Source organism: Chionomys nivalis, chromosome 25 (assembly GCF_950005125.1).
Source record: "Chionomys nivalis chromosome 25, mChiNiv1.1, whole genome shotgun sequence".
In the NCBI taxonomy this organism is placed as follows: Eukaryota; Metazoa; Chordata; class Mammalia; order Rodentia; family Cricetidae; genus Chionomys; species Chionomys nivalis.
Window position 1 is genome coordinate 8,710,344 of NC_080110.1, and position 107,959 is coordinate 8,818,302.

Below are 107,959 nucleotides of genomic sequence, written 5' to 3' on the forward strand. Positions count from 1 at the left end.
CTGTTACTGGTGGTGGTATGCATATGTCTGTGTGACTGTGTGACTGTGTGACTGTGTGTCTGTGTGTGTCTATGTCTATGTGATGAGAAGAGTGGCTTTCTTCCTATGTCAATCTTGTTGCTGTTTTTCTACACCCTGCACTCCTGCCACAGTGGCCAGGGCGTGGCCTGGCTGGTCCTTCACTGTCTTAGTTCTGGTTCTGGGAGGGGACCAAAGGAAGCCCCCATTTCTTGAGGACACAAGCTCCTTCTCAAGAGACGCTCCTTACCCTCATGTATAATTGTCTTCGTCTGGAGGGCAGCCTGTCCTTCCAGGCTTTCCTGTTCCTGGAGTCCAAAATGACTGCAGGCTCGGCACAACGGCTGTTGAGTAGAGGGGACTGGGACGGACCCCTGGAAAATACAGGCAGTAAGAGGCTCAGTTATCCCTTGTGCTGTCAAAATAAGAACTCAAGGAGGTTTAGATGCTTGCTCACAAGACAACTGAGGGCAGGGCTCAACTTGTGTTGCTTAACCTTAAAATATACATTGTGTCTTTATGAAGAACACTAAAATTAGTTATCCGTGATGCTGGGTTCATCCACTATTTAGGACAGTACAGATATTCCTTGACCTCCGATGGAGTTGCGTCCCAATAAATCAATTGCAGGTTGGAATGTATTCAATACTCCTAAGTGCTGAATGTCACTGCTGAACAATCCAATATGTATAGCATTGATTGCTTAGCTTCACAGTCAGATAGCTGTGAACTGTGGCTTGCTGAGCGCCTGGCACTATGGAGTAGGGCACTAAATATCAGAAGCCCGAGAAAAGATCAAAATTCAAATGGGGCAGGGCAAAAAGATGTCTTCTGGACATCACATGGCTGTTGCACGCCTAACTCAATCAGACGTGCTTAACCCTTTAAGGTCTGCATAAGATTGGCCTATCAACATGTCCTAGGTTAGGTGTGAGGTACAGGAAGGTCTGAAGAGTAGAGTACTCTGTCCACGACAAAAAGACAAATAGCTTACAAGGAGAGAAGATTTGTTTCAGCTCGTGGTTTCAGACTGTGATCACTCAGCCATGTTGCCTTTGGGCCTGTGCCACATAGAATTCAGTGGTGGGAGCTTGCTGCCAGGGAATAAAGAGAAGGAGATACAATATATCCCTAATGACCTATTTTCCTCTAACCGTGTAGGTTCCTCCCAGTAGCGTCACAAGCTGGGAAATCAATCCTTTGCCACTACCCTTTGGGAAAACATTTCTGATACAATCCATGGAGGAAAAAAAAAAGTTATATTTGCCTAATGACATCAAAGCCAGCCTGATTTTGTAGCACAATGCATTAATCACACGTTTGTGGGAAACTTGATGTATGCAAATTTATTGTGATGCCACTTAGAGAGAAGCAGGGCCCATGCCATTTGGTATACCATATATAATCCTCAATAATGATAATAATTGGCTAGGTTACTGGTTTATGTATTTACTATGCTATGCTTTCTACCGTTGTTTTTATAGTGAGCTCCTTCTACTCGTATTTTTGAGAACGGACTGTAAGCCAAATGCTGTGTGATGCTGGCAGCAACCTCATACATCTTGTGTTTGCTGCTTCTCTGGCCTTGCTAAGCGGCTGGCCTGCTCCATCGACATCTTTGTGAACACTCTTGATGATGCTTACCCGATGAAAACAACTGTGTGTCTTAGTGAGACTTCTATGGCTATGTTAAAACGCCATGATCAAAAGCCACTTGGGGAGAAAGGAGTTTATTTGGCTTACAAGTTACAGTCCAATATGGAGGAAAACCAAGGCAGAAACTCATAGAGGGACTTGGAGAGGAACTTAAGCACCAGCCATGTGGGAACACTGCTTACTGGCTTGCTTGCCTGACTTGCTCAGCCTGCTTTCTTATGCCACCCAGAACCACCTGCCTAGAGGTGGCACCATTCGCCATGGGTGGGCCCCTCCCCTGGGTGGGCCCCTCCCCTCCCTTCCTACATCAATCATTAATCAAGTAAACATCCTACAGACTTGTCTCCAGGCCAATCAGATGGAGGCATTTTCTCAGCTGACGGCATCTCTTTCCAAATGTCCCAGCGTGTGTCAAGTCGCACATAGCTAACGAGCACACCCTTTGCTCAGAATGTGTTCTCGTCGTTAAGCGACACATGACCCTATCACAAACGACAGAGATGTGTGGTTTCTAAAGGCTCAAACATCCCAAATCAGGGTGTCAGCTCCCTGCCTCCTGAGAATACCCTCCTGGCTTCTTGCTAGAGTCTGGGGGCGGTCCTTGAGCTGGGGCTACATCCTTCCAATCTTTGCCATTATGTGGCATTCTCCTCGTGTGTTATTTGATGTTTTTATTTTTCTTATAAAGCCAAAGTAATACTGGGTTAAGGGTCCATTCTTGTCCAAAGTGATCTCTTCCTAAGTAATTACACCTGCAACCACCCTATTTCCAAATAATATAATATTCAGAAGTACCGGAAGTCAATATTTTGCTGTGTCTTTTTTGGGGGGGAGGGGTAGAGGTCATAGTTCTACTCACATGGAATGGATTACCTGGAAGCAGCCATGTTTAAAACGCATTATCCCGTAACTACAGATGTGCTTGTAAGAAAACATCCAAATGAGAATGAAGCCACAGGAAAAGTTAACAAAAGCTCAGCTGAAGGATCAGAGAAGCAGTACAGTCAGTCATTAGGGAGACCTTTTACCTCTACCAATACTCAGACCAAAAGGTAATCCAGTCTTCAGTTTGCCTACTCAGACTGCGCTGAGCTCCTGTCTCCTCCCGCCTTATATTCCTCTCTCTGCCCAGCCCTATCACTCCTGTCTCCACCTCCCTAGTGCTGAGATTAAAGGCGTGTGATCCCAAGTGCAGGGATTCTCTGTGTGTGAGCTCTGTTTCTCTTTTAGATTCAACCTTGTGTAGCCCAGGGTGGCTTCGAACTCACAGAGGTCCGTCTGCCTCTGTCTCCTGAGTGCTGGGATTAAAGGTGTGTGCCACCACTGCCTGACCTCTAGTGGCTTAGCTCTAGACTCTGATCTTCAGGCAAACTTTATTTGTTAAAACACGAACAAAATATCACCATAGAACTTGTGTTTACAATGTCTCTGATGAGTGAGCCTCCATAAGGACCCAGTTCCAGTCAGTGACTGCTGGGGTCCCTGGGAATTTTCAGCATGACACATTTTAAAAAGCAAATCTCTGAGTGTGCTTTTGGATCCAACTACACCCTTATTGAGAGAGGAGAGAGAGAGAGAGAGAGAGAGAGAGAGAGAGAGAGAGAGAGAGAGAGAGAGAAGTAAAGAAGAGGAGAAAGAAAAGAGGGGAGAGAGAAGAAGAGAGAAGAGGAGGGGAAGGGAGGAGAGGAGAGGAGAGGAGAGGAGAGGAGAGGAGAGGAGAGGAGAGGAGCGGAGAGGAGAGGAGAGGAGAGGAGAGGTCTCCTAGGGATTTAAGAGATGTCTCAACTAATAAGATCCAGAGGACCCAGGTTTGATTCCCAGCAACATGGATGCTCTAACAACTGCCTGTAACTCCTGTTCCAGGCTGACTCTCTCTTCTGGCCTCTGGGGGCACCAGGCTCACAAGTGGCATACAGAATTACAAGCAGGCAAAATACCTACATACATAGAATATTCTTTTAAGTCTCCAAATGATTTTAAACTGCTTTAAGACCCTTGGGCAGGTTTGGCAGTGGCTAGGTGTGGTGGGAAGTGGCCCTCCCTTTTCAGGGACAATGTGTCCCACCCTGTGCCGGATGGTGGCATTTCACAGCTTGGCCTCCCAATGTCACCCACTGGCCTCCATTTCCCATGTCGTCTGAGGTCACAGAGACCCAAGCCAACAAAGGTGACTCTACTGCCCTTCAGGAAACTAACACTGTGAGAAGGATATACCGCCCAGCGCACATCCCTGAGGCGCTGTCTGTGGCCTGGGCCAGAGCTGCTTCCGGACCGGTATGCAGGTCTGCCTCAAGACCAGGTGGTGTTGGGGTTGGCTCGCTTACCCTCTCTCCATCACATTTTCCAGGAAGGGGTGGCCAGGGATGGTGGTAGGTGGGGATGTTGTTGGCAATGAACGCTGGGTTTTTCTGACCAGAAGCCAATGCATTGTGTGTGTCAGGGGTTCTGGCAGCCTGCCCTCAACAAGGGAGACGTGCACAAGACCGCCACCTCAATCTCTGCTGGAAGATTTTGCCTTTGTCAGGGTGGATAGCTACGGCGTAGTTACCTAACCCAAATGCAAGTCTTCCTGTATTCTTCACATCGTTAAGCTGGGCTTGTACATAGGCATCTCTCTCGCTCTGTCTCTGTGTGTGCATACATGCACTTAGCATGCGCCGTGGAGAGGACCGTCCAGTACCTTCCTCATTCACTCTCTATTTTTTGACACACAGATTCTCACCTGGACCTTGATTCAGCTAGAAGATGTGGCCAGCAAGCCCCAGGGCTCCTCTCTTGCCTCTGTCTCTTTAGCACTAGGGTTACAGGTGTACACCCGTTTGCCTAGCTTTTTATGCTTTTTCTCAGGCTGGAACTCAGACCTTTGGGCTTATGCAGCAAGTGCTCTAACCACTGACCCCATCCTCAGCTGCTTTATCCAGGGGTTAGATGCCAACAGACAGTTCCTTCCTTTCTCCAGAGCACTACTTGAGTTTTGGGCTTCACGGAGGCCTTGATTGTCCAGCTTCAGCCCAGGGATTAGAACCCAGTTGCACAGAGTTCCCAGCTCTTTACAAACCTCCCCACTGTGGTCTGACTTTCTCTCTCTCTCAGAGCTTGCCTTTATCTGAGAAAACCCAGAACAATGGAGGGAGGAAACAACAAAATCAGAATGGTTAGCCTTTGATCAACCGCCGGAGAAGATTGTTAACATAATCCACTCCCTCCAGATCCACGGCTTATGAGTCAGGTTCCCAGGACTGACCTGAGTCTAGTGTCTTTCTTACTGCAGCGGATTGCAGCTTGCTCCCATCTGGAAGGTTCTACGAGGCAACCTGTTTGCCACCGTGTGTGTCCACTGCAGAAGCTCCTGCTGCCGCCAGCAGGATACTGACAAGTAAAACCAGGCTCCTGGCCACAGAAACACATCGGAGGCATGCGGTACAAACACTGAAGAGACTGAGAATTCTGCCTAGGGCTGACGGAGCAGCGTCTGGAGAGACTATTCTTCTAATTCACGACTTTGGCAAGACCTGCAAGCCCATCAGCCAGGATTTCGGAGAATCAGTTGTGGGGATGGCAGATTTGGCAAACCAAAACTCACAGTGCTGCATGAGGTTGGAATTCTAAATAAGGGCTGGCCAGTCTGGATAGTGCACGGGATACAATTATACTTTAAAAGTATTAGTTCTTCTCTGCACACTGTTGGTGAGAGTGTAAATGGCACAGCCCGTAAGGAAACAGCATGAAAGTTTGCTCAAACCATTAAACTGTAGCTATCGTATTATTATGGATTGAATGTGTCTACTTCAAAGTTCCCCATTGAAATGCTTACAGTGCAATTCTGATAACTGAGTCCAATTGCTGCAGCCCACCTAGAATGCAGGGTGCAATGGTGGACACCTGTCACCCCAGCACTTCCACAGAGAGATGAGAGACGGAGACAGGGGAATCGGCCTGAAGTTTCTCCTGGGCAGGGGCAAAAACAAGAGAGACCCTGCCTCCAAAACCAAGTGGAAAGAGAAAACCCATTCTTGGAAAGTTGTCCTCTGACCTCTGACCTGACTTGAACTCTGACCTGAACCATCCATACTAACATACATGCACACACACACACACATGCACACACGCATGCATGCACGCACACACACACACGTGAGCACACAGGACTGGAGAGATGGTTCTGTGTTTAAGAGTACTGGCCACTCTTCCAGAGGACTTAGGTTCAATTCCCAGTACCCACATGGTACCCACAACTGGGAGTCTGTAACTCCAGCTCCAGGGGATCTGATGCCCTCTTCTGACCTCCTAAGGCACAAGGCACGCACACGGTTAGCACAATACACAGACACAAAGGCATTTTTTAAAAATTTAAACTTAAAAAAAAAAGGAAAAGGAAAAGTTAAACTCATTAAATGAGAGTGGAGTGTTGCTAGCAGGGGCTGGATCTGAGGTGGTGAAGGTCAGCGCGCACTTCTCAGCTGGAGGTGAGGGCCACAGTTAAAAGATCTATTGTGCAACAGGGTGACTACCCGCAGTGACCAACCGTGTGTGCTCGAAGGCACTCAGGGCAGATGTGAGTGTTCAGATCACAGACAGGCAACAGCTAATGTGGACTGACTCACCTGTTGGCTAGCCGGATTTGGCCATTTCAGAACATCTTGCCAAATACCAAAAACATAAGTCATTTTGGCAATTTAAAAAGCAAACCGTGGAACTGGAAAGATGGCTGTGTCCTTAAGAGCACTGGCTGCTCCTTCAGAGGACCTGGGCACCCACAGAGCTGATCACAACCATCTGTAACTTCAATCCCAGGAGATTGGACATTTTCTTCTGGCCTCTTCCAGCACCAGGCACGCACACGGTGCACAGACATACATGTGACAAAATACCCATGCACATACATAAAAAGTTAATTAAGACAAACTGGTTTTGAGGTGTTTACTCTTTATCTGAAATTCAAACTTAACACTACATCTTATATTTTCTTGAACAATCCTAACAAGTAGAGATGTTTCCAGAAACTTCTACGGGAGGGTAGAAATGCAAGGAAGCCCAAGTTAATACCTTTTCCTTTAAAAATGTGATTAACTCTAGAGACCTTACTGTTGACGGTGCTATTTATTTACGCTTTCTCATTTTATTTACTTTCTCGCTTGCAGTGCTCTGTCCCCAAGCTACATGCTAGCCCTGAGGTGCTTGCTGGAGCTGTAAATCAGGAAACCTCAAGGCACTCACTGGACAGGGAGAGAGACGGGCAGCTCCCCAGACACACTTTCTGCAGACAGCCCTAGTGGCCGCTGGTCAAAGGTTCCCAACCCAGCAAAGGAAACGCTCACAAAAAGAACCCAGGTAGCTCTGTGATAATTAAGCCTCCAAGTCTCCTTAGCCCAGGGGCAGCCCAGTGGCTCACTAATGAAGTACGGCTGCTGTCCACACAGTCCACAAGGGCAGAATAGTTCACCCAGTGAACAGCTCAGCTTGTGTGCCCTCTGCCCTTCTGCGCGGTCTCTGCACCAGGGCCGTGAAGAGAGAAAAACCCAAGTAGCAAATATCTCCTGTCATTTTCTCTTTTCCTCCACGCGGAGTATTTCCCTGAACCTGTTTGCTTGCCATCTGGGCCAGTATTTGGTGGGGAAAAATAATGTCGTTTTCTTTCACTGAGATGAAGCCCACATATACAATTGATCCTCTCTGAGTGAACAGGCTAGCCCATCTTCTTTTGTTCTGTCACCCCAGTGAAAACTCCTCAGCCTTAGACTGTCAGTCCCCAACGTTGTATGCCTGATGTCTCACAAGTGATGAACACGGGCCCTTCGGGACAGAAGCAGGGCGGGAAAGTGACGGGAGCGTCGAACTCTTGCCTTCAATCAATGCGCATCTCTTACCAAGAACCCCAGAAAGACAGTCACAAGGGTCCCGACCCAAAGAGGATGGCACACTGCGTAGCAGAGCTTGCCAGGCCCAGCCCAGAAGACACTGGGCTGTGACTACAGCAGCAAGCATGAGTGGGCACGGTGTAGGGTGTGAACTTAGTCACGGCACATTCTTGGGGACTAGAGTAAGAGGAGAGTTAGCAAAAACCCACTCTTAGTTGGCCTCGAGTTTCTGGGTTTAGAGGAAGCAAGTGAGTCACTTTGGGGAGGGGCCCATCTCTCCCCCTGTCCAGTGAGGGAGTCTGTTTCTTCTCAAAGCAACCCTTGACTTTCTTCTAGCAACAGGAGCCAGCCTTTGTTGTTACGTGCAAGATCGGGTGCAGCCACATCTTTGGAGGCCACTGTCACTTCCTCCGGTGCCCTGCTTAAAGCCATTTCCCTATTACCCTGCTGGTTTCAGCTTCCTGTATTCTCTTCCTGCCAGCGAGGGTCATCACAAAGCCAGAAGCTTTTGGGGAGGGAATGAGGCTGCAAGGGTAACCCCACTTCCTTCAAGAAGACTTGGGGGTCAGCTGTGGAGGGACCCCACAAGGGATGCACGAGAAGAAACAAATTAAGAGGGCAGCCCATTGGGGACAGCTGGAGTCGCCAGGGCTGCTCAGGGTTGAACTGTCCTTCACTGAGCAGACCTCTGATAAAGGTACCCCATTGGTGGCAGACCCCAGAGGTGGTACCTGGTCTGTAGGCATCAAGTATGAGATGTCAGGCTCTATCTTCTCTGCTTCATCCATGTTACGTCATCCAAGTGTGAGCTGGAGGGACGGCTCAGAGGTTAAGAGCACTGACTGCTCTCCCTGAAGCCCTGAGTTCAATTCCCAACAACCACACAGTGACTCACAACCATCTATAATGAGATCTGGTGCCCTCTACTGGCATACAGGCATATATGCAGACAGAACACTGTATACACAATAAATACATCTTTTTTTTTTAAATCATCCAAGTGCAACAGCCCCCCTATTTTATGATTTATGGGCTTTCTCCCCAGGGTAGGGATTGTCCACAATGATAGTTTGACCTGCATCCACCAGACCCCAACAAGAGAAATGGAGTCTCCTCTAGTTTCCCCCATGTACAGGCACCACAGGACACAGTGAAGCTCTGAGAGGAACAGAGACCGGGGAAACACACATCTGTCCCTTCTACACACGGTGCCCACAGTCGTCTTAGACTTCTGTTAGCACGGCCACGCTTCATGGGGTGGAAGTTGTGTCCGCTCTGCCCAGGCCTGTGAGCACTTCGCTTGGGTATCAGGGAAGGTACAACATTCACACGAGGGCTAGGAATAAACGAGTCTTCACTGTGCAACAGGAGCAAACCCTCACACTAAGGAACAAAGACACAGTTGGGGCACCCTAAGTAGAGATGGAGGATCTCTGTGGGGGGGAGCCTGGAAGGTGAGCGTGTTTCCGGCCTTTTGATGCTGTCATGAAGATGTCATTCAAGTTTGTGTTGGATAAACACATTAAGGGAGGTTTTAAAAATGGGGGCTGAATCTCTTAAAGTCTTAGGCATATTTTTGTTGGGTTATGTTCATAGCCATCCTTGGCATAATGTAATCCACAGGCGGCAGGTTGGGCATGCCCTGGAAGATAAGGCGCCTGCCAAAGCAACGTTACTGCCTTTTAGTTTGCAAAATTTTTAAGTTTTTTTTTTTTAAATCAAACTTTCACACCTAAGTCCAGGCTGACCTCAGACTCACTATGTAGCCCACGCCCAGGATGGCCTCAAATTTGTGGCAGCCCTCCTGACTGAGCCCCTAAAGTGCTGGGATTACAGGCATGACCCACCGTTCCTGGCTTCATAAATCTCTTTTTAAGCAAAAATGGTGGGTGCTGTGCTGTCTCCCCTTGTCTCCTGTTTGGAAACCAGTTATAGAAGGTGTGTGTATGTGTACACATGTGTGGATACATGTGTGTACATGTGTATATGAATTGTGTGCATGTGTTTATACATGTGGATCTGCACGTCTGTGCGTGTGACCCCATGTGTGTGCATGCATCCTTCAAGGAAGGGTTAAACAGCCATGTGCAAATGAGTCACTGTCTCAAGGGGAGCATTTGGAGTCATGGGGTTTAGAGGAAGGATAATGAGGGGCTGCTGGTTATGTTACTGCTTCCCTGAAATGCTTCCGGAAGGATGAACAGATTAGCTGTCATGGAGAATGATCTGAGATGATGTGTCCAAAAGCAGGAGGCAGCAGCAGGCAGGAAGTAAGTGGGGACTCATCTTTGCCCAGCCCTTCCATAGTGGACAGGCAGAAGAGAAGGAGAGAGCAAGGGAGGAAGGTGGGGGTGGGGCTTGCTCTTGCTTCCTGGAGTAGCCTTGCTTTCGATTCAAGATCATCTATAGAGCTTTCTGGCTTCACAAACTGGTTAGCGTGAACATAGTGGTTTCGGGGAGTGCCCCGGCAACATACCTGGGTAGGGCTAGGGTGAGGTTTAGTGGAAGCAATGGAGAAGGTAACTGTTTTAAGGACTGGACCCAGGCTTGCTTGTATCTGGAATGACCTCAGTCATGCATGTGAAGTCTCAGTGGACACTAGAGGGCGCCATCAGCACACAAACTGTTTTCCAGGCCCACACCAACTCTGCAGATCACACCCCACTTAACTTCTTACCCTCTGACTCCTTGACTGTTGGGTCTCCTAGTCTAGGTCACATTGGCCCAGGGTGATAATTCTAGTCTTGAAACAGGAAGAGCGACAAGGTCCGGGAGCAGCAGGATTGTAATAGATATCTGATATGCAGGATATCTAAGTGCAACCCTGTGAAAGGGTCGCTCAACCCCCAAGGGGTTATGCCTATGGGCATATCTGTGGGGCATTTTCTCGATTAATGACTGATGTAGAAGGACCTAGCACACTGTGGGCAGTGCCACCTCTGGGTAAGGTGGCCTTGGCTTCTGATTCTGCCTTCAGCTTTCTTCCTGGGGTTCCTGCTTTGACTTCGCTTCATGTGGAAGCCCAACAATGTAAGCCTATTCCACCTTGTCTGAAGGTCAGAGAGTTTTTGCTTGCTCAAAGTTGTTAACAGCAATGGTGGCTACACACCCTGACTTGGGGTGTGGTTGCTTGGGCGTTTTGGACATTAAGATGGCCCACAGAGGTGTATCCTGTCCACCCTGACCAGAGGTCAGAGAACTCAAGCATACTTCTGCTCCTTTTGAATTAGGAGGTTTGACCTAGGGAGTGACTGTCTCTAGAATACTTGGTCCAGGGTGGATTCACTGCCTAAACAACAGAATGCTTTTCTCATGAATTTAATACTTTGATGTCTCAAAGTATTGAAGCAAGTAACTGGTGGACCTTAAACTGTGAGCAGAAATATATTTTTTCCCTCAGCAAGTTGCCTTTGGTTGTGGCCCTCATTACAGAAATAGAAGGCAAACTGGGACAATGGCTTTCTGGCATTTCCCCCTGAGAGAAAATGAGTGTGTTTAAACCGCTTAGCCTGGTGTTTTGTCATGGCGGCCCACGTAGAGAAATATGTATTGAGCAGAGAAAAGGGGAAATGCCCATGGCAGGAAAGAGGACAGTGTGACAGGAGTCGGGAGTGGCCTGAAAGGGTCAGCACCTGGGTTTCAGGAGCCAGCGCTGGTTCTGGGCTAGCTCAGGCCTTACAAGTGAGGCTCTCCTGCCATCTAGTGGCCCAATACATATTCATTCGTTTGTTCATTCGCAGACAGTTCTGGATGGGCAACTTGGCAATATCGCGCTACCTTAGCAATATTGGTGAACACAGATCAACACTTGTTGACTTCCTTGTTGAATATTGCTACTCCCCTGCCACCCCGGGATCTCACTATATAATCCAGGACGGCCTGCAATTTGCAATCCCATCTTCAGCCTCCCAAGTGCTAGGATTACAGGCATTGGCTCCTCCATGCTTCGCCTAGAGAAATCATGTAAGCTCTAGTACAAGCCTCTGCCATAGGTATGATGGCTTCTGTCTCACAGAGAAGAAAAGCAAGATCCTGAGAGGTTAACAAGGCAGTCAGCTGACAGACAAGCCAACTGATAGGCAGCCCATCAGCGGGAGATGCAGTCTCTTCACGGGGAGCCTGACTCCAGGACTTCTCAACAGTCAGGTTCTTCGCCACGGAGGCTCTTTGAGTTTCCTTTTTATTACACAGTAATTGCTTTAAAGGAAACGTGTAAAAGACCGGTAACAGCAGCATGAAGTTTACTCATGTTAGATTCTGGCTTTGAGTCACCCTCGAGAGCTAACGGAGACCACCTTCAGCTGACACTCTCTATCCATGGAGCCTGCAGGCCAGTGATGAGACCCCGGAGCCGAAGCACAGAAATCTCAGAACCTTTCTGCCTTTGAGACAGGCTCGGAGCTGCCGTCTGGAGCTTAAATAAGGTTTGGCTGCCTTTAGTGGGCTGTGCAGGAGACTGAGAAGGCCCTTGCTCTTCTCTGCCACCAAGTCTTGGAGCTGATGAGTGGGCGCTGAGCTCACAGGAATCCTGAGGGGTGCCATCTCAGCTGGTGCAGAGAAGGCAACAAGTTTGTCTCCCAGACACTGGCCTGGGACCTTTGCTCCCGCTAATGTTGTATTATTGCTCACCCCCTGCAGCCTAGCCTTCACTGTGAGCTGCCTTAAGCCTGCAGCCTTATCTCTGGGATGAAGGCCTGAGCTCATATCGTGATAAAAGGTTTTTTTGTATTGTTATTTCGCTTCCTGGCATATGCATGAGCCCCTAATTCACTAACATTAATTTTTGCCTTTGTAATAAACTGACAAAACCGGGTGATTTAGACAGGTCGAAATCAGCAGGTAAAACGAAATTTTGATGTATGCTGGCTGCCAAAGAGAAACTTCAAGGGTAAGACACACACGCACACACACGCACGGACGGATGCACGCACGTGCTCAGAACAGGGCAGCGTCCCACGTTAACTGCTGCCCCACCCATCTGTGTTGCTGCGTGTTAGATCGGCTGTTAGCGGCACCTGCACCTTCCCGTCCTTCAATTCCAACCTTCAACCTGACAAGGTCCTTTGATCAGGTTTTGAACTGAGTTTATGAGACTCCTTAATCTGCCATCAGTTTAATGCCCTGTAAAGCTCCCCCGCCCCCCGCATTAAAATCAGTCAAAAAAAAATGTATCAACCATCTGCTCCCCATAAAGAATTGTAGTCTATGAGGGAGGAGACGGGCAGTATGAGATAGTAGATAGATTTTTTTTTATTACAAATGCCAGGAAAAGACGTGTGCGTGTCTGTGTGTGTGTGTGTGTGTGTGTGTGTGTACACAATGCATGTGAAGAGCAGAGGATGGCCTTAAGGATCGCTCCTCCTTAGGCACAGTCTGTTTCGTATTTTCTTTCTTTTTTTTTTTTACAATGAAGGACAAATGAGTTTTATTTTATTTATTTATTTATTTATTTATTTATTTATTTATTTATTTAAGATTTCTGCCTCCTCCCCACCACCACCTCCCTTTTCCCTCCCCCAGTCAAGTCCCCCTCCCTCGTCAGCCCTAAGAGCAATCAGGGTTCCTGGAACCCGAGGCTCACCAATTTGGCTGGGTTGGCTGTCAGGTGATCCTTGTGTCCATGCCTCCCCAGCGCTGGGATTCCGAGTTTGCCCCCGCCCCCACATCCAATTTTTCACGTGAGCGCTGGAGGTGAGCTCAGACCCTCACACGTGCGCAGTAAAACTCTTTACCGATAAGCCCTCTCTCCCCAGCCTAAACTGGTTTTCGTGGTAAATAAAATCCTAGGCCGTATCTTAGATGAAGGAGGCGCCCTATGAGAGGGTCGCATCTCACGAGCAGGCTCGAGGGCCCTCTCTTTCTTTCAGGGCTCTGTGCCTGCGGGAAGAAGACTTCTTCCTCAGCAGCCAAAGGAGACAGGTCTGTGGGCAACTTCCTGGTCTCTTCTGTTCAGTCTTCCACTCAGGAATCACCACAGTTAGACAGCCCGGGGTCACATGGGTCACTTCTTAACTGTGGCTGTTCCTTGTTCTCCTTGGCTTGACTTGAATCACGTGAGCTGCCTCCCAAGTAGGGATGTGGGTCAAAGTACTGCGGTTACCAGAGAAAAGAGACTGGAAGCCAGTTTGGGAGCTACTGTTGAAAACTTTAGGCAGATTAAATTCATATTGTTTATTTGAGCAAAGAATGATTCATGAATTGGGCAGAATCGGGCGGTGGAGAGAGTTAGATGTTTGGAGAGCCTGGTGTAGCACCACAAGCAGCAAGCCTTCGGGGACTAACAAAGAAGAATCATCTGTGTTCACCGGGCGTGGCAAGATGAGCTTGCTGCCAGGCTCTGACTTAGAACAAGCTGTTACCAAAAATCTGTTCCCTAAATCAGGTTCCAGTTTATTTACATTACCTTAGGTTGTTATTGGTCGTATAGAAACTCAGAGTACAGAGACAGCCTCGGGCCAATGACATCTCGAATGCTTTATTTAATACTAGAGAGAAAAATAAAAAAAGAGTGAACGTCTCTCCAGTGCGAACAGTCAGGGACAATAGACTATCCAGGGCCTAAGTCTGTACCCAGATCATGGAAGTTGTCCTCAGAGAAGGGAAATCTGAGCTGACTCTTGAAAAAGAAGCAGAAGGTTTGCCAGGTAGTGAGAGTTCAGGGTGAAAACGGGAAGGAGTGGGTCTCATGGTGAGAACGGCCAGGGAAGAATCACAAGAGATTCTGCCTTTTCTGCGCCAGGCCAGGCCTGATTTAAAGCAAGGTTCTGAGTCAGGCTCGGGAGGCGGCTCATTCAGTAAAAGTGCTTAAGTGTGAAGACCTGCATTCCGGACCTGAGTCCAAAACCCCGAACCCAAGTAGCCTAGCCCCAGTACTGGGAAAGTGGAGACGTGAAGGTTTCCTGGGGTTTGCTGGTCAACCAGGTTAGCCAAAAAGTGAGCTTCTGGTTCAATGAGAGACCCTGTCTCAAAAAATGGCGGAGAGCCATTGGGGAAGTCATTAGGCATCAGCTTCTGGCCTTCCCATGCAACCACCTGCACACACGTCACACACCCTTCAACCTACCCCTCCCTCACACAAAGCTGGCTTCCCACCTTTGGGCCACCAAGGCAGGAGGATCGCTGCAAGTTCTAAGCCAACTTGGGCTGCATACCAACTTCCTGGCGAGCGTGGGTATGATGGTTAATTCTCTTGCCTCAGCCTCAGTGTTGAATTTACAGGAGTATGCCTCTTCCTATGGTCCTTATCGGGCTTCTCTGAAATATGCTGATGTGTCCAGAGCACTTAGAACAGGCCTGGCACATAGAGAGGGCTGAACATGTCGTCTGTGTATAACAAAGCAAAATTAAGGGCTAGAGAGATGGCTCGGCGGTTAAGAGCATTGCCTGCTCTTCCAAAGGTCCTGAGTTCAATTCCCAGCAACCACATGGTGGCTCACAACCATCTGTAATGAGATCTGGTGCTCTCTTCTGGATAGCTGTATACATAATAAATAAATGAATAGATAAATATTAAAAAAAAAACAAAGCAAAATCAATATGCTTGCTAATTACAGCAGGGCTATGACATAGTCTAAAATAATGTCCTACAATAATTCTGTGCAACATACAACGCATTTGGGAATCAAAACAAACGAATAACAGTCTTACTTTCTAATAGTTATTGTAATGCAGGCAATATATGTAGTTTACATTACACATCCTTCAGTGTGTGTGCGTGTGTGTGCATGTACAGCCATGCTATTATCTCACAGTAACACATCTTATGAAAATTGCATTTCTCTCTCTGGCCCTGGTTTCCTAAGGTCTACTCTTACCGACAGAGTTAAGCAACTTGTTGCCCAATTTGGCCCACCGGTTTTCTTGTGAGAACACAAATAGCCCCACACAGAGAGGGTTTGAGAGACTGTGCGTATGAATGCTTGGGCCTTGTATTCATCCTATGAACGTCAAGCTCTGAGATGGGGATCTGCCTGTGGTGTGTTCCTAAGTGTGCACGCGTGAGAGACCGTGGCCAGATGTTCTCTGTATAGTTCAGTCTTTGGAAATCCTCCAGCCGCCCCCCTTAAGTAACAATGGCTTTTGAAACGGTCTGAGTGAAAGGAAATACATCTCATTTGCAATTTTCCATGCAGCAGGGAGGGAAGGAAGTTAGGGGGAAAACAAAAGCCTGCGTTGAGGCCAGGGTACAGGGCCGTGCGATAAAAGGATGTGGTCTGGGGTCCCTTTGTCTGGCTTTCAGCCCTTCCTGTCTCTGCCTCTTCGCATTGAGTGATCTGAGATAATTATTCATTTATTGGAGCCTCAGTTTCTTCAGCTCTAAAATAAGGTTGACCGTAATAATAGTTCATGGTACAGGTTTCCAAACGCATTCTAATGACCGTCTGTGTCCTTTTGTATCATGGTGGGGGTCCCAGCTACCAAACTGGGATTGGTGTGTGTAACTAATGATGTGATAGAAGCGGCATGTCACTTTCGAAGGTCAATAATGTCACCCAAAGACTAGAAAGGTTGTTTTCCAGTAGCTTCCTTTTCCTCCACTTCTGGGGTCAGGAAACCCCAGAGCCTCCTTGTACTGATCATTGGCCATGGTAGACTCGAGAGCCTCAGTGTGGACGGTGCCTCGTAGAACATGTGATGGCTCCTCCCTTGGAAACACGCCTGGGTTGCTAGAGTGTGTGTCATCATCCACCAGGGCTTCTAAAACCATTTGGTATATGCCGCATGCCTTGTGAACAGCAGAAATGTATTTCTCATCATCCCTGAGGCTGGGGAAGTCCAAGCTCAAGCTGCCAGCAGAATTCGTCCTGAGCCCATTTCTACGCTCTTAGCTGGTAACTTCTCACTGCGTCCTCACACGATGGAGGGACGGGGCAGGCTTCTTCACAAGGATGCTAACCTCAGTGATGAGGGCCCCACCCTGTTGACCTAATGATTTCCCAAAGGTACCGCTTATCAAGGCCTCACCCTGGAGTTATGAGTTCAGTGGGTAAATTTGGAAAGGACCCAAAAGCACTCCGACCAAAACGAAGCGTGAGTTTCTTTTCTGATTTTGCCTTTTGTTTTGAAGTTTGCTGTCATCAACTGCATTGGAGGTATTTTCCCTGTCAATCACTCAGCCAGATTCTGTTCAGGAGGGGGTTCCCCTGTGTGATGGACACACGCATGCAGCAAGCACTCAAGTGCTGGCTCAAGATACAAAGTCTGTAGTTTTATCTGTGTACCTGGCCTGTTTATGAGATGTCCATACAACAATATTTTGTTCGGCATCTCTTAACCTTTCCTCAAGAAACCAATTTGTCCCAGACCCCTGGATAAAACCATGTATAGGCTCATAATCATCTATGGATATTTGGGAAACCCAAGTTTTATGGCCATGTTTCACAAACTGAAGCCCCAATTTCGCATTCGGAACACAAGCATAAGTGACTATCTTAGTCATAAGTGGGTGTCTCAGTCCATGCAGGCTACCGTGGTAGGACAACAGACATTTATTCTCAGTGTTTCAGAGACAACTGCGAGGGCAAAGATCCAAGCGCTGACAGATGTGACCCCTGCTGAGGGGCCCCTTTCTGGTTACTGTCTTCTTGTATTTGCACGAGGCAGGGAGGATGCTCAGGTCTTTCTTCCTTTTCTCATAAGGGAACTGATGCAGGGTACCACCTTTCTGCCCTTAGAGAAACATGACTAGCACTCTCACATCCTTAAACCATCATCTCGGTGCTCCCACTTATTGTGATGCGGAGTTCATTTGGGCTGTGTCCTTCTGCCCACGGGACTCTCAGATCCGTGATTTTCTCGTATGCAAAAATGATTTTTCTATACCAACAGTCTCAAAAATCTAGCTCTTAGGTCTCATCAAACTGTGACCTAAATCAAACATGCGTGAGACTTGGGACCAGTTCAGAAACAAACTCCTTTCCAGCTGTGCACTTCCTTCCAGCTGTGCACCCGGACAAGCACTGTTCTTCCGAAATAAAACGGCAGAGAAGGCCCAGGTCTTGCCTCTTGTCTGAGTACGAGAATTGGAAAGTAAAGGGGCGGAGTGGGGGTGGGGAGATGAGTCCAGCTGACATAAAACTCTAGAATAATTTTTTCTGACGTCTTAGATGCTCTAAGACATCAGTCCCACCTTCTGGAGACACTGGTACCATAGCATCCTTTGCGGTGGCCCTGGCCCTTCAGTTTTGGGGAAACACCACCCACACCGCTCTCCGTGAGGGCTCCCTCCCACAGGCTCTGCCAGGTAGCAGGGTCCACCGAAGCTGGGGCGGCATCCTTGTTCCCAGGGGTGCACGCACTCTGGTTCTGCTGTGGGAGTGGTGCCCGGCGATGTCACAGTTGCTTTAGGGCCCTTCCCAAGAGTCCTTCCACCCTTGTCTTGAAGAGTTCCTTTTTTACAAACTTTACCTCATCCTGTTGGGTTTCTCTGTTCCCTTTAGTCCCAGCTGGGACTGTTTTTGCTAGTATTGTCCCTTTGCCTTTGCTGGCTTCTGCTGAATCGCCCGAGTGAGATGAGGCTTCACTCTCAGAGTGACCTCCTTATCAGGCCACACCCACGACAGTTTAGTTTCTTCAAAGCGTGCCCTTTATAGAAAGTTGGGAATTTTTGTCTCACCTTTAAGTTCTGGTTCCTCCTTTTTGTTTACTAATTTCTTCTTTAACTCACTCTTTCTTTTTCCGTTTTGCTGTCAACAGTCAGGAGGAAGCAAACGGCTCTTTCAACACTGTTCAGAAATCGCCTCAGTTTACCACACGATTTCGTGACTGACAAATCTTATCTCCCACGAAACAGTGGAGCCCACACACAGCTCAGTAGGCAGGGAGCTCTTTCCCACTTCCAGTATGGTTTTTATCCATCCCCCAACGATATGTCATTCCCACCTGAAGCTTCATCGGGATGGCCCTCGCTACCCGTAATTTCCCGCCTGGTACTCTGTTCATAGCTGTTTGTGTTCTCTAAGAAGATGGGAGAGGCTTTCTCTCTCTCTGGCTTTCCCCTCTTCTTTCAGACCCGTTATCATCTTTACTTACAGCAAACTTCCCTGTTGCTCACCTCTGCCTCAAAACTCACCCATGTGTTTGTGCATGTGTTAGCGTGGCCTTACTCCTGGTGTCCATTTCCATCTTGGTCAGCACAGGCGTCTGTAACAAGTGATGGGAGCAACGAGCAAATGTAGGACCAATGATTCTGCTCCAGGGCAAGGTTGGCAAATTCACAAACAAAGCGATGTGGACAAACCAGTGAGCTCATCTGACCAAAGGGTTGTGAGTCTGAGGCCAGTCTGGGTCTTTAGAATAAGTATTTTTAGACTCCCAGTCATACAAACACAAGGTTAAATAACTGAGAGCCGGCAGCGTACTGTGCTACAAGGCTGGTGTTTAACAGGTTATGTGTATTGACGCGTTTTTTTTTCCCTTCTACAATTTTTAACTTGTGATGGGGTTATCTCTCGGGATAAGTGACTCAGTCTCCAATATTGGTCATTACTGGTTTCACATTGTGGTCCTCCTGATGTAGATGCCCTTCTGTATATGTGTTGCTTTTATTGGTTAATGAATAAAATGACGTTGGCCTATGGCAAGGCAGAATAGAGCCAGACTGGAAGAGATACATAGAGAGAGTAGGCAGATTCAAAGAGATGCCATGTGGTTGCTGAAGGATGCAGACTCCCAGAACTTTTACCAGTAAGCCACAGCCTCAGAGCAATACACAGATTATTAGAAATGGGTTAATTCAAGATGTAAGAGCTAGCTAGAAGGGCTGGAGAGATGGCTCAGTGGTTAAAAGCATTGCCTGTTCTTCTAAAGGTCCTGAGTTCAATTTCTGGCAACCACATGAGCTGAGCTCAAAACCTGTCGACCCCACAGAAATCCGGCAGTTCCCTGCCACACCCTCCCCATGGTTCAGGTTCAGGCGCTTGGGACAAAGGTTCCTGCTGTGAGGAAATAGCCTTGGATAGTTCCGTGGTGAAGGGAGGTGCGCTGGGGGGGTGGAGAGGGGCAGAAGCAGAGTTGAAATCTCTCAGTGGTGAAGCTGAGCGAGCTAGATAAGAAATGGAACAACAGGGAGCCAGGTAGTCCTGCCCTGCGAAGACCTTTTCCCTCTAACTTGGCAACAGCTGCTTCCTTTGCTGTCGCCTCTATCCAAGTCAGGCAGCTGCTGCATGTGTAGGAAAACTGCACCAACTCCAGCATCCTTGCGGCAGCTATTTTCATGTGGTGAATCACAGGAAGATTCCCAGACACAGGTTCACAGGTTCACAGGTTCACAGGTTCAGGTGTCCATTCACCGAAACACCCCAGCAAAATCTGGCTACGGTCTGCTCACCTACAGCCCTATGGTAACATGCCCGTAGAAACACCAGTCACGGTAACCGAGTCTGGAAGTATTTAAAGACTATCCACTGTGGGATGGGTAAATAAACTGGGCTATATCCTCACGGGGAACACTGGACAGCAGCGAGAATGCACAATCTGGAATGACACACAGCGATGTGGAAGAACCCCACAGCCAACAGTCACCCAAAGGCGCTAAGCAGAAAACTATAGACTGTGCACTTTGGTGTGTACGTAAGAAGGTCAACAGCTAAATAGGTCAAAGTCACTGTAAATCAGGACAGGGCATGGGATTTAAGGAGACCAGGAAGGGACCTCTAGTAGGTGGTGGGGATATGGTTTTTTTCCTACTGAGTGCTAATTGTTTGGTTAAGCCCAACGTAGAATCAGGGGGCAACCCTGAGCAAGCAGGGAACGTTAGAATGGCTAGGTCCTCTTCGGAACGCTCATACGTCTGTCCATTTACCAATTTGTTCATTCACTGAGCAGTCCTGCGGAGAGAGGGGACAGACGTGGTTTGGGACTCTCCAGGATGGAGGATGCACAGTGCTGTGGTTGGTCCACATTTCTAAGGAGGCTCCTTGAAGGTGATGCTGCTGATCCTCTCAACACTTCATGTGGGGAAAGAGAGTCGCGCAATCAGCAGAGATTCTCCGGCTGACCCAAGGACAGCTCGACGGCCCTATTTTGTTCAGGTCAACTCCTCAGGAGCACACAGGCAGAGACCAAGAGGCAAGCCCGTGTGGGGGACACTCTGCAGTCTCTGAGTGCTGTGAGCATGGTGTGGGGAGAAGATGGGAACTGGGAGGATGCCATTTAGACTCTTTTACAAGGTCGGCAGAATGTCATCTCCTGGGCCATTCTTTGTTGGCTTCCCGGGTTTCCCTAGCTGTCTCAGAGACTGCTGTGCACCTAAGCCAGAATTCCTGCTCAAGGCCACACAAGGGAGGGGGGATAATTAGCACAAAATGGAGGAAATGGGTCAGGGTTGCCTTAGCTATTTTGTAAGTTAAACAGGAAAAGGGCAGTTGAAATAATTTTTTCTCCTTTCGCACACATCCCAGGGAGGGAGCAAAGTTTACACTCTAGCCCAGTGGTTCTCAACCTTCCTAATGCTTCAACCCTTTATTACAGTTCCTCCTGCTGTGGTGACCCCCCAACCATACAATTATTTTCCTTGCTACTTCACGACTGTGATTTTGCTGCTGTTATGAATCGTAATGTTAATATCTGTGTTTTCTGATGGTCTTAGGCCAGCCCTGTGAAAGGCTCATTCTACCCCCAAAAGGGTCATGGCCCACATGTGGAAAACCATCGCTCCAGCTCAAATTGGGGGGATTAGAGGCCTGGTGCAGGGGAGGGAGAGCCTTGCTAAGGTTGGAAGGAAGGGTTGTCAGGTCGCAGACACAGAGAAGTAGGCTAGAGGAAGAACCAGGCAAGTCCCTCAGGCACGGTCAGTTCAGCCAGGGCAGCTGTGGGAAGGGGTGGCCACAGAGGTGGGCCGGTAAACAGGAAGTCACAGAAGGCTGCTCTTGTTCCCCTTTTTTGGTTTTGAGTCTAGCAACCTTATTTTATTTCTCCACATCAATACATTTGGAACTAAACTGGTGAATATTATTAATTCACACGAAAATTCGAAAAGTCTTGGGAGGTTGTTCTGCTGGAGTAGCTACTGCCCCTTCGCTGTGTTCTTTTAGCCAGAGAAAGAGTTCCCTTTCTCACAGGCAAATGCCACCGTGAGTATCTTGATACTCCTTCCAGAAATAGTTTTTGTAGGTATGGGCACAGAACACATAGACACAGAACAGCAAGCCATCCAAACTTGTCTTTACCTCCCTCTGTCTGTCCACACCGCTCTCCTGTCTTTCCAGGTAACTAACTCTGATTCTATCTTTGGTCCTCCTGTTGCTTCCCACTCTTCCCGAACCTTCTTCAGTTAGGTTTTCAGGACCCCAAACTCCTGACTGCACACTGAACTGCCCTTGGTGGGCGTCTTCAGTGACCTTCACATCGTAAACCCAGCAGAGGAGGCTTAGCCTTTATTTAATGATTTGATTCAGCTGATAGCTCTTTTCTTGACATGCTCTCTCCGTTTTTCTTCTGAGATGTTTCTTCGATTGCCTGACCTCTATGAGGGATTATTGTCCCCAAGTCTCCATGGTTAGCTTTTCTGTCTTGTGCCATCTCCATGCTGAGCTCCCCAATTCCCATCTATAGCCCAGTCCAGCTTTTCTTCAGGAATCCACACAGCCTGTGTAAAACACCTACAGCTGAGCTAGGCGGTGGTGGCGTATGACTTTAATCCTAGAAGGGGCAGGCCGATCTCTGTGAGTTCAAGGCCAGCCTGGTTCACAGAGTGAGTGCCAGGAAAACATTCATTTAAATGAATAAATAACTACACTGAAATAAGAAAATCATTTATTTTCAGCTAAGATGAGTGACCATTCTCTAGAATGCAAACTGAGGTTACAGGCGACCTGTTTCTTCAGTGAAAGGTTACATAAATTGCAGTCACAAAAGAAAGTAGCGGAAATCACTATGTGGGGCGATTATAAGGAGGCAGGGACTCTCTTCTGTGGGATTCAGACGGCTTTAACAAAGCACCGGGATCTTCTGATTGAACTTCTGCCTGTTTGCTTCCTTTTGCACTTATTTATTTATCTGTGTGCCACTTGCGCGCCAGGTGCCCTCAGGGGCCAGAAGAGGATGGAGGATCCCCTGGAACTGGAGTCACAAATGTCTGTGAGCCATATGGATGTTGGGAATGAAACCTCGGTCCTCTGGAAGCGCAGCCAGTGCTCTTAACTGCTGAGCCATCTTTCCAGTCCCATCCATCCATCCATTCATCCATGCATCTCTACAGACATTTTCTCACTGTGCCTTCTACTTACGAACCTCCTGTCTCGGCTCCCTGAAAATGGTGTTGATAATCATGTGTCCCCAAGCTTAGCAAACACAAAAACCCCTATAGGACTCAGATGTCATCCAAGCCAGAGGCCTTGCAATCTCTCTGTATATGTTGCAAGAATTTTATTGAGTGGTCGCAAAAGTGCTCCATCAGATACGAGGTTTGACAGTAAGTAGTCATTGACATGAGCTAAGGAAGGGCCAAGATAACTTTTGACCAGCCACACTCCATCTCACCGCAACCACACAGTTACCATGTTCCAGTCAGTGCCAAGTCAGCCGCAAACTCCAACATATGGCAGCTTCCTCCGAGAACTTCAGTTCTCATATGTCCAACACGCTCAGCATCCCGCCTCAGATGACAAACTGATACCTCGAACTTACCGTGTGAAAGATGGAACCCCACCCACTTCACCCACAGCCCTCCTCCGTCTTTTTGTTTGTTTGTTTGTTTGTATGCTTTTGGTTTTTAGAGACGAGGGTTCTCTGTGTACCCTGCCTGTTCTAGAACTAGCTCTTGTAGACCAGGCTGGCCTCAAACTCAGAGATCCACCTGCCTCTGCCTCCCGAGTGCTGGGATTAAAGGGCGTGCGCCACCACCGCCCGGCTTCCCACCCCCATCTTGGTTAATCAAATTACAGTCTCCTGGTTTCTTAGGCCAACGTCTTGACCCCTTGACTCCTCCTCCCTTTGTCTTGAATCTCATCTCTGATCTGACCAGAAATCCTCTCGGCTCTACATCCAGCACTCGCACTGGATGTGGTCGGTGACTGTAGTCCAAGCCACCGAGGTTTCTCACCTCAGAACTATTCCCCTACTCTAATTATCACTAGCTACAAAATCAAAATAGGAGACAAGCTTGTCAAAAAAAAAAAAAAAAAAAAAAAAAAAAAAAAAAAAGCCGGGTGTGGTGGCGCACGCCTTTAATCCCAGCACTCGGGAGGCAGAGGCAGGTGGATCTCTGTGAGTTCGAGACCAGCCTGGTCTACAGAGCTAGTTCCAGGACAGGCTCCAAAACCACAGAGAAACCCTGTCTCGAAAAACCAAAAAAAAAAAAAAAAAAAAAAAAAGGCAATAGAGAAGACAGACTTGAAATACATTCTTTTTCTTGCCTATACCTCTTAATGCAACCCCCCTTCAATCTGTCTTATATGTTGCCAGAGAGAAATCTTTTGTAGAACATGATAGGAGACCAACAATTCTGAGATGTCCTGAATTTAATAACAAAGGCTGATGCTAAGGGGCGTGGGGAGAGACCAGGGAGACACTCGATTGATACTAGTTACCCTGAGGGAAAAAGCACTGTCCCCTACTCCTGAGTAAATGTTGGAGCACGGCTTAAATATCTGCCTCTTGTCTCCCGGGAAACTTGTCAGAATGCTAACTGAGCCCAATCCAGAAGACCAAGTCCTTCCACTGTGGCTAGCAATGACCTGATTATCCCTTAGATGGCACTCCAAGCAGTCCCGCAAAGTGCTGTCCTACCCTATCCTCTGCAGCTGATGTTAGCTGACCGGCAGCTTAAGCTCTCCTGACCGAGACGTTCTTGTTTCGGGCCTGTCTGAGTGTATTCCCAGTGGCTCTCCACTCTTGCTGCTAGAGGTTAGGAAGCTGTCTCTGGACGTGGCCCATTTCTTCCTAGCCCCTATGGACCATTAACCCCCTTTCATTTCAGAGACGCCTCAATGAGTCTGGATTTAAGAACAGGAGCTCCTAGCTATGAGCTTTAGATGACTCCCTCGGCATCACCTCCCAGGCAGGTCTGCCTACACAGTCTCATATCCCTAACCACCCAGAGTTGCTAGCCAGGGGATTCCAGGAAGGATTTGGAGACACGAAAGAAGGGGAGATGTTCTTAGAAAAAAAAGCATGAGGAGAAATACATTTGTGCTATAGGCTGGCTGGAGGGGAAGAGCGAGTAGGCACAGTCGGAGGACAGCGCACTTTGGAAGTCAGGGAGAAGGCTGGAACTGGAAAGGGAAGCAGGACCTGGATCCAAAGGCCTCTGGCCAGTGTTCCTGCTGTCAAGCGATCCGAAACATTTCTATTGAACAGCCAGCAGAATGCCGTGGAACTATCACTTTAACTCGGCAAAGCTAGGCAAAGATGTGTTGCTTTTGTTTACGCTGCAGAATATTAGTTAAACCGTGTAAAGGTGGGCCACATTTGTTTGTGTTGCATTTGTTTCGTTATGTAAAGATGTGTTGCTGTTTCACCTCGCCTAACTAAGGCACCTGATTGGTCTAATAAAAAGCTAAAACGGCCAATAGCTAGACAGAGAAAGGACAGGCAGCACTGGTGGGCAGAGAACAAGGAGGAGGAGAAATCTAGACTTGAAAGAACAAAGAGATTGAGGGAGAAAGAGAGGGACACACCCAGAGCCAGCCAAGCAGCAGCACAGCCTTCAGACACGGGAGTAGGATAAACAGAAAGGTAAAAAAAAAAAAAAAAACAAAAAACCAACAACAACCCTGAGGTAAAAGGTAGATAAGGAGAAACAGATTAAAATAAGAGCTAAGATAAGACTAGATAAGACTGATAATTAGTAACCAATAAGAAGTCTCAGTGTCATGAACTGGGAGCTGGTTGGTGGCCCAAAAGAAAAAGTAGAATTAGGTTGGGTCTCAACCTTGTAGTTACCAAGCTGACTTACTTAAACAGCCTGGGGCAAAGCAGGGGGTGGAAGAAACAGGCCTGAGGCCTCTCAAAGAGAAGAGTTCCTTGGAGGACAACCAGACTATATAAGGCAGAAAGCCACTGTGTTCAAATGCTGAGCCAATCTTGAAGAATGTCCGACTGAGAAGTCCAGATGTACCGGGACATTTCTTTCCAAGTCAAATCTAAGCCAAACCAGGATTCTCAACTCTGAAAAAAAATCAAATGCAAAAATAGCAGCCTGTCTCACTACAGGACAGTGAACATAAACATGAGATAAACAGCCTCCTTCATGTGTGCTTGCTGCCTGCATGTTCTATGCAGGGTCCCCAAGTCAAGCACTCCGTGACTTCGAAACCGTGAGACAAAATAAGTATCTCCTTCTTGAAGTTGTTCTCAGACTCTTACAGTCGCGGTGATAAATGTACAATTAGATCTATAGACCTTATGTTCCAGAGAACAGAATAGTGGTTTTTGTTATTGTCATGACAGATACATGTAGAAACCATACTTGATAATCTAAGCCGACTTAATTGCACGGCCTAAATGCAGAGAAGGTGCTCTTTCTCGGCAGTCATGAGCCCAGCTAAATGCCTTCTAGTAGAGATGCAAAGAATCAAACCAAAGCCAGCCCACAGATGAAAGGAGAAAGTACACAACCAATGAATGGGTCTGGGAGTTAGGTTAAACAGCTGGATTTTGTGTACCCAGAATTGTTCTGTCCTCACGCTGTTTCAGCCTCGGTTTCTGCTATGCTTTCTTGTCTCCTCCTCTTTCCCACGTTCAGTCCTGTGGTTTTCCACAAAGATCCGGCTCACCCTCAAGCCCCAAGCTCTACCCTCCATTCTGTTACTCCTGACCCTCCCCAAAGAGGTAATACTTGTGCCTCTAGAGCTGAATGAATGTGCTTCCTGGCCCCTGCCTTGAAGTCAGGCACCATGCTGGGTTGGGTCTTCAGAACATTTGGGAGGAGAGTGTACATTAACCACTGGTTTGGAAGGCAATCCCTTTCCCCCAGCTCTTTTCTAGGCAGCCCAGTGTGGCTGAATGCACTTAATGTCTGCAGGTTGCACTGAGCATTTGCAGACAGTCTCTGTGAAGAAACAGGGGAAGTGGTAGAAGAGGTGAATTTTCCTGTCTTTCAAAACAGATGGTGTTTGCAATGTTACAAGTCCCATTTTCAGAGACTTAATCTGGTGGGACTTGCTTTTCTGAATAACACTGATTGTTTCTCTTTTCTCAGGTCTTAAGACAAACAAACAAACAAACAAGGTTGTTTAAAATGAAAATACCAGGCATCTTTCAGCCCACCTTTGCCTTTTACAGGAGGCGGAGCTGGGCTAGACGTGCCGCTGCTCTATAGCCACTGTGGCCAACGCACATTTCACAATTAGTTTCTTAAGGGTGGTGGGTGTGATGTAATCTTATTCTGGTTTGGGTACGTGGAACTTGGAAATACCAGGAAAATCGACAACAAAAAAAAGTAAATTGTGCCTCCCCGTCGGGGAATCGAACCCCGGTCTCCCGCGTGACAGGCGGGGATACTCACCACTATACTAACGAGGAACTGCACAATCTCGGCCTTTCTGATAAACCTTTTATGGATCTTAGATAGCCCCGCCTCCCCCCCCCCCCCCCCCCCCCCCGCGCGAAGTCTATGCCAATAGTCTTCGCATTTCGTGGTGCCATCGTGGCTTCTACGGCAATCGACTGGAACTAAAATGGAAGTGTTCCATTCGCTGTCTCCACTCCACTCATCGTTTCCCTTACCCCAACCTTCCCCCGCTGCAGAAGGCCCCCAGATCCCCTCTCGCACCGCCCCCCGAAGGCCCCCAGATCCCCTCTCGCACCGCCCCCCAATCCCAGGCTGTCTAGCGCAAGCCTTCTCGCGCTGCATCATGGGATTGGTAGTTTGGCCCTGCCATCCCCTAAGCTCCTCAGAGGCTCGGAGCCTCCCTTTCCCAGTGTGCACCGCGCCGCCTATGCTCCTGGTTTCCCTCCGTTCTCCAACTCGCGGTGGAAGTCTGGCGGTAGAGTGTGTGGGTGCTGGCCGATCTGGGTGCGACGGATCTTCCAGAACCATGCCCGAAGTCGCCGACACTTGCTCCTTGGCCTCTCCAGCCTCGGTCTGCCGAACCCAGCATCTCCATCTGCGCTGCAGCGTGGATTTCGCTCGCCGGGCGCTGACCGGGACCGCCGCGCTCACCGTCCAGTCCCAGGAGGATAATCTGCGCAGCCTGGTACGGGGGGCGCCTGTGCAGCGCCGCTTCTCCGGGGCCGCTTCTCCTCCCGCTCCTCGCCCCTGCTCCCCGCGAGCCCCGAGATCGCTGGCTCTCCCCACCTGGCCCCTTCTTCGGGCTGCCGCACCTCTCTTTGTCAGGTCCCACGCATCCCTTGCTCTCAGCCTCACTTTTGCATCTGCACTCTGTCCTTCGCCCTCCACGTAGGATGGTCGTCTCCTCCCGCTCCTTCCCTTTTTCCTGGGCACATCCTTGCGCCCACTTCGCGTTTCGCCCCTCACCCACTCCTGAGATATTCCGCCTCCCATCTCAGTTCCCAGCGATTACCACCCGTACACCCCGTGACCCCCTTCCTTGGCCCACGATTTAGAACCCCGCCCCAGGCCCCAACCCCTAGAGTACGGTTCTTATTCCCTAGTCTCACCCTACTCCCAGATCAGGATACATCTTGTGGTTCAAGCCCCTTGGGGTTCCCTGCCCGCCCCTTAAGGTTCCCTGCTCGCCCCTTGAGGTTCCCTGCCAGCCACTTAGGGTTCCCTGACCTTTCCACCCTGTTTTGAGGTTTCTAGTCTCTGTTCTGTAAGCAACCCTTGCTATTTAGGGCCCCTTCCTGCTTTTGCTTTTTATCACCATTATCTTCTAATGAATTCTAAGAACCGGTGGGACCATCCAGCCTTCTAAGGATGACTCGATACAATGTTATATTAAGTGGTTCCAAGGAGCAAGTCATTATTGCACTTTTTATATAAAATATGTACTTCTATAAATTCTCTAACCGCTTGAATAAAGATTTGTTTAGAATCCTGAACTATTCAATGCTTTGATCTGTTCCATATCCTCGATAGTCAGTGTTCTTATCATCAGATCGAACTTTTTCCTTGAGCAGAAGTCATGAGAGAGCATTTTAGAAATGAGAGGAACTTGAAGGGACCAGCTGTGTTCAGCCTGCTAACTACACGATGTGTTTTGAAGCCTTGAATGATTATCTTTACAGACTCAAAGCAGTAAGCAACCAGGGCTGGAATTTTGGAGTGAAATTAATGGAGTCAATAATTGGGCGAATTAGAAGGACAGATAAGAACTAGTGATTTTGCCTATCAAAAATCTTTTGTTATTTGTTTAATAAAGCACTTAATTCTTATATTGATATATAATTATTGAAAATACTGTAAGAAAGGAAAATGGAGGTCTTGCAAGCAAAGAAGGTAGCTATTTCCTTGTAGACTGTACTTTGATCTTGAAGTATCTATACTTGCTATCTCTAATTGCAAAGGCAGCTTTGCCTCAGGCGGGGGAGAAGTTTAGTCTGCTTTGAATTCAGTTTCCTTTTATTAAAAAAAAAAAGTGAATTTTGCTGGCTTATCACTGCTTCATTTGACCTTAGACCACTCTTTATTAACCTCCACCTCTGCTCACAAAGCAACCAAGGGTGGGAGATTTAAGTATTTAACAGAATGTCCCAGTCTTAAAATGTATTTGCTCTTCTCTCTGATCTTCAGAAAACTAAGGCGTTAACATTTTGATTTTATGGGTGTCATATCTGTTTAGCAAAGTAGCTGGGATTTTAATGTTTGGTTTTCTGCAAAAGGGGTTATTATAGTTCAAAGTGACATCTGTGTGTAATTGTTTTGCTTGTTTATGGCACCAGCCTGAGACCAAATGCTTGGAACTATTCATATGTGTTTGAAGTTAACTTGTTTCTTTTAGTAGGATTAGGAATTCCTTTCTTGAGAAAGGGTTCCTCTATAGCTCAGCTTGGCCTTGAACCCTAATATGTAGCCCAGGCTGGCTCCAAACTCTTGATCCTTCTATCTCAGGCTCCTGAGTGCTGGGATTACAGGAATGAGCCACAACTCCTGGCTTAGATTTAAAGCGGGAGGAAGAAACAGTGCCTAAATAGAATCCGGGCCACATGGCTAACAGTGTTGTCTATGTTACAAAGGGGTCGTGGCAGCACGCCCTTGCACGGTTGGCCCTGTGCCAGTGCTGTGTGATGAGAAGGCGGAGCGTTTGTTTTTACTACTCCATTCTTGAAGTCTGTGATAGTGGGGGAGTCTAATGGCCCCTCTAAGAGGACTAATTCCCACCTTCCTAAAACTCTTTTCCAGTTTTAGGCTAGTTACACTGAAGCTTTCTATTCAGAATTTGTAACTTCCAAGCATTTGTTTCTTACCTTGAATTTTCCAGTTTTGTTTAGGCCATCTTGTTAGTGACCCTGAGGGTTTTGTGTTGTGGCCAAGGTCAGCCATTAGGGAATGGAGGAAGCCAGGCGTTGACTCTGCCTGTACGTCCCAGCTTCACTATAGAGTGGCTGAACTGAAACTCATATCAAGCTGGTTTGGGTTTTGATTTTGGTTTCATCCTATGTATATCCCTGTTTGTTTGTTTGTTTTCTCATGGCAGTCTGTGGACAAGTTTTTAAAGAAAATAGAAACATGGTACAGAAGCATATGTCTTTCCCTCTTCAAACCTGCTTTTGTTGTTGTTTTGTTTTTGTTTTCTGGGGCAGTTTTTCCCTGTGTTACAATTCTGTCTGTCCTGGAACTCACTCTGTAGACCAGGCTGGCCTCTAACTCACAGAGATCCACCTGCCTCCGCCTCCTGAGTGCTGGGATTAAAGGCGTGTGCCATCATGCCTAGCCTCAAACCTGCTATTATTTAGAAAGAACTTGAGATGGGGTAACATATGAACAGAGACTGGCCATGTAGCTTTGTGATACCGAGTTTGCCTAGCATGTGTGACACCTTGGGTTTCCTTCTTAGGACCAGGAAAAATAAAATAACATATATAGTAGAATAAGATTCTAAAAAGGAGTCTAGGGGAAGAGAGTAGATGTAAGAGAATCAAGACATAGCATAGAGCCCAATCAGTCCCCAAAAATGAGCTGGAACTGGACAGGTCTTTCATCCCAGCGCTCTGTGAATTCAAGGCCACCTGATCTCCAGAACGAGTTCCAGGACAGCCAGGGCTTTTACACAGAGAAACCCTATCTTGAAAAAACAAACGAACAGAAAGTGTGCTGTAAAGTTGACGTGTGCTAAGGGCAGAATGACTTAGGTTGCTGTACGCCACCTGTTTGGGAATGCAGAGTTCGTCCGTGTGTTGTCTAACGAGGGACACTGTGACATATAGTAAGTCATTGCCATAGAAACCTCCTGTCATGTGCAAGACACTGTCTCGTGACTGTGTAAGTAGCTTGGTTTTGTGGCTGGTGCTCCGTAGATGTCAGCCAGAAGGTCTGATTCTAACTCTTCAGTCATCCTGGTTCTGGGTTTTCTTACTGCTGCTTTACGTGGCGGTCATGGTCAGTAACATGAGTGAAATCTGAAAGAGAATTTCTTAGAATATTTGGAAATAAAGGTTGAGGTTTGGGATGGGCTCTGCAGCTTAAAAATGTGTTTTCTGTCTTGTTGTGGTCTGGAACTTGACTCCAGGGGTAAATTGCCTTCTTATGTTTTTTGGATACTGAGCTAAATCTTGGGGATGTGAACCTGGGTACCATTCTCTTTAAACATCCTCAGTCTTAGTGCAATAGCGCCGTAGGTGTCATTTGAGAGGGCGGGGCTAACTGCTACAACAGTCAAGAGACCTGAAAGTGGCTTCCCAAATAGTAATCATTATAATAACTAACTCCTCTGTACAGATCTGAAAAGTTAGGCAATAGGGAAGCTAGTACAGCTCCTTTGGATGTCAGTGTGGTGATTTCTCAGAAAATTAGGAAACAACCTTCCTCAAGACCCACTAATACCACTTTTGGGTATACATCCAAAGGATGCTCAATCGTGCCGCAAGGATATGTGCTCAACTATGTTCATAGCAGCATTGTTTGTCATAGCCAGAACCTGGAAACAACCTAAATGCCCCTCGACTGAAGAATGGATAAGGAAAATGTGGTACATTTACACAGTGGAGTACTAACAGCAGAAAAATAAAATAATCACAGCTTGAATTTTGCAGGCAAATGGATGGATCTAGAAAACATGATTTTGAGTGAGGTAACCCAGACCCAGAAAGACAATTATCACATATACTCACTCTTAAGTGGTTTTTAAACATAAAGCAAAGAAAGCCAGCCTACAAACCACAATCCCAGAGAACTTAGACAACAATGAGAACCCTAAGAGAGACTTACATGGATCTAATCTTGATGGAAAGTAGAAAAAGACAAGATCTCCTGAGTAAATTGGGAGCATGGGTACCTTGGGGGAGGGTTGAAGGAAGGGAGAGGTAGGGGAGCAGAGAAAAATGTAGAGCTCATTAAGTATCAATAAAAAAAATCATATGCCTTTAATTCGTAGTTTCCCTTCAGATTTTACTCTGAAAGTAGCTGGTTTCATCCTCACTGTGGTAAACTTACATCTTGTACTCATTTCTATGAACCGTTTTCTTCTGGTTGATTTTAGACTTTGGATACAAAAGACCTGACGATAGAGAAAGTGGTCATCAATGGACAAGAAGTCAAATACACTCTCGGAGAAAGACAAGGGTACAAAGGGTCACCGATGGAAATCTCTCTGCCCATCGCCCTGAGCAAGTATGGCTGCCCTCCGCTTCATATGACTGAGTAGTGACAAACAGTATTTTAGAATAATTCAGGCATCGTTCCTATGTTTTTAACTCTTGTTTATATGTAGTGGCTGGCAGTCACTTCTGCAGTCTGTTCACATCGGTGTTGACAGTGAAAAATGGTATGTTCTTAAAACACTGAAGGAAGTAGGTGCACGAAACCCTGGTGATCAGGACACTGAGTAATGACTTCTGGAAACCCACCCTCCACCTCTGTCCCAGAGGGCAGCTGCTGGGACTGATGGAGCAATAATCATAATGCCAGACATAGAAAGGCTGACTTTGTACCACTATGTCAGTGCTTAAGCGTTGACTTTAATTCCTTAAGCCCCTCTCTGCCCAGGAGCTGCACTTGCAGACGAGGAAGGGGACTGGAAGAGAAATAAGGAAGATTGTAGCCAGAATCATTAGGCAGGCGTACACCCTGCCCCTGCTTGGTTGGGGAGCGAGAAAGTAGAACTATTCGCCTATAACAAGGGCAATCTCCTCCCATCTTCCAATATCTCTATGCCTTCTCTTCGCCTTGAAGAAAGAGAAGCAAACTGCAGCGTAGCTTGGGCAGCAGCATCATTAGCCCCATTCTACAGGTAAAGAAAGTGATATGTCAAGGTCAGGTCATTGCCCCAGTGTACTGGGTCTGTGGTGGGGTCAGGATTTCAATATGGGTTGGGCTGCCTGTCTGCAGAGTTCCTGCCATTATCGGCCCTTCTGAAACTCTGGGGTGAGGAGCCAGTTTTTGTTTCCTCTAGTCTTGGAGAAAGGGATTTTTTTAAAAAGATTTATTATATATTCAGTGTTCTGCCTGCATGTACCCCTGCAGGCCAGAAGAGAGCACCAAATCTCATTACAAATGGTTGTGAGCCACATGTGGTTGCTGGGAATTGAACTCAGGACCTTTGGAAGGGCAGGCAAAGAGCTCTTAGCCACTGAGCCCTCTCTCCAGCCCTGAGAAAGGGATTTTTTAATTATTAGATTCTACAGCTACAAAAATGACTCTGCACGTTTCTTTCTCATGATGTGACTTACCATCAAGAGCAACACCGGTCACGTGCTGGCACCCACTGCTGAGGTAGGCAGAGTGGTAAAATTGGTTCTTCCACATCCCCACTGTCACAGAAGACAAAATGATGTCACCGATGCAAAGTGTGTGGCCCATCGTGTGTTCATTGGTACTACAGTGATAAGAAACCCCAGGCTGACGCTCCGGTAGCAAAGTCAGAGTCAGATTCACGTAAGCTGCTGTGTCTCTAGAACTCACTCCAAGTCAGTGAGACCTCAGGAGAATTCCTTATGCTATTCCCTGTGTGTATTCTGAATTCAAATTCTGCAAGGTGTAATTATACTCTATTAATATCAGTGTTTGTCTCATGCAGAAATCAAGAGGTTGTTATAGAAATTTCCTATGAGACTTCTCCCCAGTCCTCTGCTCTTCAGTGGCTCACTCCTGAACAGACTTCTGGGAAGCAGCACCCCTACCTCTTCAGTCAGTGCCAGGTAAGGCTGTCCAGAGACTGACGGAAGGTTCCTGGCACGTGCAGGGTGCAGGGCTTATAAAACACATTGTTTTGTTTCATAGTATATAAGACAACGTATACTCTCGTATATATCTTGCTATTGATACAGATTTCTTTGACTTGGAAACAACCTGCCTAAGTTGAAGTACTTCAGGCTTATTTATAGTTCCCAAGCACCTAGCATATACCTGTCCCTAGAGTGGGATGTAACAAATGGCTCTAAAATGCAGGAAAATTTAATGAATAAAATTCCTATGTGTTAATTGCAGAAATGCTACCAGTGAAAAAGAGAACCCTGAAAGTTTGCGTTCCTAGTTGTAAAATATATTAAGCACACTTTTAAAATGACAGGATTTCAAATACTTCTTTACCTTCTAAAGCTAGAGTTAAAATACTCTATAATGAGAGATACTTTATTACAAGGATAAATATAATGAGAGATACTTTATTACAAGGATAAATACTCTATAATGAGAGATACTTTATTACAAGGATAAATATAATGAGAGATACTTTATTACAAGGATAAATACTCTATAATGAGAGATACTTTATTACAAGGATAAATCCTCTATAATGAGAGATACTTTATTACAAGGATAAATAGAAAATTTTTCTGAAGAAAAAGTCCTAATTCTGCTAATCAAATCACTTATGACTAAAGAAAGCCCCTCGTTAAACATTTACTGTGTTTCTAGGCATCACGCCAGATACTCTGCATTGTTTAGCCAGTCATGCTAATACTCCTGTGTGGTAGCTATGCTGATGAGCTCAGAGTCAATTTAAAGTGCATAAAATGACAAAATATGTTTTAAACGTAATTACTTTGTATGAAAGGTGACTTTTTTATATGCCCCTCTGATCACAGTTTTGATCAAAGGGTTTACCAAAGTCACCAAGAACAATTTAGAGATTGACAAGGACTTGTTTAAAAGTGTTTTCAAGTCTGACAGAGAACTCTGACATTTATAAATATATAAGAAGATAAGAATATTTAAAATCATGGGTTTTTTTTTCGGGTTTGAAAAAAAATTACTTTGTATGACACTACTTGAAATACCTTTTTAACTTAAGAAAATTCTCTGGAAGAAGGCTGGGGCTATAGCTAACTTGAAGTGTTTGGTTGGACCCCCAGCAGCCCAGGCATTGGCTGTGGTGGTGCGTGTTCCTGTTTCCAACTCTTAGTCAGTGTGCAGAAGCAGGAGGATGGGAAGTACATGGCTGCCTTTGACTACATAGCTAATCAGAGGCCAGCTTGGGCTACATGAGACTCTGTCTCAAAAAACAGTCAAACGTGCATACACACACACACAACACACACATATACACACACACCAAAACAAGCAAACAAAAACTACAGAAAATGTCTTGAAAAAGATAAAAAGTGTTAGGCAAGAATATAAGAATATACAAATCGTGGACCCAGTATCGCTTCCCAATAGCTGATTTTCAGTCAGTATTTCTCATAGAGCGTCTGTAAGGTAAAGCTAACAAGAAATGTGATGCCTGCGAATTATCCCAAGGATGTAAATTTTTAAGTGTTTTGTTCCAGGCGTTTACTGGCAGTGTTCAAAGGACAGGAAGCAGATTCCAGGCAGATTAAGAATTTGTTGCGGTTGACTGGCAGTGTGCAGATGTGATGTGATTGATGCCTCCAGCTGTTGTCCACAGCTGTTTCTTTACCCAAGTTTGATTTAGTCAACGAAATGCATACAACAATGCTGTAGTGTGGCCGGGCCACCTGTCCTCATCCTGACGAGATGCTCAGGCAGTGTGCTCTTGGAAGCCCGCTTCATGACAGAACCAGTCAACGCGGATGGCTATGCTATATCCCAGCATTACATATTTTTAAAGATTTGTTTATTTTATGCCGATGGGTGTTTTTGCCTGCGTATGGCTGTGTACCACATGTGTCCAGTGCCCATGGAGGCCAGAAGAGAGCCTTTATTTTCTGGAACTACAGTTAACTACAGTTTCAGGCGGTTGTTAGCTGGCATGTAGGTGTTGACAACTGAACAAGCATCCTCTGCAGGAGTGACAAGTGTCAGTGTGTCACTCTGTCCCTCAAGGTTTTGTTTTTGAGGAATCCTCTAAATATGAGAGGCTTGAGTCTGTTTGTGATGGTGGCGTCGGCGTCGGCAATAAGTTCATGCATGTGTGTGTATGTGTAATTCACTTTGGTTTTCAAAATCAGTGGGTCAAGTATTAGCTATGACATTTTCTTTTTTCTTTTTTAAATCGTTTCTTAATCTCTCTATACCCCCTGCTGTCTGGGAACTTGTTCTGTAGACCAGGCTGGCCTTGAACTCACAGAGATCCGCCTGCCTCTGCCTCCCAGAGTGCTGGGATTAAAGGCGTGCCCGGCTTTGCTGTGTGTCTTTTAGAGCCTGGGGAACTTATGTTCCTGGTGACACACCTAGACAGTGTGATAAATTTACAAATTTGTTTCATAATAGAGCCCCTCTCCCTCAGGGATCCTATGAGTCTCCCTTTCTACATGACTATCATCAGCACAGAATGGTTTATGCCACGTTTCAGCCTGTGAACGTTCACCAGGGATAAAGAAGAGGGGTGTGTGTGTGTGTTTGTGTGCGTGTGCGTGCATGTACATGGGGGTGTTGTTTGCATGTGTACTTGTGGGGGTGTTGTTTACATTGTCATCAGGTATCTTCTTCACTTTCTTACTGTCTTATAAAAATATTACTAATAAAATCATCATCATCATTATTATTTTGACACAAGATGTCTAATTGAACCTGGAACTAGTTAACTTGGCTAGCCAGTGAGGTCCAGTGATCCTTCTGCCTCCACTTCCCCCGTACCAGAAATACAACAGTATGCAACAGGACCTGGCTTCCCAAAACAAAACAACAGTAACCAAAAGGAAGGGAAGAAGGAAGGAAATCATAGGTACTGGGCTCCAAATTCAGGTCCTCAGGTTGCCTAACCAGCATTTTACCCACTGAGCCAGCTTCCCAACTCTAGATCTGATTATTTTAAATCCACAGATCTGCTTTTGCTTTTCCCTACTCTAAAAGATCCCATGAGATACAAAAACTATATTAACCGTTAGGAAGAAGATGTACGAAACGAAATGAACGCTGTGATTTTAGTTGTTTAAGCGTAAGTTGATGTGTGAGAAAGGGAGTAGCTATTTCTTTATCTTCTCCCCCCTAGGCCATCCACTGCAGAGCCGTCCTCCCGTGCCAAGACACTCCTTCTGTGAAATTAACCTACACCGCGGAGGTAAGCGCTACAGACTTTTAACTGCGTTAAATAAGTAAGTGTGTTATGAATGATAAAGGAGTTGATTCAAGTGTCAAAAATAACGTACTTAAAAGGAACCTACTGAGTCTGTGGGCCTCATTTTGAGTCTCTAATAAAATGGTAGTGTTAAACATTACAAGTATTGTTGGACTCTAGCATCCAAACACTGAGGAGGAGTCGCCCCCAGAGACCACCTCATATACCACAGCCGACGCAAAAGCATGAGGATTTTATTAATTCTGTCATGACAGGGTCCCTCAGCATTCGGGAAGCCGAGAGACCTCGAATAGCTGGCACAGGCTACTTTTAAAGGAAAAGGCCACAGAAGCAAGGGAGGTTGTGATTGGCTTATTCAAAAAGGCTATTACCAATAATTGGCTGGAGAGCTGTTGCCAGATCCCAGATGATTTAAGAGGTCATTTTGACCCCGTTTCCCAGGGGACCGAATCAAAACATACATATATGGGTAATTGTTCAGGAACTGAGTACGTGCATGTGTATTTGTTAGGTCCTTGGTTCCCAGGGGAGGAGGGGAAGCACTGTGGCACGGAGGCTGAGAGGGTTCAGAGTTGTCAGAAGTGGCTTCAGGATTGTCTTAAAGTCTTACAGTATGAAAAGAGGAAATTATATTACTCTCGTTTTAAAAAAAAATTAAAATTCTAGGTCTAAAGAGAAGATTTAAGACCGTCTTTCCTAAAAATGCCTTCTGCAGCCTTGATACCTAGTGTAGAGCCCCAGGCAACATCTCCCAACTTGTCTGTGTGTGTGCGTGTGCGTGCGTGCGTGCGTGTGTGTGTGTGTGTGTGTGTGTGTGTGTGTGCAGTCCCTCTCTGTCATTGGCACTGCTTTGGTACCCCCAGTCCTTTGGTGTGGGGATTGGATTATAATTAATGAACATCATTCCCGAGGGTGGATCTCCTTAGACCAAGCAAATAAAATGAAGACCAGTGTTACTCCTGGGAGCTGCTTCATTCCCCAGTCTCTCCATGGACCACACACACTTTCTTAAAGCTATAGCATAATATGCTTGGTGGCACGGGACCTCCCAAGTTCTGGACTCCTTTCTACTTCTGTAGGCGGAGGCTGCTTGTTCGTTCACCCCTGCTCAGACCAGGAAATAATCAGGCAGAAACTATATTATTTGGAATACTGTTTGACCAATAGCTTAAGCATATTTCTGGCTTACTTTTATATCTTAAACTAACCCATCTCCATTAATCTGTACCACAAGGTTGTGGCCTATCGGTAAAGTTTCTGCCGGCTCCAGTGCAGATGTCTGTCCCTGAAGGCGGCTACATGGCTTCTCACTGACTATGCCTTCTTTCTCCCAGCATTCAGTTTAGTTTTCCCGCCTAGCTGTATTCTGCTAAGCCACTGGCCGAAACAGATTTATTGATTAACCATAAAAGCAACACACACACTTGAGCAAGTCTGATGATGGTCACAAATTGCCAGTCAGTGTCTGAGTGCCACCGTTGTCCCATGACCATGTCATTACCTGAACGATGAGAGGATCTGAAACTGGCCTCTGCTGATTGACTCCGGCTCGAGCTCCATCCTGTGCCTGGCTCTGTTATAGTTGGTACCTGATCCATGCAAGAACAGGCAGGTCATACTCGCGCTAGAGTGCACGCTTGCTAGCTCACTCTCACCTAAGGTGTTCTGCATTCCAGGGCTAGGGGACACACATCAGTGACCCTCTGTTTTGTGCCTCCCAGAGAAAATGATTTTATGGTTTTCAGCCAAAGTTGAAGTTACCACCCACCTCAGAAAATACTGTTTGTACCTCCAAGTTCTAAATGTAAAATGGCCAGAGTCATCTCTTCCGCCCTGCCGCGCGCGAGTCTGTTGTCCTTTGAGATTGTTTGGGCATGTGAAGGGAACAGTTATTGGCCACCGTTTTCACTCACAGTGCTGCTGGTCTCTTCGTTTTTATTATTGATTTCTTGCAGTAGACCTGTGACATTTTGCCCATATTTGGTGGGGAGCTGAGGATCAGGGAGGTTACCCACCCCAGTCTGCAGTTAGTAGCTAACAGGATTGATGTTCTAATGTAGCTTCTCCCCAAACCCTGCTCTTAATATTCTTGGTAAATGGAAAGATTCATCACATTTTATTGCTAACATGCTGCCGATTCTTTTTACAGAGCTTTTTTTAAAGCTCAGAGTCTGTGTATTGTGGAGATAGCCAAGAAGTGATGGAGGAGGGTCATTTTTCTATCTGTTGCTTTCATTGGTTAATTAATAAAGAAACTGCTTGGCCTCTGATAGGGTAGAATTTAGATAGGCGGAGTAAACAGAACAGAATGCTGGGAGAAAGAAGCCGAGTCAGGAGTCGCCATGTTCTCCCACTCCAGACAGATGCAGGTTAAGATCTTTCCTGGTAAGCCAACTCGTTGTGCTACACAGAATATTAGAAATGGGTTAGATCAATATGTAAGAGCTAGCCAATAAGAGGCTGGAACTAATGGGCCAGGCAGCGATCAAAAGAATACAGTTTTCGTGTAATTATTTCGGGGCATAAGCTAGCCATGCAGGCGGCTGGGTGCTGGGGACACAGCCCTGCCGCTCCTATTACAACAAAGAAGTGGTAAAAAAAGTCATTTTACATTTTCAGGAGAGGAGGCATAGACCCCACCCCAACTGTATAATTGCAAATGACTTTTTCCTTTGGACTAGGTATCTGTCCCCAAAGAATTGGTGGCTCTCATGAGCGCAATCCGCGATGGAGAAGAACCTGACCCAGACGACCCCAGCAGGAAGATATACAGATTCAACCAGAGGGTACGGTCAGATCCGTGTCTACACTCTGCCTCAGTTGGTAGTAGCCTTCCAAGAAGTTGCATCTGTCCAGGAACTCTGGGAACACGGGAGACTTTACCCAGTAGCCCCTCTGCCCTTTGGTTGCACCTAGAGAGGTTGCTGGGTAGGCATAGCCGAGAGGGCCTAGCTGCACTTTCTGGATCCAGCCCAAGGAGGCTTCCTGTTCTTTTCAGTCCTTATTCATTCACTGCCTCCTCACCTCAGTGTGTGATGTCACTGGCTAGAGTCTCTGTCAGTGTGTGGGGGTGGGAGGGTAACCTGAAAAGAACAGTTTCTGACACAGCTGAGGATGGACTGAACCCGTGTCGTTGACCTTTAATGGACAGAGCAGACTGTCTGTATACCTGGGAGACATGTTTTCTTGATTGTCTTCACAGTGGACATAGTTGCCTCCTTTCAGGACCTGTATTATCATAGCTTTGGCATCTACTTATTGCTGGTTTAAAACATAAAGGAATTTAGGCGGGCGGTGGTGGCGCACACCTTTAATCCCAGCACTCGGGATGCAGAGGCAGGCGGATCTCTGTGAGTTCGAGGCCAGCCTGGTCTACAAGAGCTAGTTCCAGGACAGGCTCCAAAGCTACAGAGAAACCCTGTCTCAAAAAAACAAAAAATAAAATGGGGGATATTTAGGGGAAAATATTTTAAAAGTTGGAAGAAAAAAATCCCAAAATATGAGGGGAAAGTGTCTGGTCCTTAGCAGTTACTGTTTGAGAAATGCTTATCGTGCTGTTTAAATTTGTGTAGTTCTGGTATTTGCATGCTAGTACTCCTCCCTTTTGTAGAATAAAAGGGAGACGGATGTTTTGAAGTGTTTTTGTATCATATGTTTAAATGATTTGCCCCTTACAATCAGAACTATTTGAGAAGGTCCAAAGGAGAGTAGGTTCATAGTGATGCTTGGAGATTGAAAGAACTGCATGATTTTAAATCTGGCCTGTCTGGCCTACACCGTTTCTACTTACCGACGCAGCATGCCCTGTGTGTGTTTTGTCTCCTCCAGGTTCCCATACCGTGCTACCTGATCGCGTTAGTTGTTGGAGCTTTGGAAAGCAGGTGAACTTGTGCACAAAATGAAAAGATGAAACCATACAGACGTTGAACTCCCGCCAGGGTTGATGGGTAGAACATGGTGTCAGGCTGACAGCTTTAGAGAAGTTCAGATAGAATTTTAAATTGTAGACAATTTCACTTTGAGTATATATTTTGATGGCAAAGTCCATTTGACCCCTGCACCTTAAATTTTCCAAATGTAAAATGAGCACACTCTCACCTGTAGGCTGAGAGCAGGCCTCGAACCTTGAACCAGTCATGTCTCATAGTCTTCATTTCCTTCTTAAAATTTGAATCTGCCTCTGCAGCCCCTTAGGTAGATACATGAAACAAGGAAGGTCCATAAAGCCCTTGGAACCCTAAAAATAGTATAGAAGTCAAGTATCTTGATGAAAGTTAGCAGTAGCTAAAGTGCACTTTTGGTTGGTTGTTTTGTTTTGTAGACAGTCTCAATATATAGATAGCTCTGGCTGCCCTAGAGCCCACTATGTAGTCCAGGCTGGCCTCGAACTCACAGAGATCCCCTGCGTCTGCCTTCCAAGTGCTGTCACTGAAGGGGTTCGCCACCACACGCATCATCTTGTTTCAGATTTTTATCCATATGTGTATGTGTGGCAGGTGCACTTGTGTGTGTGTGTGTGTGTGTGTGTGTGTGTGTGTGTGTGTGTGTAGATCAGTGGATGACTTCAGGTGTCACACTTAGACTCTATTCCACCTCCTCTGAGACAGTGTCTTCTTCCTGGCCTGGAGCTCTACAGTTTGGCTGAACTAGGGCTAGCAAGTGTCCTGTGACCCTCTGCCTCCACCTCTCCGAGATTACAAGCCCGCCATACTCAGCATTTTCACACAATGCTAGGATCTGAACTCAGGTCCTGTTCTTGCTCGGCAAGTACTTTAGTGACTGAGCCCTCCTCCCAACTCTGTTGTTGATAGCTGAAAATCAGAATGTTTATAATAACCATAGTCTTCAGTTGCTAAGAATGTGGGCACCATCGAGAAGCCAGGCCGCCCAGAGCCAAGCTGGAGAACTCATCTTTGGATATAGCTCACTGCCTCTGGATTTCATGTCCTTCGTCTGGGAAAGGAAGGAATACTCTTCAAAGGTGGAAAGTTCCAGGCCTGTAGGAAGCACTCAGCAAATGATAATAAGATGTTACAGCAGCTGTCAGGGAAAGCTCTTAGTAGGCGCTCGTTCTAATGTGTTTATCTTGTTGAGTCCTCGGCAGGGGTGCCACGGACTATTTGTTCCTATTTTGCCAAGGAGAAGCTGACACTCAGAGCTTTTAGGAACTTGCTCGGTCTTAGAGTTAGACCTGTCCAAGCCAGGACCTATGTCTTGTTCCTTTTAAACCCAGGTAGAATAGCCGTGGTTGTCTGTAACCAGTTGCATGAAGCTGTTGAGCATTTGAAACACAACTCATCCAAACTACAGTGCTCTATAAATAAAAATACAGGCTGGATTTCAGAAGACTATATGAAAATGTAAAATGTTTCATTAATAGTTTTTATATTGACTATTTGTTTAAATAATATGTTGGATCTGCTGGGTCAAATAAATATTGAAACTAATTTAGTTATGTTTTTGCTTTTTTTAAAAAAACTATGGCTATCAAAAAATTCCAACTTTCATCATAATGTGTGTTTTTGTGACCCTTCCTAAATTTTTGTTGGGTAGCACTCACAACTCGCTCTACAGACCATAACCTGGCAGTTCCTAGAAATGCAGATCTGGGTAAAGGCTCTTGTAGGCAAGCAGCAGGCAGTCTTGTGTTCAGTCCCTGGAGTGAGGGCAAACAGAGAAATCTATGACTACAAAGTTGCCCTCTGACCTACATGTGTGCCTTGTGACCTGCACCCCCCAACACATAATAATATAATTTTAAAAGTTAAAAAAAATGCAAATGATTGAAAGAAGGCTCTCTCAAGCCTTCTAAACCAAAACTTAGAATTTCGTATTTTAACGAATTCTGCAGATATTCGGTCTGCACAGCAAGTATCTGGAGAGCAGAGTTTAGAAGGATGTTCTAGAGACTGCAGTCTCGGTGGCAGAGTACCATGGTAAAGTCTTCTCTGGAGGCTTGGGGTCGCAAAGCTTTACGCTGAAACCGATGATCCATAGCTATAATTTATGATTTCTATTTTGCTTTTATCATTATGGTGAAAATCACACAGATGACACAGAGTTGGCCCTTTTTAAGTGGGGTTCAGTGGTGTGAAATGTGGCTACCTGCTTGTGAAACAGATCTGCTGACCTGCATCTTGCAGAACTGAAACCCCGTCCCCCGTAAGCATCTCCACCCTGCCCCAGTCCCTGGGAACCACTGTTTTCTTTCCATGCCTACCATGCGACTTTGTTAGTTACCGCATATAAATAGAGTCATGCAGCGGCTTTTTGCTGACCGGTTTATTTCACTGAACACGATGTCCATGAGGATCATCTGCGTTACTTCTTCTTTTTCCTACTGATTTCTTAACATGGGTGTCTAGCATAACCAAGTATGTAATCTATCCCTGTTCTAGGATTATTATTGTTATTGTTGTTACTATTGGTGTTGTTATTGTTGTTCAATCTCTGACTGGGTTTCTGTATTGTGAGATCGAGAGAGTAGCCCATATCCCCAGAGGTCTTAGCACACAGTCAGGAAGCTGACCTCCGGGGTCGTGTCTCATGGAGACTTACAGACAAAGCTTTTGCTGTACGGATAACAGCAATAACAGCGGGTTTGTTATCTCAAACTGTTTGAGAAATCCCTCCCGGGGAGCAATGGGCAGACCAGTCTTACTTTGTAAGGGTTTGTTATTACAAAATAGCTATGTCTTTCTTAGGACCAGGTGAATAATTGACTTGAATTTTTCTTTTTCTTTTTGATGAAGCTTTTCCATTTTGCAGGCAAATTGGTCCAAGAACTCTGGTGTGGTCCGAGAAGGAGCAGGTGGAAAAGTCTGCTTTTGAATTTTCTGAGGTTGGTCACACATAGCCTTCCTAATAATTGTGATAGACGGGAGACCTAAGGTTTGAGAGTAATGCTTTGGTAACAGCACAGGCTCATGCGCTGAGCGGTGGCAGTCACGACTTTCTGTCTATCATTTCAGTCCAGATTCTCAGCTTGCAAACTTCACAGAGAGCTACTGTACTTTCAAGAAGTTACCATTGTGACCATTAAGAGGAGATATGTATACATTCATTTTTCAGACCGAGTCTATGCTTAAAATTGCGGAAGATCTGGGAGGGCCCTACGTGTGGGGGCAGTACGATCTCTTGGTTCTGCCCCCGTCCTTCCCTTACGGCGGCATGGAGAACCCGTGTCTGACATTCGTCACTCCGACCCTTCTGGTGAGAAATATCTCTTTATTTGAAATGGAGATCTCAAATATAAGCCTAGATGAGGGGCTGGAGTGAAGCTCAGTGGACAAAGGACTTGCTGCACAATTTGGAGGACTTTGACCTCTCAGAAGCCATGTAAAAAGCTGGGCATGGTTGTACACACTTGTAATCTTCCATTAGGGAGATAGAGACAGACAGATCCTTGAGGCACAATGGCCAGTCCCCCTAGCCTTCTTGATGAGCCCTGGGCCAATGAGAGACACTGTCTCAGAATTCTAAGTAGGCAGTACTTGAGCAATAGCAGCTAAGGTTGTCCTCTGGCTTCTACATGTCCACACGTGAACACACCCGTCCACACGGCAAGCACACACAGATGAGAAGACCCTTAGACTCCTAGTGATATTTTTGAATATATTTTTCTTATCTGTATAACCCTGTTTCTAATTTTATTACTGGTGGTGGTGGTGATCAGAATTTCATTTTTCAAAGGAGAATTATTTGGCCCTTGGGGAAAGGGACTATTCTATTTAGGGCATTTTGAAAAGTTGAGGTGAGCGGCAACAGCAGTCAGTTGATGAATTATGTATCTAGACAGAGGAGCCAGAGCACCGTCATTTGTGCTTTGCAGTCAGGTGCTAATAAAGAAAACTCATTGTCCAGCATCTAGGAGAAGATTAGCCACCACAGATTGCTGTTCTATAGACCTGTAAGCTACTTAGACTCCTACTGAGAGTCAAGCGGGGACTTAATTAGCTCAGTAAGTAGACTGGGACACCCCATGGAACACACTGGACAACATGAATTGTCTTTCTTTTGAATTACAAGAAAGGAGGGAGCCCGAGTGTTGGTCAGTGCTGAAAGTCCTTGTGTGGATAGAACTCCAACCTGCTCAAACCCACGCCTCTGTACCTGCCTGCAGTTCCAGCCTCAAAAAGCAGAGCTGAGATCCCCTGAGCAATCTGCCTGTCTACCCAGCCTCTCTGCAACAGAGGGCTCTGGGTTTGATTGAGAGACCTTGCCTCAAGAAAAAAAAAAAAGTGGAAGAGCCTTGGGCTTTCACGTACGCATACATGTGTGTATATACACATGCACTCAGACATGTACACACACTAGAAAAACAACAAGAAGGGGAAAGACATTGGTAGATACGCAAGGTGGGCATGGGGAAATGTTCTCTGGAATTAGAGAGAAGCCTATTAGCCCTACTGGTATGGAGACGTTTTCTGTGCTTAGGGAAAGAAAGAAGAAATGCTACTTTTGCTTTCTCTGATTTTTGTTTGCCTTGTTTGGGGAGGGGGATTGGTTTAGAGACAGGGTTTTCTGTGTAGCCCTGACTGTCCTGTAACTCATTGTAGACCAGGCTGGCCTCAAACTCAGAGATCCACCTGCCTCTGCCTCCTAAATGCTGGGATCAAAGGTGTGCGCCACACCATGCCTAGCTCCTTCTGCTTTCTCAGTCCTTGTCTCTTGAACCTGTTCCAACAATAAACAGTGGCCCATCAGCCTAGCACCAGAGATGTAAAATTAGTATCATTCAGCTGCAGTCTGTCATCTGGTGATGAAAATACTAAGATGTTCTTTTCTTTCCTATAGGCAGGTGACAAGTCCCTCTCCAATGTAAGTGCAAATTTCTTGTTACAATCTTAGCCCACAGGAAGGTTTTCAAATGCCTACTGTATCGTTAGGAAACTATTATCGTAAGATAAAACTGGGGTTGTCCTCTTCTTTAGCAATTAGATTTAATAGATTAAAGGAAAGGTTAGCCAGATATAAATGAAAACTTGATCATAAAAACAAATATTTTTTATTTCCTGTGTACAAATATTTTAATCGAGTTACGTGTTCATTTAATTTGATATTTTCTAGGTTTTTTTCTTTCTTGGTGGTAGTTGTTTGAAGTATTCTATACATTTTTGGTCCTTGACTAAACTGCATTTTTTCCCCTGAAATAAGTAATTCTCTGAACGTGTTTTTAAAAACATTGAGTCATGTGAATTTAAGAGGAAGTATTTAAATGGGGACTTGTTTTAGGATGAGGTAACTGGTCTGACCGCTAATCGCTTAACTCCGTCTCCTCAGGTTATTGCACACGAAATATCTCATAGCTGGACAGGAAACCTAGTGACCAACAAAACTTGGGATCACTTTTGGTATGTTTTGTTTTTCTCTCTGTGTGTGTGTGTGTGTGTTAGTCGCTATCGTTCATTGTTCTGCTACTCCCCCTCATCCCCCACACACCGTGTCCTTTGTATATTGTTTCTCTTCCTTAAGGTCACAGCAATAAATGGAACTTAAAAAATTCTGCAGCACTTGTCACGGTGGTAGATACAGTCTGGGTGTGGAGTTTATTCTTGCTACATCCTTTCCTGTGTTGCCTCTTTTTAACAGAGGAGCTGGTTAAAAACAGAATTACCTCTCAATTTTTTGTGCTGCCAGCTGCTGGGCTGGGCTTGCTGGTGTCTCGGGTGACTGCCGGGGCTCCTCTAGGCAGTAGGGGCTGACATATAGGGGCCGTGCCATCTACTCTCCTCCCTAGGAAGACCAAAAAGAGAATACCTGCTTGATTAAAATGCCGAGTCCTCTCCGCTGGGACAGTGCCCATGTTTTGTTCCCTTTCAGGTTAAACGAAGGACATACCGTCTATTTAGAGCGCCACATTTGTGGGCGATTGTTTGGGGAGAAGTTCAGACATTTCCATGCTCTGGGAGGCTGGGGAGAGCTGCAGAATACGGTAAGACAGGCTTCCCGAAACGTTCGCCCAACCTCACACCAAGCGGGGTCTTCCTATGAGGACACTCGTTTTGTTCGTTGGGTTGCAGATAAAAACTTTTGGGGAGTCCCATCCCTTCACCAAGCTCGTGGTTGATCTGAAGGATGTTGACCCCGATGTAGCCTATTCCTCCATTCCCTATGAGAAGGGCTTCGCCTTACTCTTCTACCTGGAGCAGCTGCTTGGTGGACCAGGTGAGTAGCTGGCATTGCCTGCTTGGTGTGTGTCTGTTGGTTTGTTTTGTGTTGTTTTGTTTTTCTTTTGGAGGGCGATGTGAAGAGTAGAGATGAATTTTAAACTGTTTCTTTTCATTTTACACTTCCAGTTCATTCTGCCGGAGACATCCGTGTTGCTCTCTGTTGTGGCCAATATCCATAAAACTCTACACAACCCCATGATCTGTATAATGTGGCTTGACCTTTTTTAAAATCCCATTATACTAAGAATTAGGGTAATAGCGTATACCCACTGACAGACTTCCTATAATCCAGAAGCTTATGAGTGATACGTGAGACCTCTCATGCCCCTCTGTGTGTGGCTCCAGATTTTACTCTGACTGTAGATGTCAGTCACACACATATAAAGATTTTAGTAACAAAGCATCCTGTAGTCGCTTTCTTACCTGTGCGTCCACTTCCCACCAGCGCAGTTACCGGCGGTCACTGCAATTCTCGTTTTTCTTCTTCAATGTTCCATGGACATGAACTCACTTTACAGTTAGCTTCATCCTTACTGTGGGTCTTAAGACCTCAGCATACGATCTTCCGCCTCCCTGTTAACTCAGGACTCTCCCCTTTTGCCTTGTGGCTCCACTTTAGAATATCTAAATTGCTAGCTCATTTACCTTGCACCTGTGGCCTCCAGCAAACAAAACAAGTATTCCTTGAACACACGTGTTGTGATACCTCGGCAGGGCGCCTGAGAACCCGAGCGGCTCAGAGTGTTTGGAGAGAGGCACTCACTATCCATGTGACTTTTACACAGTGTTACAATGATTCTGCTTCATTCCTAGTTACTGCTGTTACATACATGGCGCATGTATGGTTAAATTTTACCGTAGGTCTGTCCGTATGGAAAACAGTACTACAGTAGGGTTTGGGTCCTTGGTGTGACTTTCTGCATCTGCTGGAGTCTTGGAGCGTGAGCCCCTCGGGCAAGAGTTTGGCTGTCTTACACATCTGTCTTTTCAATTTTTTAAGTTCAGTACACATGATTCCATCTCATATTTTTAATGCTTTTGTGATATTTTCTTACATAGATATGCTGACTTCACGTGACCTCATAATGATGGTCCTGTTGCCTTTGAAGGCGCCCCCCTTCCACTCTGCCTGTCGGCTCTTCCTCTCCTCCTTTCTCGTCATGTGAGGGTGATTGCTTTAGAACGTGGATGATTCCTGTTCTGTGTCTTCATTGCGTTGTCCTGGCCCAGCTTGAGACCCACCTCCTTTCTTGAATGTTCCTTCACTGTCAGAAGCTCTCCGTGGCTCTCGGAGTGTTCTCTGTTGTCTGTGGTTACGGGAACAATGACACCCACTAAAAAGGCCAGAGACTTGCCTTTCTGTGGATTGATTTCTTTTTCTTCATTTCTTTCAATTTTTTTTCTCTTCCTCTTAGAGGTGTTTCTGGGATTCTTAAAGGCTTATGTTGAGAAATTTTCCTACAAGAGTGTAACCACTGACGACTGGAAGGATTTCCTGTATTCCCACTTTAAAGATAAGGTTGGTTTTAAGTTCTAATTTTCAGTGCCTAGTATAGTTTTATAAACTATTTGCTAGGCTACCTGAATTACTTAATTATAGTATTGGTTCAGAATTTGCCATAGGATTTTGCTTATCTATTTTAATTCTCTTTTAGAACACTACTAATGACTAAATTTATATGTTAATTAGCTAGATTCAATCATTTTGCATTATTTACATATGTCAAAATGTCACATTGTATTCCAGAAGTAGACGTGGTGATGGTCTGCTGCTTAATATTAAATTAATATTAATTATAAAAAGTAATAAGATTTAGAAGTTATTGTGATGTGGCAGAGCAGAGTAAATTGTGTCTTTGACGACTTCCAAGTCTGTTTTCAGTTGCTCATGTGTTTGTTTTGACCTGAGGAAAAGTCATCCTCTCAGGAACTGGGGGGGGGGTCTCTTCCTGTTCACAGGTGGATCTCCTCAATCAAGTGGATTGGAATGCCTGGCTCTATTCTCCTGGCCTGCCCCCTGTCAAACCGAAGTAAGTAACCACCTGCTGACCTGTTTCCTTCACGCTGCCTTTTGATATTGCCACGCGGCACGCTCGGCTACAGGTGTGTTAGGCTGCAGGCACAGCCATCTCGGGACATGTGGCCTGAGGGCTGCAGGCTAGAGACCCCTAACCCTAGCGCTCTCAGAGTATCTGGAAATACCGTATGCTCTTCTTAAACCGTTATGAGTCAGCAAAGAGAGCAAGGGGGGCTTAGGTTTCTAGACCTTTCCCCTGAAGCCAAAAGCCGTTTCCATGGTTTACAAACAGATCTGTTGAGTTGATTGAGAGCGTTCCTGGGTGTCGAGTTTCCACATGAGGGTGGTGAGGGCCTTAGGAAAGAGTAAGCCAAGTCCTTCCTTTCTTAGGGACTACATAGCTCCCGACATGCTCTCCTGCTTCAGTTAGGCTGGAGGGCTAGGGCCTCTCAGACCCTCCGCACTCCCTCAGGCTTCATGCCCAGACACACATGCTTCCTTCTGCATGGATAATTCCAACGTCAGCTTAGGAACCACTTCCTCTTGGAGGTGTCTCTTAACCTCTCTGCGCAGGTCAGAGCTTGCATTTGAGAGTTGCCGGGCGTTGTGTTCTGCACCTTTGCGTTTGCGTCTGAACGTCGTTCCTTTCACTTCACGGTGCACGCCGTGAGAGTAAGGCTCAGGTCTGGTTTGCACGTTGCTTCTCCTAGGGTTCTTTTGTGAGTAGGGGATTATTTCTTTTCCCTGAGCTAATCTTTAACTTAGTCATCCAACCATACTGAGAAGGAAGTTTCAGAACACTAAGAAAGACACCAGCCAGACCTTTCCCACTTTCTCGGTGTTTAAGAAACCAGTGCTGGTGGCCGGGCGATGGTGGCGCACGCCTTTAATCCCAGCACTCGGGAGGCAGAGGCAGGCGGATCTCTGGGAGTTCGAGACCAGCCTGGTCTACAAGAGCTAGTTCCAGGACAGGCTCCAAAACCACAGAGAAACCCTGTCTCGAAAAAAAACCAAAAAAAAAAAAAAGAAACCAGTGCTGGGGCTGGAGAGATGGCTCAGAGGTCAAGAGCACTGGTTGCTCTTCCAGAGGTCCTGAGTTCAATTCCCAGCAACCACATGGTGGCTCACAGCCATCTATAATGAGATCTGGTTCCTGTATACATAGTAAATGAGTAAATCTTAAATAAAGAAATCAGTCTTCAGAGGAGAAGGTGTCTTACAGCCTGGCGGGCCTCTGATCTCACTTGCCTGACTACCTACCATATGACAGTATAGTGGCTGCTTGTCCCTGGTGTTACTCAGCTGCCTTTGCTAAGCAAAATTCCTGACATGATTCGAGAAGACCTAGTTTGGGCATATTTCCGTCTGGGGTCGTGGTTCTGTCTGTGATGAAGTAGAACAGAAGAGAGGGTGGTACTGGGGCAGACAGACCTATTTCCACGTTAGCCTCCCCTCCTAACAGCCTGGTCCTCATAGTCCAGTCACTTCTAAATAGCACACCAGCTAAGGGCCGAGCCTTCAGCACACAAGGCTTTGGAGGACATTTCGGATTCAAACATAGAGCGCTCAGGATGGGCTTCCTACCAGAGGCCAAGGGCAGCCAATTACAGTGATTATGTACTGATGAAGACAAAGAATTGTGAGCGGACCCAAAAGAATTGTGAGCGGGCTCCCTGTTCATTCCCTAGAAAAGAATGGGAGAATAACAGAAAAATAGAAAAACCCAATAGCAGTGAGTGTATCTCTTGTCACTGATAAGCATTTCTCAGCAAAGAGGCTTAATGTTTAGATAAAGGGGGATGTTTTGCAAGAACGACATTCTAGTTGGGAGTACACACGTACCAACATACCGACATAGCTTGTTTTGCTTAATGGTTAATCCCTCCTTCCATAAAGAAAGGGATGAGGTTCTCACATGGTGACTTTGGACTCTCAGGTCTGGCATCTGGAACAGTGCCTGTGACCTGGCCTGCCTGTAGATTTGCTAGGTGATGGAAGGTTTGGAATAACACAAAGTAGAAGCCCTGAGCATGGGGACCTGGTGTTCTTGGTGCCACCGTGAGTGCCTGGAGCTGTCGCCGCCAGGCAGAGAGCACCAGGTGTGCTCTTCCCATCCCGAGCCCCTCTGGAGTGTATGAGATGCTTTTGTGTTCTCTACGGAGGACAGCCAGAGCTTTCTTTGTATGCTGTGCAGTGCGGTACCCACTGGGATTTGGGGAATTCCTAGGTGACTCAAGTGGACTTCCTCCTCCTAACACTGAGGAGCTCTTTAGCTTTAAAGAGATTTTAAATTTTAAGCATTTTATATAGCATAAAACTGCATTTATGCAGGATGCATTTGTTTATAAAATGTAACGTTTAATATCTTTTTGTCTTTGCAGTTATGATATGACTCTGACAAATGCTTGCATTGCCTTAAGTCAAAGATGGGTCACTGTAAGTAGTGATGCGTGATTTTCGGGTCTTTTCTCAACTGTCCAAAGATGTCTTTGTATGTGTGTGTGGGTACTTCAAGCTGTGCATAGCTGTGTTATAAGTTGTTTCCCTGGGTAGATATTGCCTTCACCCCCATCACTCATGAGGTGTGCTTTAAACGCCTATGGGTAAATCTAAATGATCTTGGGTGAGTGTTTAAAGCCAGCTGTTGAATGGGAGGGACTGAGGGGTTCTGCTGGTTGCTAGCTGTTGTTCATTTCTGCAAAACTTCCAAAAGAGGAGTTTCCTCATATATGTACTAGAATATACTCCTAGGGAGACCAGACGGGGCATATGCCCTGGTATATGTACTAAGGCATATGCCTAGGGAAACCAGATGGGGCACATGCCTGGTATATGACTACAGCTAAGTCCAGGGAACCCAGACTGAGCGTGTACCCTAGATGACTCTGGAGTGGAAAATAAGAGAAAACTTAACAATCACATTCTCTTGATGATTGCAACAAGTGTTGACGTTGCTGTCTGAAATTTATCTTTAAAGCTCTCTTGGCTGGCATTCCTTGGCCATCTTCCACATACAGAATTCTGAGCTTCACACTGTGAAAGAAGCAGAGATGGAGTTGCCCTTGGGTTATCTGTAGTTTAATGAAAGAAATTAGATTTCTGCACAAATCACTTTTAGTTTGAGCAGTGAGCAGCGTGTGAACGAGGCAGGTGGAGCCACGGACTCAATAGAGGGAACCCCCACCCTGTGGGGAACTCAGATGCCCCCATCCCCACCAGGGTGGGCAGGAGAGGTAGAGGGGGACATTCTGGGGTCCAGGGGTGGCATTTAAACATAAGTTTTCATTTAAAAGGCTGCATCAAAACAGAACTCTACAGGACCTCTTCTGCTTTGGCACCCATCTTTCATTAGTTTACCTGTGTGCTGAGGGGCTGCAATGCCAACACAGCTGGCATATGCATTTAGGAGCATGTCTGGCTGACTTAGTCTAGGAGTAAATGGGCGAGAGGAGTGAGAGCCAGTGACGGGGATGGTTCACACTCCGAGTGCCTGTTCCCCATGGCCTGGATGAGGGGCAGTTTGTTTCACGGGGAGAGTGGTAGATGCTGATTACTTGACACCGAGGAAAGCTTTACTGTGTTTATTTATTTGCCTGTCCCTTCCACCAGACTGAAGGCTCTTCTCGAGCAGGAGTTGGCTCTGTTTTTCCCCCGTGTCCCCAGGACCGTCCACGTTTATTCCCTGTTGGATACGTGTCCATGTAGGAACTGATAGAGGGGAAACAAGACTGGAAGATAAATAAGCTTATCAGGCTAAGGAGTTAAAGATGTCATCTGTAGGCAGAAGTGGAATCTTATATTGAGACCATTAATCTGTCAGGGTGGGGACAGGCTCTGCCAAGATGGAAAAGCCGGCTCGGGTACGCAGGCCAGCGAGGGGGTTCAGGAGCCGGTCACATACAGTCGCAGGCTCTGCTTGTAGAGCTGTGCCGAGGGAACACCAACAGATTGGAGAGCGCACTTGGGGGTTTGGTTTTGTGACTCACTGAGAAGTCAGCGCCCTGAAGTTCTGTGGCAGGCCACGTCCTTAGCATGCTCGAGCCCCAGGTTCAGTGACCACTACTCCCCACCCCAGCAAAAGAACTCGAAACAGATTAGATGTTGAATATTAGAAAAAAGAGTAGGGCGTTTCAGAAAACCCGAGAAGAAGATAAAGCAAGAGCGATAAGGCAGGAAAATAGAGCCGGAAACCAGTGGAAGACTGTCTGACTTAGCCCAGCTTTGCTGCTCACCTGTGGTCCCAGCATGCAGGAGACAGGCAAAGGTTGTGAATTCGGGGCCAGCAACATCATGAAACCTTATCAAAACAGAAAGGAAGGAAGGAAAGACAGGCAGGAAGGAGGTGGAAGGGAAGGAAGGAGGAAGGAAGGAGGTGTCATTTAAAATCCTGTAACCTGTAAGCTTTTTGGAGACTCCAGTCATAGCAGAGGTAGAGAAGCTGAGTGTCTGTCCAGCATCGTGTGTCCTGCGTGTCATTTGGGGCTCTCTGCTGCTCCTCAGGAGGAAATGAAGGGAACGAAGTCTAAGAAGCTGTCTTTTGGAGAATGGTTGGTTGTGTGTAGCCAGAAACTTTTCTGTGTCCTGCCCAGTCCTGCAGCCACTTATAAAATAATCATTCAAAGGCTTAATATTAATTATAATTATTTGACTGATAGTTTGGTTTTGTTACTGCCTAGCTCTTACATATAAATTAACCCGTTTCTCTCAGTTCATATTTTACCACGAGGTTCGTGGCTTGTTACCTCAAATCTTGCTTCTCTGGCTGCTGCTGGCGTTTCTCTCTCAACCCTGCCTTCTTTTCTCCTCCATCTCTGCTTGGATTTCCCATCCAGCTATATTCTGCCCTGCCCTAGGCCACAGCAGCTTTATTCATCAACCAATAAAAGCAACGCATATTCACAGCATACAGAAGGACGTCCCACATCAGTTGTGCGCACGCGTACCTTGCTGTGGATATTTTACCTGGAATTGTGTTGAGTTCGGCTAGAGGGAGCTTAATACTGGGCTTTCTTTTTAAAAGACTTAATTGCTTGCGTTCCAGGAGAGAAGCCTGGTTGCACACTTTGGCACACGAGCCTTGCTCGTTTAATTCCATCTACCTTAGCTCTCACATGTGCCCGAGTGAGAAGAAGGAGAGCTGTCTGTGGGTAACAGGATCCTTAACATCTCCTGGAACCCTCTTACGGCATCTGAACAATCCGTCCTGCTTGTCTGGTGCTGGAGAAACACTGCTGTTCTCCGCTCTGATATTGCTTTAGGCCCAGCAATGAAAGATGGATGGTTTTGAACATTTCAGTGTTTACAGGGACAGAGTTGGTAACCACGAGTGTACTCTCTCAGGTACTTTCTTGGTTGGTTTTCCCAAATATTAAAGGACTACACACACACACACACACACACACACACACACACACACACGGTGGCTCAATGGCTAAAGTGCTTGCTGATCAGGCATGTGAACTGGAATCTGGATGCCCAATGCCCACATAAAAGGCAGGCAGGCACGGTGGTCTGCTCCTCTAATCTCAGTGCTCAGCAGACAGAGACGGGGGTCCCCCAGGATAAGCTGGGTACCCCTAGAATAAGCTGGTTACCTAGTAGACTGCCGAATCAGGAGCTGCAAGTTAAGTGAGAAAACACACCTCGGAGAAGTGAAGAGTGGGCGGGAAGACAGCCAGAGCCGGCCTCACTCACACTCAGTGCACACACACACACCCGCATGTGCACACATGCATGTAAAAATAAAAAAGGATATACACATAGACAAGTGGAAGTCATAAGGGCCATAAAGCTATGGGTGGCTGTGTGCCACCGCAAGTGCGAGAGGTAGAGCCATCTTGGGGTCCGTGGAAGACCTGCCCCACTCTCATCTGGCTTATAAAATGTCACCTCTGTATCAGATTGGCTCATAAGAGAGCTGGCACGCTCTGTGTAATGCTTCTTTGCTTCAGAAATCACTGTACTTCTCGTGGTTCAAACAATGTCTGAAGAGAATAAAGGGGTGGTGGTTCCTGCCTTCCTACTGTGGACAGTCTGCCTTGTTTAGTGTGTTTTTGACTAACGATATTGCGAGGTTACACCTGAACAGAAGTAACCTGGCGACGTTTATTTCAGGCCAAAGAGGAGGATCTGAACTTGTTCAGCATCGCGGACCTGAAGGATCTCTCATCCCATCAGCTGAACGAGTTCCTGGCGCAAGTGCTTCAGAAGGTGAGCAGCCGCTCCCAGCCCTGGAAACGAGCGTGGACGCAGAGGCACTGTGTGTGCTGTCCCCAATGCAGGACAAAGTACTCGTGAAGAACCTTGTGGGGAAAGAAACGACATAGTCTACTCTTTCATTCTTTTTTTTTTTTTTAAAGCCTTTGTTGAATTATGATCTGATTAGTACCGTGCCAAATCAAAACACGTTCTAGAAAGCTGCTGAGCCGCTGGGAGGGGAAGGTGTGTGCCGCTGGCAGCAGCGGGAAGTGTGTTCTAGATGCCGTTCCCACAGAAGCCATCATCGAGGAAGGACTTCTGAAGGGGCCTTAGCAGATGGGTAGCTTCAGCCAATGGAGGGCAGATGCTCTCCAAACAAACAGTAGAGCTGGGTGAGGAAATTCACAGAGCCCTGTAAAACATCTCAAATCAGAAACCCAGACATTTAGATTCTGTTCTGGCCAGTCAGAAGGCCTTTAAAACGGGAGTCGCTTTGATTAGATCGCGGGTTATGAAACGGAGCCTGCAAGAGACGTGAAGGTGTCAGGAGGTAAAGAGAGACTAGAGGGGAGAGACCACACAGCACGAAAACATAGTGTCTTGTGGCTCATTGGATTTGGAGCTTTTCAGGAAAGAATCCAAGTAGACTTTAATCCAAGTAGGTTTTAAGTTCAAACCCAGGTAACCGGAAGAATACATTGAAGGAAAGGGAAATCTGCCATTGAAGGACCTAGAGAGGAGGGATGTGGGGATTTGAACCAGAATTTCCTTTGGGATTGTTGGGATTGGTGCAAAACCTCGCGGAAGATACTGAGGCCACACAAGTAAGAGTTTGTTTTTAGTGCACCCGGCATCAGCTTCGTAGCTTTCTATAGTGTCACTGGCGTGACCTAGGATGGAGAAGAGGAAAACCGGATGGGCTGATGGGAAGGGGTGTGGCAAAACGAGAGTCTGGGAGGTGACCTTCATTGGCTGGCCTAGCAGCAGCACGGATTGGGAATTGAAATGTCCACGTGGGAGCTAACATACTAACTTGGAGTAGGCCTAGTACAGTTAGTAAGCATGGAGGTGGCCGTGCTTAGGCAGTCGTGTCAGGTAAGGAGGCCACAGTGGGAGGAAATGGGAGGCAGCACCTCTCTAGGGACCTCAGCCTGCCCTCTAGGCATCTCGGATTCTGTCTGTCCAAATTGAACTCATCTCCTTTCCTTCTCCCAAGCGCGTTTCCCCTTTCAGTGTGGGTTAACATGAGCGCAGGCGGGCCAAGCATCCCCCAAATCTGTGCGTTTGCATTTGTATGGTAAATGCACCCCATCCCTCCCCGCCAAGTACAGAGCCCAAATTACTCATCTCAAAGGGGTCTGTGATAGGAAAGGCTAAGGACTACCATTTCAAAAGGAGAGAGATAATCCAAACGTGATCTTCAAAGGGCCAGACAAAGATAGAGCCAATCAGCCAAGGCAACCAGTGACGACCATGTAAGGAAAGTAATTTATCTAAGGGGTGGGATAAATTTAAGCTATGTAGGATGAGGGGGAAGAACTTAAAGGATTCTGGAATGGTCAAGAAAGTCTACGCAGAGTAACCAGCCTTTGTTTCAAGAGTTCTCCACCAAGTAGCTTGTCCCCATGTTCCCAGGAGAACATCCTCCTCAGGAGTTAGTTGCTAGAGATTTGCGCTATTGTGCATCTGCTTCTTTTACCCAGCATATTTCTATATTCTAAGGTATTTAGGACTTTAATGTGGCTAAGAATTTCTCTCCAGCTCCTTTCTTCCAGGGAATCCTGTTGAAATGATCCGTCATATTTCTTCATTTTGCTCTTAGGCACCTCTTCCATTGGGGCACATAAAGCGAATGCAAGAGGTGTACAACTTCAATGCCATTAACAATTCTGAAATACGATTCAGGTACATCATTTTAACTTGTCTCTGTGGAAGAAAGCAGAATGCTAGCTTAAACCGTGGAGAAAGGGAAAACAGTCTGAGAGCCCCGGAGTCCTGCCAATCCCTTGTCCCGTCCATCAGCATAGATAATCATAGTGTATTGGAGGGATAGTTGTGATATATAACATGATGATCTTAATCTTTTTGCTAGACTTTGCACTAAGCTACCCTCAACTTAAAAAAAAAATTAGAATGGAGAGCTCAGTGGTAAATAGGCTTCCTTTCCCAGGTAGCCAGGTCAGCTCTGAATGGCCACAGCTAGAAACCTTTGATTCTGTGATATGTTAGCCATCCTTGATTCAAATTTGTAGTGTAAGGGTTAAGCAAAGTTACTTCATAAACTGACTTGATAAGACACGAACACTTCTATAGGCCAAGCCTAACACGTAATCTTTCCCAAGAACCAGCCCCTCCTCTTTCTCTTCTCCAGTTGTTAGCTGTGTATGTACAGATGTGGATGGATGATCTAAAGATCCATGGTGTGATTGTAATGCAGATGTTAGCTGTGCATGTACAGATGTGGACAGATGATATAAAGATGCATGATGTGATTATAATACAGGTGTTAGCTATGTATGTACAGATGTGGATGGATGTTATAAAGGTGCATGGTGTGATTATAATGCAGGTGTTAGCTGTGTATGTACAGATGTGGACAGATGATATAAAGGTACATGATATGATTATAATGGGATTGTTTTTATCTATAGTATAAGCGTTTAGTTTATATTGGTCATTTCCTCCTCTCCTCATCTTCTCTCCCACGCCCCTTAAAATCCTTCTTTCAGATGGTTACGGCTCTGCATTCAATCGAAATGGGAGGAAGCCATTCCTTTGGCTCTAAAAATGGCAACTGAACAAGGAAGGATGAAGTTTACACGACCTTTATTCAAGTAAGGCCTTCTCGGACTGTGCCTCCTAGTTATGCGAGGGATGGGAACCAGAATGGGAAGATTTCTTGTTAAATACTTGCATAAAGGGCTGCGCCTGTGACTCCATGGTGGCGCCCTTAGCATCCCTGAGGCTTCATGGTGGAGCCCTTAGCATCCCCGAGGCTCCATGGTGGAGCCCTTAGCATGCCTGAGACCTGGGGTTCAATACCTGGTCCTGCCTGATGGGAGAAATAACGTTGTAAAATGCCATCTATAGCACACTTTTAAGTGTTATTTCAAGTTTCTTATCATAAATAAGAAATTGGTACTTGTGACCATTTAAATTTTAGAAAAAGTCATTAGCCGTTTCAGGAGCATGATGTATGATTAGCTACTATAAGTCTAGGCAAGGTGAAAAGGAAATAAACTCAAGACAGTCTTAGATACACAGGAAGATTTTTGAAAGAAAATTTGGCGCGCAGGGCCAAGGAAGAGACTAAAATTAAATACAAAGAAATTTGCACAAAGAGCAAGCTCTCCGAGTCAAGTGTCGCTTGATGTATATAGCAGAGGAAGGCTTGGGGGAGGGGAGGGATGGAATGTATTTTAGCAGCAAGATGTGATTTAAGAATATCTCCGCTAAGTTCCCTGATTAGGTATTTGCTCCATATTACTAAAATACTATAATCAGTGACATAAAATCTCATGATAATTTTGCGTTCATTTCCTAAGAATGATAAAATTTTGTCCATGCAAACCATTACCTGGTTTTTGAAATATGACCACAGCACTACTTCTTAAGGTATTTTGAAGCAGGCTTCACTTGCTTTCCATAATTAAAACCCATCTACCTTTGAATTGAGTGACGTATACTTCAAATAAGGAATATACCCTTTGGGGCTGGCAATGTGGCTCAGCAGGCAAGGTACCTGCTGCCAAACCTGAGATCAGTCCCTGGGAGTCGCACGGTGGAAGAGAAGCAGCTCCCACGGGTTGTCCTCTGACCTCCACACCTGTGCTAACACACACACACACACACACACACACACACACACACACACACCATAAAGAAATAAATGAATGTGAAAAGGAGAAAATAAATATTCTGTCTGTAGCCTGAAACTCCTGGCCATACTCGAAATGGTTAATCCTACATTCCTTGTGTTCACTTGCGGACTATTTGCCATCACTGCTTAACTATGATTGGCTTTTTTCACTCTCACTGTGTGAAGTTTTCAGAAATTCTTTTTATAGTTTAGAACGTTTAGACCCTTAAATGATTGATAAAAATAAGTTTGAAAAGCATTTCTTTTTAAAAGACAAAGTATTGAAGTACATGTTCTCATACGAGGCCAGTTATACCTCCATACTTCCTTGGCAGCAGCTACTACCCCTCTGCTCTGGCTGTAACCCCCTTTCACCCTCCTCCAAACCACTCTGGCTCCTCCGTGTAACCCCCTCCAAATATCTGTGACCTGCCCTTTTATGGACCAGTATCTGATATGGAGTTTGTACAGAGCCGTCTGGTTTTACCAGGTGCTATACTTAGCTGCCGTACTGTGATCTTTAATTTAACCTCGGTTTTGACATGACTTTTCTGTCCCTTTGTCTCTCTTTTCCTTTGCTCTGCAGGGATCTTGCTTCCTTTGACAAATCTCATGATCAAGCTGTCCGCACCTACCAAGAGCATAAAGCCAGCATGCACCCCGTGACTGCCATGCTGGTGGGGAAAGATTTGAAAGTGGATTAAGGACCTGATTGTTGCTGATTTAAGAAATTTCCCCTTTTTTTCTTTTTTTTTAATTGAACCTATGAAGAAATAAAAATTTTAACTCTCATTGTAATTTAAAATGTCTCCATTTGTTTTTTTATTTTCTCATAATTTCACTAAAATTTTCTAACTTTTAAAAGCAATGTAGTATATTATTTGTAAACTTTACCCCCTAAAAATATGAAGATGAAGAACACCCCAAAGATGGGGCAGCCATCAGAAGCTACAATCCTGGAATCCTAAGACTTTGCTCTCCTTCTACCTAACAGTTGTGTTCCCTTGGCTTTACCTGTGCCCTGGGGTAATCCTGTTTCCCAGCTCTCCACTCTCACTTGTATTTCCTCCCTGGAATGGGCAGGGGGCGCCAAAGACACATCCCTCTATAGGTTTACCTAGGGCCAAGGAAGAGTTCACATTGGCTCAAGTTATGTTCCCAGTTGTCTCTGTGACAGATCAAACGCACACCGTCACCAGAGGAGGTAAAAAGAGAGGACTTTCTACATGATGCAGAAAACAAACAAACAGAAAACTGGTTGTGCTAATGTAGGCTGGAAAAGAATTCCGCCCACCTAGCCTTAGGTGGTTTAAGAAAAGTCTCAACAGAAACAACAGAGTAGTTGCCAAGGAAACTGGAGGGGTATGGGGAGAAAGAACCAAGTCATGAATGTGCTCGTGTGTAAATAGACCTCATTTCATCCGCAGCACCTGGAACGGAGCTTGGCACCTACCAAGTGTTCAGAAAGGACTTGGTGGACAAATGAATGAATGAATGAATGATGGCAGAATGAAGGTGGGTTACATCTGACAGTCATGGTTTTCCCAGAAATGTAAAAGATGAGACGTGTCTGGGAATTAAATGCAAATTGAGGAGAAGGGAAGGTGTGGGGAATTCCCTTGGGAGAGGCATGAGTCCAAGGGTGGGGCCATCCATCCATCACCTTCATGACCACAGGACTTGCTGCAACAGTCTGCTGGGGTAAGCAGATGACAGGCCAGCATAAGGACTTGGGGCATGGGTTTCATCCCCGATATAGGCCTAGATTCGGGCTTACCAAGGACCTTGAAGCTGCTGAGCATAACCATATGAGCAATAGGGTAGCTTCGCAAGCAGTGGGGCTCAGGGGGAGAAGAAAGGATTAACCTGAAGTCAGGCTCATGGGCAGAGATGAAGTAAGGAAGACGGAAGGCCGTGTCCTGAAGGTGGGATCCGTGTTAAAGTTCAGAGTGAGAGCAATCCCAAACACTTCCTTAGTGGCCCCAGGATTGGCACATGAGAAATCACTTTGTCTTTTCCAGCTGCCCATTGGGATAGGTTCTAGTGTTATCTCCATTTCATAGGTGGGAAAGTTGAAGCCCAGAGGAGTCAAATAAACCACAGAGCCAGGATTTATTCTGGATAGATGCTTCAAAGCATGACAGTAAACAGTTTGCTTCTGGATGAGAAAACAAGCTGATAATTCACTACCCCAGGTCAGGAAGCTGGTCATACATCTAGACACATCCTTTAGCTGTGGAAGTGATCTCTGGCCTTCTCAGCCTTCCCTTGTGGAGCGACAGCTTCAAAAGCACAAATGGGTGTCAGGGAGGCGTTGCTCAACTCGTGTTTGTGGAGTGAATAAATAATTGAATGAGGATTGCCACACTGCTGGGTGTCACAATTGACCGAGGGGATGCGTTTTACCAATTGAGTAATTCCCCGAAGAGGGGAACATGGTGTTTATGAGCAGCTCTCAAGGCAGACCTCAGAAAGGGAGAGAGAACTTGGGGATCCTGGTCAGGTGGGCTACCAGCTCAGAGCTCCAGGGTAAGAGACCCCTGGTCTTTCTCTGCACGGTTGCATTGAAGGTGGGCTCACCTACCCACACCCCCTCTCTCCAGCCCCTAGTTCAGCTTTCAAAAAGGCCAAAAGAACACCAGAGACAGCAATCAATATTTGTTCAAAGTGTGAATGAGTAAAGACAAGGGAAGGGGTGTGTTTTTGACAGTTCATTCTCAGTCTCTCCCTGCCAACCACACCCCAGCAGGCAACTCCCCTCCCGGGTAAAGGATAAAGGCTCTCCAGTCTGGGACAAGTAGGGAAGGAGCCAGCGGTCTGTTGCTCAGAAGGGCTGTTCCAGTGTCCGAGCCATGCCTAGGTACACGGTGCACGTGCGTGGGGAATGGCTGGCCGTACCCTGCAAGGACGGGAAGCTCTCTGTAGGCTGGCTGGGCCGCGAGGCTGTGAGGCGCTACATGAAGAACAAACCGGACAATGGCGGCTTCGCCTCGGTGGATGAAGTGCGCTTCCTCGTGCGCCGGTGCAAGGGCCTGGGCCTGCTGGACAATGAGGACCTGCTGGAGGTGGCCTTGGAGGACAATGAGTTCGTAGAAGTGGGTAAGTGGCCCGCAGGGGAACGGGATGAACTGCGGGAAGTCACCCTCATCACAGGGGAAATGACCGGGAAAATAGGCTTGCGCACTTGGCCTGGGGGAGCCTCAAGCTAAGCTTCTCATTCGCCCTGTCCTCAGCCTGCTGCAGATGTAGAGAGGCAGATCCTAGGTGACAAGAGACTGCACTTGAACCCAAAGCTGCAAATCTGAATCCCCTTGCAATCAGTTTCCTTCTGCCATCAGATAAACCTCCTCATGCCTGAGGCTGGCAGCACAGGGGTGCCGAGATTGCAGATTTAGAAGAAATGACCACCGGAGCAGGCGTGGAAGCCTGCTAGAACTGATCTTCCACCTACCGCCCCTAGCGGGCCTGTCTGTGTTATTGCTTTCCCGCATAGAGACGCGAAGGCCATGGGAAAATAAATGTAGGAAGTCACGTGGCAGCAGCCATGTTTATGCAGTGCGAGCTCAGTGCATGGAGGGGCCATTCCTGGGTCTGGCCCCAGTCCAGATGGTCTGCAAGGCCCCTCTCTCTTCTCCCCCCTTCTCGTTTCAGTCATTGAAGGCGATGTAATGTCTCCCGACTTCATTCCCTCGCAGCCGGAAGGAGTTTTCCTGTATCCTTTCTGCATCGTCTTTAGTCCACACTGGGGGCTGGGCCTGCCATGGTGGGACTGGGGCTTTGCCACTCTGGCCAGTATGCTCCTTTACCTGGCTTCAGATACAGCAAATACCGGGAGCCTGAAAGGGTAAGCTGAGAGCCACGTTTCTTTCTGTGGGGAAAATGAAGTCTGGTGACACAATACCCCTTCCCTTTACAGAGGAGAGGGTTCGTACCTGAGTGAATGCCACATGTAAGGACAGATTCATCCAGCTCCGAGGCGCTACTGCAGGGAGCCTGGCCTCTGACTTTTCTTACCCAGTCTCTTTATAAGCCGGGCATGTTTTTAATTACCATGGCCATGCCTCATGGTAATAATCATAAAATACCTCCGGCATCAGACTGTGTCCAGGGCCACCCCTCAGAAGCTGCCCCCCAGCTCACTGAGATTTCACTCCTTCTGTGTAGTACATTGCCTTGGATGGGGACAGTCTGAGCACAGAGGATCTGGTCAACTTGGGGAAGGGACATTACAAGATAAAGGTACGTGGGGAAGGGAAAGGAGGCCAGCTCCCTGCCGTTTCCACCGGCCACGGAAGACTTTCACAGGCTCACTCGGCCAATGCTTTCCTAGCTCACTTCAACTGCCGAGAAGAAGGTGCAGCAGTCCAGGGAAGTCATCGACAGCATCATAAAAGAAAAGACAGGTACTGTTTCCTCTGGGTGTCCTGGCATTGTTTTTATGGACAAACGTTAGAACAAAACTTCCGTCGCATCTAATCACGAGGGCGTCTGCTTACTTTTTTATTCCAGTTGTGTACGGCATCACTACAGGTTTTGGGAAGTTTGCCAGAACTGTAATCCCCGTCCATAAGCTACAGTAAGTCTCAACTGCACATCCTTGCCACCCACCTGCCCCGACTTTGCGACTTCACCTCCACCAAGATGGTTCACATTGGCTACATTGGCATTCATTGAGCAGTGACAGTCAGTGAGACCAGTGGCTCTCAACCTCCCTAAGGCTGCGACTCTTTAATACAGTTCTTCACGTTGTGGTGACTGCCACCATAAATTTATTTCATCGCTACTTCATGACTGTAATTTCGCTACCGTTATGAATCGTAACATAAATATCTGATATGCAGGTATAAATATCTGGTATGTGACCCCCAAAGGAGTAACCACCCATATATTGAGAACCATTGCTTTAGACCAAGCCTTGGGTAACAAATGCTCACACAACCCTGTGAGACAGCCACTCTCCACATGTATCTTGGTGAACAGTGTGAGGCTTGAGCTGACTTGTACCCAGCTCGTCACGAGCAAACCAGACCTACCGTCCCCTGCCCATCTGAAGCCGTAACTCTTGTTCCCTTCATATTCCCTGCCGAGGGAGCATGTTCACCCAAGATGTCCAAGAGGGTCCTTACCTTTTTCTTCCAGGGAGCTTCAGGTCAACTTGGTTCGTTCCCATTCTTCAGGTAAATTGTTCCTAGTATTGGGTGCCTCCTAAATCATCTTAGATGACCTGATTGACCAGCGTAGTGCTACCAGCTACATCAGCTCATGTGTTCTGAATGCACGCCAAGGGCCAGGTGCTAGGGACCTAGGAGTGAGAGCAGATGACGTCAGACCAGACCAACCTTGTGCTGCAGCTCAGAAGACAGAATGGGCCTGGTAGAGGGATGCGCTTAAGAAAGGAGCATGTATGCAATCCTATAAAGAGAGTGTTGTGCTTTGGGGAAAGAACGAAGGCTAGTATTGGGGCGTGAGCTAGGTAGGATAAGCTCTGGGCCCCTCACTCTGAAGGGGCCTGTGTCAAGGCCTCTCTGCAGTATTCTGAAGGTGTGTAGGCAGGTGTAGGCAGGTGAGGTTCACTGAAGGGCTCTAGCAAGGAATCGAGAAGGAGAACTGGGTCTCTAGCTTAGTCTGGACAAGGTTTGAGGAGCCAGACAGGCAACAAGGAGGGCCATCCATCCAGCTTCAGAAAGCCAAGAGAAGACTGGAAAAAGTAGGGAAAGACCCAAGAGGTGAGGGTGGGCAGGAGGTGAGGGATTTGGTTTTGAGGTTTTTTTTTTTTCTTGAAGAAAATGACAATTCTCCTTTGTAGGTGTTGGGAAACCACTCAGCCCTGAAAGATGTCGGATGCTCTTGGCTTTAAGGATTAACGTTTTAGCTAAAGGATACAGCGGGATTTCCTTGGAGACCCTGAAACAAGTTATTGAAGTGTTTAATGGTAAGGAACTGACTCCTTCATTGGGCCTTCCAGAGAAGTTGGCCACACCCCAAAGAGTATATTGGGATGACTAGATGCCAAGGCTAAGAAGAAAAGAATCAAGATGAGTGTATAACAGGTTTGGCAAGAAGGAGAACCAGTTGGCAAGTAGCAAGAATGGCAGCTCTAGTTGTTCCCACAAATGTCAGCCTATCTTGTGGTATCATTTGAGATAAACATGAACCCTACCAGTACGCCAGTAAGTTAAGGCCTACACAGAACTTGCTATTCAATGGTGCCCATCTATGATCAGAGAAATGGCACCAAGTCATCCATAAACATGATTCCTTGAGTATGTCCATCCCAAAGGTGGTGGTTCCAGTTGGTACCCAGGAATCTGAACTTTTAATGCCCCCCACCCCCGCCGCCTGATGATGGATAAGTTAACTTTGTAAAAAGGTAGGTCAAAATGTGAAGAGGTTAATGATTGACTTAGCCATGAAGGCCACTGTGGGATAGGACATGACGCCATGCAACTCAGTCCTTAAAGGGGAGGCCAGATTTGCAAGGCTCAGGAAGCTGCCCCTTTACACAGCTAAGGATAAAACATGAGGTCGATGAGAATCCTAGGGCTCCTTCAGGGAAAGGGATGGGAAAAGACGCAAGGTCTCACAGTCACGCAGAGAAGACCAGACACCTGAGTTGCTATGCAGAGGGCCCAGGGGACTCATAAGTGTGACACACTGACTAGCGAAGGTCACAGTCTACAGGCTATAGGGCTATTTACACAGATCTGTAGTGATCACGTCTACAAGCTCGGCTCCACCACAAGCCTCAAACCCCAAGACAGCAGAGCTCTGACTTTGAATGATAGATGCATTTAAAGCATCTCGGGGTCCCCGATGCTCTGAGAATTCCCCAGGTCACCCGTAGTCTGGAAACTGGCCCATGGTTGGCACTGACGTGTCTGACTGATGTCATTTAGCAACAACTATGAAAACAGTCACCACGAGAGGGCTTTATTTTAGGAAACAGAAGCCTCCTTTTAGGGGGTAACTTTTGGGGAGATTTCTAAAAAATTGCACATGCTTATACATGAGTGGGCATAGTGTATGGGGTGGTAAGTGAATGACCGGAGACAGAGAGTTTTGCCTGTAAAGTTATTGTTAAACAATTACGGTATTAGTACTTTGGTCTTTGGTGTGTACAGATGGAGACAATACTTTGTTTCCCAGCCACTCAGACCCAAATAATCACAAGAAACTATATTAATTACAACGCTGTTTGGCTCAGGAGTATTCCTGGCTATCTCTTATATTCTAATTTAACCAATTTCTTTTTTAAAAAAATATTTATTTATTCTGTATACAATATTCTGTCTGTGTGTATGCCTGCAGGCCAGAAGAGGGCACCAGACCCCCGTTACAGATGGTTGTGAGCCACCATGTGGTTGCTGGGAATTGAACTCAGGACCTTTGGAAGAGCAGGCAATGCTCTTAACCTCTGAGCCATCTCTCCAGCCCCCTAACCAATTTCTATTAGTCTATGCATTGCCACGTGGCTGTGGCGTTGCCTCATTTTCTACATGTCTTGTTTCCTTGGAGGCTGGCTGGTGTCTGACCTGACTCTGCCTTCTTTTTGTCTGTATCTCCGCTCGAATTTCCCGCCTGACTTTACTCTGCTAAGTCATTGGCCGAAACAGCTTTATTCATTAACCACTAAAAGCAACACATATATAGAAGGACATCCGACATCAAGAAGGTGTGCCATGTCCTTCTTTCTAAGGTAGACATTTTACTTTTGTAAAAAGTAAACATTTACATGTTTCAAAGCAGTCTCCAACAGCTTTTATTGTCTGCATATAATCTGCTCACATGAATGTCCCTTAGTTCTGTATCTTAATGATTTCTAACGTTTTGCTCTTAGAAACCAGGATGGGACCATCAACAGCTAGTTTATAATTGTGTTTCTGAGATACTGCTAGAACCCTAAGAGTGACGTCATGACAGCCGAGCCTCATGTTCTTCCCTCTGGAAGCCTGCCCTCCATACACACACCTTCCTTCCTTCCTTCCTTCCTTCCTTCCTTCCTTCCTTCCTTCCTTCCTTCCTTCCTTCCTTCCTTCCTTCCTTCTTCTCTCCCTCCCTCCACACTCACCTACCTCTTTCATAACAACTTAGCTGGTTCTGCTCTCTCTCTCTCTCTCTCTCTCTCTCTCTCTCTCTCTCTCTCTCTCTCTCTCTCTTTCTCTCTCGTTTTTTTGAGACAGGGTTTCAAAAACCTGTCTCTATGTAGCCCTGGCCATCCTGGAACTCACTCTATAGACCAGGCTGACCTAGAACTCACAGAGATCCAACTGCCTCTGCCTCCCAAGTACTGCCTAGTTGTGCCTCTGAAATGATCATTCTTGGATATGTATTCTCAAAATGACTCTAAACTCTGTTGGAAATGAGGATTGTCCTCACTGGCAAAGCAAGGATAATTACAATGGTGTAAGCCCTCTTGAAGTCACTGATGCCTGCTTCTCTTGCAGCCTCCTGCCTGTCCTACGTTCCAGAGAAAGGAACTGTGGGTGCCAGTGGAGATCTTGCGCCTCTCTCTCATCTTGCTCTGGGACTCATTGGAGAAGGAAAGATGTGGTCCCCAAAGAGCGGCTGGGCTGATGCTAAATACGTAAGCCTCACGTAACAGCTTCCTCCATAGTGATTCTCCTCCGCTGGAGCCGGGAGACAGGCGTGTGTTCTCTCACACTTTCATGGCTGTCCAGTTATAGATGAGTCAAACTAGGAAATATTGACTTCCATATTCCCCTGCCAGCATCCAAGATATGCGGATCTGGATGGGAACTTATAGTCACTTGTTTTAGTTTCAGGAATTTGCTCTGCACTCACGAGACTGCTGATGCCCACTGGGGAGGTCACAGTGAGTCACAATTGTATTGGGGAGCTTGTCTTACAGGTGAGAGTTATGAAAGACAGAGCCTGCTGTGTGGTCTCTAGAAAGTACAGCCTGTTGAGTTTGTCAGGAAGGCATGTTTTACATGAAGCTTGTGATGGTTTCTTCCTGAGCAAATCTCAGCGGAGCATCCCACCGCGTTGTTTAAAGTGTCCTCTGTGAGTAGATATGAGGCACCCAAACAGTAAGTGAAAGAGACAGAGGATTGGGGCTGGAGAGATGGTTCAACGGTTAAGAACACTGATTGCTCTTCCAGAGGACCTGAGTTCAATTCCCAGCATCTACATGGCAGCTCGCAACTGTCTGTTACTCCAGTTCCAGGGCGACTGGCACCCTCACACAGATATGCAGGCAAAATACCAATGAACATATTTTTTTAAAAAAAAAAAAAGCTAAAAATAAAAGAGACACAGATAGATAGATAGATAGATAGATAGATAGATAGATAGATAGATACAGACAGACAGACAGACAGACAGACAGACACACAGACAGATGACCAAGGAGGAAGAAGAAACTAGATTGGGCTTTGGGGGAATCCAAGTTCAAGGTCATCTTTCTTCAGTGCAACCTATCTTGGTTCTGTCTCTGTGGACAGTGTTTCCTCGACCACCTTAATGTGGCAGCCAGCCTGACCCTTGGTCAACAGCAAATCCAAACACACCCCACCCTGGCTAAACTTCTAGCATTTTCCTCATGTTTAGGATAAAGATGTTGACTTCAAGAGTGTTATTTTCCATGTGATCCTCACAGCCCATCCCACCCCAGGGTTTCTATGGCAGAAATTATAGAGTTATCTTGCAGCTGGAATGTGCTCTGGGCTAAGCAGAAGGCACAACACTTTGTTCCCATTTGTTTCTTTTATCCTGAGAAGTCCTCTAGGAATCCACTCTCTCTGCTCCTCTGCTCCTTTCTTCCCAAGTCACCCATACATAGGTGGTTATGTCTTATTTGTTTCCCAAGCACTCAGCCCTTGTGTGGCCTGGGTGCCCTGAGCTTCTTTGTTTCTACTGTGTGTACCCTCAGCCCAGCTCAACACCCTGCAGTGAGAAGTACTCAGACCCTGAGAAATGGACAGAGTTAATTAAGAGGCAGCTCTCTGTCTTTCTCCCACTTTGACTCCATCTTCCTTTCCCCCACCAGGGGAATCTCATGTAGCAGCAGCCTTTACTTCTGTTACCTGAGAGAAATCGTATTCTGCCCCCTTCCTCTTGGAATTCTGGCTCTACGTAGTTGAGGGAATTCCATAACCTCCCTTTTATTGGTGTGCACACATTTGCTTCTAAGCCTGTCGGTAACAGAGGATGCAGAAACAAGGGTAAAGGACCATCTGAGGTCATGCTTTGGATGCAGAAGCATGCATATAGACAGCTAGCCTGGAGCCCAGCCTGAAACCCAGAGTTATCAGGGTGAGGCGTCTCAAAGACTGATACCCAACACAGAGGAACTTGAAAGCAAAACGAGACAGGCTTTCTATGTGTAGCTTTGGAGCCTGCCCTGGAACTCACTCCGTAGACCAGGCTGACCTTGACCTCACAGAGATCCACCTGCTTCTGCTTCCTGAGTGCTAGGATTAAAGGCATGCAACACCATTGCCCAGCGCAAAACATATTCTGTAGGCAACCAAGTTCTTGCTTCAAAAGTCCGCAAGTTATTTAAAAAACTAAGCCTGCTTCCTCACTAAATAGACATAGATGCTGGCCCCAAGAACCTGGCCAGAACCAGTTTATGTAGGCATAATCTTTTATAATACAAACTTTGGAACTTAGAGTATTTCACTGGGCTTCGTATGAAATAAATAAGCTGGTATTTCAAGTAATAACCATGTTCATGCTTTTAATCATTCAACAGGTCCTAGAAGCCCACGGGTTGAAACCAGTTGTTCTGAAACCAAAAGAGGTAAGTCAGTCAAGAAAAACTTGTTTGTGTGAGCAAATCTTTACATATGCAGTTTTCATCCTTAATGGCAGCCTCATCAGTTCCTTAAACACAGTTTATGTGTTGATTGACAGCTACAAAAGGACTCCTCTGTGAATAGTTAAGATTAGTCACGCCACAAGTCCCCGAGGGTTCTCCAAGAACATAAATTTCAAATATAGTTTTCTAATGTTTTTAATAAGAACTGCTTAGTCAAGGTCCCTTAAGATGCTCTCAGCCACAATTTTGGACCAAGATTGTTTTAGGATGTATTGAACATGATGGAATATTGGACCAGGATAGTCTTAGGATGTCTTGTCTGTGATGGAACTTTGGACCAAAATAGTCTCAGGATCTAAGTCTTCTTGTCTATGATGGAACTTTGGACCAGGGTAGTCTTAGGGTGTCTTGTCTATGGTGGTGGGAAGTTATTAAACAACATAGCACAGAGGGTTGAAGATGTTCCACGTATTCCGGAGTGCAGGGCCACGCGGTGCCTTGACAAGGGAAGTCAACAGGTACCTTTTGGCCAGATCTGTGCTAATGATTCCAGATATGATGCCGCTCGAGCTCATGAATATGCACGCCTGGCCTACACGTGTGAAAACACAGACACACCAGATAAGATGCCACTCAAGCTCATGAATATGCAGGACTGGCCCACATGTGTGAAAACACAGACACCCAGTTCGGTCAACTGGCCAGTTTCTCTCCTACAAGAACAGATCTCCTTGTCTGTGGGTTCGTTACAAAAAACAAGAAACCTTTCTCCCTTTCCCATAGGGCCTGGCACTCATTAACGGGACCCAGATGATCACTTCCCTGGGCTGCGAGGCTGTGGAGCGAGCCAGCGCCATTGCCCGGCAGGCTGACATTGTGGCTGCCTTGACCCTTGAGGTGCTGAAGGGCACCACCAAAGCCTTCGATACTGGTCAGCAGGCTCTGTTATTTACTCATTCAGCCAGGGTGACTTAGTTGACAAAGGTGGAGGGGGTGAGGGGGCAGGGAAGAGCGAGAAGACGCAGGTGCTCCTAATATACCCAGGACTACTGCCACAGCTGCACCTGAGTTCTGTTATGTTCGGTCCTATAACAATGACATTCTGGGTTTTGTTTTGTTGGAGACAAGGTTTTTCTGTAGCTTTGGTGCCCGTCCTGGAACTAGCTCTTGTAGACCAGGCTGGCCTTGAACTCACCGAGATCCACCTGCCTCTGCCTCCCAAACTGGGATTAAAGGCGTGCGGCACCACGGCCCGGCTAACAATGACATTGTGAAGACAGACACTAAGCAACCTGCTCCAGATCACCAGTGATCTGCGCATGCCAAAGTAGACACTGCTTTAGGAGTCAGCGTGTAAGGCTTGAAACTCCAAAAAAAGGGGGGAGGGGAGAACTCAGTAGGTGAAGATATTGTTTTGTAAGTGCAAGGACCTAAGTTCAATCTCCAGAATGGACATTTTAAAACTTGTGGCAGTGTGTGCTTGTAATACATCCCAACTCTCAGGAGATGGACATAGCAAATCACTGGTGCTTGCTGGTCAGCCCAGCTTCCTTGATGAGTTTCTGGCCAGTGAGGACTCTGTTCCAAAATGAAAAATAAGGGAAAGGAAGGTGAACGGTGCCTAAGGAATGACACCTACGCTTGCTGTCTGGCTTCCATACGTACATTCATATATTCTCGGGCACCTGTGCATGTGCTCGTGCATGTATAGACAGACAGACACGTGCACGCGTGCGCGCGTACACACACACACACACACATGTACTCACACACAGAGATTGAAACTGCCCTGATAAGAAAATTGGGAAGGCAAAATGATATAAGTATCTGTATCTTATCTAGAAATTAATGAATATCAAAGGCTCTGTGTTAATAAGTAGAGCAGAAAATGTCCAAAAACGACTTGGTTAAATTAAGCCACTGCACACGCTCTCCATTGTCACCAGTCCAGGTCCTTTAAGGGTGGGCCTGGGGTCTTGTGTCACGTTTCTAAGTGTACTCTGCCAACAGTTTGCGCGCCAACATCTACAACAGAGCCGATCGTGTAGATACAGGAAAATTTGCCTTTGGGTTGGAGTATTTAATTCTGTATGATGAGTGAGAACTTCCAGGACTTTAGAGGGTCCTGCCAGCACCGTGGATGGTCCTGAACCCTCTGTGGTTCATTCTGATATCAGAATTGCACAGACTTTTTTTTTTTTTTTGCCTCCTTCAATTCTAGACATTCATGCAGTCCGCCCTCACCGTGGGCAAATTGAAGTTGCTTTCCGGTTCCGGTCCCTCTTGGACTCAGATCACCACCCATCAGAAATCGCAGGTCTGGACAAGTTTGTCTGAGTGGGCTCGTGGTGCTGTGTGTGTTGGGGAGACTAGTAATGTGTTGCTGTTTTCTTCCCCACAACTCCTTCCCCGCCCTTCCTTGCCCAGAAAGCCACAGGTTCTGCGATCGTGTCCAGGATGCATACACCTTACGCTGCTGTCCACAGGTAAAGTCAAGAAGCAGGAGACCAGCAAAGGCTCATTCCCCAAATTCTGAGGGGGAAAAAAAGTAGAAAAAGAGTAAAGATTTAGAAAATCATGTCGTGGCCAAATGTAATCCAAATCTCTCTGCTGCTGCTGCTTTTCTTAAAAAATATGCATTTTATATCCATTTCTCTTGTGGTTATCAGCTTCTTTCTGGGTCAGCTAGACTTCTCATTTTTTGACCTCCTGTGTTGATACACTACAAAGGCTAAGTAGCATTGGAGAGTCTCACTGGCTCTTCCTGTAGGAAAAAACTATAGTCAGTCAGTCAGTCAGTCAGGAATGTTCAAAGGAAAGTGATCACGGAATCTGCCTTTCAGAATTCAGGTGTCCGTGAGGCATGTCTCTTCTTCCTCTTACAGTCAAGTAGAAACTATCACAAATGACTCTCTGACACAATTTTAAGAAGTGGGTGCAGCTGCTTCTGCATAATCTGACTGACGAGGAATTACAGACACCTCAGGAACTGAGCTGTCACTCAAGTTCTGGTGGAGAGATTAAGAGGGCGTTTGCCCTCGAGCAAATCCCTCACTGCCTATGACTCAACAAGTGCTATCTGGCGAGCTCATTAAAGAATAGCTCAAAAAAACGTCTACGGGAGAATTGCCAAATCAGCTGAACCATAAGACTAAGTCCTGCTTTAAGAGCCCCTGCTATTCTAAGAATGATGATTGGTTCCAAATGATGGGCTCCATTATCAGTACCTTCCGAATACTAATTCATTGAATTTTCCCGACTGTGAAATTGCTACTTTCTCCCATTTTGCATCCAGGACCCGATGAACGGGGTTCAGTACCCTCCTTGCCCAAGATCATAGCCTAGATCTTATCTTCTGGCCTGAGAGAAGCCAGAAGTGTATTATGGCCGTCCGTCCTGGGGCAAGGTGCAGGGTGGCAGCTTTCCTTGTGAGCATCTTCAGTGTGATGGCCTATGGTTCTTGACATCAAACCCTGGGTGATCTCTGCGAGTCATGTCCAAGAGAGGCCTATAGTATCTTATTTACTTCTTATGAACAGAAAGTAACTGCCATTATCTGCTTCCCAAATCACCGATTCAACCAGAAATCTACCTTGCTTACATCCTACCACTGGCATGGAAATGCAATTCTTTATGGCTAGGGCTGGTGCTTTTTTCCTATACCGCAATGTTTTACATATTAGTCTAATTTTTGTATTTATTTTATATATTATATTAATGTATTTATTCTAATTTGTTTTACTGAGAACTTATCAGTTGTCTTTATATCCTAAAGAAGCCAATTATACTTGTTATGATCATAACTGCAAGGACTGGAGACGGCGTTTTACAAGAATATTGGCATTCTTATTGTGTATTAACCATATACCTTATTTTTTTTTTTTTTTTTTTTGCGCTTTAGGTCCACGGTGTGGTGAATGATACCATAGCATTTGTGAAGGACATCATTACTACAGAACTGAACAGTGCTACAGACAATCCTGTATCTTTTGAATGTTCTACGCGGTTGCAGCTTTCTCTAGCTGGCTGTGTTAGGGTCTGTGTCGAATTAGTCTGTCTCTAGGTAGATGTTCCTGGAGCGGAACACTTGGTGGCTTCTAGGTCAGAGTTGGTAAGTGACAGAAGCAGACATACAAATGTAGGTTTTGAGTCTAGCTTTTAAAATTGACCCATAAAATACTAACGCAGCATTTGTGGATATGTCTCACCAAGGCACTGACTGAAAGTCACTGCTGAGGTTGTGATTAGTGCCTCCTAGGCTGGCCTTCCCTTCTGCAGCTTGGTTCTAGTGATGCAGGATGCACCGAGCAGAAAAAGACATGCTAGCACATCAAAGTGTTCCCGGTGACGTAAGGTTCCCCATCCTGAGGTTTCCTTCTGTCATTGACTCGACTTGGGCCACAGCATACGTGTCTGTACACACGGTTAAGAACGCTTTCGTTCCTTGTGGAGGGGGCTTTTTCTCCTTTGTGGGATCTCTTTCCCCTAGAGAGTCTGTTTTTTTCTCTTTGAAGCTGAGCTAATTAGTCAGGGTACAGTCTTCCCAGAGACATTGCTGCCTTTGAAAACAGGCAAGCCTCTTAAGAACCCTTTTCTTCCCAGTCAGAGAGAAGCCGCCTAGGGAGCCACCGTGAGAGCAGCTCACAGCCCTGGTGAGCAGATGGCGGGTTACCCAACAGCTGTGGCAGGCTTCTCACCGAGGCTTGAGGGTGCTTTTTCCGTAAGCCTACCTTAGGATTGTGTTCTACGTTCTCCGAGGTCGCTTCATGAGTTCAAACCGGTAGTCACTAATCCTTGGGATTACGAATCTGTCATGCATTCTAGAAGGAACAGCGTTTTTTTTATGTATGCTGTGTGTGTGGTCTTCTCTTCAGTGGTACGGGGGCAATTTTCTACCGGCACAGTTAGACCCTTAAGGATAACTCAAGAGTTAAAAGAGAAAGGATTAGCATGAATTTGCTGGTTATGGATGACAGATTTTTATTTAATTTTCTCCCAGCCATAACTTCAGCCAAAAGTCCCCTAGCTTCTTAGTAAAAGACTCTTGATTGTGGATGAATTTTTAGCTAGTTGAGAGTACCTCTAGTCCCGATGTTCCCTGAGAGGACAGGTTTCTCCATGCTGCCCTGCAGGTAAAGAGAAGCCAGTGCAGAAAGGTGGGTGTTAGGGAAGTTGGAAGTTGCTGGAATTCTAGTGACTAACAAAGTTGGGAAACAATAGAATAATACGACATGTTTAGTTACTAAATTAGAGCAGCAGTCAGTCAATGCAGGGATTCAGGGGACTGAGAGAAGGCTATGTCTGTGTGGAGTATTGGCTGTAGGATACTTTCCATTGCAAAAATCTTTGCGTGCTCAAATCCCTAATTTACTTGTGGATAGCCCACGTGCTTCTTCCTGGACTTTTAAATCCTCTCTAGATTACCTGTGACACCTAGTACAATGTAAATACTACATAAATGGTTGTTTTATTGTATTATTTAGGGGACAATGACAAGAAAATGCCTGCACACACTCAGTATAGATACAACTTTTATTTTTTTAAATTATTTATTTATGTAATATTTTAAACGTACATTGGTGCTTTGCCTGCATGTACGTATGTCTGCATCAGGGGATGGGATCCTCCGGAACTGGAGTGACAGACAATCTTGAGCAAGCAATATGGTTGCTGGGAATTGAACCTGGGTTTTCTAGAAGAGCAGTCAGTGCTCTTAACTGCTGAGTCATCTCCAGCCCTGACCCAATTTTTCTTCTAAATATTGTCATTCAGAGGTTGGCTCATGCCACATTTAAACCCTGATAATGACTAGGTAAATATATTGTTCATAAAGCCCAGAGGGAAAACAAGCTTTTGGAACCAGGATGGAGGGCCTTTTACTGGCTTTACCTTGTGCCTGTTGGCTTCAACAAAGTGTACGATAGATCGAGACTGTCTCTAGGGGTAATCACACTCGGTGAGTCCCGAGTTCCCTCCCGCAGAAGGGGGTCTGTAGGACCTGTTGGCTACTGAACACTGGTGCAGGATCTCCAAGGACAGAGTGGGGAAACAGTCCCAGCATGGATTATTCCAGGTGTTTTGAAGGGCGCTCTATCAGCCAAATCTTCAATTCAACAACTTCTTCTCTGGAGCATGGGCTCGCAGCTCCACAGGAGAAATAGAATTTGGTTTTAAACCAGGGGTTCGTGTTAGTGGTTTCAGCTTTTGACTACAGGTGCTAAACTGGTGGAGTAGAAAAGTGGGAGTTGACATCACTGATCCCAAGAGAAAACGTTTCATATCCCATGGATGTCCAATGATTTGCACACAATTTACCGTCAGTGTGTATGTGTGTGGGGGTGTTGTGTTGTGAAAGTGTTGTGTGTCTTGTTTGTGTGGTGTGTGCCTATGTGGTGTGGGGGGTGGGGGGTGGGGGGTGTGTGTGTGAATGTGGTGTGTGTGTGTTGTGTCTGTGTGGCGGGTGTGTGGCGTGTGTCTGTGTGGTGTATGTGGTGTGTGTCTGTATGGTGGGTGTGTGGTGTATGCCTGTGTGGTGTGGTGTATGTGTGGTGTGTCTATATGGTAGGTGTGTGGTATGTGTGTGGTATGGATGTATGTGTTGTCTGTGTGGTGTGTCTGTGTGGTATGGTGTGGTGTGTGTATGATGTGTGTGTTGTGTGTCTGTGTGGTGTGTGTGTGGCGTGTCTACATGGTGGGTGTGTGGTGTGTGTCTGTGTGGTGTGTGTGTGGCGTGTCTACATGGTGGGTGTGTGGTGTGTGTCTGTGTGGTGTGTGTCTGTGGTGTGGAGTGTGTTTGTTGTATGTCTGTGATGTGTGTCTGTGTGGTGTGTGTATGATGTGTGTGTCTGTGTCTTGTGTGTGTATTGTGTGTCTATATGGTGGGTGTGTGGTGTCTGTGGTGTGGGGTGTATGTGTTGTGTGTTTGTGATGTGTGTCTGTGTGGTGTGGGGTGTGTATGTGTGTGTGTGGTGTGTGTGTGTATGTGTGTTCCTGTCAACCACTGCTTCCGGGAAGACTTGTCATCTTCCCTCTATCTGTACAGTGATTGCCACTTCAATACCAAACATAACCAGATGGGGGTAGGAGTCACTCTTGAAGTGAGCAACAATGTTATGCGTAAGCCTTAACCTGTTTTGAAAGATGGTCTTTGCCAGTCGAGGAGAGACGATTTCGGGAGGAAACTTCCATGGTGAATACCCAGCCAAAGTAAGTTTTCTGACTGGGCTCCTGACCCCGGAAGTACATTCCGAAGCCGGCCAGCTGAACTGAACTGTTCTCTTAGGCCCTGGACTATTTGGCCATTGGCGTCCATGAACTCGCGGCAATCAGTGAGAGGAGAATCGAAAGGCTGTGCAACCCTTCGCTCAGCGAGCTGCCTGCCTTCCTGGTGGCTGAAGGAGGCCTGAACTCTGGCTTCATGATAGCCCACTGCACCGCAGCAGCCCTGGGTAAGGATAGCACCCTTTGTCAGAACACAAGCCCCGGCCCAGAGGGCCTTTCCAGATTCCCTCAAAGAATCACCCTCTGCCTTGGAATGAGCCCTGCTGCTTCGCTTTCCTGTGCATCCTACCGCGCACGCCTAGCACAGCAAACAGGTTGGATTTTCACACTGTCTTAGAAAACATAAGACCTAAACCATGTAATGCTGCAAGATAATAATGCAACCGTGAGGTAGAAGTGGAAAATGGCCCCAAAGGAAACAATCCCGACTTTACATTTGAACTTCGTCTATGTAGCTTTCCCCCAAAGACGATCAGAGGAAAAAAAGACAGAGACAGTTATAGTTGATGGCAAAAGTTGAACCAAACTGAATGCTTAAACTTTGGAGATCTTCTACTAGATACACTATCCACTGAAAGGTTAAGATGAGCTCTAACATATAAAAATACTTCCTGCTGGGTGTTGGTGGCACACGTCTTTAATCCCAGCACTCCAGAGGCAGAGGCAGGTGAAACTCTTTGAGTTCGAGGCCAGTGTGGTCTACAAGAGCTTGTTCCAGAACAGTTAGGGCTGTTAAACAGAGAAACCCTGTCCCCAAAACCACACAAATAAATAAATAAACACTTTCAAGAAGCAATATGCCTCCTGGAAACTGAGCTTCGGGGCAGCTGGTTTCCTATTTGAAACTGCAAGGAGTAGATAACTAACCCATGAGAAGGATGCCCGTCACAAAGTTAGTGCCAGTGGCCTTGCTTATTTCCCGTCCCTTAACCATAGCAACGGGACCAGGAGGGAGGAGACATTGTTATTACCACCATTGGCCAGGCGAATAATTGGAGACCCCAGAAGCTGAGTGACTTTTCCAATATTGCATAGTAATTGGATGTAGAGCAGAACTCAAATGCAGCCATATTTGGTACTCAACTTCATGCACTCCCTTCCGCGAACTCCTTTTTATCAGCACCACCACTACCACCATCATCATCACTTCGGAGCTTTAGTAACAGGTACTTTCGGTTTGCTACTTAAGTTGTAAGTTTGTTACAGATTTAAAATGAAATTTTTAAAACTCTCAACCGGATTTGAAACAACTTAAAAATCTTTAATGGCATATTGAGAAAAAGCAGACTTTAATAAATAATAAATAAATAAGCAGCGATAGCAACAGAACCTATATTTGTCATGATCCAGAAGAGATATCTTTAGGTTAAAAGTATTTATTCTAACCATGTGTCTCATAGATAACGCAGATAGTTCTTTCTCATCCGGTTAAGTGGCAGAAAACCAAGTCCTTCAGGTCGTTGGCGCCCATCTTTTTATTTCCTGTTGCCAGAATGCCGTGCCATGTTTTCCTCGTTGGAGAGCTAAACCGCTTGATGGAATGACTGATAGGCCTTTATTTATTCAGGCCCGCCCTGCTCAGTCCTCCGTGGGTGGGTCGCCTGCTTGCTTCTCTTTGCCATCTTGTGGCATAAGATTCTCTGGGTATCTGGGTTGTCACTGAAGCTGCAGCTCTTTGAGGTGGCTGCTGACCTTGGGTCTCATCTCCATGGTTCTCCTTCCCCTAACCCCTGCTGTCCTCTGTAGGTTGTCTTCTGGGATGAGGGCCCCTGTGGAATCACAGCCTGTGACCTCAAACACAGCCTGTCTCACTAGTCTACCTTGCTGTCTTGCTCTCCGGGTGTCAGCACCCTCTTTCTAGTCCCCCTGCACAGGAGGCTTAGGATAGAGTGGCCCCTGCATGTTGAAAGAGGAGAACCTCTGTCTAGGATAAGGTGGGCATTGTTGGGCCTGGCCTTCTGATCGCTCGGTCTTTCCCCAGCTCTCATTATTCTGGTAACCCTGATGATAACTGCATGGAGAATCTCTACCACATAATGAGAGTACAGGCTACGTCTTTGCTGCCTTGGGCTTAAATTCTGCCAGGGGCTGTAACCTTTCCTGCCTCAGCAAATCTTTCTTGGTGTCAGTCATCTCAGTGAAATGAACCACTTTATTGTTCGGAAAACCTTCCTTCCCAGGCAGGAGCTGTTTGTATGAGGCTGCCTGGGGTCCTGGCCTTGATGCTGTTGGTTGCCGTGATGGCGGCTGGGATGTGCCTCAGCAACTGTGGTTCCTTGCAGGGTGTGAGGGTCACTAGGCTTCTGGGGCAGTGGGGTGGCTCAGGGTTCGCACGAGTTCACTCTCTCTGTTCCTGTGGCTGGTCCATATCAAGAACCTTGTGTTCGTCAGTACATAATCTTAAAATGGAGTAGCCAGATTCAACAACCACAAAAAATGCAGGATGCCCAGTTCTATTTGAATGACTTGGGATCGACTTACGCTAAAGCAAAAACCAAAATAACAACAACAGAACCAACCAAACTTTTTTTTTAATTAAAAAAAATCCCGAGCCGGGCGGTGGTGGCGCACGCCTTTAATCCCAGCACTCAGGAGGCAGAGGCAGGTGGATCTCTGTGAGTTCGAGGCCAGCCTGGTCTACAAAGGGAGTTCCAGGACAGGCTCCAAAGCTACAGAGAAACCCTGTCTCAAAAAACAAACAAACAAACAAAAATCCTAATTTAGCTGAGCATCTTGTATTTTCTTTAACAATACTACCTTAAAGGACTAGGAACATGATGGTTAATTAAAAGCATCTGGTGGAATCTAACCCCCAGATCTGCCATTTGTAACCAGTGTGGCGTCAGGCCTCTCCATCCTCCTGATACTGCCTCGGCTGCATAGACCCCACGATGGTGGCTGTACCTTACATCTGGCTGTCTTGAGTATTCCATGGACTGCTTATCCATATAAAGTCTTGGAGCTCTGCTTGGCTTCATGGGTCAAGGCCAGAGAGATGGCTCAGCAGTTAAGAGCACCGACTACTCTTCCAGAAAACCCAGGTTCAATTCCCAGCACCCATATGGCAGCTTGAGACTGTCTGTCACTCCAGTTCCGGGGGATCCCACACCCTTACACAGACATACATACATGCAGGCAAAACACCAAGGCATGTTTTAAAAAATACATAAATAAATAATTTTTTTTAAAAAATGCATTGAACTGTACGTTTTTTTTTTTTTGACTGTGGCTCAGCACCATCTGGTGCTTGGGTCATGACCAAGAATCCCTGGAGAGGTCCTTCCACGCCGTGGAGACTCTGGGGGAGCTGTGTAATGTTTTGGCAGCATTCCTTTTTAGGGCCGCTGCCTCACTTGCTCTGGTCTCTTTCAGTTTCTGAGAACAAGGCTCTGTGCCACCCTTCATCGGTGGATTCACTCTCTACCAGTGCAGCCACGGAGGATCACGTCTCCATGGGAGGATGGGCAGCCAGGAAGGCCCTCAGGGTCATCGAGCACGTAGAACAAGGTAAAGTTGGCTCTGGGAGGTGGACCTCACTGGGAAACTGGTTTTCCGGGTCTTTCTCGGAATGGAATAATCACCGTCCACTGAGTCAGTGTTTTTTTGGAAACTCCCTTGAAGTACAGGGTGCAGGTCCTCTGGCCCCTCCCAGAAACACTAGGGAGAAGGGGGGGAGTGTGGCTAAAGGCCCTCACTGAAGTGAGTGATTCAGTCCTTCACTGAAGATGAAGAACTACAGAACTACACAGAGACAATCTGACTCCTTGTGTAACTTTATTTTAATGACATGGGGGTGTTCTTCGCTTGTTTTAATATCTGGAAGTGGAGAGGACCTCTGAACCCTAGCAAGCCTCAACCGACTCAAAACGTTTGCTCCCCGTTTTTTGTTTTCCCAGATTATTTTCAGACAAATCTCCATGTTGTTCATATATACTTCCCCTCTTCAATATGAATGACTCTAGATTGGAGAGATGGCTCAGGGATTAAGAGCATAGAAGACTCTGGTAGAGAACTAAGTTCAGTTAACAGAATCCAGACCAGGTGACTGCCTGGAACTCCAACCCTGGAGGCATCTACCACCTCTGGCCTTTGTGAGTCCCAACATTTATGCACACACGAGAGCACGTGAGCACACGTGCACACACACACACTTGCTTTTTCCTTTTATTCAATCTAAGACCCCATTCTGTGGGTTCGTGTCACCCACATTCAGGGTGAGGCTTTACCCCTCAGGTGAACCTCACTGGAAACGCTGTCACAGACACATGTAGTTTTGTCTCCAACGTGATTTTAAGTCTGGTCAAGATTACTGTGCAGGTTGGCTTAGTTTTGTTTTGCTTTGTCAATCTGATACAAGCTAGAGTCATCTTGGAGCAAGCAACCTCAGGTGAGGAAAGGCCTCCATAACAATGCCATGCGGGCAAGTCTGTGGGGGGCATTTTCTTGATTATTGATTGCTGAGGGGATCCAACACACCCTGGGGACAATGACACCCCTGAGCAGGTGGTCCTGATGGTATAGGAAAGCAGGCTGAGCAAGCCACACGGAGCAAGCCAGTGAGAAGCAATAACCCTCCAGGTCTGTATCATGTTAATTGCATGTATGCTTTCAGGGCTGTTTGGTATTGGACAACCGGATGGTGCGTTCCTCCGTAGGGAAGACTCATTTCTTCCCAGCATGCCTAAATTGCCTGTAGCTCTTCGTGTAGGATTTTCCACATCCCCATTAACACGTCGATTTGTGCCGTCCTCATTCAGCTCCTGTTATCAATGCTTTCCTCTCAGCCGGGACGCCACACCACACCCAGCAGAATTAAACAGCCGAGCCCTGGTATCAGCCTCAAAGACAAACTCAAAGCCTCCCGGCTGTAGCGCCTCAGCCTTTCCATTGGGCTGGTTCGAATGGGGATTTCAGGCCCTGTTTTAAATCCTGTTGTCCTGGTTCCAGGCTTCGTTTACTCTAGAGTCATCTTCTACCCCTTGTTTTCCTTCTGACTTTTGACTCAGCCAGATGCCAGGCTAGTTTTCTGGCAGGAGATGGATGCTCTGGATTTTCCGGTAGCTTCTTCCTGATCTCGCTTTCATGTTTTCTTTCCCTCGGGCATTTCTGATGTTGTGACTTGGATTCCAAAGATTTAATGAGATGTAGACTCTCCCAGTTGTCAGAGATAAATCACTGGGAGAGTCGTGTTAGGGCCACCCTCTCGCTGCCTTCCCAATTGCTGCTTGCCTTTGGTGAGAGTACAGCCCTCCAGTAGATAGAGTCTCCCTAAGTTCCTGAGCTGTCACAGAATTGCTCGAGTTCTGTCACACGAGGAAAGAATAGCATAGGCTAAAGATAACGTGAGTTGATTTTTTTGTAGAGTTATATTCTATCATAATTCACCTCACCCCTTTAAAATGTATGGTTCAATGAATGGTTCTACTATGTTCACTGAATTGAGCAACTGAAATCTTAGAACATTCCAAAAGAGTGGATGTTTTTTCCATCCCAAAAGAAACCCTGTAGTCTTCGGTTCATCACGCCTCATCCTCCCTATTTCCCCCAGTCTTAGGCAACCACTATTTTAGGTCCCTATAGATTTGTCCTCTATGAGACATTTAATGTAAATGGAGTCACACACTACGTGCTCCTTTAGTCCAGTTTCTCTTACCTGGCACACTGCTTCCAGGTTTGTTCCTGTTCTAGTGTGTGTCCTGTGTGTCTAGTGTGTGTTAGCGCTGGTTTGTTTGGCTTTGGTTGTCCTAAGTAACACAGTTACTGGATTCACTCACGGTGGAAAGACTGGTTTGTTTGTCCTTTTGGCTGATAGATAATATTTCGGGGGTAGGTGAGTGTTTTCATTTGTCTGGACTGGAATGATGGCGCCAAACAGTTGCTCTTCACTCATCCTTATGGGAGGTGGACATGGCTTTCCATGGCGGGCGCACAATGGTATGTGCCTGCCAGCTGAACTTAAAGACACCCGTTTCTTCACGTCCTCGGTAGCTCTTGTTATCTGCCTATCATAGCATGTTCATCTGAATCCATCACCTCCTTCTGCTTCATCTTCTATGCATTTGCCACGCATTACAAAACAGAGCGAGCATCCACAAAAGCAATTTAGGCCACACCATGCCCCAGCTCGAAAATTGCCAGTTACTTTCCAGCGCTCAAAACCATATCCACCCCACTTCCTTAGGCCTAGAAGCCTGGCACGATCTGGTATTTGACTCTCACCCCCTTCTCTCATTCCGTCTCCATCCTCGAACCACAGTGTTGTCCTGTGACGCCAGGGAACACATCACCAGCAGCTCTGACTCCAAGGATTTCTGGTCCCTTCTCACTCCAACCACGTAGCTAACCAAACTTCTTCTCACACATCTTCCTTGGCTGGAGCTACGACAGCAGCTACCGTTTTTCCTTCCTTTGTTTTGTTTTGTTCTGATAGCACTCAATACCTCTGATATAGTTAGACTCGTCTATCTTCCCACAGTGGCAAGGATCTCATCCAACGTGGCCATATCGCTAGATATGATTCGGATTGATTGCTCAAATGTTCACATGGCGGTAAATGGTTGCCTAGTTATTTAGTGCTGTTCTCTCTGTTTATACCCTGAAAGGGGACTCAGCAATAAGTACAAATCGGCTGTATTACAAGCATGTCCATTACTTAAGTTTGTTTTGATTACAGATGTTTGGCAAATCCCTTCAAATTCTGGAATCCAGTAGTGCTGGCTGTAAGTGTGAGATACAAGGCTGCTTATCACAGCACCCACTCCCTGTCCTTGTTTGAGTAACTAGCACAAGAGTATGGAAAGTGTAGAAAGGCATCTGACACTTGAGCAGAGCACGCAACAGAGTGGGCGAGATGCACCCATCTCCTGCCCTTACAGAAACCAGCGTAGGTTCAGAGAAGCAACCACTGACTGACCTGGCAACTCTTTGTGGTAATGAACAAGACACTGAAGGGCAGAGTTACGAGAGGAGAATACAAGAGTCTGATCAAGTCTGAAGGGACCAAAAATGGCGTCTTCAAGCAGAACCCATCATTAAGACCTGAATAACATATGGCCGTGTGTGTGTGTGTGTGTGTGATACACACACACACATATATATATATATATAGAGAGAGAGAGATTGAGAGGTGAATGAATTAATGTTATGTTGGAAAAGGAAAGCGTATAGAAAAAGTAAGTTGTTTCGGGATGCATTACAGTGACGACACGGGACATCCAAGAACAGATGCCAAAGTGCTTCAGGAAGGCACTGCTGGATGATTGACGGTCTGTGCTCTGTGTACAGAGGTAGCTGGAGGTGATCAGGGGTATGAGGTGCAGGAGCGTGGTCTTGATGAAGCAGTTGCATCGGGGAATGGAAGAGGGCTTGAAGTATAACGGCCGACTGGAAGAAGGAAGGAAACTGGGTCAAAGGGAACGCATTCAATAACACAGGGCAGCAGAGTTCTGAAGGGAGGGAAAGAGTACGAAGTCAAGACAATTCTAGAGACAAGGCCATGCTTTTAAATTAGCCCCCTGGTAGGTAAAAGCACTAGACATGTTTCCAATGTAACGGGTAGCTTATATATTTGCAATATACTGAAAGAGTACTGTTATTTATTTGCTTAGGATATTTTATTTCTTTTTAGTTCAAAGTAACTTTTTATATAGTATATTCTATATATATAAGGGGAGTTCTATATATATGAGGGGAGTTTCCCCTCTCCTCGTCTCCTCCCAGATCCTCTCCACCCATCCAACAAAACACCTTTTTTCTCTCCCCCTAGGAAACAGAAAGACCAATAAAACAAATAACAGACCGGACTAAAATAAAGTCAAGCAAGCAGAAGAAAAAGGGGAAAGCACATAACACTGGTTGTAATAGGTGAACGTCCGTCCGTAATGGACGTTTGTAATGGCAGGCAATTTCTTTCTCTCGATACACAGAAATCCATGTTCGTGTACTTGACTCCTGGTAGTTGCAACTCTGAGTGATTTCAGCTTCACAGGATGAAGCCAGACTTGAACCAACCGCTGCTTCCATGTTTCTGTTTTAGTGTTGGCCATCGAGCTCCTAGCTGCCTGCCAGGGCATAGAGTTTCTACGCCCCCTGAAAACAACCACTCCACTGGAGAAGGTTTATGACCTGGTGCGCTCTGTAGTCAGGTAAAGTCAATGGGTCTCCGGGACCCACTCCATTTCAGGACAGTGGATCTCTACAGAGGCAGGCATGTGGCTGATGGCTCGATCTGCTTTCTCTGAAGGCCCTGGATCAAAGATCGCTTCATGGCCCCGGATATCGAAGCAGCCCACAGGCTACTTCTGGAGCAAAAGGCAAGCTGACGATTTCATGGCTGTGGGAAAGTGAATGGGGGCTGGGTGTGGAGAGCTGTCTCTGCCTTTCTCTCCTGACTGTTCTCAGGGAGAGAACACAGAGGGATAGAGCTGATTTGCAAGGTGACTAGTGCCAGCTGATAGCCCCCCAAAGGCCCAGGTTGGACCCAAATACTGACTGTGGAAGGGTTAGAGGCAGAAATAGGTTTTAAATGGAATGAATGTGGAGGCAGTATTCCTGAGGAGACTATTCATGAAGGTAGCCCCTTAACCTTCTCTACATGCCCTCTGCCCTGCTAAAACACGTCATCCTGCTGATACTGCCACCACCAAGTGAAGAAGACGCTGTAAAGTCCCAGGGTTCCCTCATGTCCCTGCACCTGCCTGGCTCAGCAAGATCATTTTCTTTACTGCTTATCTCCTCTGATTATATTGGCCAAGGACTTAGGCAACTGATACAGGTACCTTAAGGGCGGGTCAGCTTTCAAAATGCATACGAACAAAAAAATGCATACACCCTATGCAAATTAATACATATGCATATTTTATGTATGTACTTATATGTGTCTCATATATAATGTGTATGCATATGCAATACATAAAATACCTTTTACATATATGCCATTTATACATACACACATATATACATTTATATATACATACACAATTTATATATACTCACATTTATATATATACATATATACACACATTTTTATATATATACAAACACACATTTATATATATGCACACGCACATTTGTATATGCATACACATTTTTATATATACACACATTTATATATATACACACATTTAAATATATACACACACACATTTTTATACATACACATTTTGTTTTAATGCTTTAAAACCTTTAGAGTCATTAGAGTCCCACCCTAGAATCTCTTGATTTCCCTTAGAGCTGTGACCTTGTTCTGGGGGAACAAACTTGCCCTTGAAACTTTACATCTCTGATTTCGAGGTGCACCCCACATCCTTTGAGGGAACACGTCTTCCATGAGGGCCTAGCCTGTGAAAAATACATGTTCTTTTTCAGATTTGTTTCAGATAGTATCTCATGCTGTGTTAGCAGCTCAGGCTGGCCGCAAGCTCACAGCAGTCTTCTTTCCTCAGTATATTCCGGAACCAAAGGTGTTAGGATTCAGGCAGGAGCCACCATGGCACGAGCTAAGAGTTTCTTTTGTGAGGGCATAGAACAGGAAAGATTCCTTGGCTGTCAGGGGCCATTGGCAGAAAGAAAAGAAACTACACACCGAAAATGGGGCCTTAAGGAAACAGGTTGGTAGACGAAGAGGAAAACCTGGCCATGCCTGTGACAGTCTTATCATCATATACAAACTCAGCTTCCATCCCATAGTTCTCAGATGAAGGTGGAAGCTGACTCTGGCTTGTCCCAGGGGATGCTTATGGGGCTGGGAGACAGGCTGTATTTGCATACTGGTGGCCATAGAAACACAACCTCAGAGGAACTCATTGGACCACCTTTCAGCTCCCAAGCCTCATGCACTGTCCTATCATCAACCCTGAGTAAGCGTCTAGAATCTCGCGCTGAGCTGCCAAGGTTCTGTTTGGTTTTGTGGATTTGTTTGTTTGGCTCTGGAGTAGGAAGCAGCTTAAAACTCTTTATGATGTGAGCTTGGTTTTGGACTTTGTCTTTTAAAATCCTTTAATGCAACTAATTAACACAGAGTGTGTCAAATGGCTCAAAATATAAGCAAACAAGCTGCTATGTGTTTGACCAGGTATGGAGCGCGCTTTGGTTTGGGGTGAAGCTCTGATTTCTTCATAGCATGGGGAAACAACCTTGTCCATATTTTGACTGTGTTTCCCTCCTTGCCTCTCAGGTTTGGGAAGTTGCTGCACCGTACATCGAGAAATACAGAATGGAACACATCCCGGAATCCAGACCACTATCTCCAACTGCGTTTTCATTAGAATCCCTGCGAAAGAATTCAGTCACCATCCCCGAGTCCGATGATCTTTAATGGGCTTCCTCGTGGTGGGGCACACCGGATGTGCCTGAGTTCAGCACAGCAGTGGTGTGCCGAAGGGGAGGCCCAGGAACTGCCTATGATGTGTAGAACTCATCTCTTTTCAAACAATGCTCTGGTTAGCCCCGTGGCAGAATGCAGCCTCTGGCTCCAGAGCCTTGTTGCCATGGTGGCTGGCTCAAGAGCCTTGTTCTTATTGCCATGGTTCAAGGAGTGCTGGCTGTCTTCAGGTGGTGGAGTTTTCTTTCTTGGCCAATTCTTTTTTTAAGGATGGCCATAATTCCTTAGGTCTATTTTTACTCTTAGTCTTAGGGAAATCATTATTTCAGAACATACTTCTTAAAAACATTAGATTTTTGTGAACTTCTAAAAGCTCATCTATAGAAACTCTCGACTAAGTGACTTTCTCCAATCGATTGGACCATACCATAACCTGACAAATATGCCTCAATTCAGAGTTTGTTCTTGAGCCTTTCCTCCTCCTGCTAATTGAATCATAGAAAAAAGTCTTTAGTAAGAGGAGCTAGCTCAGGGGGTGCATAATTGAGTTCCATAACTGAGTTCATAGTGAGAATCCAAATTGAGCTCAGATCGTGAGCTTCAGTGTAAAAAAATAATAAAAAGCCAGGTGCGGAAGTGGACACCTGAACGCTGGGGGGATAGAGGTAGGCAGCTCCTGGGGGCTCACTGCTCATCCCGTCTTGCAGAAATAGTGAATTCCAGGTTCCGTGAGACACCCTGCCTCGGAGCAATGGTGCAGGAAGTGCTAGACAAAGACACATAACATTTACCTTCTGGCCTCCACATGTGCACAGGAGCAAGTGCACATGTAAACACACGCATTCACACACACGCACATGTACATACACGAGGAGGGGAACAGGTTTGAAGCCATTAACTACAGAGGTTACCAGTTCTTTTCTGGGGGGTTGCTTTTGGTTGTTATCTGTGCCCTGTGCTTAAATCACCCCTCAAAGAATGAAAAGGAGTTAGGGAGTTGAACATAAAGATTGCCCTGGCCTCGCCATGCCTTCTGTATTTCTCCAAGCACTACACATATCTCCTAAACGCTTGGTCATGTGCTCAAGTTGAAGTTCCAAGTTAGTCCTGTCCCCTCCCGTAACTTAGTACTCCGAGACTCACCTGTCGGTAATAACTTTACTAAGCATCCGCCTGTTGCACCGATGAAGCATTTGGGTGTCGGGGTGGGAGCCAACCCACTGCCAGCAATCATGAGTTTTGTTGACTCAGGTCAGATAGGGCCTTCAGATAGATTGCCCAATCTCTGGCTCTCCCTCAAGCAGATAAAGAAGACTTTGTGTAATTGTTCAGAAGGGTCACGTGACCTTGTGACATTCCCAAGGTGAAAATCGATGACTTTACACCCATCACTGTAAAGGTGTACAAAACCCTGCGTGTGCAAGAGTCTGGAAGTGTGGCTAGAAAGACTGTAGTTGGTGAGCAGAAAACACACGCCAGCATCCCTCCCTGGTCACAGACTACAGGGGTGCAAGAGGTAACCCCCCAGTCCATTGCCACTCTTCTGAGCATGCCTTCTTCACAATCACTGCCTTCAGCAACTCAAGAGGTGAAAACGGGCCCAGGAACAGGCTTAACTGCAGGTTATTCCTGGTGTTGGTTTTAGTTGAATGTCAACACACAGAGAGAGAGAGAGAAAGAGAGAGAGAGAGAGAGAGAGAGAGAGAGAGAGAGAGAGAGAGCGCTTACCCATTCTACCCAAGCTGCAGCAGAGGCAGCGAACCCCAGCAGAGAGCTGTTCCCACTCCTGGTTCGGCAATGCTGGCTTCTGGTCTACCTCTGTTTTTCTTTGACAGATGTCTTCCCTAGGTTTTGTATAGAGCTCTGTTAGTTCCCAGTCTTCAAGAGTATGTGGGAGATACGGGGCAAGCTGTGTCAATGGCTTGCTATCATGATGTTCTTCGACTGGGGAGAAATTGAGCCTAGGGACATGTGTGTGTTAATCACATGCACTGGCAGTGAGCTGCACTCCTATCTCCTACTTTTATTTGTTTTGAACAAAGTTTAGCACCTAATATTTGCTTTTTCTGTTGCTGTGAGAGAACACTGGGAGCAAAAGCTGCTTTGGCAGAGAAAAGGGTTTCTTCCAGTTTACACGCCCATGGACGGTTCATCACTGTGGGCAGTCAGGGCAGCAATCTGGAGGAATGCCGCTTGCTGGCTGTTGACTCTAATTATTTTACACACCCCAGGCCCAGTTGCCTAGGGTTGGGACCACCCACAGTAGGTTGGGTCTTCCCACACCAATTACCAATCAAGATAATGCTTCACAAATGTGACCACAGGCCAATCTGATGTGGGCGGTCCCTCAGCGGAGCCTTCCCAATTGACTCGAGGCCCTGTCAAGGTAAGAACTGTAGCTTACTAGGACTCACCTTGACCTCTTTAGACGAAGCGAGTGGAGCTAGTCAGGTTTCTGAACGACTCAATCAGAAAAAGCTAACAGATTTAAGACATTGTGCTGAACCCAGGGCCTTTCCTGTGGAGGGGTGAAAAATGAGTTGGCAGATCAGGGTTCCCTTCCTCGGGGTGCTTGCCTGGGTTTCTTCACTGAGGGCGGTAGGAGAACGCGAGTCCTCGAGCATAAAGTCTGCCAAATCTTCTGTTGTCACAGCTGCTGATTCCCTAGTGGCCAACACAAGCAGCGCGGCAAACCAGAGCCTGAGATTATACGGCATGGACATATGACTTAGAACACATTCTTAAACAATCTACCCAGTTCATAAAACCTAATAAATATGTGAAAAGAGATACGTTTTGTACAATTTTACTTGTGTTTTATTTTTGGGTCTGGCCATTGTAACACTTTTATTAGGTATCATGTTATCATAAAGCTATGGGGTCAGGACCCCTTCAGAAGTTGAACAATTCTTCCATGGTGGGGGGTCACTTAAAACCATCAGAAAACACAAATACTTACATTGCAATTCATAATGATAGCAAAGTTACAGTTATGAAGTAGCAACAGAAATAACTTTATGCTGGGGGGGGGGTGTCACCACAGCATGAGGAACTATACTAAAATGTTGCAACATTAGGAAGGTTGAGAACAACTGTTATAAACAACTGATCAAAAATAAATAAGCAATTGATCATTTTGCCCTTTTGGGTATTCTCAGTTCAATGCGTTCATTTATTAGATGTGAACGCTGGAAACAAAGGCAAGAGCATTCACCCGGCTCAGAGGAGACCCTGCTTCATGTAAACGGCCCCTCCTTTCTGCTACCGCTTCGTTCAAGGAAAGCCTGGGATTGCAACGGAGCTTACGGCATGGACAACTTTGGAGAAGGCATTTTCTCTTTCCTGGAGCCAGGGAAGTCATCTTTCTCTCCTGCTTGCCCTGGATGAGGAAACCCGGAGTTGACCGACAGCCAGATCCAGGGCATTGCTGGGTGGCAGAGCAAGAATCTGGGTCATCCTGTGGCTGACTTGCTGTGGATACCAAAAGGGGTCGCCCTGCTTCTAAATTTCCAACGGTGAGTTAAAGAGACTGTTTCTTCACTCCATGTCTGTTTCTTTGCTTCCCTCCTTCCCTTCATTCCTTCCTCCCTTGGTACTGAATTTAGGGTCTCATAACATTCTAGGCAAGTGCTCTACCGCTGAACTATGTATTCCCAACTATTTTATTTTGAGATTGTAAGGTAAGGCAGAAATGAACTCGAGCTCTGGTTATAGATTTATTTATTGTGTATACAGTATTCTGCCTGCAAGGATGCCTTCATGCCAGAAGAGGGCACCAGATCTCATTACAGATGGTTATGAGCCACCACGTGGTTGCTGGGAATTGAACTCAAGACCTTTAGAAGAGCAGGCAGTGCTCTTAACCACTGAGCCCATGGGTTATTTTTTTTTTAAGGGAGCAAGTTTTAAGGTTTTACTTTCTAATGTTCGTCTTAGCCCTAGCAGGATCACAAATTCCCTGAAGGCGATGCCCAGCTTAGACTTAGAACTTCAGACAGAAAGGGAGCAATCTCTACATTTTCCAGGTAGATGAAAGAACTCACGGTGATCAAAGCCTCATGCATGCGTGTGTGCGTGAGTGTGTGTGTGTGTCTTTTTTCAGATCTATTAGCTCTCCTGTCCTGCACAGCACCCAGCCCACACATTCTCTTCTCAGAAGGGTGCTACTGCCTCCCAAAGGCGAAAACTTCTTGGCAGGCAAAAGGTTAAGTTGACTTGAACTAATATGACCTGAAAACATTTTAGGTTCATTTTCTTTCTCCTTTCTGTGATTTTTCATTTTGTTTTGTTTGTGTTTGCGACAGAGTCTCACTATGTAGCCCAGGCTACTAGCCTGGAACTCAGAATCCTCCTGCCTCCACTCCCCAGTGTGAGAATTTCAGGTGTCTACCACCACTCTAGCTCACATGGGGTGGGAGTTGTCTATGAAAGAGCCAAAGACACCAGGTGCGGTGCGTGCCTCTAATGCCATCATTTGGGAAGGTGGATCTCTGTGTTCTAGGCCAGCGTGGTCTAAAGAGAGAGAGAATTCTGGGACAGCCAGGGCTACAAAACAAAATAGTGGGGGAAGGGGGGGACGCTAAGGCATTTCTCCTGGGACTGGAGATGGGTTATTTAGAGGTTTTGTTATCAAAGCCTAGATTTGACCCCACCTAGTCTCTTCTGGAGTAGGGGCAGGTGTGGTTGCTTTCTCATCCACCACGCCCTCCCCCCACTGCAATCTGCCATGAGTTAACTCAGCGCCAGGGGTGGGGGTGGGTGCTCTCCCAAGCTCGTGCCCCACGATTTGGAGCTTGAACAGAATACACAAGTGTGAGCTGAATAAGCCTCTTCACTCCACACCTAGCGTGCCCCAGGTATATGACCACAGCAGCAAACTCTGCCTCATGTGGTATCTTCGCTAATACGGAATGGAGAACCTCATTAATTCAGGCTCCAAATTTGACGATGGTTTGACAACTAATGTTTATTTGTGAAATCACTACTTTGTAAATTGGACAGTGTTTGATAACGCTACGATTGCAAAGATCACAGAAACAGTTTTACAGGTTTCCAAGTAAACCGACGTGGCATGAGAAATATCAGTTTACGCAAATAATCATTCCCTCTGCAATGACTTTGTGATTTGTTCTTTGAAATCCAAACACGCTGTAGACAACGCTGCTGTACTACTTCCGGGGCTGCAGGAACAATGGTGGCAATATTTATACAATAAAACCTTTTCCATGGCTTTGTGATATGAAAAGGCTTTAGCAGAAAGATTTTTTTAAAGCTACCTCATCAGTGTTGATCAAAATTCATTCGTATATATTTTTCATGCCTGTGCAAGATATCAAGTCTTGAACTCTGTGGTGAAGCTTCATTCCAAAGGCTGACAAGATGTTAAAAATGGAAGGGCCACCTCTGCCCCAGAAATCCCTCACCGACTAGAAAGCATCTCAAAAGACAAACTGTGGGGAGAAAAGATTCTGTTTGCGTCTGAGGAAATGGTCCCGTTGGCCTCATCGGGGCAGATCACAGAAAACAAAACAGAACTCTCAAGACAAGTGTGTTTCTTCACAGAGGAGCAGAGCTATCTCATCAAACCCACCCCAGAATATCTGTAGCCAACCTTTGAGAAACAACCCTACATTACATCCCAATAGGTTTGCCTGTTTACACATCCAGGCACACACGTTCAAGTCAAATAAGCTAATCCCTTGAGTTTTCAAGCTAACAGTAGGGCATGACATACGATTAGGTTGAAGTGACATGGTTCTGGCAAGCTACGGAAGTACTTCAACTTATGTGGGTTTAGTTGATACAGAGAACGTGTCTTCTCTTTCCTTCCAGACCTATCATTATTAGAATACATTCTTATCTTACTACATTAATTTACGTGGCAGCGTCGTGGGGAGCGGAGGAGTCGGGTACACACCACAGTGAGCATGTGGAGGTCAGAGAGTAACTCCTAGGAGATCTCTCCTCCAACCATGTGAGCCCCAGGGATCGAGCTCCGGTCAGCAGGCTTGGTGACAGGAGACTTTACCCACTGGGCTGTCTCATTGGTCCAGCTGTCACTTTTTGTAGATGACTTTTCCTTTAGCTATAACATAGTCAATTAATTCGTGATGGCCTCCGAACTGGTAAATCAAATGTTCCCATCTAGAAAGAAAGCAAACAGTCGCTTCAGCATGTGCAAATCAAAAGCACTAGTGTGTCAGTGAATTTAAAGTGAATTCTACGTGTGTGTGTGTCTGTGTGTATGTGTGTGTGTGTATGTGTCCATGTTGTGTACTGAAAGAAAAGGAGAGAGCTGATGGAGGAGGGTCATTTGTCTATGTGTTACTTTCATTGGTTGATAAAGAAACTGCCTTGGCTTTTGATAGCGCAGCAGCTTAGATAGGCAGAGTAGACAGAACAGAATGCTGGGAAGAAGGGAAGTGAGTCACAGACGATATAGCTCTCCGCTCGAAGATGGACGCAGGTTAAGATCCTTTCTGGTAAGCCACCACCTCGTGGTGTTACACAGATTATTAGAAATGGGTTAATCAAGATGTGAGAATTAGCCAGTAAGAGACTGGAGATATGGGCCAGGCAGTGTTTAAAAGAATACAGTTTCCATGTAATTATTTCAGGTAAAGCTAGCCGGGTGGCGGGAAGTGGCCCGCCGCTCCTATTTCTACAGAAAGCTGAGCACTGGTAAGCAGTGTGTGTGTGTCCACGTCCTGTATTGAATAAAAATGAGAGAGCTGAGAACTGACAAGCAGTGTGTGTGAGCGTGTGTGAGTGAGTGTGTGTGCATTCACGTGTATGAGTACACCAACATGGACCATGCCTGCTCACCTGTGCGAGTCCACGTGGAGGCCAATAGGACACATCGGCTGTCTTCTTGAATCATTGCCCACCTTGCTTTTCGAGGTAGGTCTGTCACTAAACCTGGACTCCCTCAGTTTGACTAGACTGTCTGCTCAGCCAGCCCCAGGGGAGCCCCCTGCCTCGGTTTCCCCAGGGCTGAACACACAGGCCCACCCTTCCCAAGCCTGGCTTTTATTGTGGGCACTGGGGATAAATTTCAGGTACTCATATTCAGACAGCAAGGGTTTGATATGAACTGAGCCAGTACTCCCACTCCTGAACTTTTCAAAACTGATTCATGGGTGGCACGTGCACTTTATAATAGATGGAAGGAGGCGGTTCTTCCAGGAGTGACATTATGGGGCTGCTGTCCTCTGTAGAACATGGGTCCCCGAGGGCTGTGATAAGCTCATGGGAGTAAAAGAGACATAACATTGCCAGCTTCCGGATTTAGATGTTAGGACCCAACTTGTAGCTTGGGAGGCCCAGGTCATACACCTCGGGTGAGAACTAAGAACTCAGGAACAGAACAGTCGAGTGGAGGCATTGAGGTTGAGAGCCATTTGATTCCATGAGTCAGATAAAGAATAAGTTGGAGCCGGAGTGATAAGTAGAAAAGAGAATGAGCAAAAGGTCAGGAGCCAAGCACAAACTCAAACACACAGACTCAGGGGCAAGTTCAAAGTCCAGGGAAACAGCAGTAATTGGAGGCCCTGAAAGATGCAAGGCACCTGGACAGATATGAAGGCTTATAGACTTGCTTTGCTGTGTAGTTGAAAACCTCACGGGGGGCTTCTGCTTGGCAAGGGGTAAAGACAGAAGGGGCTGGGTAGTCTGCTGTCTACCTGATACTTACTAATAGCAAGCAGAAAGGGTCCTAACACTTGCCCACACGTGCATCAAACAAGACTAGTTGCTGCGGAGGGTACTAGCTCGGGAAGCCCCTCACCTGGATGCATTGATGATGATGACATCCCCCTGCTTGCCAACTTCCAAAGATCCATGTGTGTGAGACTTCCCCAGCGCGTAAGCTGCGTTGATGGTGGCAGCGGCCAAGGCCTCGGGCATGGACATTCTCATGTTCACACAGGCCAGGTGCATGACCATAGGCTAAGGCAAGAAGAGAAGGCATTGGAGGAGCAGCCATTACAAGTCAGGATGCTCCTCCACACAGCACAAGTAAAGACGATTAAATGTGTGTCTGGTAAGAATAGCTCAGATAGAGTTTGTGCTTAGTGTGCAAAAGGCCCCAGGTTTGATTCCACTCCTCTTCCCCTCAAAAGTATGTATGTTTGTGTACATATACAAATATATAAAGATAAATATATAAATGTATACACATACATATATACATATATGTATATATTATGTAACATATTATATATGATATATTCTATTATACACATATAAGTAATATATATCTCAGTTGCTATGGGAAAATGCAATTTTATACATAAGATTCTTAAACTTTATTATTGAATAATACTGTATATTTAATATTACAAGTTTTCAGGAGCCTTTGCTGTGTTTGCCTCCATCCTCACCCACTAAAGCCTCACTGTCTCTGTTATGCCCAGAGAAGGAAAATGTGTTATTACAAACCTTAGCCTAAAGCTGAATCAGAAGACAATTCAAATTGAGATTTATCTCTTCAGTCCTAGGTGCATTCGTGTGGGCAGAAAAATTCAATTAAACCACTGCCTATACCCTTCTCCTCTTTCTTCTCAGAGAAATCGTTTTAGATCTTTAAATACGTTTTCACAACGAATGAAGATTTTAAACATTTATGTATTCCACCGTTTACTCTGTTCAGAAAATAAAGTATCTGAGAAGGAATTACCATTGAGAAGCAGTAGGCATTGGGGTTGAAATCGCTGCCCAGGGCAACTATGACTCCCTCCTCGAGCATCTTCCTGGCTCGAGGCTGCTTCAACCTAAGGAAAGAGGGAAAAGGTGTCTGTCTGCAGCTGGAGCTTTTGCAAGAACAAAGGGGACATTTCCTATTCTAGAAGAGGAAAGAAAGCTCCAGGGTAAGTGGTGGAGGGGAGGAGAGCATTAACACCGCCCGTTTTCCAGACTCTGTTGTTTGCACCTTTAGGATGACGGCTTTGTACCACTACCGCTGCATCCCTTGGCATCCGAGTTTCTGCATCAGCGTTCTCGCGAGATCATAGGCAGCAACGCCTAGGCGCCCCTGGAGTCTCTATCCTCACAACCCGTGCTTGAAGGCAACGTGTCAGGGTGAGAAAGGCCCTTACCTCAGCATGTAGGCCGTGGTGGGCAGAAGGACAGCGGAACACTTAGCCGCAGCCATGGCAGCGATGCCTTTGTCACTTACTTCCTCCAGGTGACTGATCGCCTGTGCTCCTAGTTCAGCCCCAAGCTAGGCAGAATGGGCAGACAGGGAAAGGTTTAACATACAACAGTTCCATACATGACCCTACTTCCTCTGCTTTGTGAAGATTCTTATTAACTATTTCCGATGAGCCAAGATCCCCAAATAGATATTAGGTCTATCACGGACCGCCATTGGAAAACTAGCATGTTGGTAAAATCTCGTCTTCAGGTGGGGTATGGTGGCTCACATCTGTGATCCAAGCACTGGGAAGAGTGAGGCAGGAGAGTTGCCAGCCTCGGCTGGCTACCTAGTGAGTTCCAGGCCAGTCAAAACAGTAGAGAGAGATTTTGTTTTTTTTGCTCTCTCTGACCAATAGGAACTCACTGACCACACAGATCACAGTCATTCCACCAACTCAGCAAACACTTGCACACAAACATTACACATCTGTACCCCAGGCCCTGTACTGACCTCCAGGGACAGGGAGCTCCAAGTGTCGGGTGCAAGCTTAGTCAGTAGGGGAAAATCAGGGCGAAGCCACCATCTAACATTAGGGGGATTCCAGAGAGTAGCAGCCAAGGCAAAGCGTGGATGAGAATGTGGATTATCCAAATTAGAGAAACAGCATGTTCAAAGCGGAGGATGTTAAAAGTAGTCTGTTGTGCTTGGTTAACAACAGAGAGGCAGAGGAGGTAAAAAAGATGCAAGAGAGAAAGGCAGAGAGATAAGGAAGGTTCAGTCCTGGTACCCATGTCCAGAGGCCAGAATCCGTACTAAGAGCAACACTCTATGCCTCGTCTTACTTGGGATTACTATGGTGATGAAACACCATGGTCAAAGCTAATGGAGGGACGAGCAATTTGGATTACACTTCCACATCACTGTTCATCATCAAAGGAAGTCAGCACAGGGACCTGAACAGGGCAGGTACCTGGAAGCAGGAGCTGAAGCCGAGGTCATGGAGGGGTGCTGCTTACTGGCTTGCTCATCAAGACTTGCTCAGCCTGCTTTCTTATAGAACCCTGGACTACCAGGCCAAGGAGGGTAACACAGTGGGCTGGGCCCTCCCCCACCAATCACTATTTAAGAAAACGTTCTACAGTTGGCTCTTACGGAGGCATTTTCTCAACGGGGGTTCCCTACTTTCAGATGACACTAGCTTGTATCAGATTGACAAAACAAAACAAAGCTAAACTAAACCAACCAGCACAGTTGACCAGATTTAAAATCACGTTGGAGACAAAAAACTCTATGCATGTCTGTGACAGCATTTCCAGCGAGGTTCACCTGAGGGATAAAGCCTCTCCCTGAATGTGGGTGACATGATCCCACAGAATGGGGTCTCAGATTGAATAAAGGGAAAAAGTAAGCAGAGTCCCAGCTTTCCTCCACTTCCTGACCGTGACTGCCACGTCTTCACCACAACAGACTGTGTCCCCAAAGCATGAGCCTTTCCCTCTAAAGTACTTTGGCTGGGAGTCTGTCACAGTGAAAGAGAAGTGGCTAATTTGTGTGCCGACCACAACAAGACTTGGATTTAGCAAAGGAGATCACAGGGGTGCTTCTCTCCACTGTAACTATAATAGAAGTCATAGGAGATGATAAAGGAAATAATCAGGCTAGGAGTAGCACAGCGCTCAAGCCCCTGCTTAGTGGGCACAGAGCAACAGCCCCCACAGGGAATGATGGGCAAGCAGAAATAAGTTGTGTGTGTCCCAGCCTGTGTATAGATATGAATGCACATGTGTGTATGTCTGTGTGTGCAAGTGTGCACGTGGATGTATGTGTGTCTGAATGTGTCCCGTGTGTGTATGTCTGTGTGTGTCTGTGTCTATGTGTCCTTCCTTCCTTCCTTCCTTCCTTCCTTCCTTCCTTCCTTCCTTCCTTCCTTCCTTCCTTCCTTTTCTTTCTCATAGGGCTTGTTTTTGTTTTTGTTTTTCAGACAGGGTTTCTCTGTGTAACAGCCCTAGCTGACCTAGAACTAGCTCTGTAGACTGCTGGGATTAAAGGTGTGCACCACCACTACCTGGCTCCAATAAACAATTTTTTAAACATGTATTTGTTATGTATACAATACTCTGCCTGCATGTATACATGCCAGAATAGGGCACAGATCTTATTATAAATGGCTGTGAACCACCATGTAGGTGCTGGGAATTGAACTCAGGACCTCTGGAAGTGCTCCTAACCTCTGAGCCATTGCTCTAGCCCCCATGAATCACTCCTTTTGCAGGCGTGCGGGAAAGAGCCAACTGTCAGTCATACCTCCGCGGCCTTCATCGGGTGGAGTTCATCCCCGTGGAAGTTGATCTGTAACCCCATCTTTTTTCCACCCTCAAGAATCCTTCGGGTGGTATCCAGATCAAAGACACCCTTCTCACAGAACACGTCTATGTTGTCAATGTGTAGGTCCCCGTTTCTGCTGAGTTCCTTCAGCCTTGGCAGGTGGTTATTGATGATGTCATCGGTGGCCTCAATGGCAGTTTTCCCTCTAGTGGAAGAAAATGAGATAAGCATGGGCGTAGTCTTCATACGTGTGATATACATGTTCTTTAATATTTGTGATATGCAATGCATTGCTTAATAATCTACTTATTACGTGTACTATAGATACATTAGAGACTATATATAGTTTAATAAAGGAAGGATAATAAACAGTATAGGCAAGTGAGCTTAAGCTTCAGAAAGGAAGAGAAAAAGTCCAGAAAAGAAGCCAGGGTGGTGATGAGACTTCCCTCTGGAGGACTAGGCTGTGTGACCTTTGGGGATGCCAGCAGGCCTCCAGCTACAAAGCTGAATTTCCCTATCAAGGACACTTAGAGGTCACCCTGAGCCCCAGCTATCATTCTTCCTTTTTCTTCTCTATTCACAAGTTTTCCTGTCATCTTTACCTAAGCATCCTGCCTTGTTAAAGGGGTGAAGCAAGGAGAAAAAACACTTTGTAAACCTTGGGAGTTGCTAGCAACGAGCGGGGGCAAACAGCATTTGAAATCAGCCAGACATGGAGTGCCCCAACCCCTTCATGCTCCAGAACGTTAGACACATGGTTTGGCTTTGATCTGCGCATGAGGGTAAATCAGTGGGAATTGAGATGCAGCCTTCAGAGGCTCATCGGCAGCTGGAGACAGTTTCCCTAAAACTCCAGCCCCGTGTATGGCATGGCGGCTCTCACTCAGCAAAACATGGAGGTGAACCCGCAGAGGTCAACAAGCAGGGTGTTTACACAAGCTATTTCTGTGTCTCACACCAGTGACATAGAGCAGGGTGTGTATAATTCTTTATTGCACTTGTGTTGTTCATGTTTGGAAGAGTTAAGAAACACTCTTAAAATCACTTAGCTAGCAGGTAAGCTGCACTTAAACTCAAGTTCAATACTTAAAAAAAAATATTTAAAAAGCAGGCTGTTCCATGCTTTATACTCTACTTGAAATCGTCAACAAACTCCCTAAGACAGGCTCTTTCAAAAGTATCAGTTCAAACTTCAATAATTAAAAAAAATTGAAATGCTAAAAGCTTAAAACAAAAATAATTGGAAATATTAAATATTTATATTTCTTTTCTACATAATCAGCTGTATGAATTTCTTTCTTTCTTTCTTTCTTTCTTTCTTTCTTTCTTTCTTTCTTTCTTTCTTTCTTCCTTTTTGAGATAGGATCTCACTATGTAGCCCTGGCTGGCCTGGAACCTTCTGTGTAGATCAGGTTAGCCTCAAACTCACAGAGATCAACTAGTTTCTGCACTCTGAGAGCTGGGAATAAGGTCATGCACCGTCATGCCTGGGGTGTTCTTTTAATACAAAACTTTAGTGTTAATTTTTTGGTTCCTCTGATTGAAGATCGTATGGGACTATCAGCATGAACAATTACATTCCCATACAACAGTGACGTAGCGATGCGCATTATACTGTATTCCTTTAAACTACTCCAAGACAGATTTGAAGCCTTTCCCCCACAAAACTGGTAAGTGGCGTCATGTGTGTTAGTTAGTGCGATTCAAGCCACTTCAAAGTGCACGCATATTTCTAAAGGGCATCTTGGATATAATAAATATACACAGTTTCAAATAATCAAATAAAATACATTTTGAAGTTCATTAAAGTAAAAACACTAAAATTAATTGATACGATTTAAGTTTAGATATTGTTTGTAATATAAGTCTATGAGGGAGGGTCAGTTATTAAGCTGAAAAGAATTTGGAGACAACCACGCCGACCTTGCAGATCTAGGCCGTGAACCTTCCTGTCTAGAAGTTCCGGCACAGAACCGAACTGCACAGCTAGGCCATCAGAGACAGAGTTCTCTTCATAAAGCCAGGGAGCAGAGATTCTTTAGATAAAGGCAGAGGCTTTAAAAAATGTTAATAAAACGAAAATATTTGCTAGTGAGCAAAGAGATTAACAAAAGCCCTTCTGCAGACACTTTGGCCACACAGTTTGATCTCCTAGAGGAAATAGCTAGTGATTTTTACAGTGGTGTAAGCTGATTGATTATCCTGGGAAATTATTTGGATTAGTGACTAATTTGAAAGGACTCGCAAGGGACCATTATTCTAAAGAAAAGAAGTCTTGAAGTGTTTCCTCCGTTTTCATCCTTAAAGGACTAGGAAAACTAAAGAGGGGGTGGAAACCCCTTCCTTAAACCATCTGGGCACCACGATCGGCCTTTACAAGCAGGGCATCTTTCCAGAAGCTTCTCCGGACAGTCTGGCCTAAGTGACAGCTGCGCCACCTCACCCTGCCCACCCCTCCCGCCGCCGCTGAGATTACTTGGGGACTGAGTGAGCCCCGCAGTAAGTGGCAGAAAGGCACAGGGGCAGCTCCCGCCGGGCGCGCTCGATTACGCGCAGCATCTTGAGCTCCGTCTCCAGGTTGAGGCCATATCCGCTCTTGCACTCCACCAGCGTGGTGCCGGCCCTCATCATGCACTGTAGTCGCTGCCGGAAGGAGCAGAAGAGTTCCTCCTCGGAGGCCTGGCGAGTGTGCTCCACTGTGAAGTTGATCCCTCCTCCGGCCTGGTGAATGTCCATGTAAGTGGCTCCTGCCAACTGAAGGCATGACTCACTCAGGGAGGTTACAAGTCGGTCTGCAGAACCTACCTCGGGGGTGATATTAGAAGACGATTAAGGGGTTCGATGGTAAAGAACAGGGGCTGCTGTTGCAGAGGACTGGGGTTCACTTCCAGCATCCACGTGGCAGCTGGCAATCACCTGGAACTCCAGCTCCAGGGGAATAACGCGTGCGCGGACACACACACACACACACACACACTTAAAAATAAAGTAAAACCAATTTTACAAGATGGTTAAGAAGCAACTAGGCATGGTGCAGGCCTGTAATGCCAGTCCCGTAGGAAGTGGAGGCAGGGGGATCAGAGGTGCAAGGTCTACTTCAGTTATATAGGGAGTTACAGGTCAGCCTGCGCTACACCAGACCCTATTTCAATCAGTCCGTTAGTTTACAAAGCAGTAGGGCACGGGCACTTAGTCCTTAAAGACACCCCCAGTTGTGCAAAAGGGAGTCCCAAAAAGTGCTCGAGAGGTGGAGATGGCCGAGGTGGCGGGTGGGCAAATGAGCAGCTGAAGGCAGTAACAACTAATTAACACTCAGATACAGGAGCATTTGGGTGTTTTCACAGCGAAATTGACCCAAGTGCATAACCAGGCAAGCCCACCTCAGTCTCCATCCCTCGGCACAGTTGAGCAAACAAAGCTTAGGGGTTTATTTCAGCTTTCTGCTAGCCAAGACCAGGGGCAGACTCCATGTCATTTGGGCAGCAAGGTTTAGAACCTAAGTTCTGTCACTCAAGCAAGTAAAGAAGCTCTTTCTACAATCCCAGTAGTCACTAGTTATCTGGACAGTAAGAAGGGTGAGCCGCCCAAAGCACTGCGCCCCTGCCCCCCTCCCCATCCTCCCCTAGTCTCCACCCTCCCTTCCCAGACACGGGTCTCTCCATCTTCCTACAGTGACAGTATTTGGACCACAATCTCTAAGGTGCCTTCTAGCTCTGGAATTCAGTGCAATAATAAAATTGCCTTAAAAGCAGCTCCGACTTGTTGAGGAAGGCACACGATAGCTGAAGAAAAGAATTTTCCTGATTTCCAAAACAATTTGTCACTGCTAGGCTGCACTTCCTCCCCTTAGCTCCTTTTAGGAGCCAGCTATAGCTCCTGTAACTGATATGACTATATTTTATGGCTTCGTAAGTCTCTTTTTTTTTCTGAGAGAAAAAAAGAGAATAATGTAAGACATTTTATTTTCGGTTAGTAATATATTCTTCCAAGTTCGTCTGCAGTCAACAGTGATTTTCAAACTATTTCTTGGAACTTGTTCAAAATTACAAATAATGATTTAGAATACGGGAAGAGGGGGAAATCACCCACCGAGTTGCTAAACTCAGTTCTTTAAAAAAGAAGTCTATAGTTGAAAACCTTCAGATACTCCTTTTCTTCAACTGGTTGCTAGCTCTACACATCATACAAAGATTTGGGGCCGTTTCCACTAAGTCTGTTTCTATTGTCATTTGTGTTCTTCATTGAGTCAAGGAAAGACATCCATTAGAAGCTATGCTGACCCCTTATTCAGTCATTAGAGGGGGCATCCTGTTTGTGCTTTCTTGGGTTGCTGTCATTCATTTTGCAGTTACCTTCATGGCAAACTCATGGACCCTTTCGCCTGCCCACACGGGATGTGTGTGCGCGTCCACCAATCCTGCAACCAAAGTTGAGAAACGAAAGATGCTTAGCAGTGACTGACTGTATCATAGTGCTCTAAGTGCATGGTGGTGGCCAGCTCGCTTGGAAGAGGGTGAGCGTGCAAGACATTGTGAAGTTCCCTCTAGGTGCTGATCTAGAAAGTTCTCGTAGAGGAGAGTAACTCATCACCATGCAACACCCCTCAGAGATAATCAGCTCACTTGCCCAGTAACTGCGCTCAGCCCAAACAAACCTTGAAGCTACGGTGGCAAAACTATTAATTGAGCAAAACTGAGAACAAGGACTAGAAAATACACACTGTGCTCCTTCGAGAAGGAACTGTAAGGAAGGTTTGAGTAGCTTCAAGAAATACTTAAAGGGAATCTGTAATCACTTTATGGACATGCAATAGGAAATCACACTGGCAAAGCAGAACTTCAATTCTTGGAGCCCCAACATTTTGAACGCTATGGTTAAGACGCTTTTTAAAGACAAACCAATTGTCTTCCTTTTTGCTGTCCTAGAACCACTGTTCATTTCTGAAAAAGAGCTTCAGCACCTGGTAAGACGCATTTCCCAGAGCAGTCAATTCTTTCTTCAAAAGTTTCTCTGGAAAACTGTCTTTGGATAACGTCCGCAGGGCCAATAGCTTTTATAAACCCATCCCTGGGAGGGGAAAAAAAATATCAAGAAACAGTTACTAAGTTTGGGGAAATTTTCCTCAAAAATCTGATTAATGATTTAAACGTGCTTTTGGATGCCATGTTAGCCAGCGTTTACTGTATTTCCCTCTTGACCTGGGTTTTTAGGAAAGAGATGGTCGCTACAGTAAAGACAAACGGCTAACCATGTGGAGGAGAGATTGCTATTTCTTCTCTAAGATCAGCGTTCCAGTTCCCTACAGTACTAGATCCCCAAATGACGCCAGAACACACGACTGCTCTCTCAGGGGCACGCCCAGTTGGCAGGAAGCTGCATTAACCGGAAGTCGGAGGCAAACAGTTTGCAAAAAGGGTCCTGCAGAGAGAACACTGTCAGGAGTGCTTTTGTGTTTTAGTGAGCTCAGCCCTCAGATGGAGGTTTCTGTCTGCCTCAGCTTGTATAGGAGGACTCTGGGATCACTGGGTTCTCGTCCCAACCACGCTAACCACAAGCTCTCCAGTTTCTAAGAATCCGGGCTGTCATTCATCGTAGGTTCTCAGTGTCCTGTTGGAACAAAACACACACATCCAACCGCATAGTTATTATAGGAAGCGAGAAATCATCTTCCAACGGTGTTGGGTTTTTTGCTGCTGTTGTTCCGTTAAACATTCTTAGCTGGATTTTGAGATTTTATTGTGGGGGGAAAAACCCAAAACTACAAAATAATACGCACCCATTCCTTCTCTTTAAAAGGTGTGGTATTTGTGCATTTTTATTTGCTTCAGAAAACAATGAAAAACGGTGTCTAAATTACATGCGAGCATTAGTTCCCTAACGCAGGGTTTGATAGATTTTGCAGGTCAATTGGTGCGTGCATGTGTGTGTGTGTATGTGTGTGTGTGTGTGTGTGTGTGTGTGTGTTGATACAGGGTCTCATTCGTCGGTCGTGAAACTCACTCTGCAAATCAGGCTGACTTTGAACTACCTGCCTCTGCCTCCAGAGTGCTGGTTTTGGACACCACAGGTGCTTATTGAAGGGAGGGGAAAAAGAAGGATGTGATGTTACTGTTATCTAAAAGTATTAATTAATTCTTATTTACTTTCTGAGACATGGTCTCATGCGCAAACTCTACACGCAGCCAAGGATGGCCTTGGACTACTGACCTGTGTCCTGAGTGCTGGGATTACAGACCAGAGCCAATATCCTGAGTTTTAGGGAGAAAAAGACTACAAAATCTTCTAGAAGAGGTAGAGCAAACCCTCCAAGCCAAGCAGGACTTTAGAAGCTATGGTGGCATCGATGATCAGCGGTGGAAGATGCTCTGCAGGTGTTTTGTTGGAGAAAGAACTCCTAGCTCTGGGACCCCACCCGGCCTGTGCCCGATACTCACGAGCCCACCACCAGGCTGGCACCCTCCAGCACGGCCAGGCTGCGCAGCTCGGGCCCGGTCAGGAAGCGCTCGCCACGGGCGCACACCAGCACCACTTGCCGCGCATTCTCTAGCAGGAGGCGGTGGCCAGTAGCCATGGTCGTCCTAACTGCTAGCCGGGTGCAGAAGACAGTAGTGCCCGGCCAGCGGGCGGCTCCCTGGAGGGGCGGGGCAGCGCGGGGCGGGAGCTCGTTAGCAGCCTGGTGACAGTGACAGCAGTGTCAACAAGAAAGGCTCATAACAATAAAACTTACGGTGGACGCCAGTCCTTTCAGGTCTGCTTTGCAAGTTTTAGGCAAAGGAGGTAAAAATTATATTCACCCTCCAACCCCTAACTTTTGGATCAAAGAACTGAAATTTAGCCACCGGGAGAAATCAAGTTGGACCAGGTAGATGCAGTGGCCAGGCGAAGTGTAGTCTAAGAGGACTCTGCGCAGACGTGTGTGTGTGTGTGTGTGTGTGTGTGTGTGTGTGTAAGGCAGAGATACACAGAGACAGAGACACGTTGTTATGCGGGAGCATGGATCTGAACTGCGGTGGGACCGTAGGAGCAGACGAGCGTGGGCGAGCTGTGCCCGCGAGGCGACAGGGGCACGGGGCGGAGGGCTGACGGCGGGTGCCGCGCACTGTTCGGTTAGCCAGCTCAACTCTAGGGTCCTGCTACCAGGCGGTCCCCAAGATGAAGGGGATCTGGGGCAGGGAAGGATGGAGCTGAGACGCGGGGTCTCGGTTTGGTGCCTCTGTCTGCTTTGTCCCTACAGCCTTCGTGAAGCATAGGTCTCAACTGTGATCCAAACCCGTTAAGGTAAATCAGATTGTGAACTGGGTGTCTGCCACATCCACTCCACCCTCACCCACTCCACCCGAGTCTGGTAGCCTCTACACACGCTGCGCTCAAGGTTGTGGAAAGCATCCTTTTTTTTTAAATTTATTTATTATGTATATAGTGTTCTGGGCACCAGATCTCATTATAGATGGGTGTGAGCCATCATATGGTTGCTGGGAATTGAACTCAGGACCTCCGGATCAGCAATCAGTTCTCCTAACCTCTGAGCCATCTCTCCAGCCCTCCGGTTTGTTTAAGAAAGGCTGGCAGGCACTTTTGAATCAGATTTGTTCCGATTCGCTTTTTAAAAATATTTTCTTTTGACCACCTTTAATCCCAGCACTCGGGAGGCAGAGGCAGGTGGAATTCGAGGCCAGCCTGGTCTACAAGAGCTAGTTCCTGGACGGGTACCAAAGCTACAGAGAAACCCTGTCTCGAAAAACCAAAAAAAAAAAAAAAAAAAAAAAAAAAAAAAAAAAAATTCTTTTTTTTTTTTGAGATTATAATTACATCATTTTCCCTTTCTCCTTCCTCTTTCCAAACCGCCTTTGTTCCCTTTCAAATTCATGACCTCTTTTATCTTCTTGTTACATCCATATGTGGTGTGTGTGTATTTCTAAATACATAAATACAACCTGCTTAGTCTATATAATGTTACTTGTATGTATATGTTTTGGGGACTTTTTCCTCTTTCTTTTTTGACACAAAGTCTCACACTATGTAATCCTGGCTGTCCTGGAGCTTATATGTAAACCAAGATCTTCTAACTCAGAGATCCAACTGTCTCTGGCCATCCATCCCCCCCATGCACACACACACACACACACACACACACACACACACACCAGGGCTGGGATTAAAGGCATATACCACCAGACTTATTTTATTTGGTTTCTATGGTACATTTCAAGCAAAGACAAGAATGTGACTTCCGTGCTCAGCAAACATGACAATAGAAAGAAAGGGGAAAAAATGACGGAAAACTATACCATGAAAACAGGCTTATTCTGCGAAACACAAAACACAAAGGTTGATTTTGGGTCACCTTAAATCCACTATAAAGCAGTCAGAGAAGTGTCTTTACATGAGCAAGTTGGCAGTCAATCTCCTTTAGCTCCACCCTTGTCCTATAATAAAAGGGAGATGGGGCAGAAAACACAAAAGGAAGTTGGAAAATAGGGAGCCAATGTGAGTGGACGGCCCAAAGGCTACTCACAAAGTAGAAACATAACCACAAACACTCATGATGAAAAAAAATTAGAAATTATCCAGGTGTGGTGGTGCACACCTTTAATCCCAGTACTCAGAAGGCAGATGCAGGCAGAACTCTGGAGTTTGAGGCTAGCCTGGTCTACATAGTCTGACACTATCTAAAAGGAAAAAGAAAGAAAGAGAGAAAGAAAGAAAGAAAAAAAGAAAGAAAGGGAGAGAAAAAATAGAAATAATGGAGAGAAACATTGTCACTTATGCATAGGGAATTACTGAATTTTTATATTGTAAAATTTCTGCCAACTTGTTGCATTTGGCAGACAAGCCACACTTGCAGATAT

General features: G+C 46.2%; 3 protein-coding genes and 1 non-coding gene across 5 annotated transcripts; 2 read left to right on the forward strand and 2 right to left on the reverse strand.

Annotated features, from left to right (window-relative positions):
- Positions 1-26,924: 26,924 nt before the first annotated feature.
- Trnad-guc (transfer RNA aspartic acid (anticodon GUC)) lies at positions 26,925-26,996 on the reverse strand. The gene has a single exon. It is a non-coding gene; the product is annotated as a tRNA-Asp (tRNA).
- A 402-nt stretch (positions 26,997-27,398) lies between these two features.
- Positions 27,399-60,060, forward strand: Lta4h (leukotriene A4 hydrolase). Of its 2 annotated transcripts, XM_057757714.1 has the most exons (19): positions 27,399-27,670; positions 32,075-32,205; positions 33,611-33,731; positions 36,929-36,997; positions 39,697-39,801; positions 40,844-40,896; positions 43,784-43,856; positions 44,087-44,227; positions 45,812-45,835; positions 46,298-46,368; positions 46,838-46,949; positions 47,038-47,182; positions 48,603-48,706; positions 49,147-49,217; positions 51,586-51,640; positions 55,319-55,414; positions 57,225-57,307; positions 58,132-58,236; positions 59,848-60,060. In XM_057757714.1, exons 1-19 carry the CDS (start codon positions 27,413-27,415, stop codon positions 59,963-59,965), a joined length of 1,935 nt encoding a protein of 644 aa, XP_057613697.1. In that variant the 5' UTR covers positions 27,399-27,412; the 3' UTR covers positions 59,966-60,060. The 2 variants fall into 2 exon arrangements, with proteins under 2 accessions (XP_057613697.1, XP_057613698.1); XM_057757715.1 differs by lacking the exon at positions 57,225-57,307 and having other exon boundaries at positions 59,848-59,982.
- A 2,053-nt stretch (positions 60,061-62,113) lies between these two features.
- On the forward strand, positions 62,114-87,887 carry Hal (histidine ammonia-lyase). Its single transcript, XM_057758056.1, has 20 exons — positions 62,114-62,360; positions 62,913-62,973; positions 63,078-63,105; positions 63,426-63,500; positions 63,592-63,664; positions 63,771-63,837; positions 64,401-64,438; positions 65,068-65,193; positions 67,706-67,845; positions 69,979-70,026; positions 70,828-70,975; positions 72,266-72,361; positions 72,472-72,530; positions 73,946-74,026; positions 77,185-77,250; positions 77,327-77,492; positions 80,698-80,832; positions 85,361-85,469; positions 85,568-85,637; positions 87,500-87,887. The coding sequence occupies exons 1-20, from the start codon at positions 62,114-62,116 to the stop codon at positions 87,638-87,640; spliced, it is 1,974 nt and encodes a 657-aa protein (XP_057614039.1). The 3' UTR covers positions 87,641-87,887.
- A 5,815-nt stretch (positions 87,888-93,702) lies between these two features.
- Positions 93,703-105,681, reverse strand: Amdhd1 (amidohydrolase domain containing 1). The gene is made up of 9 exons (XM_057758182.1): positions 105,545-105,681; positions 104,071-104,177; positions 103,463-103,527; positions 101,587-101,864; positions 99,087-99,312; positions 96,742-96,866; positions 96,324-96,417; positions 95,433-95,593; positions 93,703-93,790 (listed from the first exon to the last, which is right to left on the reverse strand). The coding sequence occupies exons 1-9, from the start codon at positions 105,679-105,681 to the stop codon at positions 93,703-93,705; spliced, it is 1,281 nt and encodes a 426-aa protein (XP_057614165.1).
- Between the last annotated feature and the right edge of the window lie 2,278 nt (positions 105,682-107,959).

What these genes read in the sequence shown, in the direction of transcription:
- Lta4h (XM_057757714.1), top strand. Translation starts at nt 27,413, where the DNA reads ATGCTCCTGGTTTCCCTCCGTTCTCCAACTCGCGGTGGAAGTCTGGCG. An exon ending in AGGATAATCTGCGCAGCCTG is followed by an intron (nt 27,671 to 32,074) that starts GTACGGGGGGCG and finishes GGTTGATTTTAG; the next exon opens with ACTTTGGATACAAAAGACCT. An exon ending in GTGACAAGTCCCTCTCCAAT is followed by an intron (nt 45,836 to 46,297) that starts GTAAGTGCAAAT and finishes CCGTCTCCTCAG; the next exon opens with GTTATTGCACACGAAATATC.
- Amdhd1 (XM_057758182.1), bottom strand. Translation starts at nt 105,681, where the DNA reads ATGGCTACTGGCCACCGCCTCCTGCTAGAGAATGCGCGGCAAGTGGTG. An exon ending in GCCAGCCTGGTGGTGGGCTC is followed by an intron (nt 104,178 to 105,544) that starts GTGAGTATCGGG and finishes TTCCCCTCCCAG; the next exon opens with GGATGGGTTTATAAAAGCTA. An exon ending in TGGGAAATGCGTCTTACCAG is followed by an intron (nt 103,528 to 104,070) that starts GTGCTGAAGCTC and finishes CTTTGGTTGCAG; the next exon opens with GATTGGTGGACGCGCACACA.
- Hal (XM_057758056.1), top strand. Translation starts at nt 62,114, where the DNA reads ATGCCTAGGTACACGGTGCACGTGCGTGGGGAATGGCTGGCCGTACCC. An exon ending in ATCCCCGTCCATAAGCTACA is followed by an intron (nt 63,838 to 64,400) that starts GTAAGTCTCAAC and finishes TTTTTCTTCCAG; the next exon opens with GGAGCTTCAGGTCAACTTGG. An exon ending in TTGTTCTGAAACCAAAAGAG is followed by an intron (nt 70,027 to 70,827) that starts GTAAGTCAGTCA and finishes CCTTTCCCATAG; the next exon opens with GGCCTGGCACTCATTAACGG.